Source organism: Sorghum bicolor, chromosome 3, assembly GCF_000003195.3.
Source record: "Sorghum bicolor cultivar BTx623 chromosome 3, Sorghum_bicolor_NCBIv3, whole genome shotgun sequence".
Classification (NCBI taxonomy): Eukaryota; Viridiplantae; Streptophyta; class Magnoliopsida; order Poales; family Poaceae; genus Sorghum; species Sorghum bicolor.
This window is the reverse complement of record NC_012872.2, coordinates 67,565,422-67,680,320: the sequence shown is the minus strand read 5'-3', so window position 1 is coordinate 67,680,320 and position 114,899 is coordinate 67,565,422. Positions and strand designations below refer to the sequence as shown.

The following is a 114,899-nucleotide window of genomic DNA, read 5'->3' as shown; positions in this document are numbered from 1 at the left end:
ATCGGTACCCTCGATGATGCCCCAACCCATGTGCTTCCCCTCTTTCCCTTATCTCGCGGTTGCAGGGGATTTTGCGGTGTTGCAACATGTGTTCATGAATGTTGCAATTGTCGATTTTGAGATGTTGAATCAAGTTTTTTCAATATTTTGCAACAATCGTTTTTGAGATGTTGTAATATGTTTTCCTGATGTTGCAACAATCAAATTTAAGATGTTGCAATATGTTTTTTTATGTTGCAACTATCGATTTTAAGATGTTGCAACATATTTTTTTTATGTTGAACTGTCGATTTTGAGATGTCTGCAATAGTTGATTTAAGATGTTGTAACAGTTGATTTTAAGATGTTTTCAATATGTTTTTTTATGTTGCAACAAGTTTTCTTTGATGTTGCAGCATGTTTCTTTCGATGTTGCAACTCGCGACATCTTACCTAATTCCGGCGTGGTGTCCCACCCTGACCCCGTGACAAACGGCACCTGCTCCCCTAACCGGGAAATCCTAACCCAGCACGTCGTCCTTTTTCCCTTTCCTTTGCGGCTTCGCCGGACGTGGATGCGGGGGGCGAGTGTGCTGGGGCAGGACGCGGATGCACGGTGGGGCTGGCGGACGTCTGCACACGTCGGGGTGGGGTGCGCTTCCTTCGGGCATGTCAGGCGGACGGGTTGGGCGAGTGAGTCTCCCCACACGTCGGGGTGGGGGTGCGCTTCCTTCGGGCACGTCAGGGGGACAGGTCGGGTGAGCAAGTCTCCCCACACGTCGGGGCGAGGGTATGCTTACCTTCAGGTGTGTTAGGCGGACGGGGGAGGGCGTCCGGTAGAATTCATCCCCATCGGACGTCCGAGCGCCAACACTTTCGTGCTAATTATGTATCATATGTATTAATATTATATATATATATATATATTGAAAAAATATTTTTTTCTGAAGTAAGAACGACAATTATTTATTTTAGAATAGAGAAAATACTTATAGGTCAAACGGGTACGGTTGATCGTGAAATTTCATACCTAAGTAGTCTAAGAACATAAACATAGCCTATGTTCTTATTCTTATGTTCCCCATTTCGAAAACATTTATGTTCTGAAAACATAAATATTCTTATATTCTTATTTTCATGTTATTAGGCCAGTCTCAATGCATAGTTTCATGGCACAGTTATCAAAATTATAATTATAAATTAGGTAACCGAGCCACAGGAGTTTCATGGGGATGAAACTCCTCTCTCATCTGATGAAACTCCTTCATTTAATGACTCTGCCAAGTCAGTAATTTTGCTTATGTGACACTTTATTTAATGTGCATGACACTATCATGAAACATGCATTGAGACTGGCCTTAAATAATACCTGAGTTTCCGTTTCCGTTCTAGAACGGAAACATGCCAGCCACGCTCATCCGCGTACAGCGTACTTCTGCCGTCTCCACTGCTGTTCTGTTGGGCACGGCTAGTTTTGGTTCTCCATCAATCCTTAGTTGTTGAGCATTTTTTTTTTGAAAACGAGTTGTTGAGCATTTGGGATTGTATATCTACGAAGAACTGTAGGAGCATTTCTTGGTCTGTACTCCATTTTCTTTGTTTTCTCTTTTCTCCCGGTCCCAGCATCCAAGAGCATTGTCGAGTCTTAGGCTTCGCCCCGAAAACTAAAAAGTTTTCGAGATTTTCTGTCACATTAAATCTTTCAACACATGCATGAAGCATTAAATATACATAAAAATAAAAATTGATTGTACAGTTTACCTGTAAATCGCGAGACGAATATTTTGATCCTAGTTAGTCCATAATTGGACAATATTTACCACAAACAAACGAAAATGCTACAGTAGCGAAATCTAAAATCTTTTCGCATCTAAACAAGGCCTTAGAGCGGCTCCAAAAAAAATTGGTAAAAATAAATAGTTAAATTCATGATTTAGTCAATCTTTAAAATAAAAACCTCTATAAAAGAACAGAAAACTACAACAATCTTTGTGGTACATCGAGTCAGATGACTAGCGGCTGCCCTATATTTAGCATGTGAGAACTTTGGGGCAGATGACTTAGTATTTAAAAAACTAGATACAATAGTTGTTGAACTCACTTTTCTTTTAAAAAATGCTCAAATATAGATTATTACGCAACATGGATAGCTCTTTCGTTAGAGTTGCTTTTACCGTTCTTGGCACGATAGGACAATGTCTAGGTGGGTGTTTGGATCTTACGACTAAAATTTAGTCTATATCACAATAAATTTTTAGATGTTCGAGGTCTAAACATGAGCTAGTTATAAAATTAACAACATAAATTATGGCTAATTTGTGAAACATAGCTTATATTAGTAGTCCTCCTATTGACATATAAATATGTGACAGAGACTTAAGTTTAGTTGGGGATCCAAACACCCCCCTCCTAACAATACGAGATGAATCTTTTGAGCCTAGTTAGTACTTCCTCCGTATAGGATTTAGATGTCGTTTTGGACAAGGTTTGAGTCAAAACATTGGAAATATAAATCATAACAACTTTTAAATTGTTGAGTTTGCAAATGTAAAAATTATATGAATAGAGTTGTCTTGAAAATACTTTCATAAAAGTATATATATATCATTTTTCCTAAATATTTTTATAAAGATAAGAGGTCAAAATTGTGTTTTAAAGACCGTGTCATTGTCCTAAACGACATCTAAATCCTATACGGGAGGAGTACATGATTAGACAATATTTGTCAAATACAAACACAAGTGCTACAATGTCTGTTTTGCAAAAAAAAAGAACTAAACAAGGCCTTCCCCAAAAAAATACAATTTTTTTAAAGATTCTCCGTCACATTGAATCTTGCGGCACATGCATGGAGCATCAAATGTTGTTAAAAAATAACTAGTTGCTGAGTTTATCTGTAATTTGAGAAATATTTCTTTGAACCTAGTTAGTATATGATTAAATAATATTTATTAAATACAAATGAAAGTACTATAGCTTCATTTTTCAAAAAAAAAATTACAACTACAAGGCCTATGCTTTGTCTCGAAGAGATATTAAATGTTTAATTTTAAATGGGATGTCTAAGGATAAGTACAGTGGTATATCCGTATATGCAAGTAGTTTTATAGGTTGTCTCATTTATTACTTTGTTAGATGTTAGATTTTTTTATGACATGGAGAGAGAGAGAGGTAAGAGAAAGAAATGGCTGTCTCGCAAGTAACTACCTCATGAGCTAGAATTTTGGATTATATGAGACAACTTATGCACTACTTTCTCCGTCTAAAAAAGAGTACAATTATAGAATGATGTTATATTAAAGTAAGTCAAGTTTGACTAAATTATATAAAAGTGTTAATATTTATCATACAAAATAGATACCATTAAATTTGCTCTAAAATATATTTTCATAGTATACTTATTTGACACTATGAACATTAATATTTTTATCTATACATTTGGTCAAACTTTAGACGCTTTAAATAATAAAAACACACTTAAAATTATATTATTTTTGGGACGAAGATAGTATTGTACAAGCGGTTGTTGTCATACAGCTCACAAACCTTACTTTATTCTATATGTGTTGTATGAGTTTCCTATTAAGTCATCCTGAGATTACATGATGCTACATTGGTATCTTCTATATAAGACTATATTGTACCAATATAGCTACCCTAAAAGATATTATGGTTGATTGGGCTCCAGATCCAAAATTGTGACCATAACTTAAAAAAGCTTGAATTTGTTCTATCTCACATTTTTTAGGACGATGGATACAAAGTCTAATTCTACATATTTGATCACATCCTCCAATATCGTATATGATCTGGACTCGTAACTTGTGCTCACACAAGATAGAACAAATTATGTCTAGCGATAATATAGAGTCCGATTTATATGTATTAGATTTCATTGAAACATACAAACACATTTGCTAGTTGTTATGAAAAAGAGACAAACTTCAAAACATGGTTTTGACTTTTGACTATTTTAAATTACAATCTATAAAAACGTAAAAAAATGTAATTTTATTAAAATTACTCCACCAAAAATAATGTCTTAATTTCTTCAAGCTAAAATTAAATGTTATCAGTAATCTAATATTTAAAACTTTGACTTAACCCGTGTAAAATGATAAAAAATGGAACTGGAAAGGATTATTGCCTAGGGTGTTCCTAGTTATGTTTCAAAATTGAAAAAATGAATCTTAATTCTTAGTCTAAATGCTGTGAAATTAAATTCCATATTTCATGTTTGGAGCGCTACCTAAAAGTAATGGTTCTCTATGGACTAATTTACACATAAGTAGGGGCTTGGGCTTAAACTTCACCTACCACCGTTTTAAGTGTAGGGCTCTTATAAACCCTCTTAATGAGAGTTTTACGAGAGTTTCATGAGTATTAAATGAGATGATGTGGTATAGTATTGTAAATAGAGATCTGAGGAGTAATATGAAAGATAATGTGGAATATTGGTAAAAAGTAGTACTCCATATGTTTCTAAGCCTTTTTAGATACACAGCAAAAACTATGTATGTAGACATTTTTTTGACGAGATATGTATGTAGACATTGTGTATGTCTAAATACATTGCAAAAAACTATATACTTTAAAAAAGTCAGAATAACTTATAATTTAGGACACGAAGAGCACCAGATAGAACTTTTTTTTTACAAATACTCACCCTATTTCAAACTATAAGTCGTTTAAACTTTTGTGGAACTTTTATTCAGTAAGTATCTATACATAAAATGTAGATACATTACAAAAATAATTAATTTTAAAAGTTAGAATAACTTATACTCCCTCCGTTCCAAATTATAAGTCATTCCAAGAATCTTGGAGAGTCAAAGCATTTTCAAGTTTGACCAAAAATATTGAAAGAAATATAAAGATTTATGTCATAAAATAGGTACACTATGAAAACATAACTAACAATACTTGGTTGGTACCAAAAATGTTATTATTTTACTATATAAATTTGGTCAAACTTGAAAAACTTTGACTCTCCAAGATTCTTGGAATGACTTATAATTTGGGACAGAGGGAGTACTATTTAAAACAGAGGGATCATAATAGAAGACATAGCTTGACTAATAAAAGCTATGTATTAAGAAAAGTTATAATAATTTGTAATTTAGAATAGAGGGAGCACCATATAATACAAAAATATTGACAAATACTCACTTCATTCCAAATTATACGGGGTGTTTGGTTGGAGGTGTTAAAGTTTAACACGTACTGTAGCACTTTCGTTTCATTTGACAATTAGTATTCAATAGTGGACTAATTAGATTTAAAAGATTCTTCTTGTGAATTGCTCTCTAGCTCTGTTTTTCGTAAATAGTTCGTATTTAGTATTTCATGCATGTGTCTAAACATTCGATGTGATAGGTGTTAAAAAAAATACTCAACCAAACAGGCCTAAGTCGCTCCGACTTTTATAAAACTTTTAAGTATTTAGACATAGCCTATGTTTAGGTGTCTTAAAAACAATATATTAAAGAATCATAGCGACTTATAGTTTAAAATACAGAGAATTCAGAGCAACAAGTGTCGCTTGACACTTACAGCTTATAATAACCTATAGTCAAGTACGTATTTGCTACAATAGCCCTTGATAATTTGCTTTATACTTCTTTTATGTCCAATCCTTTTTCTGTCGCACATCCACCAGTTTTACAAATATTTTATTTTGTAGTTTGTAATCCCTCCACCCCTCCACCCAAAAAACTATAAATTCACGATAAACCAATTTTTCTTAACTAAGTTTATAGAAAAAATAATGTCATTATTTATATATGAAATAAGATGAGTAATTAATCTGATGATATTTATTTGATTTGACATTATAGGTATTGGTACTTTTCTTGTCCAAATTTGGTCAATTTTATATTTGTTTGGCTTACCAATTATATATTTTTTTGTGATGAAGGGATATTATAAAGTATAAAGATCGAAGCAAATAAACCACCCCAAGAGATGGATGAAAATATATTTGCAGGAGTTTAGCCGTTTAGCCCATAACGGTATTGTAATTTATTTCCTCTATCTTAAAATAACTATAGTTCTCGCTTCTCGAGAAATAAGTTTAATGAAATATATATTAAAAATATTAATACTTATGATACATAGTTAGTATCATCGGAAAAACCTTTAAATCTAGTTTTTTAATAATTTTTTTAGAGATACAAATATTGCATGTGTTTTTATAAATCTAATTAAACTTGTGATATAAAAAATTAAAATAACAATTATTTTGGTTGCACTAAAATACAGTTATTATAAGCTTTTTTTTTTGGGCGTGTACCGACTAACGAGTGAGCATTGATGCGAGCAGCTGGTCACCGTTGCTTGAACTCAAGTAAATGCTGTTGTCACAAAAAAAAAACCCCTCAAAGTAAATGCACCTAGTTGCTTCTGTTGCAAATGTAAAAAACTAGACCAGGCCTGGTTTAGTTCACCCAAAAAATCAAAAACTTTTCTTATTACATTAAATTTTGTGACATATACATAAAGTATTAAATATAGATGAAAATAAAAACTAATTGTACATTTTGCTTGTAAATCACAAGATGATCTTTTGAGTCAAGTTAGCTCATAATTGAACAATAATTTTCAAATAAAAACAAAAGTGCTACAGTATATAGCGCAAAAAAAATCAGACCTAAACAAAAAAAACAATTTGTGAAAATTAATGTGTCAGCGAGTTCCAGCGTGGTACTAGTACAGTTTTTTCTTCCCAAATTCTGACGCCCATGCTAAAATGACGCGCTAAATCATGATTGTTTAGAAACAATTTCGTGTGAGCAAACGGTTCCGCTAACTGACAGATGGGCCCATACTCTTACCCTCGCCGCCCCCCACGAATCACATCGGCACATCGTTCAACTCGCTAGCCCAAGAACATTCGGTTCCGAAATTACAATTTACAGCTATCAAGCGCGGCGCGGAGGCGGGAGCAGCGAGCAGCGCGCGGCCGGCGACCCCACCAGCAACCGGCCGCGCGGCCGCGGTTGCCTCCGTCGGCTGGGTCCTCGCCTCGATGGTGGGGATGTACCAGCACCAGCTCCGCGACGACCCCTTCGGCACCCTAGGCGGCGGCCACTGCGGTGACCAGCCACGCATCGCCGGCGGCGGCGCCTCCTCCTCCTCCTCCTCCTCGTTGTCCTCCTCTCCCTCGGCTGTTCTCGCCCCGCTGCCTGCAGAGGCGCATGGCGGCGGAGAGCCGCGGCAGCGGTTCGAGGCGCTCGCCGACGGGGGAAGCGTGCTGCGCGGCGCGGGAGGCGGCAAAGGCGGCGTCGTGGGTGGGGATCTGGGGGTGCTAGTGCGGTGGATGCGGGAGCTCGCAGCGGATCCCGTGGCTCCCCTTCCGGCGCCATCAGAGCACAGGCCGAGGAAGCGGCACGTGCTGGCCTTGCGGCGCGCTCGCTACCTTAGATTGGAGGACGTGGAGGACGCAGAAGAGCTTCCCAGCTTCTACAAGGTTAGTTCGTTTGAGCACAAAACTCTCCTATTTTGTTGAATTGTTTTCTGTTGCCAATTCCTAGGAAACGTTGTTTTCGGTAGCCTGTTGCTTGCTTTGCTCTGTTTGTGGGACTGATCGGTATGGATTGGACAAGGGGCATCTAAGATTTGTCACATCCGTTTGTTCTATGCCGTACTATTTGATTTGGCTTCCGGGGATGCAGCTCGGAGGATGCCAGGATGGTAATGCCAGGTGTCGCGAGTGGGTAGGATCACTGTCACTGCATAGGAATCATGTACTTTTGACAACCAGTGCTGGAGCAGACAGTTCCAGTCTGGGAGGGGGAACCCTGACTAGGACCATATTAGTATCTTAGCCAGGGTCAAGCCATCAAAGCTTATAACGCCCTGTTTGTTTCAGCCTGCGGGCTGTGGATTGCAGCTTGCATATTGTCACAATTAGCAGTTAGCGCGCAGGGAGGAAAAGCAGACTCTTAGCAGCCGAAAACATGGAACATGATCCATGGGAACGCCCACGTCCCGGATTCTGGAACATTTATGTTCCCGCAATTCTCTTGTGGGAGCATGGCTGCTAAGAGCAAGTATTATAGCAGGCTGTAAGCCAGCTGAATGCTGAGGTGGAGGAGAGAGAAGAGGAGAGAGAGTAAAAGCGGGCTGTAAGCTTACAGCCGACTCAGACACAAAAACCAAGAAAATGTGTGAGACAGACAAGTGGGCCATGTATTAATGGTGATGAGCTAACCATTATATGAGTGGGCTGCAAGAAGGCTATAAAGAAATCTTACAGCCAGCAACTGGCTGTATTATAATACTTGCTCTAAGGACAGCAGACTGTTGGATTGTACTCCCTCTGGTCATAATTAGATGACGGATTGTACTCCCTCTGGTCCTAATTATAGTATGTTTTGGACAGCAAATCTGACTTGTATTGTAATTAGTGTTTTTTGCTGTCCAAAACGCCATCTAATTATGGCCAGAGATAGTAAAAATGTGGTCTGTGTGTTGTTGTAATCTGGGACCTATCTGTTTCAGCTTGCAAGGAAAAAAAACAGGACCTAAGAGCTTAAAACAAGATTTATTTTTGGCAAAAGGCCCTTCAACAGTTTTGTATCTGAACTCCCTAAAGATACATGAATGGTAAATCTCCCCACTCCTCACATGTGTGCAAGCTTTCTGTGCTCTGTATCCTCACCTGACGACTATCTTTTCCACCCTTCACGCGGTTTTCTTTGTCCCTGGCTGCTCTTGTGGTTGGCTGTGGAGGCCCAGCTTGGGGGGTGGCAGCGGCCGGTTTGGGGGGGGGGGGGGGGTGGAGGTGGCTGGCTGGCGGCGTGCGAACGAGGTTGGGAATAGCGAGCAAATTTATGTTGTGACAAATTGCCTCCCTACTCATTTTTGCCACTTGGTATAAATAATGATTTGGCAAGTTTTTTTTAAGGAGTTTTTGGTGATGCTCTAAGAGCCATCATTTGTGTTGTCATGGTGCGATGTTATGACCGGCCTAACCTACAGCAGAAGGAAGAAGTGGGGCACTGCGCCTGGAGACATGGGTGCACCCATGATCTCAGCAACGACCGAACCAGGAACATGAGGATTAAGGTGTTTCGGTGTGTGCGTGCGTGTGCCTAATCTTGTATTAGAACCCAGACTTGGATGAGGAGATGTTAAGCAGGACAACACAGTTGTTGCCCCCTGTGCCGCCCTAGTGCTCTCTTTCTTTCGTGATAGTCTGACGGTGCCCGCGCGACGGAGTCCGTGGAAGTGCCAATCAGAAATCTCCCACAGCTACTCCCTTCGATCTCTAGGCACTTACAACTTGGTATCAGAGGGTGATCTGTCGTGCCAGGGTCAGCCGCCATCCTTCCTCAAGCACTCAAACAATTGACGAAGATGGTGTCCGATGTCTCGCAGCAGATGAGCGACATGGCCACCCAATTCGCCTGTCTCTCAATGTGCATTTCGGAAGTGGAGTGCCAACCGCCTGCGCTGCCGCGCTCCATGCCGGAGTACCCCTATGGCATGCCGCTATCCTATGGCACTAACATGTGACTTGTCCCTATTTGTAACTTCTTGTGAAGTTGTGATTGTCCTGAATCCACTTATTTTGCAGAGTTTGTAAAAAGCAGAATTTGCTCGTTTTGCTTAGTCAATTCTCTGCTTATTGATGTCATGTAATCTTTCCCTCTGACACAACTTCTGCATATCTTGGAGAAAACTGGGAATAAGCTGTGCCAAACATGGCTATATTCCCACATGGCAGTGGCACTTCTTTTGGATAACGGAAAATTTCTGGCTTAACATCCTCTGCCTAATGCTTCAGACAGCAAGAAGTAGTTGCTACTGCTACAAGCTAGCTTGAAATTGGTTAATTGGTAAAGGTACATGGATTGGTGTCCCACCCAATAAAGAGACCCAAGTCCTAATAACCCCGCTAAGTGGTACTACACACTTGCTGGAAAATTAGTTACATGCATTACTGGTTGTTCCTAGGCACCGGTGCATAGTGTCATCCTAGGTGTGTTGATAATGTAGGAAGAGACATAATAGGCCAAACTTTTATTTTTTTTATCACACCAGGATGTCAAACTTGACATGAGAAGAGGTAGTAAAGAGACTTGAGAGAATGAAGTATACCCAAAAAACTTTTCCTGGATAGAGTTGTATGAAAATCAATCCATGTGTTTGAGCCTTGACCCAGGCTTTCGTCTACTCTAACTTGCTTGGACCCTAAAGGCTTTTCGTTTTCATTGTTATTCATGGCTGACACGATATAACTGTTTTGGAAGATACCTGACAGGGCGATCAGTTTTTTTAGTTTTTTTAGTTGATAAGTTTAATACTACTTGTCCTGAAAAGAATGGCTATACACAAATATAGGCACACTTTTTAAAAATTAGCTTTGGAAGATAATTTTTTTTATGATGCCAATGACATCGAGCATTTTTTTTACCATCCAAGCTTTTTTTTTCTTCTGGTATACCCTTTGTACGAAAAATAGATAAACCGGCAGATTAGCAAACTGAAGCGGAACATGGTTAAATGCATGTGCAACTAAGGCGTAAATATCTTGCATGTCCAACTTTCCCGAAGGCATGTATCCTGAAGTTTTTAATGCTGATGTGAAGCCATTTGTACATAGGCTGTTTTTTGTTTATCGAAATAAGAACAATGTTGTTTTCCCAATAACATTTACCAAGCATACTGTCTCCTATCTTTCTGGATGTTCTTGTCATGTTCATATGATCATGTGTGGCGTTTATATCCTGTCAGTATGCGTGTGATTAGTTGCCTGTATTAATCTTAACCTGCATTAGACCTTATGCGACACAACTCAAACCAGCATAAGTGTATACAATGTCTTGGCGTTTGGTTGTGCGGTTGTGCCGCACAGGCAAGTTGCATTTAGTAAAATTGTATTTGATTGCTTGCATTCTGTTGTATGTACTCACCTCCATGTTCTAGTAGAGACCTCATGTTTCTAGTAGTGTTAGGTAGGTGAGAATATTTCATTTCCCCATGGGCTATTGCAAAATCTGCATTGCCTAATATGGCCAAATCTGGCATACCAGCCAATGCTGCATTGGGATTGCTTTGAGTACTGTGCAGCCTGCATAAGAGCCTCTGCGGGCAATAAAAAATGTACAAAATGTAGACAACCAAACAGGCCCATATGGCATATATCTGGTGAAGAACACGTGAAAGGGTAAGTTGGGAAACATTTTGCCATGTCTTTCCAACTTTGATTTGGAGGCGGAGACTAAAGCGGCATGGAGGCTGCAGAAGAATGGCTGTGAAATTAGAGAGGAATTAGGACAAGCCTTAACAGTATGACAGGCTTATGTCAGGGACTTAGGGACAAGCAAAAATTCCAGTTCTAATATCCTGTGCTTGAGGGTGATACCCATATCCTTCAGATTACAATGAGGAAAAGGCTACACACTTGCAAAGTAGAGTGGTGCTAATGTTGTGATGGGCAAAAAGTAGTTGTAGATCCAAAGTTCATTCCACGTGGACATTATAATGATTTTATTATACTAAAAAAGTAGTTGTATAAACCTGTTAAAACTAATAAAAAACACATGTCAAGGACTTGGTGCTTGTTGCTGGGAGATCAAAGTGAGAGGCATTTCCAAAAAAAGAAGTGAGAGGCAAGAGACAAAGCTCGTAGATTGCTGGAAGCCTCTGCCCCCCTGCTCTGAGATGCCTATTTCTGCTGGACGAGCATCATCAAGATTCAATTTCAGTACTCATGCCTTCGAACGTGTGCCACATAGCTCACAGGAGGTGAAAACGGCTAAGTGGGATGGTGAATGTGTGCCACATAGCTCACAAGAGGCAAAAACGTCTAAGTCGGGTGGAAACAGCTAAGTCGGGTGAGAATGGCTCAAGAACAGGTGGGCCAACCTTTGGTTTTGACTCTACCGTTTCTGCTTGCTCCTTGCACCCCAAAACGAAGTAACAGCATGCATAGTGCACACGCAACTGCACAGCTAATGAGAATTGATGATGATCCTCCTGCTGCTTGAGCTGCTGCTTAGCTTCTCGTGCATTTGCTGGGGTACATGCTGCCGTTTAGCATAACCTTTGGGAGCCATCATAACAAAGCTCAGTTTAGGGTGTAAAGGGATGTATGGATGTATGACATTGTAGCAAGACAACGGTTCTGTTTTGTTGTCTTGTGATGAAATCCGTCATTGGTAGTGGTGGACTGCTAGTGGTGGCTTTGTTTTGCTTGGGACAACTTGTGAGGACTTCACATCCGTGAAGGTGTAGACTATTGTAAAAGTCTGCTTTAGCTTTTCAGAGGGCATGCTGCAATGATATTGGCAATTGTTTTACTATTGTAGCTAAGGACGCTTTAGCCCTGCTAAACACTATTTGGTTTAGCCGTGATTTTTTTTAGCACTGCTAACCCTGATGGAGGATTTTTTTTTTCTTGAACAACACAGGAGAACTGTGTTTTATTTCATTAGGAATGAAAAAAGACGTACAAAATGTGTGGAGAAGTGGGGGAGGCGTCAAGAGGTCCCCCCTACAAAAACCCAATACACACCCTGCCTTACTAGTCTTTAAAACAAGGGAGGCGATTGTGACCTTCACAATCTACCTAAACCCTAAAGCTCAGGGGATAGCGACCTTATAAGGAGCTCCTGGAGGGTCGTAGCACACTAGCACCAAGCCATGCACCACAAACTGCCCTCCTTAGTCACATTGTATAAGAGGGTCTGAACATCAGGGCAGGCTCCTTAAAAAACACAAGCGTTTCAGTGCTTCCAAAGCTCCCAAGCAACAAGGATGACCAGGGAATTAACTCCTTTGTGCATCTCCTTTGGAACACTTCTTAAGGTACGACACTACCAGCCATAGAAGCTACTAGTAGATTCTGGAGGTCTTACTGCATAGAGTTTTAATTTCTCGGAGATCAAAGTCCAAACCTGCAGAAATTAAAACTCTATGCAGTAAGATCAAAGTCCAAACCTACAAGAGGATGTGTTGAATATTTTCTTTGGCCTGATCACAGAAGGGGTGCTGGGTGAGGGAGTCCTCTTTTGGTGAGGTGATCCCTAGTCCAGCATCCGTTGTTGAGAGCAAGCCAAAGGTGAGAGAGGCCTCTTTTGGCGGGGCGATCCGCAGTCCAGCATCTGTTATTGAGAGTAAACCAAACAAAATATTTGCATTTTAGAGGAGACAAACAATTCCAAACTTTTCTCCAAAGGAGCAAACTTGATGGTTGCCTGAAAAAAAAATTGGCACATGCTGACTTGCTGCTATAGGAACCCGAATTGGTCAATTTCCACCGATGTTGATCAGCAACCTCATGTTACAAGGTCATCCTGTACACCAGGTCCCAAGGAGGAAAGTATTCATTCTTTACTTTATATGGCTATTCAATGCTTCATCGTTTTGTTCTTTAGTTGATAAATGATGTAATGAACTATTGAAAAATTATTGAGTTGTTTATTTGTTGAATGCTGTATGAAAGTGAATGTTGATAGCCATGAGTATGCTAATCAATTGAAGTACTGAAATAATGGACATGTAGTCATGTTCTCTAGAGCACTGGACATATATTTGAATATTTTTGTTCATAAAATTTCCTTAGTCCCATGTTTCCGTGCATAACTGGTTAGGAATTTTCATGTTTTCTGTAAAACTACTAAATGAAATAGCTTTTGCAATAACTTATTATAACTTTTGGAGGAGGCTCCTCCTAAGTAGCTTAACTCGCCATTTAAAACATTGGTATTTGCACAAAAATCTGACAACATTTCTTGGGTCAACATCATCTGACTATGATTCCATGATGGAGGTAATGGAAGTGGTATGACAAGAACAAGAACTTAAACTGATGGAAGATAATGGAACTCAATTTTTTTATGGCAAATATGGTGTCCATGGTGTGTCTTTTTTTTGCCTTAGATGGGTGTGTGTTGAGTGTGCTTGGGAGCAGGCTCTCCTTGTACTTGTAGCAGGTGTTTCCATCTCCCTTCAGAGAAAAAAAGGGAACCCAAATTGTTTTTTACGGAAATAAGGAATTCTCGTGCTGGTTTTTGCTGGGCAGGTGGGGATGCTAGTGATAGTTTTTGGGATTGAATAGTATTTAGATACTAATACTATGTTTGTCTTAACTGAATGTCTTAAGTGATGATCCCTCTGTTTCAAAATGTAGGTCATTTTTTTTTGTTTTGCCTAATTCAAACTTCTCTAACTTTGACCATTTTTTTATAGAAAATATATTAATATCTACAGTACCAAATAACTGTGTTACAAAGGCATATTTCATGGTGGATTAAATGAAACTAATTGTTGTGGATGTCGGTATAATTCTTTGCAACATTGGTCAAAGTTGGAGAAGTTTGACTTTGGAGTTTGGACAAAACTAAAACAATCTACATTTTGGAATGGAAATCAATAAAGTATAATCTGAAAGTAACAGTGTTAGTATTTGGTTATTTTGAGAAAGCAACCCATCATTCTTAGTAGGAGTCCTTGGTTTTATATGTGGAAGTTGTTGGACTTTGCATGATTTGGTCTTTCGCGGTATGAGCAATGCTAGAATGGTAGTGATATACATTGTCGCAATGTATCCTTGGGCTTCTGTATTTTAAACAGTTTGCTGGAATTTGTTAATACCCACAGTAGAAATGGATGCTCCTGAGTCATAGTGATACTATTTAATACTTGATGATTCTTTGGAAATGATTATGACATTGTGAAGGCCCCATGAAGGGTTTCTAATTTCAACAATAAACCAGGGAGCTTGCTGCTGTTCTATACTTCGGCAAGCAGGTCTCTTATGCACTCAATTTTTCTGCAGCCTGCATTTTGGCGCACCCCCCTGCTTAAAATGCCTTGAAATTTCCTCACTTCCCTTTAATGCCAATTGTTTACAAGGTTATGTTCCCATATTTTTTGTATCAGCTTGCATTTTGCCCCAAGATGTTTGATGCAGTTGCATTTTCTTACCCTTGTAGACTGATGAAAAATTTCATTTTGCAGAAAAGGAAGCTCTACTGGGACAAACAAAAAAAGAAAGGGTGCTTGAACATGCCAACAAGGAAATCTGAGAGGCTAGCTAAGAGAATGAAACTCATGGCATCATTGCTCCTCACACAACGGAAAAAGATTGGAGTAGGTGAGCACTTTCAGGCAGAGGTACCTGATTGGACTGGGCAACCTTCAGGGAAAGAGCTTTCACGTTACAGGAGTGATCCAGAGACATCAAAGTGGTTAGGGACTAGGATGTGGCCTCCTGAGGGTGAAGTTTATAAAACCGACATTGTAGCTGTTGGGCAGGGAAGGCCCGGATCATGTAGTTGCCCCTTCCCAGGATCCTTCTTCTGCAGACAGCTCCACATAAATGAAGCAAGAGATCAGCTACGCTCTGAACTTGGTCAAGTTTTTACAATGTGGCAGTTTGATTCTATGGGGGAGGAGGTTTCTAAGTTGTGGAGTCGCGATGAGCAGCTAAAGTTTGACGCACTTGAGCAATTGGTTCCTGTTATGGATCAAAAGACATATTGGGCCGTTGTGTCGAAAAATTTTGCTTCAAAGCCCAGGATAGATTCGATAAAGTACTACCTGAATGTGTTCCTGATGAGAAGAGTGTTGAGTCAGTGCAGACTGAGTCTTCTGGAAATTGATAGTGACGAAGATGAAGTGGAGGAAGAGGAGGATGAAGATCAACCTGAAGGATCCAGCTCTCTTCAGAGGTACCTGATTTCCTTTATATTTCATGACTCCATATGGTTGTGTAATAATGCAGTATCCCGTTATTATCAACTGCATATGTTTGAACTTCCTTTCTATATTTGGATGCTCGCTGATTGAGTTACCACTGTGCATTTCTTTAGGAATAGAATTAACCGACTTCCTGCATAAGGGGGTGTTTAGTTCCCATTTTTTTCCAAAAAAATTTGGGTTTTGGTCCATCATTTTGCAAAATGGAACTAAACACCATACAAAATTTTTGGCAAAAAGGTAGTTATTCTCCATTTTGGATTTTGGCCTCAAGAGGCCAAAAAAACCCAAAATTGAGCCTCAAGAGGCTTCATGACAACAATAAATTCTGCATTTTGGATGGAACTAAGGCCTTGTTTACTTCCCAGAAAATTTTGCAAAATTTTTCACATTCCCCGTCACATCGAATCTTTAGACGCATGCATGGAGTATTAAATATAGACGAAAATAAAAACTAATTGCACAGTTTGGTCGAAATTGACGAGACGAATCTTTTGAGTCTAGTTAGTTCATGATTGGACAATATTTGTCAAATACAAACGAAAGTGCTACAGTGTCCATTTCCTAAAATTTTTCGGAACTAAACAAGGCCTAAACATGACCCTGAAAATTTTGGCATTTTGCATTTCATCACTCCAAAGTAGTTGGCATTTTGCATTTTGAATTCTATGGGGAACTAAACACCCCCTAAGTATTGGTACTCTGGTCAGAATGATTTTCAGTTTTGCTGATTTGGTAGGTTTTAATTTTTCAGGACTCAAGATGTCCAGGATTTGAAGAAGGTGCCATGATTGTGCTGACAACAATCTGACATGCTTCTTTGCATGCCTTTTGTTCAAGTTTATGCCGAGACACATTGCATCAAGTGATGCACCATTGCTCCGAGTGATCGCAAGTCTAATTTTTGCACATTTTTGGTTAAGGGCTCCATTCACTTTGGTTCAGCCAACTCTGTGAACAGAAACTAAATCGAGTGTTAAATCATCCCCGTGCGTCTCTCTAGGCAAGCAAATCAATACTTCAAGCTCATCTGAGCCAAATTGTTTTCCGTTGTACAGGAAAATGGTAAAAAAACAGATGGGGAAAAAAACTGAGGCTTTTAACAAGTCATTATCTCATCCGCATTTGGTTGACTTGTGCTCTTGGCATGACAAAACCTTCCAGTTTGACTCTAGTTTGGTTATCTATGTTCAGCTGGTACATCAGAATCTTCCAGATGTTATTTCCTTTGCCTATTCCTAAACTGAAAAAAGTCGCACCTTTTCGCTTTTGCTGTGCTGAATTTGTTGACCCTGTAAATGATATCATGCAGAGGCATTACAAGGTCTTGTTTAGTTCTAAAAAATTTTGGCAAAATTGTTCAGATTTTCCATCACATCGAATCTTTAGACACATGCATGGAGTATTAGACGAAAACAAAAACTAATTGCACAGTTTGGTCGGAATTGACGAGACGAATCTTTTGAGCCTAGTTAGTTCATGATTGGAGAATATTTGTTAAATAGAAACGAAAGTGCTACAGTATTGATTTTTTAAAATTTTTTGGAACTAAACAAGGTTCAAAGTTCTCCCTGTGAAGCGGAATCTGCCTCCTGCGGAATGATTTCTGCACTCCATGTTTCTTTGCTGGTCAGCAAGATGCACGTGCTGCCTGGTATATTGTGTAGTCAATTTATAAATTATTTTTCCTACATATAATTTGGTTGGCTCTAAAGAAAAGCCCTTTGATCTAGCCTTTCAGCACTCGGGCAAAGAAGAATTGATGATTGATGCCTTGATGTGGCATTATCATCTAACCCACAAACATTCGTACATTGTAGGGGAGGTGAGGAAATCCTTAGCTGCCTCTATGGCTCTTATGATACCTTCTTCACTTCAAATTACAAGATGTTTTGACTTTTCTAGATAGTTATATCTTTTATTATACATTTAGATATATAATATATCTAGATACATAATAAAAGTGATGTATTCAGAAAAAATAAAACTCCAGTAATTTGGAATAGAGGGAGTAGAAAACATTGGAAACATGACCCAAACAATAGACGATCTGTGTTCGACGGAGATAATGAATGCAGACTGAACGCACCCGTGGCCGTCTGAATTTGCAGCCAGCGGTCCAGATAGGCATCCGTGGCCGTCTGATTTTGCAGCCAACGGTGCAGATACGGTGCTACAGTGACAAACAGTACTGCATGGCGCTTTTATGAACAGTGATGACCAGTGCGTTGTTGTCTTCTTTGATGTCTAAAATAGGCTTCAAATTTATTTGCAAATCAAGCCCACCAATTTAACTAAAAAGGCTAAAGGAAAGATAAGTTGGATTGCCTCCAGGATGCAATATTTGATTTTACTGGGCAATGCAGTCTTATACAAGCGATACACTGGTATCTAACGCTCCTTTAGAATGCGATTTTTTTTCCTGTTATAAAAAAACAAACTGATTCTTATAAAATAACATATAGTAAAACTTTTGATACGATGGCACTGTTTGTTTGTCTAAAAAACCGTGGCTAAAAGTATATAAAACAAGTCGACAACGTGAAATTCTTAGCCGCGTTACTACATCTGCAGTCTGGCAAGTTCGTTAAAGCTTTGACGAGACCACAGCACAGTTGCTCTCCGGACCGAAAGCCAGCCCACAGCACGTCACCTCCGCGCGTGCCTCTGACCATCGCGCTTTGGCCTTTGAAGGAGGAGCGGGCGGCGGGCGCTCCGGCCGCCGGGACAGACAGCGCCCCCGCGATCCAAGCGGGGCTGCAATGATTAGGCAAAGAATTCGGAAAGGGTTTTCGATCGCGATCACGATCGCGTCTGAATATGATGCTCCGGTGCCAAAAGCGGTCTTTGATCATCATAAACCCCGTCATCATGCGAGCGATTAGGTGCCTCTCCCTCCTCGAGATGCGAGCCCACCACCCCCCCGCCTGCTCTCAGCTCTCGCCTCGCCACACCACCGCCGCGGCGGCGGCGCCCGTGCGTGCGGTGGTCGAGCCTGCGTTTCTGCAGCGACCGGGCCGCTGTACCTGACTACTCCTACCTGTACGTACGCGACGGGCGACGGCGGCATCTTTGTAGTATACGTACTACGGCTACGGCTACGTCCGCTGCGCCGGGCTACACTACGCTACGGCTCAACGATCGTGTCGTTGCCCGGTTGCCCCGTGGCTGGAAAAAAGGGAAGACGCGCGATTAAAGCTGCGGAGCCCGTTGCTTTCTCCGGGCGCTTTGGGCAGGGCTGCTGCTGCCTGCTGGTGCTGGTGCTGGTGATTTGATTCCCATCCCATGCAAATACTACCAAAGTCCTATCCAGCTTTGAGGCAAGGAAAAGAAATTGTTTTTTTCTCGTCTGCTGGGCCCTAATCCCTGCCACTCCTCGCGAGCTTCGAGGCATGCTGCATTGCTGTTCCTGCTCTGCCGCGCTCATCTGAAGCCTGATGAGCCGTTGTTTTCAATCCAACAAGTAGGAGGACAGACAGGCGTAGGAGTAGTAATTTTCATGCCAGCCGATACAGTACTCTCTACTCGCCTGGGCATTGTTTACGCCTTGTTTAGTTCCAAAAGACACTGTAGCACTTTCGTTTTTATTTGACAAACATTATCCAATCATAGAGTAACTAGGCTTAAAAGATTCGTCTCGTGATTTACAAACAAACTGTGTAATTAGTTTTTATTTCAATCTATATTTAATGCTTCATGCATATGCCGCAAGATTCGATGCGACAGGAAATCTTGAAAAGTTTTGGGTTTTTGGGGTGAACTAAACAAGGCCCTATGTTCCAAATTTTTTTGCAAAATCAGCACTGTAGCATTTTCGTTTGTATTTGACAAATATTGTCCAATCATGGACTAATTAGACTCAAAAGATTCGTCTCGTCAATTTCGACCAAACTGTGTAATTAGTTTTTATTTACGTCTATATTTAATACTTCATGTATGCGCCTAAACATTCGATGTGACGGGGAATCCGAAAAATTTTGCAAAATTTTTTGCAAACTGAACAAGGCCCTGGATTGATTGCTTCCTTCTCTCTCGATCGGCCTTGGATTCCCATTCCCTGCTTCATGGCGTCTCCTTTCTTGGACTCGGGACGAACAAATAGCATGTCCGATGCAGGCTCCTAGCTGTTCGATCATGATCCAGTTACTTCTGCTGTGTCATGTGCAGTTGGGTGTTGGCGATCGTGATTCCCAGATTTTCAACGTGGGAAAACCGTCGTGTCAAACGGGATAACAGTTGACTATCCGGTAAACCACGTATTTACAGCGAATAAAATTTTTTTTAGGGTTAAGGCAATGTACAACGCCGACGCTACTAGACCAGGCGCTTGTGAGCGGTCTCCAAATGGACGTGCACAAGAGCGTCTGTGGGTGTCATCGTTGGCTCACTGCTTGAGCAAGTTTCGCCGGTTGGAGCCTCTTGCTGTCAAACCTACTGTAACTATTAAAGCGTATAGATGTAGATTAGCATACAAAATCTATTTGCTTCCATTTTAGGCTAAGACGCATGTTAGACTTATTATTTCTCTCCGTAGTCCCTAAGCGGTTATTTAGGCCTTGTTTAGTTCGCAAAAATTTTCAAGATTCTCCGTCACATCAAATCTTTGGTCGCATGCATGGAGCATTAAATAAAGATAAAAATAAAAACTAATTACACAGTTTATCTGAAATTTATGAGATGAATCTTTTGAGCCTAGTTACTCTGTGATCGGACAATATTTGTCAAATAAAAACAAAAGTGCTACAGTAGCCAAAAAAACTAAAATTTTGCCAACTAAACAAGGCCTTACTACAAATGCCTAGAAAAAGGGGTTTTTTTTTTCCAGCACAGCAACAACCTGCGTTGCTGCCTAGAGGTGTGTACGGTACTCCCAAATATCGTTCATTGCAAACAAAAGGTGAAAAGTCGTAAGCGGGAGGTTTTTGGCACTGTCGAGCCTGCTCGACTGCAGGGCAGGCGGCTCCAGCTTGCAGCGACGCTGAAACGGCAGCAGCATCCAGCACTTCCCGTCCTGTATCACTTCACCAGCAGCAGCAGGCCCAGCAACGTTCACAACCGAAGAAGTGAAGAAGAACAACTACCCCCTCCGTTCACAGAGTAAAATCCTATCGTATTAATCAATGTACAGTAAATGTTTTTACAAATTTAATCAAACTTCGTTCGCTGAAATCTAGCTTATGGTGATGTTTATGCTGAAATGGTACGACAGAAAAACAGCTGAAAAATAATACTGAAATATTGCAGCAGGGCCATTATCCAAGAAAAAAACTACACGGACTCCTTCCAAATCACTTTGGGCCTATGTGTATGCTGGCGAGGACATGTTATACCTATCCATAGGCCTACACGCTCTCCTGCCCTCTGCCTGCTCTCTACCCCCGCCTTGCATTGTCCCTGCTCACGCCAAGCAACGGGCAGAGCAAGTTGCAGGCATAGATCGTCGCCGTCACGGCCCGGCCCTGCCGCTTGCGAGAGCAAAACGTAACGTGATGCTATAGCAACGGAGTGCTAGCATCAATCACGCCAAAGCGTCGCTTTGTGATGCTTCCTCCTCCCTCCCTCCCTCCCTTCGCCACGTACTAGGGATCCGCGCCGGGGAAGCCATGCATGGAAGTAAGCGCGCGCGTCTGTGTCTGTCTGAGCGGCAAGCGGGCTGAAAAGAACAGCGATGCGATGCGATGGATGCCGATGCCGATGCGGTGAGCTTTGCCTTTACAGGCGAGTGAGGGCGCGGATCGCCCAAACCGATCGCCGAGCTCTAATTTTGGTAAAGCGGCCCCCTTCCCCGCCCGCTCCGTCGTCAGGACCAAGAACGCGGATCTTTTCTTCCATCTGCTGCCGCTTTGCAGTGCAGGGCAAGCTCGCAGCTACGCTACGCGCGACGATCTCGAGGGGGATCGACGGATCGATCGATCGATCGATCGGATCCGTCCACGCACGCCCACCGTGCCCCGGGCCGTGGCCGCGCGAGCTCGGGGGATCGGGAAAGCCGAGCGAGGCGAATTCGCTTCGCATGTTACCGCAATCATGAACGGTGCACTTTCTCGTGCTCGTCGTTCCGGCCCGGCCGTCCTCGCCCCGATCAGCGCCTCTGGCAGTCTGGCTGATACCGAGAGCCCGAGACCTTGCCGTGTACCTTTTGCGGGAAATGGCGAGGCGGAAAGGCACTGTGGAAAATGTGGCAACGAAGGGAGAGTCATCTTCAGAACAGAGAAAAAAATCCGCATGCCATGCCATGCCACCCAGATCAGCCCAACCTTTCCTGCTTGCCTCAGGCTTCCGTTTGAATGCGGGACTAGAGTTTTGTAGGCAATCACGGCTGGCTTGAGTGCAACTGAGGTGACAGAACAAACAGTGATTGCTACTAGTTTGTCAGTGTTGCTGTTGCCTGATGAACCGTGCAGGATAAAACAAAATTAAAAAGGCGCTCTCAAGTGAACAATCGGTCTAGGGCCTCTAGGCACGCCGCTGCGCAGCGCTGCGCACAACGGTGAAAGGGGGTGGAGAAAACCGCGTTGGACTTTTCGGGGTTAATTAACCCATTATCTCGGCGAGAACGATGTGATCAAGTACAGAGTGAAGACGACAGAATGTGAAACAGCACGGCTCGTGAGCTTGCCTGCAACAGCGCCCGGTTTTGTTTGCTTATGCAGCAGTACTCGTATCTCAGTTCTCAGGTCCTGAAAAGAAATCTAGCACCGGCAGTTTTCTAATCCAGACATAATAGCCTCGCCTAACCTAAGCTCTCCTCGGAGTCCTCTCAGTTATTTTCGAAAAGCCCAGCGACACAAACACAAACAGTGCCCCCATTTCAGTTTTCAGTTTTCTTTAATCTAGTTATCAGACAAGGGCACCAAAGTCTTAGAGAAAACAAAGCAACAGATTCACTTGGATTCATCGCAGGCGCATCACGCACATGCGTGGCGACTGTTGTGATCGATTGATCAAGGTATAGCAGTGCGGGAGCAAAAGCGAACAAAAGAGGAGGTACTACCATGGTTTATTAACGTTTCTAAGCTCGAGAAGGCGACAACTCCGGTCCCCCGTCATGTGCCTAGAGCGCCATAATCAAAGCTGCTAACCTCCTATAGTAGGACGGTCCTGTGGATCAGCTAGATGCCATGGTTTAGCAGGAAGCGCTTCAGTAATCCTTTATCCTGGGTGTTTGTTGTTTGTTTGCCAGGCTAGTAGTAGCCTAGTAGGACAAATCTGAAGATGAGGCCAGGGACAGCGGCTGTGTTTTATTCTCTCCTTTGGCTGTTAGGAAACTTACTGGTTAGGCCCTGCACTTTTGGCCCTAAGCACATGTGGGAGCTGGGAAATGGGGATAGAAAGGAAAAGCTGGAAAAAGTGCAATTCGCCTCAACTTGTCAACAAAAGCTTCTTATAGAGATGCTAATGCTTTCCAACTACTTTGACCGGATAAGGTGAAATTGATACAGCATCAGAAATCCATGGTGAATCTTCTAACCTTCTGAGTCAAAGTCTTCTCTCTCATGGGCAATATATTGTACTGGAGTTACTATAAGCTTAAGCTAATTTTTAGCCTCTACTAATAGAATAACTGGCCGATCCAAAGTCTCTTCTAGATCGGCTCTTCTCTTCTGCCAAACAAATGCTAGCATTGCCCAACCTCTCCCATAGGACTCCCTGTCCCTTACACCCAAGGCTGCCTGGAAATTAGTTTGTGCCCCAAAAGATGAGGGGGGGGGGGGGGGGCTAGGTGTAATTGATTTGGAAAAATAGAATAGAGCCCTTCTTATGAAAAATCTGCACAAATTCTTTAACAAGTTGGACATCCCCTAGGTCCAGCTGGTCTGGGAGAAACATTATAAAAGTAGTAAGCTCCCCAATCATACTAGGAATGACTCTTTTTGGTGGAAAGACATTTTAAAACTTCTCCAAGATTTCAAGAGCATTGCCAGCCCTCATATCAGCAGTGGCACCTGAGTCCTTTTCTGGCATGACTCCTGGCTTCAAACGGGTTCTCTTGCATCTTCAAACCCAGAATTATTCTCCTTTGCCCGAAACAAGCAACTCACAGCCCAAAAAGCCTTTGAGGCAAATGACTTCACTGATTTGGTACACCTGCCCTTGTCCCTCACTGCTTTTCATTAGCTCCAAGAAGTTTAGCAGGCTATCGATGGGATTGCAACCTCTGATGCTAATGACAAGTGGCACTATTGTTGGGGCTCTGATCGATTTGCCTCTGCTAAGGTCTACAGAAGACTTTCAGGTCACCATCCCATCCATCCTGCGTTCAGATGGCTCTGGAAGAATTGTTGTCAACCAAAGCATAAGGTCTTTTTCTGGCTTCTTCTGAAAGATAGGCTGAGCACCATGAATATTCTAAGAAGGAGAAATATGCAACTTGACTCCTACACCTATATGCTCTTTGCAATAGTTTAGCTGAAGAGACCGTAGAACATTTGTTCTTAAACTGCCCCTTTGCTGCTCACTGTTGGAACATGATTCAGGTGGATATTCCTCTTCAGAGCTCCTTCCCTGACATCATTGATCAAATCAAAGACTAGCTTAATTCTCCCTTCTTCATGGAAGCCATCATTTTACTGGCCTGGACCATCTGGTCTGCTCGAAATGATCTGATTTTCAAGGGCATCCAAATTTCGATCCCAAACTGCAGAAGAACTTTGACAAAAGAAGTGGATCTCTTACATCATAGGGCCAGGTCTAGCTCTCATGATCAGCTAGTTCTTTGGGCTGAAAGCCTTGTTTCTTAGTAAATGTAGCTCCTAGCTTTGTTCTAGTTCTAGTTTAGTTTTTCTTTTCTAGTTCAGCTTTTTTGAGCTTCTCTTGTATAAATCCTCTTTTTTACTTCTTTAATAAAGTCGCTGTAGAGGCTCCGGCCTCTCCAGATTTCGTCAAAAAAAAAAAAACTAGACAGGCTAAAATCGGGCTGGGCTAGGGCGTTTTGCATTGGGCCGGAGCTCATGTCTATGAATATTGCATATCCTTGGCCGTTTGCTCGCTGCTTCATGCAAAGTGACATTTTCTACACGCGTGCAGATTATGCCCATATAATCGCTTTCAGATCAGGCAAAGCCCGATAGGACGGACACTCGGACAACACCTATAGATTATCGCAGGATACTATGTGTATGAGAAAGAGGGAAACTGCGTGACAGTGTGAGTGAGCAAAGCTGTACTAAAGCTGAGAATATGACTGCAGCGCTTATACTAAAGCTGTACTTTGTGGATCTGGGTGTCTGCAAATAAGATTTCCACAATGCGTAATCACTTGCAATTCTGTATATTTTTTTCTGATAAGAATAGCTTCAGCTACGATTTTGATATGAATGCTACTATGCATGATCCTCATGTGTGTTCACTGTCTCTGGCAGTCTGGCATCATCGACTCATTCATATACCTCTGACAGAAGGCGCTCAATAGAAGCGTAAAATCAGTGAGGTTTCAAGGCCATCAAACTGATGTTACCGCGCGTTAGGCGCTCAAAGATTGAGTGTACAAAGACAAGGAATAGCTTGGTCTCGAACAATAGCCGTCCGGGCAGATCCCCGCACCATCGCATTTGCGAACGCGTAGCCATGAACCCAAGAACGGCAGAGCTACACAAGAGAGGAGAGAGAGAGAGAGAGAGGAAGAAGACCCAGGCGAGGAGGAGGGAGAGAGAGCCAAGAGGCCAGGCCGCGCCGGGGCCCGTGATTCGCCTTTAACTTTCACTTTCCTCTTTTTCACCCTTTTACCCTGTCCGATACTCGCCTCTCTCTACTTAAAACGCGAGGCCTGGCGCACCGGCAACTCCCTCCTCACGCAGCAGCACGAGTGCAATGGTGCACCTGTACTAGCCGCACAGTGACGTCGGGGGTGTGGGTGTGGGCGGGGGGCGGGGGTGGGAGTGACGCCCGGGGAGGGGCGATGACGACGCTGCACATGGACCCGCCGGCGCCGCCCGCGCGGCGGTCGGTGTCGACCAGCTGCGACCTGCACCCGGGCGAGACGTTCACCGGCTTCTGCGCCGCGTGCCTGCGCGAGCGCCTCCAGGGTCTCGAGGCGTCCGCCGCCGCGGCCTCCGCGCCGGGCCGCAAGTCCACATCGGCCATCCGGTCCCTCTTCGCCAGGCCGTTCGCCGCCGCCGGCTCGTCTGCGTCAGGCCCCGCCGAGCCGCCGGACCTCCGGCGGTGCAAATCGTTCTCGTGCGGCCGTGGCGGGGACGCTCTGGCCGCAGCGGCGGCGGCGGCTGCGGCTGCTGCCGCCAGGGCGGACGAGCCGCAGCGGCGTTCGTGTGACGTGCGGGGACGCAGCACGCTGTGGGCGCTGTTCCATCAGGACGACCGTGACCGCGTCCGCGACGGCACGGCGTTCGCCGCGTTCCCGGCCTCCTCATCGACCGCCGCGGCTGCGCTCGCCGTCGACGTGCATCCCCCACCGCAGGCACCGTGCATCCCTGACGATTTCCTGGACGAGGACATCCCAGTGGTCATGGAGCCCGACGAGATAGTCCCGGTAATTGAGGAAGACCCCGTCGTCCCGATGGACATTTCCGGCGAGGTGGAAGCCGAAGGCAATGCGGCCCAGGGAGGTAAGGCCATCAAGGATCGCATCGATCTCGAGTCGGCGCAGACCAAGAAGGCTTCGCCCAAAGACCTGAAGGAGATCGCCGGGAGCTTCTGGGTCGCCGCCTCCGTGTTCAGCAAGAAGTGGCAGAAGTGGCGGCGCAAGCAGAAGCTCAAGAAGGAGGCTGCCGTGAGCAAGGCCGCGGCAGCGGCAATGCCCCCTCCGGAGAAGCCCTCCAAGCCGTCGTTCCTTCGCCGGAGTCGCTTCCGTGGGGAGGCAGGCTCCGAGCTCGCCGGTGGCCGGCGCTCGTGCGACACCGACCCGCGTTTCTCCCTGGACGCCGCGCGCATGTCCATCGACGACGCCGGCTTCTCATGGGACGAGCCCCGCGCGTCCTGGGACGGGTACCTGTTCGGCGCCGGCGCCGGCATTGGCATCGGGCGAGCGCCTCCGCCGCTCTCCCGCCTCCCACCCATCCTGTCCGTCCTGGAGGACACACCGACCGACATCGTCGAGCGCTCCGACGGCCAAATCCCGGTAGAAGACGACTTTGACCCCGAGCCTCCAGGTGGTTCCTTGCAGACCAGAGACTACTACCTGGACTCCTCCAGTCGCAGGCGCCGGAGCCTGGAACGTTCAAGCTCCGTCCGCAGGCCGTCGTTCGAGGTCACGGATCCAAGGCCGCCGATGCCGTCGGCGGTAAATGGGATTGGGAGGGAGTCCCCAATTGGCGGTTCCGAGTTCTACCACTTCCACCACGCGGAGGACCTGCTGGACCGCGGCTTCAGCTCCAACTCGCTCATCGAGGACATCTCCGCGAGCCTGGAGGCGGCACTGTCCGGCCCCGCCAAGAAGCCGCGCCGGTGGCGCAAGGCGTGGAGCCTCTGGGGTCTCATCCACCGCCGCGCCGCCGGGCGCAGGAGCGGTGGCCCGTCCGACATCGCCGACCGCTCGTTCTCCGAGCCGTGGCCGGACCTGCGCGTCCGCGGAGCTAACCCCAAGATGCAGCGGTGCAACAGCAACCTGAGCGCGCGCAGCTCGTTCAGCAGCAACAGCGGCGGGCTCGGCAGCTCCAGGCGCAGCTACGTGGACGCCAACGGCCACGTGAGGCGGAGGGAGGAGCCGCACGCGCAGGGGCAGGGGCAGGCGCAGGCGCAGGCGCAGCTAGAGCGGAACCGCAGCGCGCGCTACTCGCCCGGGCGCGCCGCCCCGGACAACGGCATGCTGCGGTTCTACCTGACGCCGATGCGGAGCGGCAGCGGGCGCCCGCGCGGAGGCGGCCTGCCGAGCAAGGCCGGGCCCGGGCGGCCCCTGGCGACGCAGTCGTTCGCGCGCAGCGTGCTCCGCCTGTACTAGGCAGGCTACGGTACGGCGTCAGTCCAGGTTCCTCTGCCAATCTGCATGCTCCTCCGCCGCCGTTCACGGAGGTGGAGAGTGTCTGGGGTTATAGCCATAAATCATCTTCGTGTATTGTAATGTAATCTGTTGTTTTTGTTCATCTTGGGGGGATTGGATAACACGCATCTCGTCTCATTAATTTCCTCTTATGTGCCGCCACTAGTATCTCTCATCTCATCAATCTCGCATGTCGTGTCACGTGCGTTTTCTTTTTCTCCGTGAGTTTATTGTAGTTCCATCAGCATATGTTTATATATGACCGTGACTTTGTCGTCAATTTCACAACGGCTCGACCTAAATTTGGAGGGAAACACATTCTAATTCTGTTGTCGGGCCTCTCTATCCAGAGAGCTCCAGACACCAGAATCACTTTGTGTCAACCGTGCGGGCCCTGCCGCCGGTCACACTCGCTTGCTCTTTTGGACCGTGCGGAATTCCTTCCCTTCCCACGGGAACGAGAGGCACAACAACACAAGCCGGAGAGGTTTGAGTTTGACACGGGCACACCGTAGTGCGTAGGGGCGGCCGGGCGAGGCGAGCACGGCCATGGCCATGGCCATCGCCTCTCACAGCTCACGCGGCTCCGACACCGGTGGTACTAGGCTCGGGCCCGTCCACTGCACGTGATTGGTCCTTAAAGGAGGTGGTCGTGCTTGCCGCCGCCTCGGAAACCGTTAAAGGCGGCTCCTCCCTCCCGCATTCCTCCTCCTCCGGCTGGCCCGCGGCCAAAGATCGGGGCTCCACGGCTGTCGCCTCGTCGTCCCGCCCCGGACGTCGCGCGGCCGCCCTTGTTTCCTAGTAATCCTATCGTTAATCAATCGGTTGCTGGTTGCTGATGCTGCCTGCCGATTACTGTATACTCAGAGGCTGCTGTTGCTGGTCTTGCGTCGCACAGCGCCGCAGCGGTGCCCACACCGGCCGTGGCAGCAACCAGCAAGGCAGATGCGCACAGGCGTTCTTGGGCCGGGCCACCGCGCGGATCCATCTGTATTCTGAACGTGTGTCGCTGTAAGGCGCGTCTGGACTGTGGGGTAGTGTTGTGTTGTGTTGTGCCTGCTTCAGAGTTCAGACCGATCACCGATGTTCGTGTACAGCAACTGGTCTGCATTGTTTTCTTCCTCGTTCAACGAACTGGCAAGTGGTATGAAACAAATTTTGTAAAATTTGGCAATCAAGAACTGAACTGCCGATCATTAGCGTTAGGGTAAATATGTCAGATGTGTTTTGAGATGGAATGATTGGCACCACAGAAATCTCTACTAGTAAAGTACGCTTGTTATATACAAATACATTCATCATCATCTCAGGAGATTCGGCGACCACGCATCAGCACAAAAGCAGTTACGAGTACTACTCGTCAGAAGCTGACCCAAGCAATCAGCCATCGCAGCGTTCACGCCCTCAGGAATCAGGACGGTACTAAATCATTAATCATGCAGGCGGTCGAATAGCAACGAGCCACCTGTAAATCAGGCAGCAGAGCAAAACCCAAATTGTTATTATCAGACAAGCCCTGCTGATTGCTGATGATAGCCTTCCGGATCTCCCTGCGCTGGCCGGTAAAAACGACCGCGCTGCAGCCTGCAGCGCACCGGTCACGACGGCCAACAAATCGCTGTGGAATCGCACCGCAGACCGCACGCATGATGGCAGCGGCAGCGGCAGCGGCAGCAAGCACGAGGCCTACTCCAGCGCCCGGGGGTGTCAAATAAAGCGTGACGGGCCGGACCGGACGCGGACCGGGGCGGCCCGCCTCGGCAGGCGGCAAGCGGCAGGCGGCAGGCGTCGCGTCGCCGGGATCACATCGCCGGCACTGCCCCGCCGTACCCGGCGGTGCCCCGAGGAGGGCGGACATCTCGCGGACCGGGAGAACACGAGGCGCAGGCGACGCCTTGCCATCTAGCGTGGACGTGGTACCGTGCCTGCCGGTGTCTCCCCCTGCCCCTACCACTCTACCGCGCACAGCCTCGTCCTCTTCTGGTCTTTTTATTTTTGTTCAGGCCTTGTTTAGTTATACCTCAAGATTAAAAAACTTTTCAAAATTCTATATCACATTAAATTTTATAACACATGCATGGAACACTAAACATAGACGAAAACAAAAAACTAATTACACAATTTATCTGTAATTTACGAGATAAATCTTTTAAGTCTAGTCTATAGTTAAACAATAATTATCAAATACAAATGAAAATGCTACAGTGTCAAAATTCAAAAAACTCTTCACAATTAAACAAAATTAAACAATCCCTCAATTGCATTGCATTTGCAGTGCGACGACACTGACGGCGGCCGGTCACCTCCGTGTGCCGCGTGCTCTCTTTTTTTTTTTGGCGGACGTAGGCAGCCCCCGCGGCTGCATGGACATGGAGATGTGCTTGCTGTCGGTCGAACCGTAGACACGTGACACGGACTCGGGCATCCTCACGAAGTCACCATATTGGACCGTACTACTAAACACGACACTGCTGCAGTGCAGGCTGTACTAGTTTTCCTGTCTTGGGCTCGTGGCTAGGGACTGCGTGTGTGTGTGTGTACTCGCGACGATCGATCGATTGTGCAATCAACAGGCCCTAGTGTTTGTAGGAGTACAATGTACTACGTTTGGACGGTAACCTGGCGCGTCGTCGTTCACGATGGAGTGGAGATGGTCAATCTGGCCGTCTGGGCAAGGCTGCAGTGAATCAGTGTACTTTTTGTTTGGGACAGGCACCAGTACGCCCTTGTGTACGTGTGCCGACCGGAGCGGACCATACCATGAACGGCACTGTAGTCCCGTGTATCAAGCTGACCTTGCCGCGTCGTATCATGCATGCGTCCATGTCCATAGCCCTGATCCAGGAACATCTTCTCAGAAGAGCAATAGGGTAGTGGAACGGGATGGTCTTGACTCTTGAGCCAGGATCGTGGACTGTGTTGCTGTCCAGGGCCAAACCAAGCGCCTTGGCGATCGACGTACACGTACTCTACGGGCTACGGCGTTAGTGCTACTGTTTCTCTTCGCGACAGCCCACTCCATGGACATGGAGTGCTAGCTGTTCCAGTATGGCAGAAAACACTGACCGGGACATGGACTCTGTTGCAGTGCTATTCCATGCACGACAGCATCGAAAAGAAATAAGGCTGCAGGGCCGGAGATTGCCCACCGAGAGATGAGACATGCAGACATCCGATGACACGAGTGTTGCCAAGCATTGATGCATGCATGCACGCACATCAAACCGTATACAAAATTTACTTGGAAGAAAGGGTTCTACGCTTAAACTGATGAGGAGAGAGAGATAATTGACTTATACTTCAACACTAAGGGCCTGTTTGGTTTCCCTTACCAAAATTTAGCTAGTTAAAATTATTTTAGTTATTTTTGAATAACTAATGGAACTAAACTATTTTAGTTCATTTTAGTCAAATTATTTGAAACTTTAGCTACTAAAAAGTGATTAAAATTTAACTAACTAAAATTTAGCAAAGGGAACCAAACATGGCCTAAATCTCACGGAAAGGTTCCTTATTTAGACCTCAGACGTGAAATATAAAAGAGCGATAACAATTATTTGAGTTATATATATTCTTGTATACGCGGACAAGATTAACCTAAAAGTTTCTGATAAGAAAAGACCAGCAATTCATTTATACTTCAATATCTACGAGCCCATCTGTATACGCATCACCCGATTGGATTATATATAGTAATTCAGAGCCACTCGATCGGCAGCAAAAACTTTAGACGGCAGCGCCGACGGTGGCGCCGGCGGCGAGCCTGGACGAGCCGTAGAGGGTCTCCTCGAACCGGATGATCTCGTTCTTGGACCCGTAGGCCACCTGGGTCCGCTCGTCGAGCTCGTTGATCACCTTGTCCAGCACCGACTGCTTGCCGTCGCTGCTGTGCCCGCCGGCCTTCTCAATCAAAAGGCCCAGAGGCGCCACCTCGAAGAGGAGCCGCAGCTTGGCCTTGGCCGTCGGCGACGTCACGTTGGTGAAGATGCCCTTCTCCTTCACTATGATCTGCGTCATCGATCACAGGCATCGATCACCATGCATGCTGGTGGTCACGCAAGTTCTGTGTACCGAAAGTAGTATCGGAAAGGACCTAAAGCGAGGTTGGGTCACTGTGGGGAATTTTGCTGTGTTGCTTGGCGTGGCCTTGCTTAAAGCAGACGCTGGTACATGTCAATAGTCACTAGCATGGGCTTGCAGTAACACTACAGGCCGAGACATTTACTGGCAAACACCAAACCAAATTCTTGTTCTCAAAAGTTTGCCTTGCCCCTCTCTGAAAATTTGTCTGTTTGGTGCATGGTGTAGAATTGACATGACAGGTTCATCATGGCACTGTTCAGTTTTTGAATGTGTACTCCTGAGCTACTGTTATGGCATTTCGGATTACCATACAAGTGATGGTGATCCAAGTGAACGGGTTTTGAGGTGTCGGGATTTTCTGTGTGGTTTTGTAAGGGTGTGAATTTGAGTTCCAGCAAGCTAAAGATTTTGTGATAGATACCTGGTTGACATCGGGAACCATTCCTCCAGTGTAGCGCAATGTGTACTTCTCCTTGACGTAGTAGTTGATGAGCTGAAGATACATATAATAACACCGATTAGGAACAGAAAGTCGTTGCAGATACTTAAAAAATGCTAACAGTAATATTAGCTAGACACGGAGTACCTTGTCGTACTCAGGGTTATCGAATGTTGCCCTCAAGTTACCAGGAGAGAACATCTTGCCTTCCCCAATGGTCGTGGTATCCTTGACATGCTGCCATTTACCTGCAACATTTGTTAAGATCTCGATTAACAACACCTACTACTCCTACATAGCATACTGCAGCTCTGCAAGGCCCCAGTGGGCAGTGGCTGAAAATTCAGGCGCACCTTCGTCAAGGAGGAGGAACTCGTGTGTCCCAGGGCAGTCCTTGAGGGCGACAATGTAAGTGGTGCGAGGGCCGTAGATGCCCATCGCGGCCGCGACCTGGTCGCCGCCAGTGACGCCAGTCAGCTTGTCGCCGGGCCAGACTCCGAAGATGGTTCCAACGGTGAAGTTCGTGTCAACAATGCTGGAACCGTCAAGGGGATCGAATGCTACGCTGAAACCACCTGCAAGATGTGATGAGATCAGGCCGATCTGGATCGCATGCTAGGCTTCAATTCCTCAGCTGTTGGTTTTCTGCATATCCAGAGCTACGGTCGAAAAGAATGTGTGTAGATGTAGTTGTTTCGGCACGGTGCAAGGCTTGAAAGCCATCGGCACATTTGACATGTCGCAGTTTGGTGATTAGAAAGCATCTAAATAAAACTACTGAGTAGAATCCAAGAAGGCAGCATGCTAATTTGGTAAGGCATACTGCTGTTGATGATTAGCATTTACATTTCCACAGTGTTCTGAAGATGCAGAAGGGAGCATATGCTGGCTGACTAGTAGCACACTAGCACTGCTGAACACTCCACTGAAGGTCTGCAACTCTCAATAAGTATACAAAATCTCTGTTTTCCTATTTGAGTTTTGTCATCATAATACAATCTGTGGGAGCTTTATTTGGTCAGGAAATGAACAGTGAGGAGGAGAAATGGCGGTACCTTCAACTGGGCCACCCATGTCCTGCAGCTCGGGGACTTCCTCGGAGCACGCATACTTGCACACATGGGAGTACTCCAAAGCCTGCAGGCAGAGACCGGGCATGAGCGGACTGGATGAAATGAACCGTGACGTACAGTACAGTTCAGTGCGAGAGCATTCGTTCCACACCTCAAAGAGGAGCTTGTTGGCGAGCATGTCGACGGCCAGCTGCTCGTCGCCGAAGGAGTTGACGCAGGCGGTGCCGCCGCAGGACGCCGTCCGGACCTTGAACGCGATCGTCCTCATGGCCTCCCCCATGCAGATGAGCAGCCTGATGAGGTTCTTGTCCGGCGTCGCCTTGGTCAGGAACTCCTCCTGCCACACCACACCACACCACAAACCGGCGAACCCAGCATGCGGCAGCAGCGTCAGCTTCTTCCATTCTTCGCATGCCAGGCATGAAACTCGATCGATCTCCCCACGCACGCACGCACACAACTTATACTGACGACACGCACCAGGCTGTCTCCGATCTCGCACCGGGTGGTGAGCGCCGCGCGGCTGACCGCCTTGGACTGCCTCGCCGAGAGCGGCCGCGCCGTGTTCACGCGCACCGACTCGCCGTAGAACGTGGTCGCCGGCCTGGACGCCTGCCGTGCCGCACGTGTGGCGCCAGCCAGCCAGCCATCAGCAAAAATTACTAAAAGCTCTGTGCACGTGTGCGACGAGCTAGCTGCTGCTACTTTCCACTACATGCAGCGAACGGTATGAAGGTGTCGTAGTACGTACCTTAGGCCTGCTGTACGACTGGGAGAAGGACACGGCGGCGCAGCAGGCCGGGGAGCGCGTGGCGACGATCTCCATTGCTTTCAGGTGGCGCTCAACGACGGCAGCAGGGGCCTAAAACCTGATGGATGCTGTCGAAATTGTCTGCGTGCGCTAACGTTTTGGTGGTCAGCTAGCTGCTGGTGCTTGCAACTAAGCTAGCTATCGCGGCGCGGAGAGGAATGGATCACAACGGAGGGATGCACGTCTGGACAAGATAACCCGGCCGCCGCGGTGGCGCCATTTGGAGCTGGAGAAGATAGAAAGGGGAGGGCCGCGCTGCGGTGCACGATGACCATTCGTGGTTTGTGTGGCCATGCCGAGATGAGCCACGGATCGGACGGGCCTACGCAGTACGCACTCCAACTCCAACACCAAGCAACCAGAAACAGGCCCATTTCGGTCTAGGATGTTTGTTTGGCTCTGTTCTGGTATTTAATTGTCGTATATACGATATGGATCATTTTTTCTGAAATTGTTCGGTTCTGGTATTTAATTGTCGTATATACGAGTACGACGGTATCGCCGTATCGGTATGGAACTTTTTCTGAATTGTTCAGTACTTCAGTGTGATGTTTAAGTCGCAGAAACTGGCTCGTTTCCCATTATTCGGTCTGGGATGTTTGGTTCTAGTATTTAATTGTCGTATATATACGAGTACGACGGTTTCGGCGTATCGGTATGGATCCTTTTCTAAAATGTTCAGTGTGATGTTTTAAGTCGGTTCTTTGCAAAGCATTTGCTGCTTATGCTTATATAAAAAGCTTAAGAACATAAGCTTGTCTGCACATACATTGCCACTTGACATCTTTAGCAACTTTGAGTCATAACATGAGCAGGAGTTCAAGCCTGCCCAGACAGAATTACTCCCTTTGTTTTTTTTCAAGTGTCACATTTAATTTGTTTCTAAGTCAAATGTGTGTCTCTTTGACTATTGATTTCAAAATATTTATATAATTTCATGTTATAAAATTTATATTTTTAAATTTATTATGAGAAATACTATCATAATATCTAATGCATATATTATCTAAATAGATTATTAATTATAAATGGTTGGTCAAGTATTTCAATGTTTGACTTAGGACAAACCAAATATGACACTTACAAAAAATGGAGACATTAAAAGAGCAACACTGGCTATTAAAGTCCAAACGAAATGTTTGACTTCATTACAATGATGCTCGCCAGAAGCGTGTTTTTTTCTGTATGGTTAAACTCTTCTACCTAATTGCAATGATATACAAATATTTTATGTATTTGTGAAAAAAAATGTTTGACTTGGGCCTCGCAGAAAATTTGTTCGGCTAAGGCCTGAATCGATCGTGATAAAAGAAAAAAAAATTGAAAGGGCCTGAATGGAGTCTGGACTACAGCCCAATCGGAATAAGCACTATCACTATCAGGCCTCTATGATTGAACTAGTATCACAATATATCAAGTGAAACAGATCAGCGAAGTCACGATCTCAGGAATTCATCAATAAATTTTCCGCACGATGACAATTCACAGTTGAGCAATCAACACCGCATAGGATTCCAAAAAAGTCATCATAATCATAAGAGAAGAACATCACACAAACATGCATGCGCAACTAACTGAAGAAACTAGTGCCGGATCAAACCCGAAAAAGCCTCGGCTAGTCGGCTCTCACGCAGAAGTATGCCTCGCGCGGGCACCGCCGCCTACCTGCGTGAGCATGATATGGATCGCGTCGCCGTCGTCGAGGCCGACCTCGTTGGGCGTCTGGTTGGGCCGGATGGTGCGGCCGACAGGGTCCAGGAACAGGACGGCCTTGGGGTGGAGCGAGTGCTTGCCGCAGTACATGTCCATGAGCCGCCGCAGCTTCAAGTCGCGCTTGACGCGGAAGAAGACGTCGTCCGCGGTCTGACTCTGCACCTTGACGTTGATGAGGGCATCACTACCACCGTCCTCGCCCGCCTCGGCCTTCACCGTCTTCGTGGCCTCACCCCTCTCCTCCTCAGCCTCAGCCCCCTTACCCCTCTCCTCCTCCTCCTCCTCCTCAGCCCCGTACCCTAAGCTGGCCGGCGACGGCGTCGACATTGATCCTCCCTCGTCCGTCACCTCTCTCGCCTTTGCTCTAGGTCTTATAGGGGTTCGAGGAGGTTATAGGAGAACGAACCACACAGCGATAGAAAATCGAAAGTGAGAGATCAGAGATGACGGAGAAAATGGGTGTGGTCTTATATATGCTCTGATGAACTGTCTTTTCAGATAAAAACGGCGTGAACATCGGACGCGTGGGGAAGAGGATTGATTCGCGCTGAGCCTACCTGACTGCCTGAGGCACAGCCGCACAGGAGTACACTTGCTCTGTACCAAAAAGATAAATAATAAACTTCCTAAATAATTTCGGATAAATTAAGAATGCTGTCAAAAACACATCTATCTTCGGTTCCTTTTCTTCTACATACAGATAGTATTTTCTAGATTTGGCAGTTATTGTTTGCATGCATCCGTGATATCATTTTTGGTTGATATAAGAGCAATTGCAAAAGCCACTTTATATCTTTCCTTATTGACAAAAAGTTAGATTTTTTGAAAAAAAAATATCCTTTAGTAACTTTTAAAATTAGATATCCAAGTATATGTACAAAATATTAAAAAAATTATTAAAGGATGAAATGATATAGAAAATAATTTTTATTTAAATGACTCTTCACTTTTAAAGATTCGGAAAGTGAGTCTAAGAAAAGTGGCCTACTTCATCAATAACCATTCCATTTGCAAAAGGTGTTTGGTTTATGACCGTCACCTTTGATCAATCACTAGTGGCGTCTCTTAGATAGTAGTCCCGAGTGGTGGATCTAAATAGGGAAAAGAGGGGGACTAAATAAGCCCGTTGGGGATGGCGAATTATTGTCTAATTATAGACTAACTAGGCTCAAAAAATTTGTTTCACAAATTACAGACAAACTGTGCAATTAGTTATTATTTTTATTTATATTTAGCATGCATGCGTCCAAAGATTCGATATAATAAGAAATTTTGAAAATTTTTGACAAATTTTGGGCTAGCTAAAATTATTTTAGCTACTCTTAAGTAACTAATAAAACTAAACTATTTTTTAGCTTAGGCCTTGTTTAGATTCAAAAACTTTTTGGATTTTGACACTGTAGCACTTTCGTTTTTATTTGACAAACATTATCCAATCATGGAGCAATTAGGCTTAAAAGATTCGTCTCGTGATTTACAGATAAACTGTGTAATTAGTTATCTTTTTTATCTATGTTTAATGTTTCATGCATGTGCCGCAAGATTCGATGTGATGGGGAATCTTGTAAAATTTTGGATTTTTGGGTGTATCTAAACAAGGCCTTATTTTAGTCAATGTGTTTGGAACTTTAGCATTAAAGTTTAGCTAGCTAAAATTTAACAATAGGAATTAAACAGGGCCTAAAAGTTTCATGGGCCCTGATCCAGTAATCCTAGTCCCTAGAGGCCTTTGTTTCAGCCGGGGTATAGAAGTCACCAAGGGCCGCGCACCAGACACGTCACTCCCACCAACCCACTTCAGCAGGATGCCAGGATCAGTTCCACTCCGCGGCTCCCCCTTGCCCCGTGACTCCGCGACGGAGAAGAGAAACCATGACGCCTCCCGGCCAACTGCTCCCCTTGGCCCGGCCGCCTCCGCCGCCTCCCGTCCTATCCAGCCGCCGCAGCCGGTGCCCGCCTCCCGCCCACGCGCACGCCGGAGACTCGCCTCTGCCTCCATGGCGGGCCCACCGCCTCCATGGCCGCTTCATGCCTTCTCCCCAGCTGTTCCGGGCTCCAGCCTGGCCCCCTCGTGCCCCGACATCTCCAGGGGTTTCGGCCGCCGCAGGTGGCGAGGCTCAGGCGGCTGCGGTGGCGGAGTTCGTGACGTCGGAGAGGGTGAAGGTGGCGGCGATGCTGGGGCTAGCCCTCGCGCTCTGCAACGCCGACCGCGTCGTCATGTCCGTCGCCATCGTCCCTCTCTCGCAGGCGTACGGGTGGACCCCGTCATTCGCCGGCGTCGTGCAGGTTCCCAGTTTTCTCTTATTCTGTGCAATTTTGTTTGCTTCGTCTGCGCTAGTGGCTACTGACTAGCCATTCTCATTGACGTGTCTGGTTTTCAGAGTGCTCGATTGCAGTAATCACCGTTTTAATGATGTGGTGGTAGGATAATTGATTGAAATGATTAATTTTGAGTGAAAGCGTTCTTACATGGCTCGAGTCTCGAGATGACATGTCTGCAAATGTCATATTAGTTCATTTGCTCTACAAACATAGAAAAATAATACTAAATATAGTTTATAATAAGGTTTGAATTTTCACTAGAAAGCTGTGTAGCACTCATATTTCCTGCTTATTTCTCACTCAGGCTGCTGTAGTGAAGTAAATTACGAAAAATTACACATAAGAAAGTAAGGGCATGAGTTTGCCCATCTTGTTTGATGAATATCCTGATGCCATTGTGTTGTTGGCTCTGCAAACAGTCATCCTTTCTTTGGGGATATCTGATGTCGCCGATAATTGGTGGAGCGCTTGTTGACTACTATGGTGGAAAACGAGTCATGGCTTACGGTGTAGCCTTATGGTCCTTGGCTACATTCCTGTCTCCCTGGGCAGCTGGTCGATCTATCTGGTTGTTTCTCTTTACCAGAGTCCTGCTGGGTATTGCAGAAGGAGTGGCACTCCCAAGCATGAACAACATGGTGTTGAGGTATCTACCTTTGTAACATTATCCCTTTGGATTACTTCATCTCAAACTTTTTCCCCACAAAAACATATTGCTGTTTGGCTGTTATGTAAGTGTTTGTATTGGCCCTTTTATTACAGGTGGTTTCCTCGTACAGAGAGATCTAGTGCTGTGGGTATTGCAATGGCTGGCTTTCAGCTTGGCAATGCCATTGGGTTACTTCTTTCCCCAATTATCATGTCACGAACTGGAATCTTTGGACCTTTTGCGATATTTGGATTATTTGGATTTCTGTGGGTGTTGGTGTGGATACCAGCTATATCTGGCACACCAAGTGAACATGCACAGATATCAGCATATGAACTGGAATATATAACCAAAGGTCAGAAATTGGTGAAACCTCAAATTGGAAGTGAAAAAACGAAAAAGGTTCCCCCTTTGAGTAAACTGCTTTCCAAATGGCCAACATGGGCTTTGATTTGTGCAAACGCCATGCATAGCTGGGTAACTTAACATCTAAGTTTTCATCAATTCTTTGTAAGATTGTGCCACAGAAAGACACATTTTAGGGAATAATATTTTTTGTCTCATGATCTTTTTCAGGGTTATTTTGTTATTCTTTCATGGATGCCAGTCTATTTTAAAACAGTAAGCCTTCACTCTGCTTCAATGCTCTTTGAATATATAAATTACTTTTCTCAGTATTCAACTTATATTGCTTTTGTGGTGATCAGATATATCATGTCAATCTGAGAGAAGCTGCTTGGTTCAGTGCACTCCCTTGGGTGATGATGGCAGTTTTAGGCTATGTGGCTGGTGTTGTATCGGACATGCTTATTAGAAATGGTACAAACATTACTTTAACACGGAAGATAATGCAGGTATGCTGCTTCAACAAAATAGTAGCATAACTGTCAGGAAAGTTTTCATTCATTTGTTTTATTCATACTATCTTGTGCACCTTTCCACACTCTTAACGAAAAAGTGGCATGCTTCCTGATATGCTATATCTATTAATCATAAGATACAAAAACTAAACATGCTAAGTCTTAAATGAACATTGGCAGTTTATTTTCATCAATATTGGTTTCTTTATGGTTTTGTCATTTCAAATGTACACTTCCTACTGCATTAACTTTTCTTCCTGACTATTCTGCAGTCAATTGGCTTTCTGGGGCCAGGTATTGCTTTGCTCTGTCTGAATGCAGCAAAGAGTCCAATCATTGCTTCAGCCTGGCTTACAATTGCTGTTGGTTTGAAATCCTTCGGCCACTCAGGTTTCTTAGTAAATCTACAGGTACTAACGGACACTCATTCTTCTCAATTTGGATCTTCTTTTCCCCATCTGATATATGTCATTTTTAAAACATATCAGGAGATTGCCCCACAATATGCTGGAGTCCTACACGGTACTAAATAGTAAATATGTTCCTTATGTTAACTATAGATTTTCATTTTGTTGCATTAACTAACTTTAATCTACAATTGTGCTGTGACAGGAATGTCAAATACAGCTGGGACATTTGCTGCCATTCTAGGAACTATTGGAGCAGGATTTTTTGTTGATCAGATGGGTTCTTTCCGTGGATTTTTGATATTGACGTCGGTTTTATACTTCAGCAGTGCTATTTTCTGGGATATCTTTGCTACTGGAGAGCGTGTTGATTTTGATGGCACTGGCTAGTAACTCAGAGGAACTCTGCGGTTTTCTATCCTTAAAACACAGAATGCTGATTCAGGACAGTGTTTTACTGCCAACCATCAGAAAGTTATTTGCACCTGAAGATGAAGAACTGTACAGTATTGGGTTTCAACCTTTTAAAGCACGCAGTGAGTTTATCCTGGAAGTAGAATATCAGAGATGGATAGACACATGGAACCGTCTTTTCTTGGAGGGATAACCCTGATGATGTAACATAGAATAAATAACAGGGCAGGATGCCACCCAGTAATGGCGCTGAAAGTAGTAGAAAACTGAGAACTGAAGACTGAAACTGATTCGAAGGCTAGATAGAAAATGGGAATCCCAACCATTAAGGGAGCATGGGTTTGGAAAACATGGGGAATTTGGGTGTAAATGCTACGGAAAGTTGTGGCCTTTTTAAAATTGTTATGACTTGTGACTTTTTTATTACTGTCAATTTCCCTTCTTTTAAGTATATATAATGAATGCAGCAAAACAGGAAAATCCTTGATGGGGAGCATAGAAGGGTCTTTACATTGATGAAAAAAATTGTAAACTTCAGATGCAATACTATTCAGTATTGAGAATGTCAGCATACCATACATCGATGTCTGTAGAGATGCAATACTAATGAAGATGTAAGTGGACATCCAATGGTGCTTTATGGATCAGCTAACTTAGTTCTTTTCTCCACCTAAATGCTAAAATAATTAGGTGGCATGCCACTAGTTTATTTTATCAAGTTCCGGAACCATTCTAATTCATTTTATCAAGTTCCGGAAGGACCAATAACCCGAGAGACTTGCATCCCTATCCATTGACCTCAAGACTCAACAGTCTGACATAAAGAAGAGAACGCGTCTCTTTGGAGACATACGATAAAGAAGAGAACGCTTCAGAGGACAGGCCAAAGGACGATGCCATGGTCCATTTCCTCTCTGGCAGTGGAATTGTAAACATACCTACTGTGGCCTCTGAAAACCAAAAAGTTTTCAAGATTTCCTGTCATATCGAATTTTGTGTCACATGTATGAAACATTAAATATAGACGAAAACAAAAACTAATTACATAGTTTGGCTGTAAATTACGAGACGAATCTTTTGATCGTAGTTAGTCCATAATTAGATAATATTTGTCATAAACAAACGAAAGTGCTACAGTACCGAAAACTTTTCACTTTTCGGAACTAAACAAGGCTTGTGACATCCTCCACCAATTAAATTATTGTAAACAGTAGTTGTCACACATACATTTACTCCCAAATCATACTCCTAACCCCACTGGCTTGACATGAAAACCCATTTCAACCACTTTTTTATGATAATAAAGATGTATGCACCCAGTCAAATTTGAATCAGTCCATCGCCTCCGAGTCTACAAAAGCTAAGAATCAGAAGAACATGGTACCTGATTATGCGCGAGCAGCTGTTCGTCCCATCTTCGAATCCCATCAGCCATGCAGGCAGCTCGCAACCGGAAATCCCCAACCGGCCATGGAGGTTTCTCTGGCTTCAACAGTGAGTTTCAGACAGATCCTGGGTTCTCTTGGACTTCTACCTATACACCTCGTTCCCATATGGTCAACAGGAAGGCCAGGAGCTCAGTATCATTCCGGGAAAGAGTTACTGAAATTTTAGGGTCATGGGCAAACTGCTTCACTCCTCGATCTGAAATCAAGGAAGCCCATGAGAATCCTCCAATTGAGCCCCAGGATGTGTATGCTAGTCCCAGTAAGTTCACCTTCCTTTATTCATTCATCTGTCATGTAGAAGCTGAGATGCTGTCTGTGTAACTATCTTAGTTACTACTTACTAGCTAGTCCTGAAACGACTTTTGCATTAGAAAGGAGACGCGAATATTTACCTCGTCAAATTAGGCACATCAGGTCTTTTAAGATTCTATAGAAGTATAGAGGAAACAATTATAATCATGGTAATGCAAAGTTGTGGCATAAATCAGCAATAATCGATAAGGAGTCCATCCTAATCGACCTTCAACTTATGGTTACAAATATCATGATACAGCCAGATCTTTTAGTCAACCTACCAGTAAATTTGAGCTTACTCAGACTCCTGATCTACAATCCGAGTTTTCTTCCTGTTTCCAGTTTTCACCTAATAAGCTAATCAGAATTCAAACTCGTTCAAGTTAGCATTGATCTTCAACTGACATTTCTATTGACATGCTTGTGATAAATCATGAAGTTTTACGTTCAAGTTACAAAACTCAACAGTACCCATATATGTGGTCCAAAACAAGACATACATAGCTGCTCAATGATGAATATACTTTGGGAGGATGTGTTCTTAATCAAACTGCTCAACGGTTACATCAAAGTTGAGTCCAATTAAGATGGTTTCAAATTGTTTCCTGCAGTCTCCAGAATTTCATCTACAAGTAGCACAAGCAATAATATACACAATATATCCAGGCAGAGAGGTGATAGCAGCCAAACAAAGTCCTGGCAAGAGCAGTTCTCGTTTCAGGAAATTTGCCAGGCTACTTCAAACTTTAGTGAACAAAACAAAATTGGGTTAGGTAATTTTGGCACTGTGTATAAGGCGAAGCTCAGGGATGGATCCATCATAGCTGTAAAGAGGGCTACTAAGGTTTGTAGGTGAATATTCTTTCAACAGAAGAAATTTTGTACATATTTACTACACCGAGTTGCAGCAATCAAAGCAAGAAAAAAATTCCATGCAACATCTGGATTTTGCAGATGCATGGTGGGCATCTATCTGCAGAGTTTACAAGTGAGATCCAGATGCTGTCAAAGGTCGAGCATTTGAACTTGGTAAAGTTTCTTGGGTACGTGGAATACGAGGATGAACGCCTAATTCTGGTTGAGTACGTCAGTAATGGAACACTCCGTCAACACTTGGATGGTACGTCAAACATGTACAATGGACAAGCTTAAACGCATACTACTTTATTTTTTGTGGTAGTGTAGCGATTGTCAAGATGGTAAAAGTTATAGAATCCACAAATTTTGTAAGTCACCACTCACCAAGATAGTAGAACTGGATGAAGTTAAATACATTGAAGTATTGTCTATAAATATTACAAGTCACCTCTGATATCGTAAATGTTAATCTACTGAAAGAGATGTAAAAACATGTGCATGCTATTCAGCTTAAGCCTATGGTTTTCTTTTTTTTGCATGTTTGAACCATATTTCATTTATGTTACCAGTTAGAATCATCTTGATTTTTGGAATCAAATTATGTTGTAGAATGTAATGCTATAAATCTTTATTTTCCATTGGATTAAAGGGAACTTAACAACACACTTTTCCACTATGCAGGGTCAAAAGGGGAACCATTAGAATTTGCACAGCGTCTCAACATCGCTATTGACATAGTTCATGCCATTGCCTACTTACATGGTTATACAGGTACCCACACTCCATTTCTATATGAAAATTTGAGTCAGCCCCCAAACATAGATGCATATGATATTCATATTTGGCATAACCCCACAAGTGCATATTTGATCATGGTCCTGAATGTTAATACAACACACATCAGTTCCCTAGATGATACAATCAGCATGAAAATCACCATCTCAGAACGGCCATGATCAGAATTTTGTTTGACAGCCACCCAACACATCTATGTATTGACATCTACTGTGGATACCAAACCTTCAGCATCCTTATGTCTGACAAATATTTTCCTACAATGGGAGGCAGATCATCCAATCATCCACCGTGACATCAAGTCGTCCAACATTCTCCTAACAGAGCAACTGCGAGCAAAGGTTGCCGATTTTGGCTTCGCACGCCTAGCCCCTGAGAACCCTGAAGCGACCCACGTGTCAACGATAGTAAAGGGGACGGCCGGATACGTTGACCCTGAGTACCTGCGCACAAGCCAGCTCACCGACCGCAGCGACGTCTACTCCTTCGGCGTCCTCCTCGTCGAGCTCATCACCGGCCGACGCCCTATCGAGCGTGGCCGCGGACGCGGGCGCCACCAACGCCTCACCACGGAATGGGTAAAGCAAGCACACACAAACAAAGAAAGCGCTTCTGATACTGAAATGTGCCGCACGTGAGGTGTTTGACGAAATTACCGTGCTGGTGCAGGCGCTGCGCAAGTGCAGAGAGGGCTTCGCAGTGGTGGTGATGGACCCCCGGATGCGGCGGACCAGCGCTGTCGTGTCGGCGGTGGAGAAGGCGATGACGCTGGCCGCCGAGTGCACGGCTCCGGATCGCGCCGCGCGGCCAGCAATGCGGCGCTGCGCCGAATTGCTCTGGTCTGTGAGACGCGACCTGCAGCAGGAGCAGCAGCGCGCGGCGGCCGCGAGCGCAGGAGCGAGGCGGCACGATGGCTCGACGTACGCACCGCCGTCGGTTACGAGTCTGAGGCAGGAAAGGTTCGAGAACTTGAGATGATCTGCTGCACGACGTTGAGGACCTGAGGGGGAACACGACGTGGATTTGAAATTAGTGCAGCTGTGGATGTGGAGTGCTCCGCTCCCTCCGTAAAAAGAAAATATCTTCTTCGTTTATGATCTTATAGTATTTAAATTTTATTCTAAGTTATTTGATCCTCTCATATTTTAATGTATATTTTTTCAATACACATTTCTCTTTTCATAATACATCTATTTCTCTTCTCTTTAAGAGACATTTTACCTTTTTAGGCCTTGTTTAGTTGCACCTAAAATTTAAAAACTTTTCAAGATTCTATATCACATCGAATCTTACGCATATGCACAGAGCATTAAATATAGATAAAACATAACTATTGTATAATTTACTTGTAATTTGCGAGACGAATCTTTGAGCCTAGTGTTAGTTAGAGCAAAGCTTATGCGCAACACTAAATTTATTAGTCGATTTGAGGATACTTCTGCTATAAAACTTGGACACTAGTCTAGGCCAATTTTTCGATTTGAGGGTACTCCTGCTATAAAACTTCGACACTAGTCTAGGCCAATTTTTCCTAGAGGCTTGTGTGTTCAGTGGCAAAGGTCGTTTCTTGAGAGAGTTTTAAGTCAATCTTTACAGAAACTCATCCGATCTCGTAATAAACTTGTAAAACTACATGTGAAATATGTTTATACTAGTATAAAATCATTAGAGGATCACGTCTAGTTGAGGTGTCTAACACACAATCAAAGAAAAAACCAATCTACCTCACTTTACACTCTCTTCTAATATGTTATTGGTTCTCGTTCTTTGTTACTACTTATGGCTATTAGTTCAATAATGATGAAGCTCTAGAGCAGCAAGGCCGACTAGAGCAGCCTAAGGCTGGTACATCCAGATATAATCCAGCGTATCTTCTCTGTGAACATGTCTTGCATATTGCATTTAGACGGGAGACATACAGTGATGTGCGAACGCTCTTCTAGATGACGCCGATTTAGAAGTTGACTTAGCTGATTTTTTTTACTTGCCTCTAATCCGTTTGTATCTGAGGATTCTAACTCTTGCGATGAGTGAATGGGTGACCGATCTAAGTAGGACTGTTTGGGAGGCCCTAGACGAAGGAGCTAGTTAGCTACTTCCTCCGTCCCAAAAAAATATTATTTTTGATTTTTATACATCTTGTTTGATTATCTATTTTATTTAAAATTTTTGTTTAAATATCATCTATTTGTTTAAATATCATTTTTTGTGACTTATTCTATCATTAATATACTTTAATATTTGTTTATTTATTTTATAATTTATAGTAAATTTTTGAATAAAATGAATGGTAAAACACGATGTCACAAAAACATTACTCTAGAGCGCCACGAAGGATCAAGGCACTTTGTCGTGCCATACATCACCATCTGTGTGAGAGCTCCGTGAACGACCAGCAAAGGACCCTGCGCGCCGAAACTTGACGTGACACCATGCATGATGCCCGCATCGCAAGTCCCCAGTTCCCTGGCTCGATTCAGGATCGGGGACGGAATACGACACGAGTGGCCTCATGGACTGGACCGCAAAGCAAAGGGGTCGCCGTCTTGCAGACGCATCGGCATCACCTTCAGAAATAAAAAAAAAAAGTGCCTAGGATATTTTAAGGGACCTTCGATCGGATCTAGCAACGCCGCATGAACAATTTTAGCGCATCCAGGAAACAAATGGTTGTGGAAGTCACAATGTCAACCTAAGCACAAGGTATTTTTTGGCTACTATGCAGTGACAGGCTAAGCACTAGAAACATACTAAGAAGGAAAAGAATGGAGCTGGATTCCTTTGACTGTGTGTTTTGTGTCAATAGTGTGGAGGAAACTGTCAGCATCTTTTCCTCCAATGCCCCTTTGCAAGCCAATGTTGGCAGATCATTCAGATTGAGGCTCCAATAAGCACAATGTTTCCTAAAGCATCTACTCAGATCAAGGATCAGATGCAGTCACAATTCTTCATGGCCACAACAATCTTGATGTGTTGGTCAATATGGACTGCAAGAAACAAAATGATTTTTGAAGGAGTTCAACCTTCTATACCTGCAGTCAAACTCAGTTTTCAAAAAGAAATGCTCTGCACAGAGTAAAGGACAGGCTTCACCGAAACTTCCAAGCATGGATTCAAATTTTAACATAGCTTGTTTCAGTTTACTTTTTTTCGTTTCTTTCTCTGTTCCCTGAGTTTTTCATATCTTTCCTTTACTCTCTCTGTACTTAAACTTCTTTTGCTTTCAATAAATTTGCTGTAGGGGTCTCGATCCCTCCAGATCTCTCAAAATTTTAGCGCATCCGCGATCTTGGCCGCAAATTTAATTGCGACGGGATCAATCACATCACCTGAGAGCAATTTGGTTTGGAGACCAGCAGTGTGGTGTTGTAGATTGGCACGAGGTGGACGATGCATTGGTACAAATCGCGCAGCAGGGGGTGACTACTGTTGCGGAGTGATGAGAATCAACGGAACCAATTTCCAGCATGGGATTTCAGGAATTTCAGATCTCGCAACATGCCACCCACCAGGTATGGTGATAAAACCGGGGACAATCATCTGGGCGTGCACGGTGCCCAAGGGCAGAGGATATCATTCTCAAATAGGAAAGCCGATGGACAGGGCCAAAGCGCCGCGTCTGCCCGATCTGGAAAAAATTGCCTTGCCGGAACCACGCATCACGGCATCAGAGTGCAGACCCGATTCACCCGCATCGCTCAAGCAAAGTTTAATAATACAGTCCACTTGCTGACGGTAAGGTTCTTTACAGCTTTTTTGTAGTCCACCCATATAATAGTTAGCTATTCACTATTAATACATGGCCCACTTATCTCTCTCACAAAGTTTCTTGTCTAAGCTGGCTGTAAGCTTACAGCCTGCTTCTCCTCTCTCTCCTCCCTTCTCTCCTCCACATCAGCATTTAGCTAACTTACAGCCCACTATAATACTTGCTCTCACGCCTTGCGGGCTCGTCCCCCACGTGTGCTCCTCTGTCGCTGCAGGCTTGCCATAGGCTGCAGCAAATTTATTTCAGTTTTTTTTTAAAAAAAATATAGGCCGTCATCAATCCAATTCACGCACATTGTTGCACTTGGAGCCTTGGACGATGAGTCGATGACATTCTTTTGAAGTTTTGATGTTTTTTAAATTTAAAGTAGAAGAATAAAAGGAGAAGAACCATGCCACAATTTCGTTCAGCTTCTGCAATCTCTTGTCAAAAGAAACTTCTGCAATGAAAAAATCCAAGCTGGCGTCACATATTTGTAAACAAAACCAGGAACCAAAATTCTATCGCATGCACATCAATATATTTGATTATAAGAATATACATGAAGCAGTTGCCTCCAAAAATACACTTGTCAAACAAAAGAGCAAGAGAAAAACGATCAAGAGGGGAGCCACAAAACAATCGGCGGCGCTCCTTCATCTTCTCCTGCCTTTGTCCCTTTCCTCCATCCACGAACTAAAATATCTCCGCTTCTGCATTTTCCCAAAAATATTCATGGTCTCGCCCAATTTGTCGGATCCATCGCCCTCCTCACGTGAGGCCCCTCCCGTCACCTAGAAAAAGGGCTCCCCGGGCTTCCAGAGCTCCTCGCCCTCTCGCTCCCATTCCATCCACCCCTCCATACCACTCGGTGCTTTGCCCGAGCCCGGGAGAAGCCTTATCGCCTCCTCCTCGCACGCCAGCTGATCGTCGCAATTCCCCACCGCTCGCCTGCCCGGTGCCCGCCATGCCGGAGGTCAAGTGCGGCGCGGCCGAGAAGGTGAAGCCGGCGGCGAGTCCGTCGGCGGAGAAGCCCTCGGAAATCGCCGGCAATATCTCCTACCACGCGCAGTACAACCCCCACTTCTCGCCGCTCGCGTTCGGGCCGGAGCAGGCCTTCTACGCCACCGCCGAGAGCGTCCGCGACCACCTCATCCAGGTGAGAGCGCGCGCGCAAAAGCTGATCCTTAGCCTTCCTCGCTTCTGTCAGCACCGCACTGAGGCGGAGGTGTGATCCGTGTGCTTTTTTTTTTCTTTCCTGCGCGCGCGCGCGTGTGTACAGAGATGGAACGAGACGTACTTGCATTTCCACAAGACGGATCCGAAGCAGACGTACTACCTGTCCATGGAGTACCTGCAGGGCCGCGCGCTCACCAACGCCGTCGGCAACCTCGGCATCACCGGGGCCTATGCGGAGGCCGTGAAGAAGTTCGGCTACGAGCTCGAGGCCCTCGCGGGACAGGTGAGCTCGCTTAAGAGTGCCTCCACCCACAAATTGGAGTATATGATTTGTTAAGGCTGTCTTATAGTAGTACTTGCCACTGATTATTTAAATGAGATGGCGCTTTGTTTGACTGCGACGTTGTCTAATGGCGTTAAAGTCTTTTATCTCACTTGTTTAAGAAACATCCGAGATGTCTGGACTCTGGGTAGCTTATATTTGATTCCGTAGTTTACTGAATCAGGAAAAGGGAATAAGTTCGCATGGATCCGAGAAGAGCTTTTGCACATTCCAGATCTAAACTCTGTCTGCAAAAACTTAACTTATTTGCCAACTTTACCTATTTATTACTACGGAATATCTGTTCTGTAGCTTTCCAATAGTCCTTCAGAAATGTGATACCCATACTGTAAGTGAAGAAAACCTGAAAATGAGTTTTAAGCTGAATGAATTGTTTATCTGAAACTGAAAAGCTTCCGGATCAACAAGACAGGACGTGCTTTCTCTTTATCTGCTTGATTGGCAGAATTGACTTATATATGAACCTAAATGTTGCTAAGGAACTTAAGTGCGGATTCATGGCATCTGAGTTTTTACTCTCTAATTGGAATTTTATAAATTTCCTATGATGCAAATTAATATTTAACTGATTTTTCTCAGGAAAAAGATGCAGCTCTAGGAAATGGTGGCTTGGGTAGGCTTGCATCTTGCTTTTTGGATTCAATGGCAACATTGAATTTGCCTGCTTGGGGCTATGGCCTGCGTTATCGTTATGGATTGTTCAAACAACACATTGCCAAGGAGGGCCAGGAAGAATTTGCGGAAGATTGGCTTGATGTATGAACCACAAATGCACATATGATTCTGTTGATATTTTTTTCTAGACCTCTGTAACCAATACTCCTTTTTTTTCCTTCAGAAATTCAGCCCCTGGGAGATTCCCAGGCATGATGTGGTGTTCCCTGTCAGATTTTTCGGCCATGTTGAGATTTTGCCTGACGGCTCGTGAGTATAATACGAGCACCATATTTTCTGTTTGACGAAATTTATTTTTGCTGCATTTAGTTAACTTTGAAGTTTTTAAGGCTTCTCATACTTTCTAGTCTAGATAAAAAAGAGAACCACATTCCTTTGTTAACTTGGTTTGACCATTCTAAACTCCTAGTTCTAAGAAATGTTCATTTATCTTTTTTTTTACCCTCCAGCATCCAGAACTAAAAAAACTGCAAGTAGGTGTAATGTGGATGCCTTATTTTTTTGTGTAATCCAAAAGCTTCACTAATATGAATTTTAAATGTCTGAACCACAAACTAAGTATGGCTTAGCAGATTTGCTTGTACTTCAATGATAAATCCATAATTTAACTTACCTAAATCTTCTTAGATCATTCTCCCTGACCTTTTTTTTTGTTATTTATTTCATGTTATGGGTGGTTATTTGAGGGCCTTGATGTAACTCGTCATATGACTGCTTTCTTTATTGTGTGATAGTCGGAAATGGGTCGGAGGAGAAGTCCTGAAGGCTTTAGCATATGATTGTCCAATCCCTGGATACAAGACAAAAAATGCAATCAGCCTTCGTCTTTGGGAAGCAAAAGCTACTGCTGAAGATTTCAACTTATTTCAATTCAATGATGGTCAATATGAGTCAGCTGCCCAACTTCATGCTAAGGCCCAACAGGTGATATTTCATTCTAAAGTGAAACTATCATCTATTCATAAGATTCATTTCCAAAGACTAAATAAAGAGCGATGCCTTTAATTGCTGGAATATTTTTATTGACTGATGATATTGCATGCTGAAACCTGTAACTTATTCCTTCATGGTATTAGTTCTATCTAGAAAAGAGACTTATGTCTTTGAGTATCACATTGCAGATATGTGCTGTTCTTTATCCCGGTGATGCTACAGAAGAAGGAAAGCTTCTGAGGCTGAAGCAGCAGTTTTTCCTTTGCAGTGCATCACTTCAGGTAGTTAAGCAATTCATTTCACTTGAACAAGGTTCCAATAAAAGGAACCAGGCATGTATGCCCACCTTGTGCTTTTCTATATGTTTGGCAATGATCTATGAGATAATTGCAAACACAATGTTGTAATTTTCTTGTATTGTTTGAACCATCAATATATCAGGATCAATCATGTTACCTCCTGAACTGTTTCCAAATTGTACTGGGATTAATATATTTAGATCATTTATCCTGTTTTCTTTTAGTTGCAGTGTGCCTTTTATGGTTCTAGTCTGTTAAAGGTTTACCAATGTGTTAAAAAATATCTCTGTGACGATTATTGATGAGAATAACTGAAAATGGGTTATTTCCAGGATATGATTGCCAGGTTTAAAGAAAGGAAATCTGACAGAGTTTCAGGGAAGTGGAGTGAGTTCCCTACTAAAGTTGCTGTTCAACTGAATGACACCCACCCTACTCTTGCCATCCCTGAGCTAATGAGGTTACTTATGGATGAGGAGGGACTTGGTTGGGATGAAGCTTGGGACATCACATATAGGTGAGGTTCAATTTATATAAGTGATCTATAAATATTTTTCGACCAATATTTTAAGCTCCATCAAACTTCTAGAGATGTTCTTACTTGAACTAATTACAAAATTATCTTCTGTGGTCTAGGACAATTTCCTACACCAATCATACAGTTCTTCCTGAAGCTCTTGAAAAATGGTCACAAATTGTGATGAGGAAATTACTTCCACGACACATGGAAATTATTGAGGAAATTGACAAGCGGGTAATTTTTATGCCACATTTTCTTTTTCTATGCACTGCAGTCATTGCACAAGCTCACAAGTTTTGCCACTGGTTTGCAGTTCAGAGAATTGGTAATCTCCAAACATAAGGAAATGGAGGGAAAGATCGATTCAATGAAAGTTTTAGATAGCTCGAATCCCCAGAAGCCAGTAGTGCGCATGGCAAATTTGTGTGTGGTGTCTTCTCATACGGTAAATACAGCCATTTTGATTCCATGATCATGTTTTATAGCTGTTTATGTCACTATGAGCAATATGAAGTACTAAAATCAGCTGTCTATTATATTGGATTTGCTGCCCTCCTCTTCATGTTAAAAACTTATAATTCATTTAAGATGTGAAAATTCATAAATTGTTGGCAGAACCTCAATGTGCTCCAAGTAGTTCCAGATTCTCCATTTTCTACTGCTATATTTAATGTCATGAAGCGTATTCAATTTTTTATGGCAGGTGAATGGAGTGGCTGAGTTGCATAGCAACATTTTGAAGCAAGAACTATTTGCAGATTATGTCTCTATATGGCCTACCAAATTCCAAAACAAAACTAATGGAATCACGCCTCGAAGATGGCTCCGGTTTTGTAACCCTGAGTTGAGTGAAATAGTCACAAAATGGCTAAAGTCAGATCAGTGGACTAGTAATCTTGATCTGCTTACTGGACTTCGCAAAGTATGTGTGAATGCTTCTAACCTTGCATCTGCTTGTCATTACTCTATAACAGTATAACTGAAAACCTTCAACAGTTTGCAGATGATGAAAAGCTTCATGCTGAGTGGGCAGCAGCCAAGTTGTCTTGCAAGAAGCGCCTAGCCAAACATGTGTTGGATGTGACAGGTGTTACGATTGATCCAACTAGCCTTTTCGATATACAGATTAAGCGTATACATGAGTACAAGAGACAACTCCTAAACATATTGGGAGCTGTTTACAGATACAAAAAATTAAAGGTAGGTTTCGAGCTGCCTGCATCCTTTCTTGCAGTGGTGCTTGTACCCTTTTTGGTTTTACCATATTGAGCTAAATTCTTTAGATGCAGATTTTTTTTATATACCCTGTTCTAGTCTTGAATAGGCCTATGAATCTTGTAGGAAATGAGTGCAGAAGAGAAGCAGAAGGTTACACCACGCACTGTCATGATAGGAGGGAAAGCATTTGCAACATACACTAATGCCAAAAGAATAGTGAAATTGGTCAATGATGTTGGTGCTGTTGTGAACAATGATCCTGAAGTCAACAAATATCTGAAGGTATCAGCTTTTCAGTGTATTATCAGATATTTTATGGCAGATTGTTCTTAGAACCCTTCAGAAACATTAATTTGTATGTGATCCATCAAAAAGAGTAACCCTTTTCTATACTACTACATACATGATGGTCCATATCATCTATTTAAATTTCTCTTCTCCTTTTCCTGCCAGGTTGTCTTTATCCCGAATTACAATGTATCAGTGGCTGAAGTGCTTATTCCTGGTAGCGAATTGTCACAGCATATTAGTACTGCTGGTATGGAAGCAAGTGGAACAAGCAACATGAAATTCTCTCTGAATGGTTGCGTTATCATTGGCACCCTTGATGGAGCTAATGTTGAAATAAGGGAGGAGGTAGGAGAAGATAATTTCTTCCTTTTCGGTGCCAAAGCTGATCAGATTGCTGGGCTGAGGAAGGACAGAGAAAATGGCCTGGTAAGATAGCTGCAATTAAACTTCACTGTTAAACTTTTTATTCAAGTCATATTAAGTAGATGGGCTATTATTGACTTATATTTCTTACAATGTGACAGTTCAAACCAGACCCACGTTTTGAAGAAGCCAAGCAGGTTATAAGGAGTGGCGCTTTTGGCAGCTATGACTATGAACCTCTCTTGGATTCCCTTGAAGGGAATTCTGGATTTGGGCGTGGTGATTATTTCCTTGTTGGCTATGACTTCCCAAGCTACATTGATGCACAGGACCGGGTGGACGCAGCCTACAAGTAAGAACACTAACAATATACTTTCTCATTAAGCTCACCTGCAAGCTCATGACCATTACTTGTGCCTTCATATTAGTTACTGTGTTATATTCATGTTAGCCACCATTAGATGCAGCATTGTTACTGTTTCTGTTTCTTTTTTTCCACACATAGTGATCATATCACCAACACATGCGAGATATTCTCCTTTCCCTCTGCCTTTGATAGTTTAATATCAAAAACTGGATGCTTGGTTACATGACAGGGATAAGAAGAAATGGATCAAGATGTCCATCTTGAACACGGCTGGGAGTGGCAAATTCAGCAGCGATCGCACCATCGCCCAGTATGCCAAGGAGATATGGGACATCAAGGCTAGCCCTGTTGCGTGAACGAGGGGGACGTGATTCAACATCAAGCATAGTTTCTTCGGATGCTACAATAATAAGGATGAATAATGACCCACGGTGCTTGACGCCCACTTCTGGTGCTTGACGCCCACTTCCGATGTAGGCATGGAACGGGGCACGAAGCTTGTTCTTCCTCGCGGTCTATTTTGAAGTGCATGCTATATGCAACTGTTTTTTTTTTTTGGTTCTTTTTTTCCTTGTATGAAACAAGATCCTTTTGATCTGTGTTGGATTATTTATCCTGCAATAAAATAATTCAATTATGATATTTGTCGCCATAATGTGCTTGAAAAATGGATGTTCGTGTGTCCACATAATTATTTTATTTATTTATTCATGAGTGCTGGTGTTTTGAACTGTTGGCCGGTGTGCCAACATCTCACATTCTTGCCCAGCTGTTTCCATGGGAATACCTTGTTCGTTTCCTTAAATTGTTTTGTTTGCAGGAAGGTCTTAAATCTGGATGTCTGACTCACTGACAGAAAATTGACAAATATGGAAGGAAGCCTCCTTAAATTATTTTGTTTGCAGAAGTCGGTGAATATCTGACGCGCAGACGAAAATTTAACAGATATATATGGAAGCAAGTCGCGCCCGGCTCCAATTTGACCTGAATAAGAAACCCAGAGGCGGTTGCAAACTCGCAATCAGCGCAGTTTTACGCGATCTCAAGTCGCCGGCTCCCCGCAAGCCCGCACATTAAGGCCTTGTTTAGTTCGTAAAATTTTTCGCTTTCGGGTACTGTAGTATTTCGTTTTTATTTGACAAACATTGTTCAATCACGGAGTAACTAGGCTCAAAAGATTCATCTCACAAATTACAGGTAAACTGTGCAATTAGTTTTTATTTTCGTCTTCGAGAAATGCTTCATGCATGCGACCAAAGATTCGATGTGACGAGGAATTTTGAAAATTTTTGCGAACTGGCCTAATAAGCCAAGAGGGGGTCGCATCTTCAGATTGGAACCAGAAACAATTAAGTCTGAAAAATACTGTTCGCTCAGAAAAAGTACGGTTTATGCCGTGGCGACATTGGCCAGTCACCCAGAGCTAGGGATGAAAACGGATCGTATACGAACGGATATCATTGATATAATATTTGTTTTTATATTTCTAGTCGGATTCGGATTCGAATACGGATAATGTCAACCATATCGGATAAGATATGATTTGATGTCGACATCATAAATATACGATTTAAGTATTCGGATACGGTATGTTGAATATTCGGACTCGGATACGGACAGATCTGAACCCCTCTAAACGAATTCGGTCTCAAATACGGTCGGAAAATATCCGTACCGTTTTCATCCTTACCCAGCGCTTTCAAATTCAATGACGAGCCGTCGCCTCTCGACGGCTGGGAACTGGGAAGTAGTCCAGGACGGAGTACTCGTGCTCAGGAGTCAGGACGCACTGCGAGCCACCCGGCCATCGCGAGAGACGCGCGCAGGACAACTTCGCGGTCCTGGTGCACGCCAGGGCCCCCGTTGGGTTGGGCCCGCCGAGGCGTCGGAGCGCGCACCACTTGATCTCGTCACGGTACTCGACGTCAGCGGAAGCATGTCTGGCCACAAACTGGTCCTCCTGAAGCAGGCCATGGACTGATGGACTTCGTCATCGACCACTTTGGCCCCAGCGACCGGCTCAGCATCGTCTCCTTCACATTGGCAACCAAAACCAAAATAGATCTCCAACATAATACCTATAATCTCCAACAAAGAGCATCTGACACCCATTTTAAGTATCAAGAGAGATATAGCCTAAATTTTAGTATCATCTCTCCTCAAGATATTGGAAAAGACTAAAATGAGACGATCCAAACGGCCACCTAGAGAAACCCAACAAATATGCTCCACATTTTTTTCAGCCACTTATAGAATTCATTAATTTATCTATTATTTTTTGGGAACTATTGGAGATGAGAAAAAGGATTTCTATTTTTTTCATATTCCAACATTTTTTATATCTTGTGATTATTTTAGGAAGTTAATCTCGTTGTCTATATCTGTCCAGCGAGAACTAAGAATAATGTATGACAATATTTTTGGAGATTTAATTAAAAAAGTTGCTCAATGGAGTCAATTTCTTCAAAGAAATAAGAGTCAAAACAAATATAGAAAAACTCCAAATTGAAGGCCTTGTTCGGTTCACGAAAACTTTTGGTTTTAGCTACCGTAGCATTTTCGTTTGTATTCGACAAATTTTATCCAATCGTGGACTAACTAGACTTAAAAGATTTGTCTCGTAAATTACAGGCAAATGGAGAGGTGCTTGTGGCTGGGCTGGGAACATTTTTTATGCTTCTTCAACTTTGCATACTGAAACAATTGCGGCCTACAAGAGTGTCCTCCATGCAACTCGATTAGGAATGTCAAGAATTATCTTAGAGACAGATTTCATAGTGCTTGCTAATGCTCACAATCGACGAATTTAGATTGAAGCATTATTGGTGCTCTGGTAATCCAGATACGAGACATTATACAAACAGAGTTTTCTTTTTGTGATGTCTATTTCTGTAATAGATCATGTAATAAGGTGGCAGATGCTTTAGCTGTCCATGGAGCTTATGTGTTGGAGTCTGATTCAAATGTGTTAATGAGGCACGTGCCTTTGTATATAATGAACCTTGTATCTGGCTATTTGCCAAAGACTAAAGTCTAATTCAGGATGTGTTACCCGATAAAAAAAACTCTTTACAAGCAAAATTCGAGAAAAGCTGATACTAGTAATTGAGCAACTAGAGCATCTCCAAGAGTTTGCTATTCTATTTGGTATACTACAAAATTTGGCAAAAGTTGCAAAAAACGTTCTCCAACAATTTGCTATTTACACTTGCCAAAATCCTTAACTTGCTAAAACTTTGTTCCGCGCGTGCAGTTATCCGCGCGGCGGATTCCGTCGCCATACCTCACGCGCGGTGGAGTCTGTTTCCTTCGCGCGTTCCTGGAAGCCGATCTCGCCTCCTCTGTCCTCTCGCTCGTTTGCCGTAGGTCTGCTCGAGGTGCCGCTGCAGCTCGGCGGCGCGCGCCCGCGCCCGCTCCAGCTCCGCCAGAGCCTCCGCCAGGCGGTGGGGTGCCCGGGCTGCTCTGCCTCTCTGCACGTTGTAGTTGCAGGTCGGAGAGGTTTGTTTCAGTGTAGTACTCCGCGGGGAGGCGCCCAATTTGGTTCCCATCTCTGTCGAATGTCGTTTTGATGTTGAGGTGATTTAAAATTTCATGTGGGGTACTCCAGTGGGGTTTAAAATTTCATGTTATTCTATTGTAGACTGTTTTCTGCCGGTCCAGTGGGGTTTAAAATTTCATGTTATTCTATTGTAGACTCTTGAGTAGACTCTTGTAAGATCAATTCGTATGGATTCTGATTGATCGTTCTTTTTCAGACTCATTGCGATGGATCAGGGAGGAGATGATTTCCTATCGGACATACTTCTGCGGCGGTGGCAAGGACTACAGTCGCGGGTGCACCGGCGGTGCAGAAAACAATCGGTCGAGAGCCCTGCCTGTTATTTCCGTTGGTCCAAAAGCCTGTTTGTGGGCCTCATTTTTTAGTTTAGCAAGTCCAAATGGCAAACTCTTGGAGAAACAACAAATTTTGACTTGGCAAATATTTTATCAAGTTGCTAAAATAGAAAATTTGGCAAGTGGAATTTAGGAAACTCTTGGAGATGCTCTCCTAACTTTACAAGCAAAATTCGAGACAAAGCTGAAAATCTACTAATAATTAGGTTTCAAATAAAACAAAACGCCAGCATGTGAAATGGGAACGATAAGTAGGCACATTCCTGACTTCCGATGATTCGCACGCTCGTGCTGTCATTGCACACGCTACATTCTCCCACAGCAGAGAGGCAAATACATCTCAATATGCCAAGACATTGGCCAAAATTTTCGAAACATTGTCATCTCCGTTAGAAATTTTTGTAGCGGCCGAAAATATTTGGTTAAACATATTTCCAATGCCCAGAATTTGATTTTTTTTTAATTAGGGTACATACATCACCTAGTAGATGTAGGGGATGAACGCCTTGCGCGACGCCGGGTACTCGCCGCCGAACTTCTGCACGTACCAGCGGCGATGGTCCCTGGCCCTCGGCCCGAGATTGGCGCAGGTGTAGAGGAAGAACGCCCACGCCGCGGGCGTCCACGCCACCACGGCGAAGCCCAGCCACTCCACCGTCTCGCCGAAGTAATTGGGACTGGTGACCAGGTCGAACCACCCGCCCCTCGGGATCTTGTACCCGCCTCCGGCCTCCTTGAGCCGCAGCAGCTCCTTGTCCGCCGCGATGTTGGTCCGCATCCCCCATGCGAAGAGGGCCAGCCCGGCGAGGCAGCGGGCGGGGGACGCCGGGCGGCCGGCGTGGAGCGCGAAGGAGCGGGCCTGCACGTAGGCGTTGAGGAGACTGAATCCGAAGGCGCAGGCGGCGATGAGGAGCGGGACGGGGGCCGTGGCGCGGCGCAGGCAGGCGAGGCGGAGCGGGTGGACCAGCGTGCGGTGGACGTAGTGGAACGCGTAGAGCGCGGCGGGGAGGGCGGCGAGCGGGCCGGAGAGCCGCGGCGGCGGCGAGCGGAGGAGGACGAGCGGCGGGAGCCAGAGGGTGGGGCTCTCCATGAGGAACCACGCGAGCGGGGCCGGGAGAACGGGGCCCCAGCCCGGGCGGGAGAGCTTGCCGTACGGCGCGGAGATGAAGCGGAGCGCCAGCACAGTGAGCGGGCTGATGAGGTACAGCGCCAGCAGGCACCGCTCGAACACCGCGTCACCCGCGGCCGCGGCCGCGGCCGCCGTCGGGTCGGACATCTCCTGCTTGGTTCCAAGGAGGTTTTCTCGGTTTGGGGTGGGGATGAGTACTGGCCACTGTACTGGGTGCTGACTGCTGAGTACTTGACGAGGGACGACCGGAGAGTGCGATGGGGGCGAGGACGGCGGCCACGGATAGCGATCTCGCTCGTGTTCGGGTGTTGGACCACGACGTCTTGCACGAAATCCGGCCTCAGAGAATGACGGGGAATTATTGGTCCGTACAAAAGGAGGATTGTAAGCGGCTAAGGCCTTGTTTAGTTCATCCAAAAACCAAAATTTTTTTAAGATTTTTCGTCACATCGAATCTTGTGACATATGCATAAAACATTAAATATAAATAAAAATAAAAACTAATTGCACAGTTTGCTTATAAATCGTGAGACAAATCATTTAAGCCTAGTTACTTCATAATTGGACAATGTTTGTCAAATAGAAACGAAAGTATTACAGTGTCAAAATCCAAGAAAAATTTGAATCTAAATTGTGTGAAAAAAATTTGAGACACTGCAATACTTCGTTTGTGTTTTACAAATATTGTCCAATCATAGATTAAATAGGTTCAAAATATTTATATTGTAAATTATAAGCAAACTGTGCAATTAGTTTTTATTTTTATTTTTATTTAATGTTTCATGTGTCTAAATATTCGATATGATGCAGAATTTTGAAAATTTTTTAGTTTTTTAGAAAGAAGTAAACAAGGCCTAAGATTCTGAGATTGCACATGGGCTCTGATCCAGACACCAACTGGAGCCTGATGGATCTTGGGATACACAGAGCTTCTGCTGATTGTTAACTGAGGCATTGTTTAGTTTCGATTTTTTTTTGCTTTTTTTGAATTGTAGCATCTTTATTTTTATTTGATAAATATTGTCTGATCATGAAGTACTAGGTTTAAAAGATTTATTTTGCAATTTACAGATGCAATTAGTTTTTATTTTCATATATATTTAATATTTTATGCACAATATATGTGCCGCAAGATTTAATGTGATAAGAAATCTTAAAAAAAAAATTTAGTTTTTGCATGAACTAAAGAAGGCCTGATGCGGTTCATGTCCATTTGTCCGTAGTCACGACACGAATCGGGAGTTAGGGACCGCGACGGCATCGGTCGAGCAGCTCGCAGGGCATGGCAGCGCCGCAAGAGGCAGCACGCTCTGTGCGAGTTGTGGCTTGCAGTTGCAGGAATGGCCGGCTGGCCACCTGCGCCTGGCAGGACCGCAGGGGAGCCTGGGCGCGTGGCGCAGGCATGCCGTACTACGTGCGTTTGGATGGTAAGCCCCAACAGTATGTCATTATTCGACGAATCTTATGATTTGATAAGTGGTTAAAATATATGATAAAGCCTTGTTTAGATTGGAGATGAAAATTTTTTAAGTGTCACATCGGATGTGTCGAAAGGATGTCGAGAGGGGTTTTTAGAAACTAATAAAAAAATAAATTACATAGCTCGTCAGGAAACTGCAAGACAAATCTATTAAGCATAATTAATCTATCATTAGCACATATGAGTTACTGTAGCACTTAAGACTAATCATGGAGTAACTAGGCTTAAAAGATTCGTCTCGCGATTTTCAACCAAACTGTGTAATTAGTTTTTTTTATGTACATTTAATATTCCATACATGTGTCCAAAGATTCGATGGGATGGATAAAAAAATTTTGATGGAAAACTAAACAGGGCCTAAGTAAAAAAAATTATATTTCAACAGTTTGTCATTTGAGATAATATATGTACTGCGAGATCATACATGCATGGGTAAAGTTGTACGGACACGCCACTTGCGCAGTTGTGCTTGCTGGCCTAGCTTTTGTGAGATGGCAAACCAGATGGCAAGTTGAGGCCAACGCGCATATATGCACGGATGGAGGTGGAAATGATAAGTTGTCAAATTTTAGCAAGTCATTTGCTAAACTGTTGAATGGATGGTTTTTTTAGTTTTGCTAAAAAAATAGTTAAGTGGATTTTTTTTTTGAGTTCAAATAGCAAGTGGATTTGGTAAACTACTGGTGATGCTCTTCGGGAGCAAGGAGTATTCATTTCTTTCCTCTTCTGTGCATTAGCAATTGTGCAGCAAGTTAAAATGAATTGGATTTATAATGTTTTTTCACCCATAAATTTTGTTTTTTATTCAAATGATTCTTTTTAAAAATATTTTATAATTAAGTTTTATTTTACCAGCTAAACGGTCATACGAAATGATTGTGATCTATTTTATAGAATTATTTCCTATGTAAATATAAAAAAATTGAAATATTTTTAAGAAAATAGGAACGCCATAGCTTGCTTTATTAATTATCCTCCGTTCACAGTGGAACGCCCGGAATATCTTGGAGCAATTCCAAGAGACTCTCTAATCCTTCCTAAATTCTAGGATAGAGGTTTTAGTGAAAAGTTATTTTTCAACAATTTCTCTAAATGGTTATATAAATATAGCAATCTTTTATTCTAAATTTATCGCTAGCTAAAAATAAAAGATTAGAATGACTCTCTAGAGTGGCACGAGAGATAGAAAAACTATTGGAGAGTGAAAAATATAGAAAATAATTTTTATAAAAATAGTTTTCTAAATGATGATTTAGAAAATGAGATTTGCAAAGACTCTTCACATGCTCTTAAGTTTGGCAAAACTGTACAAAAGTGGCTTCATCGTGTCACTTTTTTTTTATCTCTATTCTTAACACTCTGATGGAAGACTCTACCAAGCACACCTCGTGCGTTATCTCGTTTTGCTTTAGGCCTTCTTGAGTTCCCAAAAATTTTGGTTTTAGGAACTATAGTACTTTCGTTTTTATTTGGTAAATATTGTCCAATTATGGGCTAACTAAGTTCAAAATATTCATCTCACGATTTAAGATAAACTATATAATTAGTTTATATTTTTATCTATATTTAATGTTTTATCTTTTTGCCGTAAGATTCGATATATCAGAGAATTTTAGAACTAAACAAGGCCTTAGCCGGTCCTCACTTTGTCTACAGCTCCTGCGGTCTCACTTGGCTACGAGCACGGGTGATAGACCCCACTCCTCTACCCGCACACACGTCAATTCTACTCGATCCACGCCTTCGCTTTGCGATTGCGGTTCATACCGCCGCACGCCCTAGCTCGACCACGGTAACCCCATATTACTTCGCTCCATCTACGACCCGCCGATGATTGGTGGGTAGTTGGTATGGGCCGCAGTTTCGTAGGTACATAGGGCTGAGGAGGGTGGCTGCGCCCTCCGCATGCAAGTCGCATGTTTGCGAGCTAGGGCCCACCAGCGAGCCAGGCTGACGTGGTGCAAATTGTCTTCTCTTTCATGGCTCTACAGATACGCTCAAAAAGTCCGTTTTCTGGGGGCTCAGCTTGCGTGAGCGCATGAGCGGCTCGTTGGAGCTCAGAGGCGCGCTCATCTCACCTCCGGTCACCTCCTCCTACCTCCTCTCCTCCGTCGCAGCACCGCCGACGCCGCGCTCCCAGACGCCCTCCCCGCCGTGCCATCCTTGCTCCTGCAGCTGTGGCACGAGCTCGGGGCACTCGCGGCCATGGCCATGACGGCGGCGCGCGGCCACGGCCACAACAACGACGACGGCGGCGTGCGAGACCCTCACCGCCCACAGCCAGGACGACGTTTCGCGAGGCACTCGCTGCCCATGGTCGGAATGCCGAACTCACCTCTCGCCATGGCTCGGGGGCCGAGCTCGCCCCGTGTCACCATGGCCGGGGGACCGAGCTTGCTTCGCGCCGCCATGGCCGGAAGGCCGAGCTTGCCTCGCGCCATGGCTAGGGAGGATAAGGAGGCAGTGGTTGCACGGGGAGGAGGAGACAACCATGGCTGCTAGCGCCTGCGCAGGGAGAGGAGATGGAGCTAGCCATGGTTGCTCGCCAGGTGCTCGATGATATGCCGGTGAGGCTTTTATGGTGGTAACGCTACCACATCGCACTGCAAAGGTTACTACACTTCTTTGGTACAGACACACAAACACATTCTCATTGTGGCCTGGCTTGTTTTATACAAAGACACAAACAAGAGACCTTACACCAATTGAGGCTGGTCTAGAAAGGCCTGGCCCTATTGGGCTGGCCAGGCTGGTCGTGACCAGGGTCACAAACGCGCCCATAGTCTACCACGATTTGGTTTTTATGTAAAAAGAACGTGTACACCAATGGCATATGTGCAGTGGCGGATCCAGAAACGGACCAAGAGAGGGGCTAAATAATATAGCTAAAATTTTTTTTGCTCGCTCTATCTAGTACGCTAATAGATATAGCTAAGATTAATAATTCAATATTGATTCAAAGTGCTCAAAAGCAAAAATTCATAAAATAAACATAGAAAAATACCAAATACATGGAGTCTTTTGCTAAAATAAAAATTTGTTAAACATTTTTTGAGCCCAAAAGGGGGGCTGCAGCCAAACACACCCCCCCCCCCCCCCCCGCTTGAGTCCGCCAATGCATATGTGCATATAAAATCTTCTTTCTACATGTACAATTTAAAAGGAATGTCAAACTTGCAAAACTTATGGTTGTATTTCTCTATTTTTTTAGAGATGAACATTATCTTGATATTGCAATTCTTTTTTTTAACAACCTAGTATCAACATAGTAGCATATCTGCATATGGATATTTACTTGTTTGATTAACAACTGATCCACATCCCCTTTAATTTGCTATAGTTGATTTTGTAGTCTCTTGTATTCCATATTTTATAACGACAATGTTCGAGACATACCTCGGTTTCTTAGTCCGGGTGACTTCGACTGAACAAGTAATGGATGGAGGGAGAAGCAATGATAGTGGCTAAGCAATGGGATTAAGGAAGGACTTCGAGTGTTGGGTGGAGCAGGGGTGGTAGTGTCACCACGATGGGATTAGGGCCAGGGGAGGATAGGATTGATGTAGCGACATTGGGAGCCATTGGTCCTTAGTTGAGGAAGAAAACATGATCTACTCCCTCTGTCCCAAAATACATGATGTCTCAAAAAAATTTGACGTTATAGTTTTGCATGGGCCACACACACCTGCTCCACTAGTCATCTGTCAAATCGTTGTCGCCGGTGGTAGTGGAAACGTGACATCTGGATGGGAGGTGCATTGCATAATGTGGAATGTTTGTCCGGTGGATGTGTGTGGCATGAGAGCAAGCATCGTATTGAATGAGCATGTCAAGGAAAATAGACAAATGATAAATTTATAGGGATAGCCAGGTCTTCTATCTGTAACCTTAGTGAGTGCTACATTTGCTATAACGTCTTTCATTACGGGACAGAGGGAGTAACCATTAAGCTACCAATGGTTGCTTAGGAACAACAAGCATGTAGGGTAAGGGGATAGAGGGGGGAGGTGAAAGGTTCTTGGTTTACCACACAATAAATTTTATGCACCATCGCTGCCACACCATCGCTGCCATGTTTGTCATGGATACTATGTTATGAATATAATCGTTTTCAACTTATATTGCTTCGTTATTGTAAAAAAAAAACTTATATTGCTTCGTTTTCAGGAAAAAAAAATCCACGATTCTTTTATTGCATTAAAATTTTGATGTTAAACGTGGTATATGTTTATTCTATGGTGGTTTACGTGTCTTCTTAATCTAAAAGCACTTTTGGTTTTATCTAAAAATGATGGCTTACGTGTCAACTTATATTGCATCATAAAAAAAACACGTCGTTGCCAGGCTGGCCTTTTCAGATCGCGTACGGGTCTACGTGTCATCGTGTCAGGGTTGTTTGATGGTTTTGCGCTGGGAATCTGCGTCACTACCGAGACGGCCTGGACACACGCAAAAAGCACTCGCACAGCTCCTCCGCGCCCCCTTTCCCCCGTCGGCCGATTTCCTCAATCCAGCCTCGAATCTGTGATACGACGAGGCGACGGAGAGCCGAATCGCGCCGCACTGTAGGGAGAGGCTTCTGCAAGGTTTTGGAGAGGGGCGATGGAGGCGCCGAGCAACGGCGGGCTGCTGTACCACGAGGTTCAGGAGGGGAAGCTCTGCGCCGTGCACTGCGTCAACACCGCCCTGCAGGGCCCCTTCTTCTCCGAGTTCGACCTCGCCGCGCTCGCCGCCGACCTCGATCAGCGGGAGCGCCTGGTGATGCTCGAGGGCTCCCGAAGCCCCGGCGTGGCCAACCCTGCCGCAGGGGACTTCTTCGCGGAGGGCGAGGGATCCCACAACGTCTCCCTCGGCGGCGATTTCAGCATCCAGGTTAGTCCAGGCCCTCCAGGTCCAGGCTTCGTGGAGATTATCCTTTTAGGTTCCTTGGGCTCGGTTAGATCGACCGATGCGTAGATCACAGCTTCTTCCGTGGAATCCGTTACAAGTTGGTTGCCTGTTAAGATCGTTGCTTAGAATTTAGGGGATTTTTTTTGCGCGAGCATTGCTGTTTGGAGTCGTCGATTGCCTTCTAGTCTAGTCGAAGATTCTAGGTTATGGATTTGCTAACAACGAACAGAGTTACTTGAAGCAGACAAATTAGCAGGGTTTAGCTTGTATATAGAATAAAAGAAAGTTGGTAGTCAATGCATCATCCCAGTCATGTGAAGGAATGCTTATCAAGTGATTGCATGATTAGAGACACTCTCCTTGAACATAGATGATGCAATCCTACTCCAATCCTAATGGTACTTAGGCAACCTCCTGCATTCATAATCATCTCTGTCAGATGTGAAAGGGGTTTCTGAGGGATAAACAGTACTTCTTGTCTTTGGCACTCAAATAACTGCATTAAAATTTGCATGATTCTCTGCAGGTGATTTGATATAGGATTGTACTTCTTTTTCCCCCTTTTTTTGGTGCATTACTGGAAAGTTTAGATGTAGTTATTTCCTGTATAAACAATAGCAAACGTCGTCACAGTGGTTTGTACCAGTTTACGCTACGTAGTTGGCTTGCACCAATGCATGTGCATGCATGCTATGGTAACGTATTCTGTTGTCGTTACACTGTCCAAAATTATATAAGTGATGTACATATTCAAGAGTTTATCTGGCTAATGTTAGCTTGATTTTTGTCGTGTACTCAATTGCTGACGTTAAATGAATTCAGTTTCTTACAGTTTATATCAATTGACTGAAGTTGTTCTTTAATTTGAATCAGGAATATGATCAACCTTGGTAGCGGTGTTAAGGTTTTTTTTTTGATAACTGGTGTTAAGGTTAGAAGCTTTAAGGTTTTAAATGTGTTTTCTATTTAATCTGCTCCATAAACAATTAAGGGTGTACCCAGTGCAGAGACCTCCCACTCTGTGCTGGGTCTGGGCAAGGGTGTCAGTGGCTAGCCTTACCCTCGCCTGTGCAATGTGAGGAGACCGTGACTCGAACCCGGGACCTTCCGGTCACAGGCGGTAAGACTCTACCGCTTGCACCAGGCCCGCCCTTCCTGCCCCATAAACAATTGTGGAAAGAAAACTCGATGGACGTCTGGTTTCTGAAAAGTTTCATAAGTTGCTAAAATCCAGATGATTGCATTTTTCCTCAAAAAAAAAATCCAGATGATTGCATAGCCATCGGTGTTACCAGAGACCCATTTAGCCATGTCCTTTCCTTTTTTTTTTGGCTAAGTCGGCCATGTTGGATTCCGACACCCACCATTGGATTCAAAGTGGTATGTGGTGTGTTCCTAATAATTTGCCAAATTGGACACTGGCAGACACTATTGTTGTGTGATGGTGAAATAAGATATGTATTTTTGCTTCAAATCTGTTGTAAATCCACATATAGAAATATACACATTTTTTAATTCTGCTAAGCACATTAAGACAAATGTTGTAATGACACGGAAGAAATAAAATATGGTGTACATTCTGAGCCAATTAATTGGTGAAGGTTGTAAAGTTGGCTGAGGCCGAGTTTATGGGTTAAGGCTTCCCCCCGACCAAGTATTTACTGCTGTTATATTAACAGAGGGGGGGGGGGAGGAGGGGGCTTGGTGCTGCTGGTGGGGGTACAGACCGCCCCCACAGTATTAGGCGCCTACCGGACCTGGTCCGTGCGGCACTCAAGGTGCACACACGGTGCACAGGTCGGACCAGACTTGACAGGAGAAGATTCCAGTCCCTGACCGAGTAAACTCCCCGAACCCTGACTACTGCAGCGAGGTTTTTTTACTAGACCAACTGGACTAGCATCCTTTGGCTCCTAATTTTTTTTCTTACTGCTGCACGTTCGAGAGAAAAATGCAAGGAGGGACTTTTGAGCCAATAGTACAGCCAGAGTAGCCTTTTGATGGCTGGTGCCCTTCACTTGTCCCGTACTCTAGCAAAGAGCCATGTTGTCACTGCAATAGGGACAAATAGAAACTATGGAAGGAAAAGAATGCTGCTGTAGATGAAACACATCCGTGTCAGTCATAAAATGATGAATCTGAGCACAAATAGCAGTGAATAGACCACTGTTTTGCATGTTGCTGATATTTGGATGTTTCACGCATTTTTATTTTAATTTGGTGTTTTGTGCATATCTCCATCAAGTTATTAAGATGACACTAATTTGCTGTGAATATGCTTTAATACTGTCCTGATATGGCACTTTGCAATATGGAGGCATTCCAGTTCCTTTAAAGTTTTCTCCTAAAGCCACCAAACATATGCAACAATTAGCTAGTTCCCCTTTTTCTTCATTGAATCATGTTTGTCTTTGCATTGTATAACTGCAGCATCCTGGTCAGACCCTCTGATTATCACTTTACACATTTGGATGTGAATTGGGGCAAAGATTATTAGGAATTCATTAAGTATTAATTTCTAACCCAAAGCTGCAAGATTTTGGTAGTGGGTCCTGCCACTCTCAGAGAATGGGTAAATATTTTAGAAATTGAAAGTACATTTTTTTAAAGAAGGTGCACATTAGACCTGAATTTGGACAGATGGGGCGCGGTTATACGTTGAAGTACACAAATTGTGATTCTTCACTTTGTTTGTCTCAGCCTTTATACTTACATTTGATCTGAACAGTTTTCCCTCTTAGAGGAGCATCATCTATGCTTGTATCTTTGCAATGAATCTGGAATGCTGTCAGCATTGTCTATGCGGTTATACGTTGGAATACACAAATTGTGATTCTTCACTTTGTTTGTCTCAGCCTTTATATTTACATTTGATCTGAACAGTTTTCCCTCTTAGAGGAGCATCATCTATGCTTGTATCTTTGCAATGAATCTGGAATGCCGTCAGCATTGTCTATTGCTTTTATTCATGTCCACATGTAGAGTTCATATGTTCCGTCATTAACTGTAACTCAACCGAATATGGTACCAGTCTATTACACAGATAGCTCTTATTCATTTCTTCTAATAGGTTTCTTCTAACAGGTTTTGCAGAAGGCGCTGGAGGTTTGGGACCTCCAAGTTATCCCCCTTGATTCCCCAGCTGCAGGGTCGTCCCTATTTGACCCTGAGCAGGAGGTTGCTTTCATTTGCCACCTGCAGGACCACTGGTTTTGCATCAGGAAGGTGAATGGGGAGTGGTATAACTTTAATAGTCTCTATCCAGCTCCCGAGCACCTGTCAAAGTTTTACCTCTCAGCTTTCATTGACACCCTGAAGGGGTCAGGCTGGAGTATCTTTGCAGTTAGAGGCAATTTCCCCAAGGAGTGCCCTATGGCAACTGAAGGGTCTAACGGTTTTGGTCAATGGCTTACCCCTGATGACGCCCAGAAGATAACAGCTTCCTGTAACCAGGTGCAAACACCCACTCAGCAGCCCCCTCTACTTGGTGAACAATCAGAAGGGATGAGTGAAATGGACATGATTGCAGCGCAGCAAGAAGAGGCTGATCTGAATGCTGCTATAGCTGCTAGCTTGATGGACAGTGGGGGTCCATTTGCCAGCTATAATGCAGTTCAAGGATCCAGCAATTCACAAGATGCTCCTGCTACTGAAGCAGCTCCAAGTAAAGATAATAACCAGGAAGAAGCTGCTAAATCTGAGCCGAGTGCACCTCCCTGTGAGGACACTCAGGAGTTGGCTTCAGGAAGTGACACCAAAAGGGAGGTTTCTTCTGTAGAGGAGAAAGGATCAGCGAAAGAAGAATAGGCTGGCACTTCTGATCAGTCTGTAACTGAGTTAGACTATACAAACAGAAACTGCCCTCCATTTCAGTGGAGTTATGCTTTTTTTAGTTCCAAACGCCGTATACAAAATGCATAGTCTGAATTGAATGGGTTTTAAAACTTTTAACTGGTGTAACTGTTATGTGCGAACTGCATAGAGACTAGAGTCGCGGTTTTGAACCCCTTTTTTCTGTCCTTTTTCATGTGTGTCAACTTATGCTGGATCTCCCTTCACACTACAGCTTGATCCTTTGTTTGGATGTAGTTGGATTCGTCTTAATTCACCTATGTTGGGTGCATTGGAGTGAAACTTCCTGAACTAAATTTTACCCAATCCACCCTAAGGTGAATCCGACAATATCTAAACAAAGCTCGATGGTGAATGCTCATGTTCTTGTTGTGTCGTCGTTGCAGCCATGAATTACCGAGTCAAGAGCTTGTTTCTACAGGTGTTACCTTTGTCAATTCTTGCAGTTTGTGCCAAGACACAAAGTCATGAACCGGTGGTGGAGCGCATGTAACATGCTTGATTTTGGGCTGAATCGATGACGGGAATACCTTTTAAGCGTCAGCCAAATGCTATATTAACTCAGATGCACATGCACAATCCCCTAGCTTTTTTTTTAAAAAAAATCTGTCGTTAGATTCACTTGTACTACTACCAATGAACCAGATCAGTAAGCACGCATTGCTCATTGCCTGTTGCTCCTCGTCTCTTGGCTGTTGGCCTTTGCACTCACCTACCATAGCCTGAGCCGGAAGGAGGCCGTCCCGTCGGTTTTGTCCGGCTTTGCCGAAAGGCGAGGCCGCCCGTGTTGTCATCTGGCCCGTTTTGTCATTCTTTGGGGTCAGGTCAGATACGACGGTGTTGCTGACGAAGTATCTGTGCCGCTGTGGGGCCCCACGCCACGCTAGCGCCTCTTTTTCTTTCCACCCAATTTTCTCCGCCTTGCAATTTTCCAAAATTTCCAGCTCGACAAGTTGGACCTAACGAGATCAGTCCAGTAGCTGCCATTCATCCACTCCACGCTCTTCTTGCTTGCCTGTCCCCTTTCCCTTTTCCCATCGGAGGAGAGATCCGTCCTGCGGTGGCGGTGCCGTACGATGGACTCCCCCTGCCAAAGCTGCCGGCTGTTTGGTGCCCAGAGATCGCCGCACGACCTCCTCGGCGGCGGCGCCGGTGAGTCCTCCTCGACCCTTTTTTTGATCGATACGATGTCGTTAGGCTCTCTCTCTCTCTCTCTCTCTCTCTCTGCATTTCGCGTTTGGATTCTGAGAGCGTGGCGTGGGAGCTTTTCTGTGGGCGCAGTGGCGGATGTGGTGCTGTGGAGGAGGAAGGAGCTGGCCGGCGGGATGCTGGCGGCCGTGGTGGCGTCATGGGCGCTCTTCTACTGCGTGCCCGGCAACACGCTGCTCTCCTTCGTGTCCCAGGTGCTCATGATCCTGCTCACCGTCCTCTTCGTCTGGGCCAAGGCTGCGCAGCTGCTCAACAGGTGATTCTGGTTTGATCTCTCACCCATTGGTGGAACAACCACTGTGGCTGATTCGTTTTGTGTGGATGCTAGTGCTAGCTAGCATGGTAATTGGTAAAGATTGTTGAAGTTCTAATCCGTGGTGGCATGTTAGAGCTAATGAAATTCTTTGGCCTTAGCCTTGGTTCAACAGCCCTTACCATTTTGATAGGGTTGCTTAATTGCTGCAGCGGCGAATGGCCGAATGTATTAGTCAAGTACTCTGTTAGCAGTTGACATTCACATAAGGGTTTGCTTACATTTTAGCTTCTGAGTGAAATTTAACATTGTTGTGCAATACCACGATCCTTGTTGCAAAAACAAAGCAAATGTCAGGGATACACCAAAAATGAAAAGAATATGTTGTACAGTTGCTTTTGCTCTTAGATAGTAATTATAATTCATTGTTTGTACCAACTCTAAATGCAAAAAAAACCTATGCAGGGCACCTCCACCTATTCCATTGATGAAAATTTCTGACGAGTCAATGAGTGAAGCAGCAGAAATAGTTGGTAGCTTCATGAATAAGGTGCTCAAGGATTTTGAAAACATTGCACTTGGAAAGGATTCCAGCCTCTTCTACAAGGTGGCTTTTGTGTTGTTGCTGACCTCCATAGTTGGCCGACTGACTGATCTTATCACTTTGGTATATACAAGTAAGTTGTTCTACTGTTTTACATTTCTTATGAGCTAAGAACCACTCTGCATCTTCAGAAGAACCTCCTTATCATCAGATCACTTACAATTACACTGAAAATCTGTGCTGTTAACATTGCAAAATGGCATAAGTATGGAAACAGAGGCAATGCTCACACTATCACTTCGTTTGATAGAACAGCAGGATGTTTCTAGTTTCACAAAAAGTTCCATTCAAAATGAGTATCTTGTCAGAAGTTCTGCACTAGTGCTGCTGAATGTAATCCAAGGATACATAAGCATGAGGGTATGACGGGCTGCATTGTATCTACTTTGATCATACTAGCAGTGGACTGTAAGCATTCAACCCAATTTGAAAGTCCAATCGCTGCGTCCACATTCGTATTTGGAATGGCATGGAAAATCCTACAGAAAGGGGGAATCAATTTGGACACAAAAATGCTCTATTAATCTTGCTAGTCCATGTCGAATTGCTAAACTTTTTACTCCCTATTCTGTCAGGTGTTGTTATTGCTCTCACGGTCCCTGCATTGCTGGAGAAATCCGAAGAACACATTGTCAGGTCCTTCAAGAAAGCTTCTATATATGTTCAGGCATGTGGCAGAGCGTGCAAAGAGTATAAATGTAACATGACAAATATGATATCGGAAACGAAGAAGCTGCGTTGATGTCAATCTGTATTCGCTATGAAATTTTGACTCGTGTAATATGTTTCAGAGCGAAATAGTTTTGACTTTTGACATCAATCACAATCGTGATCTGTCTGTCTACATAATGTAGCCTTGGAGCTGCATTGCCTGCATGGAATGTTATATGGCTGGGAAATATTAGAATTTTAGCTTTGTGATGAAATAGTACTCCTTTTGCCAATCTTCTTCAGGTAGCTTCAAGGTAACTCGAGATCTATCACCTATGCTTGTACATAAACTCTCTCTTCCACTTAATTGAAAGCTAGAGCTCATGTCAGTTCCTTCAAAAAAAAAATCTTCACCTATGCTACCAATAAATAAAATGTTCAAATGTTGACCATGAATCCTTGGTACCTCGCCATCCTCTGCTGAGGGCATGGGCTGCTTCACGAATGGACGGGCCAACAGGCTAATGCACGGGTGCATGACTGGGCCGGGCCACACTAGAGAGGAGTGGGCTAGGCCAGATGGGCTGCTCAGAAACTGAGTCATTAATGGGCTTTTAAGGGAAAGGCAAAGGGAAGGGAAATAGGCCTCCCAAACCTGGCAGCTATGGAGACGGTTTTCAAGGCAGAAGAAATGTATAAAGAAGGACAACAAACCAGTGGGGCCGGATAAAGAACAAGATCAGAGTCAGGAGTCCCAAGATGCTTCCATGGAGGACCTCATCAGCGGCAAAAAAAAAAAAAAAAAAACAGCGGTTGCTAAAATTAAAACATTAGATTAGAGAAGCAGCATGAAGAGGATACCAAAGGCTTGGAGAAAATTAGAGACCGGTCAGGACCAAAATGAAGAGAAAGTGCTGTTCAACTAGCACTAAAAAAGTTATTCCTGGTAGAAAAGACTCAGGTCTTGTTTAGATTTAGAACACGGGATTTTTTCTATGTTTCTTTATTTTTTGTGAAAATGATCTAATTCATGTGAAATTCTTCTGCTCCAAACAGGCTCCAGCATGATGTGATCATTCCTTGGGCAGTCAGGCTTGGTTGGATTCTAGCCCGATTGTGAAAAAACTAACGGAAAAAATAATTGGCTTGAGCCTACCCTAAAACCTTGACCCAAGCCCGCTTGCGGCACACTACGAGCTGACCTAATGACCCACCATTGCGCCATGCGTTGCTCCACGAGCTCCACTGTCATGGGCCACCGCTATCGCTCCGTGCCGCCGCCTGTCTTCTAGACAATAGCGGTTGTATGTTGTTGACCATTCATAATTCAAGTTCCAAGCAGCTTGAAATTCAATTCATTGCACTTGTGCTACAATAAATGTGATTTCTTATTTTAAATGGATAGATCTACTTATCAAAATTTTAAAATTATTTGTTTCCCTACATTTTTATGCATTTTCATACATTAGGTAAACTTTAGATAGTTAGGAAAAATATCTTTTAACTCGGTCATTAAGAATTTTTAGATAATGGAATAAATACCTCAGCGCCTCTATATATCTAGTAGAAGATGTACACAACAACCTAGCCACTGAGAGTGGCAGGCAAGGCGGGTCCACTGCACAAGGCAAAATCAACCTGAGTGGGGTCAGGGTGTCACGCAATGTTAAACTTGATCAAATGCTAGGTTAGGATGGATTTGGATCAGCAGGAAAATATTTGTTCCGAGGTCAATGTGGCACACTAATTAGTTAGGTCAAACTATTTCTCGGCTTTTCCTACTTTGAATTCAGGTTTTTTAGGTTGCGGTTGGATCATGTGTCGAAATTTATGACCTAAACCCAGGTCATGTTATTTGAGCCGCTATGCAACGTGCTTGTGGCAGACTGGCGGTTGCTGAAACTGTGCCCATTCACCGAGGGCTGAGTGGCTGACGCTCCCCCACCCGAGAGCCCAAGAACCACCGTCCTCCTGAGTCCTGAGCCCTGATCAACCTGCTGATGGCTTCAGCATATGCGCTTGAATGCTTGATGTTGTTGCCTTGTTGGACGTGGTCGAACGCCACCGGCACGCGGAAGTACTGCAGTGGCCGGGCGAGTGCTCGTCTGCCCCCGTAGTCCCGTGCCTCCGAACAGTGGCGTGTTGTGGCTTTTGGCAAGCCAAGCCGCCGTGAGCGAGGACAGGTTCAGGTCACCAGCAGCTTTCGTGCGCGGCAGTGCTAGAGCTAAGACCTCACGTTCTCGTCAGGTCCGGTCCGGCTCGGATCGGATGCTTTGCTTCGCGTCGTGCTGCCCGTGACCAGGCTGACGTTGCGGAGCACCGGCAGCCAGCGCGCTCCGGCGCGTGCTCTGATGGCAGTGAGCAGACGCCGGCGTGGAAAATGGATTGTTCGGTCACGGGGGGGCGTCTGGTACTGCGCCAGACTTGCAGTTGCCGTATAGGTGTATAGTATAGTATAGCTAGCCCTCAGGACTGCCGGGCGCTGGGCACAGAAATTAGGTCGCTACATATTCACAGACGTTGCCACGAGAATCCTGTCCGCGTCGCGCTAATTGGGCTCGATGGCGAACAAACGTTGACGCGGAAAAAGGAGTAGTGCTCCTTGCGTACGTCTCCATTTGGTCCCTAACATTGGCGCGCACCTAATGTATCCCGTGGTGCCTAGCTGAGGAGTACAGTATATATGGTATGCGCACAGAATATAATTAAATTAATAGGACCACCATCCAACCGTATCGCAAACTTGGAACGTGCGCGACCATCCACGTCTCACACAAGTAGTTAACAGCATTTGTATTGACCTGATCGTCTCCACAACGACAGGCAGCATATCACACACACAATATAGCACGTCGCTCTTCAAGTCTTGATCGAACAAATGAGGAGCGGCCGTCTTCGTAACCGTGTGCCATAAATTCTGGATTCTTTGCTGAGCTGTGGTCGTTCTGACAAGTCGACAGCCCTCACTGTGGCCACTGGCCAAACAAAAAAAAAAGGAAAAGAAAACAGAGCAGAGGATATCAGTGCTCAATAATCAGCACCGTGGTGCCATAACATGATAAGCCATGTTTGTTCACGACCACCAAGCAAACAAAAGAATCCGAAGCAAAGTGCGCGTTAACCTGATTAGACTAGAACCCGACGTGGCGGCCACGCACGCGCCATCTCCGTTCGGTAGATTCCCACTTTGGGATGTGATGGGATGTTTGGCCTTGATCGGCCTGATGATGCCCTGACCCATGGACACAACAGTCACACAAACGACAACACCTGGCTCTTCAGTCTTCACACACCGGCAATCATTGTTGACGAAACATTCAGCCTGAAAACCAAAAGGTTCTCAAGATTCTCCGTCACATCGAATCTTGTGGTACATGCATGAAATATTAAATATAGACAAAAACAAAAACTAATTACATAGTTTAGCTATAAATCACGAGACGAATCTTTTGATCCTAGTTAATCTATGATTGGCTCTCTGGTCCGTGGAGATTCGCCGTACCGTACGTGTCCATGTGCTCCGGTCCGGCATACAACTGCTCACTGCCGGGTTAACTGGGTTAATTAGATCATGATCGCTCGATGAGACGCAGCATGTGGTAAGCTAAGTAGCAGACACAGACATGAAACGATAGGATTAGCTAGTCACCAATCACTGTTACTTACGAATTCCCGGACCTGCACGGTGTTTCGTCCTCCGTGTATATCCGGGTGATGTGAACAAGCGGGAGACGAGAGCAAAAGCAAACTAGAACTAGGAGAAGTCTTGGGCATCGCATCGATGGAAGCCCTGTGGGCGCTCGAGCGTGTACGCGTCGTTAGGCTGCTCCCGTGGTCATGGACGTGGCGCGCTACGTGCCTAGCTGACTTTTTCAACGGTACGGTGCTGGGAGAGAATAGTCAAGCCGTTGACACGGCGATGCATAAAATGCCGGTGTTTTATTTACTCGAGCGGGGCTACGTCAAAGCGGGAGAAAGCTCGGTCAGCGCGTCGTCACTCGCACTAACACAGGTTTTTAAAAGTTAGCGTTTGCACCACAACTCGTCACATCAGTTGTCCCTACCTACCGAATGGTCAGTGTTTTCAGTTAAAGGAAGGAATCAGGCGCGCTAGCACTAACACGTACCACCTCATCAGGACCACGCCTCCGTCCACTGACAGTGCGGAATTAAGCGCGACAAATCACAGTACCGCATTAAGCACTGCACCTGCACTGTATATTAGCTCTGGTCAGGGAAGCTTCGATCCGTACGGGGACCTGTTTGCATCCAAAAGGGCAAAAGCTACTTTCACGGATCAGCTGTAGTGTAGCGCGTGCAGCACTCACTCCCTGCCTGGCTGCATGTTCGCTTCACGTGTCCTGTGCTGATCGACCATACCGATTTGCCTCTAACGACGAGTCCTGATCCGACCATTATTATTCTTATATATATTCTAGAACACATGCTCAAGCATGGCGAATTTCAGGGGGGAAACAAAAGGGAGAAAAAAAGAAAAGAACCAGATGCCCACTGGGTACCGGGAATTCGAACACGTAGCACACCGCGCGCGCAGTGCGCCGAATGATTGCGATTGCGTCCTCCGCGATCCCGTCCTCGGCTGCGCTACACCACCCGCACCCGTCACACCCGCAACAAAAAGAGATCCGGGACGGGCCGGGAAAGCGAGCCGCGCGGTGTGATCGCGCCAGCAAACATGGCACAGCGGAGGCGGCAACGACACCCCAATCGTGAAGGAGGCCGAGGCGCCGAGCTGAGCCGAACCACCAGTGGTGGGAGACTGGGAGGGCACGCACGACTCGTCGTGCAAACTGCAAACCACCACCCACCTCGCCCCCACGTTCCCTTTTACGTGCCGCCCTGGCGCGGCGCAGACGTGCGCGTCCTCCTCCTCCCGCTCCCGTCCAGCGCGGTTGCCCATCGAAGCGGCCAAGAGGCAGCGCGCCAAACCACCTGCGCACGCACCTCGCGGCTCCTTCTGCTCCCTTGTGCATGATCACCTTGTCTAAACCAACCAAGCCGCTTTGGCCATGGTCGCGTCGTCGTCGTCCACAGCATCAGCACCCTCGCCCTGCAGCTGCAGCCCGGTGACGTCCGGCGCGCACCGCCGCCGCCTCACGGACGCCGCCGCGGCCGTTGACTACTTCGTCGTCCCGTGCGACGACGACAGCGACGACGGCCGCGGTGGCCACGGCGCCGGCGCCGGCGCGGCGCGGGTGAAGGCTCTGTTCTTCGCGCGGAGGGCCAGCGGCGGCAAGCGGGTGCCCGTGGTCGACCAGGCCTGGGTGCGGAACGCGGTGGCGTGCCTGCTCGGCGTCGCCGTCGTCGTCGGCCTCGTCATGAGCTCGCGCCGCGGCGCCACTACCGGCGCGGAGGGGAGGCTCGTTCGCAGGGTGGACGCCGAGGTGCTGCGGTGGAGGGAGGAGAACCTCACCGCCGTCGCTCGCCGCCCGCCCGACCCGCCGGTGCGTAGCTCTATACTCCTCGCCCGTTGACTGTTTCGTTTATTCTTCGTACTGCCATGACATGCACCACTAGAGTCGAGTCTAGAGGCTGCCAGTTATTGTTAGCATTAGCATGCATGTTGATCACACTTTACTCGCGGCTTTCAAAGCTCTGCATGGACCTAGAAACCATTCGAACGTGCCGAGTTAAAAGGATCCAAGCCAAGTCGGCGACTGGAGGCAATCTTCGTGGACTGGGTCTGGGTGGGGGTATGCGACGAAGAAACACGAGAAGTTTCATTCATGGCGGGCAGGGCGGGCGCGTCGTTTTTGTATGTAGTTGCCGTTTTTTTGTTTCTTTGTTATGGAACCAGACATTCAGACTGGATGCCGAAGACATTTCAGAGGCTGCCCGATTCAGGAAGGAGTCCAAGGTCGCCGTCCCGTACGTGTCCTCTTCAGAAGAGAAGAGCAAGCGCCAGCTCTTTGGCACATCGCTATTTCTTCCTTCCTGTGTAGTTAGATTGTTTGCCAATCGTAGGGAAATTCAATTGGAAGAGTGATACTCAGACCGTGTGGTACGGGTCACTAACAAGGTGCTTCCAAAGGGTTGACGTTGATGTTCTCGACACACAACATTAGGATTAGGATAGCGCCGCATCACAAACACACTCTGAAAATTCACACGGAAAATCGAACACTGTGAAAATTCACGCTGGAGGGCCTCCCCTCGTGACCACACAAAACAATACTTAGAGCAACTACAACAGTTTGCTAAAAGTATTTGACATTCTATGATTTTTACCAAAACCATAAAAAACAGCCTCCAACAAATTAGCAAAACTACTTGACAATTTTGTGAGCTTGGCAAAATTCCCTCTTCACTTGGCAAATATGTCAAGTCCTCCATAGCTTGGCATCACGTGTATCCCAATTTGCCAACTAGTTTTGTCAACTTGTTGGAAGCTTAATTTTATGATTTTGGCAAAAATCATAAGATGCCAAGTTCTTTTGCCAAGCCCAAATAGCAAACTGTTGAAGAAGACTTCTTTTTTTACTTGACATTTGGTTTTGAAACTTGGCAAAACTATAGATTTGCCAAATGAGTTTTAGCAAACTGCTGGAGTTGCTCGAGCAACTCCAACAGCTTAATTATTCTTATTGTGGAGACTATTTTAGAATTTATATAACAAAAAGTAGGCTTCAACAAATATGCTATCTAGTTTTGTAAAATAGAAAGTTAGTTATTCCTTAATTTTCGGTGGCCATATTTAGTCAACTACTTACACTGGCTATCTGATTTTGTAAAATAGCAAAAGTGTTGTAGACTTCTTTTTTAAAAAAAAAAATTATTTTATGAAATGGCTAAACAATAAAATTTGACTACTAATTTTAGCCAAACTCTTGGAATTGCTCTTATAGACCACAAGTTAAATCGTAGGGACATGTGTATCACACAAATTCACATTTACAGAAAGGGAAATACTTCACCTACATTTGTACAACTCCTGTACAATCACATGCGTCTTGGCAAGTGAACCAGTATATATTTGAGTGTTTTTCGGCCATTTATCTCCTGGTTTTCCGTTGGTTGAGAACGAGTTGTAAAAATCAGTCCTCGCAAAGGATTTCCACAAATGAGGCGTACGTACAGCGGAGCCTTTTGCAGAACAGTCAGATGATAAGCACACCAGGAAGCTACTACAATGACGATAGTGACATCATGAGACTACAGACAAGTTGTCATTTGACAGTCAAGACTGATATCTAGACCAGATAATAAAAGAATTTTGGCGGTTCCTAGCGCTAATCTAAACCTTATTAAGCCTCCAAAAATTTCTACATGGATCTTCAAAAAAAGAAGAAAGAGAGACAAAAATGAATGGACATAAAGTGAGAGTTCACATCAATCGATCCTATCCCCACAAAGTGCTAGTGCTTGTATGACTAGTACACGGGTAAGAAAGAGTTCCTTGTTCATTGGACAATATACGAAGCACAAACTCCTACCTGTCGCCTAACTAAAACCACCATAGACCTGCGAATAAAGGAATAGAATGAATTTTATTAGATACTGATGCTTCTAATTTACATGCTTGAGAGCTTCTACTTTTATGGAATTGACGCGAGATTTTATTAGATACTGATGCTCCTAATTTTATGCTGAAATTTTGTTTTGGAATCCAACAGATGACCCAGATATGGATAAAACCAGATAGTGAGGGTTACACAAAATGCATTGAACGCCCAAAAAATCGTTACAGTGAGCTCATCTGCCCCATCTTCCTTCATTTTAACATTACTTCTAAGTAACAATAGTCTTAACTGAGTGCCTACATTTGGGCAACACTTGCTCTGCTTTTTCAGGAACCAACAGTACAACCACTGGCTATATAATTGCTGAAGCCAATGGTGGACTTAACCAAATGAGACTGGGAGTATGTTTTCAATGATATTAAAAAACGTGAATACAGGAAAATGCCTTTCAAGCTCACATGCATTCCTTCAAAATCATTGTTGCAGATAAGTGATATGGTTGCAGTTGCTAAGCTCATGAATGCCACCCTAGTAATCCCTACCCTGGACCATAAATCATTCTGGACTGATCCAAGGTCCTTCTCTTTGAACCAGTACAGCAAGAAATCTATACAATTTTTTTTTGAAAGATCCGGTTACCCGGCTTTGATTAATAATAAGAAGAAATCCATACACTCTTTTGAGACTGATGTTTTGGCTTGACATGCAGTGATTTCAAAGATATATTTGATGTGCAACACTTCAAGGAAACTTTAGAAGATGACATCATGATTGTGGATTCCTTGCCGCCAGATTTCAAAAGATTGAAACCCTATATTAGAGCACCCAAATCCTGGGCCAGGGTATGAATCAACTACTTCCGGACTAATTGGTACTGAAGTTATATATCAGAAAAATTGAGCAGGCAGAAAAATGATGGTTTAATATTTTCTTTTCAGGCTTCTTATTACAGAGCTTTCACAAGGACACTGAAGAAGGCCAAAGTTGTGAAATTCACACATACAGATTCGCGTATTGTCAACAATGGTCTCCCTCCTTCTATCCAAAGACTCCGATGCCGTGCAAATTACGAGGCACTAAGATACAATCAAGAAATTGAAGAGCTAGGTAATACTCTAGTTGATAGACTGAGGAATGGATCCAACCATTATATCGCACTTCACTTAAGGTGACTGAAACTGCAATTGTCTAATAACAGGCTGACGACACTTTGTTGCTGAGGAACATGCAGATCAATGACACCAATGTTTTCTTCATTATAAACTGACAGGTATGAGAAGGACATGCTCTCATTCACTGGCTGCAGCCACAACCTAACATATCAAGAGGCAGAGGAACTGAGGGAAATGCGACTCAAGGTGCAGCATTGGAAAGAGAAGGAAATCAACAGTAAGGAGAGGCGACTCCAAGGAGGCTGCCCTATGACTCCTCGTGAAGCAGCTCTTTTCCTGAAAGCTATGGGTTATCCTTCCACCACAAAGATCTACATTGTATCAGGTGAAATATATGGTGTACATAGCATGGATGCATTAAAGGACGAATATCCAAATGTCTATACACATTATAGTCTGGCAACAGCAAATGAATTAGAGTCTCTCAAGCTGTACCAAAATAGATTAGCTGCTATAGACTACAATGTAGCCCTCCAGAGTGATGTTTTTGTGCATACATATGATGGAAATATGGCTAAAGCAGTTCAGGGACACAGAAGATATGAAGGATTCCGAAAGACCATTAACCCTGACAGGTAAATTTCTGGAATATTGTTTTGAGTATTCAGCTCTAAATCCAAAGTACTGATTTTTTTTACTGTCTATAGGCACAAGCTTGTTGAGCTCATTGACAAGCTTGATGAAGGGACAATAGATTGGACAGAGTTTGCAAGTGAAGTGAAGATGCATCATGAAAACAGGATTGGAGGTCCACGTCAGAGGTTGTCTGGTCGAAGTCCAAGGCATGAGGAGTATTTTTATGCAAATCCTCTTCCAGGGTGCTTGTGCAAAAGAAACACACAGGATCAAGTGGCATGAACTTACTCTACATATGAATAGACAGTTATCATACAGTGAGCTTTCCTCTGACTCATTGACATACACCAAACAGTGCAATTCCTGGTAAACTGACAGCAAAAGCACATGTTATTTTGCTACACAGATAAAATTTATGTAGTTTTCACAAGGAATAGGGAGGGAACACTCACTGAAATGTCCATGATTTGTTTATTCAAGTTTCAAAATAGAAGAGGCAAAGATATTCGAAGATATATGTCGTACCACAGAGTGTAGAATTAGCAGTTTTGAAGAGTTTTAGTGTATGTTTGTATTTAGTCCATAGTCTTTCTGTACAGCCTTATATCTTAACTTTATTCATTTTATTATGCACAGATTGGTGCGAATAATGTGTATGCACAATAATCATTAGCTACATATCACTCTTTTTGCGGACAAGCAATGAACTACGTGCTATAGCCTAGGCCTTGTTTACTTTCTCAAAAATTTTGCAAAATTTTTCAGATTCTCCGTCACATCAAATCTTTAGACGTATGCATGAAGTATTAAATATAGATAAAAATAAAAACTAATTGCACAGTTTGGTCGGAATTGACGAGACGAATCTTTTGAGCCTAGTTAGTCCATAATTGGACAATATTTATCAAATACAAACGAAAACGCTACTGTTCATATTTTGCAAATTTTTTTGGAAGTAAACAAGGCCCTAGTTCAGTCCATCAAGTTTTATGCTATGTGCACTTCCCATTCCATATTAGTTTGTCTTAAAGAATATACTCGCTAAACGAGAACCGAGTAGTAACTCAGTTGGTTAGCGACTCCAGTGGAGGGGGCAGCAACCCAGGGCTCACTAATTTTTGGGTAATAACTCCCTGAAAAAACAGGGTTCAGTACTCCTCAACCTTTTTTTTCTTAAAAAAAGAGTCCAGGGGAGTCTCTCCCTGTGGAAAAAGAAACTAGATAAATACCTTCCCAGAACTGGCGTGCTCATTCAAACCAGGGTCCTTAATAAAGTTTAGACATCCTGAGCAAAATTAAAATGCAAACCTGTGTGTTTTCAAACAATGCATCAAATTGAGTATACCTGAGAATTCAGTTCACAAATTAAAATGACGATTCAACTGTTCACAAATTAAAATGACGATTCAACTATGTAACATTTGTCAATCAGTAGATGCACTTAATGGCATGCATACTACCCAAGTTCAAAATTGAAATGAATACAGAATGGATTGTGAGAGGATACCTGAGCAATTAGTGCATGTAAGTTGCGCTTGTAGCTCTCTTGTCATAAAAAAAGGAAAATTCCCTTGTTCAGTTCCGTAAGACCATTCATGAAGTATGCTTGTATCGTATATTTGTTCATTCCATCACAGATGATCTATCATTTCACCACATAGAAGGCACATAAACTTCTTCCTTCAGGTTCTGGGCAGCACTCTCAGTGGGAAACCCTCGCACAGCACCAATTGTCCATTGTGATATGATTCCAGCGGCAACGGCAAATCTCAGTTGCCTCTCCAATGTATCCTGGTCTTCATACATTTCAGGACAAGTTGTCAGCTTCCTAATAGCAGCAGCCACAATAGCATCCCCTGAACCTGTTCGGTCAGTGGTGTATGGAGTTATGAGTGCATCCTCTGTCCCAACCACACAGCCATGAAACTTAGGTGTGTAATAGTGGATCCGAAGTGTTCCATAGGTCACAAGCAAGATCTTTATACCATCATGCCAAATAGGAGCAATCTCTTCAGGGCTGTAGTGGTAGTACTGTGGCCAGTTTCTTGTAAAATGAAATCCTTCCAGATAATACTGAGGTGGGGTGTTTCTCTTGTACTCATAGTACTCATGATCAAGGAGGAATTCCAGCTCATCCCTTGATACCTCTATGATATCGGCCTCTTTCCATGCCCTGTTTATCACCTCCTTTGTTTTATCCCTGGAAGTCCACAATGGCAATGGCAAATTGAGATCGAAGAACACTTTGCTTCCAAATTTCTTGGACAGCTCAATAGCTCTGAATAGTGTGTCGTGCATTGAGGGGTTTAACAGGACCTCTGAACTGAAATGGAACATTCTAGCCTGTGTAATTACCACAGATTAGATCTGAATAAAGAGAAAATGGTTTGCAATTCAATAGCAATGGCTACATCTAACTCATCAAAACGTGTCCTCTTAAAATTTTGTTGCCAGCATGTGACCCTGAACAGTGCAATTCTGCTAAACTTACTTTTATCTGCAAAGTTGTTAATTCTGACGGCATCCCAAAGGACACCATTCTATTGTTTAAGTGCATACCTGAAACAGTCTGGAAGATGATCACACCGTGATCGTGAAAGCTATCATGATTTAAACATAATAATAAAGTAGTGGAGAAATAAACCTGAGACAAATCTATCATGAAGAATGTTCAATTTTTTTTCAGAGCTAGAAGCTTTAGCTAATGCAGTGTAACCTCTGATTTCATGGACTTCTATAACAATTTTATTTTATTTATTTTCTAAATACAAATACTGAAACTGTTATCAGTCCATAATCCGCTGCTATCTTAGATTCCATAAATAAGACTGATTCAGATGTCAACTCTGCACTATGAGATCAAGTAGCATCTGTATGCATATACAAAACTCAAACAAGTTGAGTAGAGAATTTAGCAATAAGGATGAATCTTTTTTATAAGAATCGACCTTCCATGATACCAAAAGAGAAATACAATTGGCAATCATGCTATGCTGTTAGATCACATCAATTTTGTTTTTCAGCTAGAAAGTAATTTGATGCAATTGTTCTGCAAAAGTGCACTGTGGTTGTTATGCCCATAAAGACATAGCTTGCCCTGAAATGACTACGCGAGCATAAATCTTGAATCGGAAATTCAGAATCCAATGTTTACCCCAAGGATTACCAACTCACCTCTTTTAACACATCTACATTGATCTCAGTCTTGCGGAGGGAGTCCTCGGCAGCACTCTTCACCGTCTCGGCTACAAGTTTCGTGCCGCCCTTGCCGTCCTCCCGGTCCCGGAGGGTCACCTTCATGCGCGCCGCGGCAGTGGCCGCTTTGCCGTCGAACTTGATGGCACGTGTCTGCACCCGCTCGCAGTTCATGCGGTACACAAGCTCGCGGCCGAAGTCGTCGTCGCCGACCTTACCCAGCACCGCGGCGCGCCCGCCGAGCCGGGTGAGCGCAATGGCCACGTTGCTCGCCGCGCTCCCCGGTGCGCGCGCGAACTCGGGCGGCTCCCATTGCAGGTGCCTCCACGTGGAGTACATGTCGGGATGCATCTGGCGGTCCGACACCCGCACCGTGGGCACGAACTCCCACCGCGGCGCGCCGAAGCAGCACACCAGCGGCGGCCACTCGTTCGCGAAATCCTCGTCATCGTCGTAGCCGCCACCCAATTCCACCGCATCCTCCTCTTCGTTGGCCTCTGGAATCGTCTCCTCCGTTCCGTGGCTCGACGCCTGGGCCACCTCATCCTGATTGGCCTCTTCTTTGGACTTCCTCGTCCGGCGGCTGGTCCGCTTTGCCGGCTCCTCCGCGCCCTCCGGGTCGGGATCCTGGTCCGCCTTCTTGGTTCTCCGCCTCGTGGCCTTCGCCTTCGGCGCCGACGGGGACGGTAACTTTTTGCGACCGCGGCGAGGGGCAGGTTCAGGGGATTCCGGCACGGCGGCGCCGTTGGGAGAGCAGCGGAGGGGGAGGCCGCGTGGGAGGCTGGAGTGGAGTGAAGCGGCGAGGAGAGTGGGCTTGGGGAACAGTGATGGCAGGAGGAAGGCGGGGACGGCCATGGCCATTGCCGCTCCTCTTTGCTCGAGGTGAGGAAGGGGCGCGGCGACGAGCGCTGGATTCAACTCTATCCACAATCCACGGACAGTGTCAATGTGATCCGATAAGGGTTTTAGCAACCGTTAAGGATTTCGGGTTGCGCCCGCAGTGGGGAAATGGAACATCTACTCTAGCCGAGCTGGGCTGGGAACGCTAAAGGGTGTGTTTGGTAAGAGCATCTCCCAGGGTCTTTGTAAATAAATTTTGCATTTGGTGTTGTTTGTAAAGTTCCAAACTCATTTGCAAAGTCTAAAAATAGTCCAACTCCAAGGGACTTTGCATTTAGATTTGGCAAACACAAAGTGTGGACCCACAATGGCCGCCATGCTACACGAATCGAGCTGAGAGAGATTGAGATCCATGGAGGTACCTTGCTGAAGGAGGCGCGCGACACCTTGGCAGCGGAGGGATCCTTCGCGAGGAAGCTGGAGGGCGGGCGTGCGCGGTAGGGAGGGCGGGCGTGCACGGCAGCTGGAGGGACGGCGGCCACGCGCGGCAGCTGGAGGGCGGGCTCGCGCGGTAGGGAGGGCAGACGGACGTAGAGAAATCGCGCGGGGTGGGGGGCGGGAGGACGGAGTCCGACGTGGAACGCCGAAATTGTAGATGCAAAGTGGTGGGAAGGTTTGCATATATGCAAAGCCTCAACCTCTATTTGCAAAGTTAACTAAATTGCAAACCTTATTTGCAAAACCATTGGAGGGGTATTTTCTACTCTTTTTTGCAAATAGAGCAATGCAAAGTTTATTTGCAAAGCGCTTGGAGATGCTCTAAGCTTATGGACCAGCTAAATTTGGAATCTAATCTTTCATAATATAAATATATATTAATATATTTTATCTAAAACTTATTTTTTATGATGTGAATATATGTGGTGTGCTGTAAAGGTAGAAAAAGATCTATTTGTAAGTGGTTTGGCTTTTTCCTAAACAAGGACAGAGCCGTCAAGTGATGATTGATTGAGCATGCTTTGGGTGCTTCGTGGCTGCTTTTCAACTTCTCCTAGCTCTCTCTCTTATCAGTCCCGTGCCTCTATAGTTCAATATTGGGGACTCAAAGTCAGCAAAGGGAAGCATCAGTTTAAGGCCTTGTTTAGTTCATTCCGAAATCCAAAAAGTTTTCAAAATTCTCTATTACATCGAATTTTGCGGCACATACATGAAGCATTAAATATAGACGAAAATAAAAACTAATCACACAGTTTAACTGTAAATCGCGAGACGCATCTTTTGACCTTAATTAGTCTATAATTGGACAATATTTACCATAAACAAACGAAAGTGCTACAGTAGCGAAATCCAAAAAAAAATTACATCTAAACAAGGCCTAAAAGCACTAATATTTAGGCCAGCCCCAACGCGGGCAGTCACTACGTAGCATATGTTTGAACGAAAAAGTATAGGACAAGTAGACAGTGCATGCACAGAACTACTGATTTTACAACGCAAGCTAACACCTAAGGTAAAAACATCATCTCATCATTCAGCTTTTTGTCACTGATTTCTTTTCTCATTCTCTTTCACAACCTCGCTGCTCGCCGTCTACAACGCTTGCTTGCCTGGGTGCCTTGCACTTTTGTCAGATGATGTTGTCGCAGCCTCTGCAGACAGCTATAAGCCGCTGCGGAGCCACTACAAAATATGATTTGGAGCTCGCGTGCTGATGTGGAGGACGGGGCTACAAGCCAGTTTGGCGTGTTGGAGAAGGCCTTATGGGAACCTCTCATCAAGATCAATAAACACTCGTGTTGTTCGGGTGTTTGCATTGTACTCCATACAGAAGTCTCTTATCTTAGTACTCCCTTTGTACTTAAAAAAGAAGTTGTTTAGATAGCGACATGATCTCCAAAGCATAAGTTTGACTTCTTATTGTCATAAAAATATTTATGAGAAATTAACTTTGACTCTTTATTTTCATAAAATTATAGGCTCTTCGATAATATACAAAGCGGTTGTTGAAGTGAGGCCTTGTTTAATTAGAAAGATGAAAAAAAATTGGGCACTGTAGTATTCTTTTTATTTGGTAATTATTATTCAATCATGGACTAACTAAACTGAAAAGATTTGTCTCGTGATTTACAGACAAACCGTACAATTTGATATCTTTTTTATTTATATCTAATGCTCTATGCATGTGCCGTAAGATTGGATGTGACGTAAAATATATTAAAAAAAATTAGATTTTGGGGTGAACTAAACAAAGCCTGAGGTGTACAAAAGGAAATTATAACTTATAATTTGAAGCTTGGGCCAACATCTGTAACTCGAGGTCAAGGCGTTAACTAGTCAAATAAAGAAAACAAATATACTCCTTCGTCCCTAAAAAAAAGAGCTATTTTTGTTTTCTAAAAAGTCAACAAATTTTAATTTTGATAAGATATATTTAATAAAATATTATAAATGTTTTTATAAACTTAGTCAAAGTTGATAAAGTTTGACTAACACGATTCCCATAGTGACTCATCATTTTTAGGGACGGAGGAGTAGGCTATAGCACAATCATGTCGGAACAATTAATTTTAGTGACAATAAACACAAAAGAGGTCATTGATTTAGTGCGCAAAGGGAGTAAAAATGGATTATAAAAAATCCAAGACCAATAATTAACTTTTAACCGTACAATTGCGTCGACTTTGTCATAATAAACACACATGAAAACACTGCTTAAGAGTAGCTACTGCTAACTTTACCAATGCAATTCCTAATCCTAAGTTCCTAATTAACATGACCATATAATATATACGTCCATAGCTAATGTTGGCAAGCAGCCGCAGCAGCTCAAGCAACCAGGCCGACATACTCGAGCTCCACGGAGCCTAACCACAGCTTCCCCTTCATCTCCGCCACGTCGCTCAGCGTGACGCCCTTGGCCGCCGTGAGCTCCTCGATCTCCACCCCGTCAGCGTTCAGGCGGACGCCGACCAGGTGCTTCACAGGAGCCGTCGCCGGCGTCGCGTCCAGCCTCTGCTTCTCCTGGTTGAGGGCCACCCAGTAGCCACCCTTGTCGTCCCGCCTCACGTTGTCCGGGTACCCCGGCAGGTCCGCCAGCAGCTCGTACTGCCCCGCCCTGGCGCCGCGGAGAAAGTACCTGAACGCTTGGCAAGGCACGGTGTGCGCGACCACGACCTGCGCCCCGTCGCGGCTGACCGCCACGCCGTTCGGGTACGGCAGGTCGGCCTTCAGCACGGCGACGGTCTTGGTCCGCGCGTCGTACTTGAGAAGCCGGCCCGTCGCATCCGCGTTCATCATGATCTCGGTGTTAAACCTCCTGGGATACGTCGTGCTCGAGTCGGTGAAGTAGACGTCGCCGGTGGCCTGGTCGACGTCCAGGCCGTTGACGAAGTTGAACGGGACGCCATCCGCGCCGGTCGCCAGCACCTCGGCCTCGCCGCCGCCAGGGCCGACCCTCATGAGCCCCAGGTAGGCGTCGGCGATGTAGAGGTCGCCCGTCTTGGCGTGGAACTGGAGGCCCAGCGGCCGGCCGCACATGCTCTCGGTCTCCTCCGACGGCACCACGCCCGCCGTGCACAGGGGTATCTTCCGGTAGTTCGCGCTGTGCGCGAACGTGGTCCAGCCGACGGTGGTGCCGCCCCACTTGAGGACGCGGCCGTCCGAGACGCCGGCGTAGGGCCCCTCGCCCTTGCCGTCGAAGGCGAGGCTCTCGGCGCCGGTGATGCCGCTTGGTAAAGGAAGGTGGAAGCTCCAGCGCGTGTCGGTGGTCTTGATCTGTGCCGCGGCACACGGCCCGGCGAAAAGGGCTAGAGCTAGCACGACCAAGGCGAGGAGCCACGTCGCCGGATTGTTCCGACGCCCCATGCTAGCTGTGCGTCGCCCAACTAGGCACTACTTCTTCGCGAGGATCTGATGCGCGCGCTTTCCTCGCGATGATCTGGTGTGTGCTATCGTGCGGCGGCGTGTTTCTGATGTGCCTCTCGCCGCGCCGTGGGCTCGCGTTTTATAGCATGGAAGCCGCCCGTGGCATCGTTGGAGTCGACCGCTGCTCGCGGGATTTCGTTTAGGAGCCGGAGTGCCGATCACGAACGCTACGGTTCTATCACAAGTTCACAACTCGGACTCGGACCCAAGCACGCTTCTTTTTTCTCTTTTCGGATCGGAGGATCGTGGACGAGCCCTGGGGCTTCTAAGCTTTGCGATGCTACCCGCGGCGCGTGACGTTCGACGGTGCGTGACAGGGACCTGGGTCTCGTTGATTTAATTCATCAACAAACGACTTTACTTACTTTAATAAATTGCTCATATATGTTTCTGTACTCTACTGATCATGTTTGATTGAGCTTATCTGTTAAGTTATTTAACAGTATTTTTTTCTTACAACGTATCAGCGAACAATGCTTTCAACCATAATTTTTCAGACAAGCGAATATGCTCTGTCTGAAATACGGAGCCACACCAGGGTCTAATTAATTCTTCATTGATCAGAGAGTAGTAAATTTATCCATTACAAGTTTCAGTAAAGCATACTTTACAATCACTATTCAAGAAGGGAAACTATTTTCCCACACAGAAAAAGAGTAGGACAACAACAACTTCAAGCGAAAAGACAGTTTCTGAACCTCAGGCACTGAATTCACAGAGAACACCTGCTGCCGGTAGCTGGGCGGTGGCCGCCTCGCCGGATCACTCACTCAACGGGGAACATGACCTCGTTGGTGCGCAGCGGCGGGAGCGTGAACGGCGGGTTATACCGCGCCAGCACGAACGGGCCCTTGATGGCGTACCCGTCCTTCTCCAGCGCGGCCTTGAGCCCCTCCGCCTTCGCCCTCACCGCCTTCTCCGTGGCCACCCCGCTGAACCTCGCCACGCCGAACTTCCTCTCCGGCACCTCGCGGATCACCACCCGCTCGTCCGTCGGCCGCGGCGCCTCCTCCACCTTGGTGTACTTGGACGGCAGCAGGAACTGCATTGTCACCTTGCCAGGCGCCTGCTGGTCGTCCGTGATCACCGGCGCGGTCATCGCCACGGGCTCGGGCTCGCCGGTGGTGATGACGGGGGCCGTCATGGCGATCTTCTCGGCCGATTCGCCGTCGTCGCCCCCGCCGGTGGTGATGACGGGAGCCGTCATGGCGATCTTCTCGGGCTTGGTGTTCTGCGGCTTGCCGAGGGCGCCGATGTAGTTGGCGAGGACGGTGAACCCGCCGTCGGGGTTGCCTTTCCACTCCTTGGGATCGTAGGTGAACTCCGCGGCGATGCAGGGCGGGTACTTGCGGATCTCGTAGCCGGCGCCGGTGTGGAGGACCTCGTGCTTGGGCGTCTCTACCGTGATCTTGCCCAGTACCATCCCCATGGTGGATAGTCGGCGGAGGGCGAGATCGAGGTAGCGAGCTAGGTACGGTGCAGCTTCAAAGGATGGTCTTTGAGCGGTCGGGCGCTCTGGATGTGTCTGTGAGTGTCGCTTTGCCTGACACCATTGCCGAGCATGGGATTTAAGAAGCGGCGAGAAGAGACTTCTTGATGTGTGGACGAGGTTGTCTGGGCATCGTGGCGCGCTTTGCTCCATGGGTGCGTTTTGGTCTCGGCTTGGAGGACAAGCTCGGCAAACTTCGAATCTTTGATGATTGGCTTTGCAGCTCTGAGTCCTTTGCCATGTGGTTTAACTTGGGAAACACGTTCGGTGAAGCCTCTAGGATCTTTCTATTCGAAATTAATAATTTAGAAAACTATGAAAAATATTCCGGATAAATTTGATAGGAAGAAATTTAGAAAACTGGCAGCGAATTGTTGCTTCTTTACAACAGGTTAATTTAATGCAAGAATAAAATGTGTTTGTGTAGAGTTTAAAGGCTTCAGGAACCTTTACAATCAAGTCCATGTATACTGTTTTAATTAATAATGGGGAGCGAGTTTCACAGGATATTTGGCAAACAAAGTTACCAATGAAGATAAAAATTTTTATGTAGTACTTAAAGAGATGAGTAACTTTAACAAAAGATAACTTAGCTAGGAGAAATTGGCACGGAGACAAGTCTTATTGTCTCTATCAGAAACAATTCAACATCTTTTTTTTTTATTGTTACTACGCCAAGTTCTTGTGGCGCTCTATTCATATTCTTTTTGGTATTGTACCACCCACTAGTGTTAGAGACTTGTTCGAGTCTTGGTCCAAATTGAGTACTAAAAGATATAATACATTGTTATTAACAGCAACATCAACTTTATTGTGGGCTTATGGCTAAGGCTGTCTCCAACAGGAGACTTATTTGGGAAACCTAACCTAAAATGGGTCTCCAATATAATACATATAGCCTCCAACAGGGTACCCATACAGAAAACCCATTTTGGGTATCAGGAGAGGCATAACTCAAATTTGGGTATACTCTCTCCTCGAAACCCATTTGCAGAGAGTGTTATCTTTTAGGTCTTGTTGTTGGAGAAGACTAAAAATAGGTATGGAACCATTTAACTATAGCGCTACCCAAAGGACAAATAGGTCTTGTATTTTGGATGATGATTGTTGGAGATAGTCTAACACAGAATGAAATAGTTTTGGATAAATGCAAACCTAAATCTCTTTTGCAAGTACTCTTCAGAGGAACTCACTGGCTACGCCAATGGGTGAGCTTACAGCGGCATGAAGATCTGAAAGATCATCTATCTCAGCAGCAGTTCACCTCGAGACGTCGGCTTTAGCTTTTTTTATTCCAATGGATGGCTCGCACACAGACATGTTGGTTTCGTTTAGTCAAAAACTATTTCCTTTTTCCAGTGGTTATTTGTGGGGCTGCTATTTGTACAACTGAACTTGTGTCAGTTGGTCGTTGTAATAATTGGCCTGATTTTATCTACGCATAGATGAAGCCAGATATTATTATCCATTATTAAAAAATGAAAAATATGCAAACGGCGACCAAAGCTTCAAAATTTCAAAATTATTTGAACGAATACGCATGGAGAAATGACCTGAATCAAAGTTGTTGATTTTGATAAGCTACAATTTTATTATTGATAATATTTTTATTTATGATTCTAAAATTCTATTTGAAGTTTTGGTAATTTGAAGTTCAACTTTTTTAAAAAATTGTTCACACACACTCGGATGGAGAAATCTCTTTAAGACGATTCATGTATCAAAAAAAGGCCAGCCGACGTGGCCATGTTGTCAGCTTTTGTCGGCCGTCGGATTGATAGGGCGGATAGCGTAGATCGTGGAGTCCTGGCCCTTTTGCAAATAAAAAAGTCCTCAAATTTAGTAGAATCAACATGTAATTCAGGTCTCCTCTTAGGTTTTTATTTAAAAAATTCCTTGAATTTTAACGAAATCAACCCGCAATCTAAGCCCTTTTATGGGTCGGCCTACCTTCCGCTTAGGTCTATAATATCATCGAACTTAGGCCTTAGTGGGTCGAATTCCACCTGACGCTGTTTTTCTATTTTCCTACAAATTTAATTTTGTAAAGATCATAATAAAACAAATACAAATAAAAAAGTCAAACCAAGTTTGTTGAACTTTACACAACTAGCACTGCACTGTAAGCCCATAATATCAGATGTGTTTAGTGTAACTTTATTGCTATAAATGTGAATGTAGATTTCTCTAGAGTTTTATGTAAATAATTAATAGGGTTAGTTTCTTTATTAGAATTGTTATGAAACTTTTATGGTAGATTATCCGTAACATGCATAATATAAAATGATTGAGTGAATTTATCGGCTTTACAATCCTAAAAGAAATATGCATTTGCCTACACATAATATTATCCCGGCCCACGTATAAAATAGCAGTCTATCAAATATAATAATATAGTGCAAAAAAAAGACATAATTAACAAAACCTGGTGCAGCAAGTTCACCGAACCTAACTAGATGCGCGTAGCTCAGTTTATAAATTTAAATAATTAAAATAATACTTGCTATGTTGCACTTCTGTTACATGCTCCCATTTAAGAATAATTTGGTCACTCAAAGTTCGATACTAGGAACTATTGCATACGATATATAATCAGTTGCAATCTATTGGAATGACCACTTTCCCTAACATGGAACCCTTTAGGAAATACAGAAAGCGAACCAATACTTATATCTAAGTTTTATTCAAATAAATTATCAATTAATTAAATCTATTATACTAAAAGGTCTCATACTAGCCTACGCGGCAACACCACATGCCTTTTCTAGTGATCTACCAAGATCTACAACTTTATAGTTGATAACTTCTTTTATTAAAAATCACTTGTGAACCCAAAATCCTATTTCAAGTTCTCACATTTTGAATTTCAAATTTTCAAACTACCCATCAAAACAGCCGAAGCACCAAATATGAATGGTATCAATAGTTGGTTGTCAAAGATTCCTGATTCTTGAGTTTAATGGCCAAAATCAAACTCACCAGTAGTTGGATGGACAGAAAAAACTTGCCCTTTTCCACACTGTTTAGTAATTTGTTCAGCCGCTAATGCTTACATAGAGCATCATTAAAAAAAATCTTAACCTCACTCTCTAAATCCTTATTTGGAGAGTTATTTGCTCGGTGTACCCTACAGAGCCAGTCTTGCTCTCTATTTTTAGCTAGTGAGAAATCAGAAATAGAGAATGATAATACTTGAAAAATTCAATTAAAAAGGTTGGAGAATATTTTTCACTAAAATTTCTTTCTGTCAATACATAAGAACATCTCCAAGCGTTTGCACTTGGAAAACTCGACCTCTTCGCACGTATTCATACGCGATGAAACTGGTTTTTTCGAAGTAACTAGCTTGCGTCTCACAAATCAAAAACAGAGGGGGTACCACTTAAACATAGCTTTATTTAGTGACTGAAACTTGAATAATAAGGAATCATTTAGCAAGCAACACAATAAAATAAGGCAGACATACACGAGAAGAAACAACTACCCGAGCATTAATTACATCGTACACTCAGTTTTGGTTTTATGGACCACCAGCATAGGCGGAGTTAGCAGATTTCAGTGACACTTGGGAAAGCCCGCGGGAGGTGGAGGAAGCAGATTCGGCGCCGGACCATCGAGCACCTCGAAGACCATTGCCAGCCCCAACGGCAGGTGCATGTCGAAGTGACAGTGCATGAACCACATACCTGCGATTTCATCGCGATATCGAAATTAGGATCAGCATCTCAAATTCTGATGAACAAGTCTGTGTGTTGCGAAGTCTCTCTCACCTGGATTGTCCGCCGTGAAACGGATGACTGCCCAGCCGCCGGCCGGCACGGCTATGGTGTTGCGCACCTGCGGGTTCACGAGATTGTACTTGCTCTTCATGGAAGCGTCGAATCGCCCGAGCCCCTGCGCCAGCACGAAGAAGTTGAACCCGTGCAGGTGGATCGGGTGGTTCTCGGTGCCGAGGGCGCTGCTGTACTCTTGGCTCTGCAGCACCACCTCGACGACGTCGTTGAAGTTCACCTTCCTCACCGACGTGACCTTCCTGGGCGCCGGCACCGGCGGCGGCGCGCCCGGGAAGTCCTCAGAGTACACGTTGGGGACGCCCCTGAAGAACGCCTCGAGGAGCGACACCTTGTCCGGGAACCGGAAGGAGTACCTGTTCATGGACGCGACGACCGCGAACCCCTGGCACTTGGTCTGCTCCGGAGCGCACGGCACCTGGTCGAGCCCGAACGCGACGACCATGCTGTGGTCGACGTTCCTCGGCACGACGGGATCGCCCCGCCGGACGAGTCCCGTCATGGACCAGTAGAACCTGCCGGCGGTGACGACGTCGGTGTGCGCCGGCAGCGCCGGCATGGCGGCGGGGGCGTAGTCGGGCACGCCCTTGTACCTGACGACGGCCGTGGCCGTGGTGTTGTCGAACGGCGGCGGGTTGGCCGCGGTCTTGCTCTCGAACGCGTGCGCCGCCATGAGGTAGCGCCCCGGCGCGGCGGAGGCGGTCATGAGCGCGTCCACGGTCTGGCCCGGCGCGATGACGATCACGTCGGTGGGGTAAGGGTTGGTGTAGCTGGCGTCGGCGGCCACCACGGTGAAGGCGTGGCCGGCCACCTTGAAGAACAGCTCGGAATCGACCGCGGCGTTGATGATGCGGAGCAGGTACGTCTTGCCGGACTCCACCTCCACTTGGTACGCGCCGGCGCCTGCTTGGTTTTGGCAAAACCGGATACATGCACAGGTGACAGGGGTTATGTTATGTCCGCGGAGACACGAATTTCGTAACACGGGACAGGGCTTGATCGTGTGCCGCCGGCCGTACCTCTGCAAGACGGCTGCTCGCCCGTGAAGCCGTTGATGGTGAAGGCGTCGGACATCGCCGGGCCAAGGCCGGTCAAGAGCCCATCCTTCTCCACGTCGTCCACATTTTTGTTCCACCACTCGCCTGTGCAAGAGAATTTGTACACAACGGTCAGGAACGCACCACAACGGATCACAGCGTCAGCAGCCTTGGCAGGAATGGGCAATGGGTAGTACCGTACCGTACCGTACCTAGCAGGATGGGGATCTCGGCGTAGGGCTTGGGGAACGGGTAGCCCCTGGGGCCGTTCCTGGGCTTGATGATGAGCGCGCCGTAGATGGTGGCCCGGAGCATGGAGGCGTGCGCGTGCCACCACAGCGTGCCCTCCTGCCCGGTGATGTTGAACGCGTAGGTGAACTTGGCGGAAGGCTGTATCGGGCACTGCGTGATCATGTTGGCGCCGTCCGCCCACCCGCTCCGCAGCTGAAAGATGCCGTGCCTGCACACGCAGCGAAGCGCATCAGAAAGAGAGAGAGAGAGAGAGACAGAGAAAAAAAACGTAGGCGCGGCAGCGCGGGCCTGCCATATATTGGCGATCCGTTGACGACGCAATTGTTCAGTTCTTCAGGATACGGGACGACTCGTGCTTGTACTTACCAATGGACCGACACTGGGTACGGCGACCCGTTGACGACGTGGACGACGAGAGTGTCGCCTTCGTTAACCTCGATGGTCGGTCCCGGCATCTGCTGGTTCACCGTGTATATCACGCTGTTCATGCACAGCTGCGAGATGCTCATGCCGCCCACCTAATTCAACGGTTACGTATGTACGTGCATGGACAGACAAGTTAGTTTATATATATGCAATGATAAATACGACACAAGTTATTACGGCATGGGGTACGGAAAATGCAAGCTTCCAAAAGACCGACCGAAACAGAAAGGTTTATTACAAGAGGGTTATTACATTGAAGGTGTGCTCCACGACCGCCGCGTTCGCCATCGTCGCCGCCGTGCACAACGCCGCAATGAGCAGCGCCAGCAGCTTGGCTGCCCGCGCCATGATATCCTGACCCTCTTCTAAGAGACGAGAGACGAGGATGCATAAGATGCAAACAAAAGCAACTGAGGAACGTACCGGCGTACCGGCTTGGCGCCCATATTTATACAAACACGACTCTATCTTGGAGCAAGTTATAGATAATTTATATTCTCAGAACGGGTCGTGCTTGCGCCTACAAATGACCTAGCGTTACCGTGTAGCGTGAGAGAGGTTGAGTAACGGAGGTAATCAGACTGCGACTACATAGGAATACTTTGTCAGGCGCATCGTCATTCGATCTGACTATGCATTATCGATCCCTTTTCTTTTGGTGTAGTTGTTGCACTTTGTTCTAGACTTTTTCACTAGGTTCTTCTTTCCCTGAAGCTGTTGATTAATCCAGAGTCAAGTCTTGCAACACACATGTTGTAGTACTTTGTGTATCAGTACCAAGAAGATATGTTTAACCATGTGTGAACTACGACAGTCTTGTGTGATGCCACATAATATGCTCTTCAACGGTTTTCGGTTTAGTGCTAATTTGTTCATGACTTTTATACTGCATGCCTCCCTCAATGCTTTCTCAGAACTTTGACGCCATGCACGGAGACGACACGGCCGGAGTAGGTAGATCAGTGCGTTCAAGTTGTCGCAAGTCAGAACTGTAGTCTCGCTTTCAGAAAATAAGAACAAAAATATGCATTTCGGCGAACCGTAAGCCTGCATGGCCATTTGTCGAACGTAACACACTGGCTAGGCTAGGCTGTTCGAAAGGTATGTACGTTGAATTTGCCGGCCCTCAACTTACAGAAGATTCCTGGATTTTGGAAATCTGTTTCTGTGCGCGTCCAGTAAAAGTAAATCTGTCCATGACCTAGTGATTTCTTATATTGTTTTACTCAGCTCTGTCTCTGAATAACTAGAGGTCAGCTGGATCGTTTCAGCAAAGAAATAACCTCGAAACTGTTCTACCGGGGGAAAACTGAAAAGCAAGCCGGCTTCATCAAATCATTTATTGATTTGTTATAGATTTTCTTGGTCATGAAGACACAAAGTTAACGCATATGTCACCTGCAGCGGTGCGCGACTGGGTGCAGTTGCTTGTGAATTCAATTTCAACAGATCAGGATCAGGAGCATGATGCTGTTGGTTCTGTTCAGTTGACAACCATCATCTTCTACGAAGTCAACCTCTGGCATTTCTGGTGTCCGGCGTAGGATTAATGGTGATCTCGGTGGATTATTTCTCTTTTTTCTTTGTGCAAAAGAAGTGGTCTGTTTCTGTATAGCTAGACTCCATCATACTGAAACAATCATGCTTACGTTGCTCTGCTAACGACAAATTGTAAATTATACCCACAAAATGAAGTGACCAGGGCCATTAATTGAACATAAGCTACGCAGCATTGACAATGGTAAGTATGATTGACACTTTTAACCAAAAAATTCAAATGAATTGCGACTGGGCAAGAATGTCGTCAGTCGACTAGGTCCTTCGGTGACTGTTGTCCTTCAGGCTCTTGCTAGGCCAAGTACGTATGCATGTTTAGCAATCCACAGCTGGCGCAATCAAGTTGTTGGAACGTAAAACAAAACAAAACAAAACAAAACAAAAAGTTGCCATCTGTAATCGTAAACTTCAGTACGTTTATGCTTGTGTCAGGAATACACAGTCAATCAATCTGAAGCCTGAACTTTGCTATGCACAACTTCCCCTATGGAGGTGAAGGAAAAGGTCACACAATTACATCAGGATATAAATCCATATACACATGTATAAAAAATGAAAAACGAAAAACAATTATCACATTTACTTACACGAACGAACAAAACTGTATATTTTGAGTGGGTATCACTATCACGCCTAAGCTTCACATGAACTAGGCCATGTGTTCATGAAGAACAAAGAGAAGAAGAACATAACACAAGAAACAAGCGAGGTTCCCGGTTGATCTCCGTCCAGGTCCTGCAGCGGAATTGGAGGAGCCGGAGGTACCCGTGTGCTCCTTGTGCTGAGGAAGGTTGGGCGACGGTTTGTGGTCCACCGCGCGCGGAGATTGCCGCGGCGATCCCGCCGTCCGTGGCGATTCTGCTGGTGCCGGCGCTAGTGTTGGGGCTTGGGCCGGGGCAGGGACTGGCACCGGCGCTGCCGCTACCGCCGCCGCGGCCGCGTAGTGCTGCGCGTCGCATACTCCCACCCAATCCCCCGGCGGCGTAGGGAGCGTCGAGCCGGGCGTCGTCCCGCTCTCCACCTGGAACACCATGCCCAGGCCCATGGGCACGTGCGGGTCCAGGTGGCAGTGAAAGAACCACATCCCTGCGTTGAGTTCAAAGTTTCAGCCCACTCGTTAGGCCCAAAATGTAGAAGTAGGCCTAGGCCCACGTATCCTATGGGCTGAATCTAGAGAAGAAGGGAGTATATTCCTACCTGGATTGTTGGCGACGAACCGGATGACGGCCCAGCCACCGCCGGGCACGGCGATGGTGTTGCGGGCCACCGGGTCCACGAGGTTGTAGGCCACGCTGCCCGGCGTGAAGCTGCCCATCCCCTGCGCCAGCACGAAGAAGTTGAAGCCGTGGAGGTGGATCGGGTGGTTCTCCGTCGGGACGGCCGCCGGGTTCTGCAGCACGATCTCCACCACCGAGTTGTAGCTGAGCTTCTTCAACTTGGTCCCCACCGACATCGCCGTGCCGCTTGGCGGCGGGCCGTCCGGGAAGTCTGCCGTGAAGACCCCCGTCACGCCGTCCACGTGCGCCCCCAGGAGAGACGTCTCGGGGGACGGGAGGCGGAACGAGACGCCGTTCATCGCCGCGGCGGCGGCGGTCCCGTTGCACCTCGTCTGCGACGGGTCGCAGGGCAGCTGGCCGAGCCCTAGCTCGATGGTCATGCTCACGTCCACCGGCGACGGCACCGCGGGCGTGCCCAGGCCCCTCAGCCCAAAGTAGAAGGCGTTGGCCGTCCCGGCGTCGGAGCTGGACGGCATGGTGGGCATCGCGGGCGGGTTGGTGGACGTGCCGTTGTACTGGAAGATGGCGGTGGCCGTGGTTGTGTCCGACGCGGCGAACGTCAGCGGGCTCATGGTGTCGTGCGCCAGCACCGCCATGTAGTAGCTCCCGGGCGCGGCGTTGGTGGTCACCAGCGCGTCCACGGTCTGGCCAGGCGCGAGCACGAGCGTGTCCGTGTTCAGGTTGGCGGTGTAGCCGGCGTCCACGGCGACGACGGTGAAGTTGTGGCCGGCCACCTTGAAGAAGAGGTGCGAGTTGAGGCCGGCGTTGATGACCCGGAGCAGCACCCTCGTGTTGGGCTCCACCACCGCCGTGAACGTCTCATCTATACCAAATCAAATGAAGCAGTAATAATTAATTAACTAAATTATTACCCAATCTCTGTCACTGAATGCAATTTACAATTCCACCAAGTGTTCGATGACGCGGTGAACACGTACTTGCGCACTGGTACAGCAGGCCGGTTTTGCCGTTAACTGTGAACGCGTCGGACTGGGTGGGAAGCTGACCGGCCAAGATGGCGTCGCTCTCGACGTCGACCACATTGCGGTTCCACCACTCGCCTGTTCAAGACAACCTCATCCAGAGACCAAGAAACGTCAGATTCATCTTTATGTGTCCTCGATCACCAACGAGCTATCTATCAGATATGCACGAGAGCGGCGCGCGCGGCTGGCAGTGCCAAGCCAAGCGGCCGTCCAGAACACAGTAGAGCGCGGCAGCGGGCGGTTACCGAGCACGATGGGGACCTCCTTGTCCGGCGCCGGGAAGGGGTAGGCGTTGCCGCGCCTGGGCCGGATGATGAAGGCGCCGTACACCGTGGCGCGGAGGAAGGAGGAGTGGGCGTGCCACCACAGCGTGCCCTCCTGCCCCGGGACGCTGAACCGGTACGTGTAGGAGCTGCTGGGCTGGATGGGGCACTGCGTCACCATGCTCGGCCCGTCCGCCCACGGCGTCATGAGCTGGAGCACACCATGCCTGTCAATTCTCCCAGCAAGGGTTAGGCCACACTCTGCGAGTACTACAAGACTGATGGATTCAAAGTTTCAGACTCAAGTGGTGTGGTGCCGTTACTGTCCAAGTGCACCGAGTAGACCATAGCTGTATCTTTCAAGTGCAAAAGACAGTTTGAAAACCATGCAAATTCTTCTCTTATTAGTGGAGGTGCTCATAATTACTATAAGTAACAGTCAAGATTAACCTTCATTACGTTTCTGGGTGATTCTGACGTTAAGCCACTCTTGAGTGTCCTAAGTGGAGTTTCTATGGCACTCCACGTCTCACTTTTTCGTGTGCTTTTTGGATGCATTCTGTTGTAAAGATACACCGTATCATGTTAAAAAAAAGATAGACCGTATCATTTTTACACTTGGCGAATATTGGGATGATCATCCGTACAGTTGCAGGCTATGTTTCGACAGGTAGGATGTCCTATTCAGAGGCTATCACTTTCGGCCTCCGGATGGAGGCTAAGAAAAATCAGATAAACCTATCAAAACCATCACACCCATGACCCAATAAAACGCTGGGATGGCAGGTTCCTTACGGCATCTTGTACATGTCTTTGATGTCACAGGCGACTTTGATTGATTTCTCTAACAGAGCAGAGAACTCAAAGCAACTGTAATGCTGTCTTTTTGTGACAAAATAAACCAAAGTTGTCTTTTCATTTTTTTAATTTAAAAACTTGAAATTCATGTGCAGGCCTGCACTGCTGTCTTTCGACAACGAAGACGAAGAAGGAGAAGAAGAAGACGAAGAAGAAGCTTCTCGAGTTGAAGTATAGGAAGTTACCAGTGGATGGTTATATTGTATGGTGAATTGTTGACGACTTTGACGACGACATCATCACCTTCGTTCACTTCTATCGACGGGCCCGGCAGCTGCCCATTCACCGCAATAATGCTGGTGCTGCTGCATAGCTGATTGATTTGCATGCTCCCCACCTAATAACAGCATTACAGATAAGCATACATACATACCGTTTTAATAAAACACGCGCAAAATTGCGTGTCCTCGAAAAGGAAAGCTAAGCATGTCGTCGTTCGCAGAGCTAGCCTAGGGACCGCTGGCTGTGCTGTGCATTGCAGATAAGGATGTTCCATCAAATCCTAGCAACTGAACTCTCCCAACAACCAGCGAGTTCAGAGTTTTAGATGCACGATTTCTCCATTTTTGTCAGGCATGCAAAAGGCCTAACTAACCTGATGCTGAATCCATGATAAGCTAGCTAGAGCGTACCTCACGCGCCTAACAGCTTGTACTTTCATGGAAGCACAGCTGAGAACTGACTGAGACAAGTTGGTCTACTGTTCTTGTCAAAAGCTTCAGTTTCTAAACTCTACCAGATGAAACTGAGACTGATCGAATATAACTCGAATGCATGGCGATCAAAGGGAGAAACAGAGAGAGAGAGAGAGAGAGAGAGAGAGAGAGAGAGAGAGAGAGAGTACTGTGAACGTGTATTTCGCCGTCGCCGCATCCGCCACCGGTACTCCGACGAGAAGAATCGCGAGCGCGAGCGCCAGCAAAAGCTGCACCATGGATGGGAAAAAGGTCGAGCAGAGTCCGGCGGAGTCAGAGAAGGGAGGAAGACGAAGCAGAGGCAGGCAAAGCTATCCTAGTGTGTGCGACATGTGTAGCGCGATCAAAAGGAACACGATAAGTATATATACAACCGAGGGCTTTCGGTGAGTTCTGGAGGAATGACTTGGATAGGATTCCCGTATATATGGCCAATTTCCGTGACCGCGACATAAAGCTTGGCTGGCTATGGCTGGCTTCTCTCACACACACGCACGCGCTTCTGTTAAGTGAGGTGTTAGTGCCCCCGAATTATTTTATGCGACGGCCTGATCGAAATGACAGGGAAATCAATGCCACATCGTCCACTGGTCTGACCGTTAGCCTGTTCATGGTAGCTCTGTTTGCAGTATCAAATCCGTGGCCAATCCAATGGAACAGGGTCGAATTCTGTTTCCTGGCTAGATTTGCTGACACGTCGCGGTGGCGTTTTCATCAGAGGCAATCAGGTGTTTTACCTCTGCACACAAACGGAAATTTAGTTTTCTGACAAACTGTCATGGTTAGCGTATGAACTTGGTTTTGCAATCAGGGAGGCAGCATATTGTAGGAAAACAATTAGGGTAGGGAGGGCCATTATTGCAAGAATAGCTAATCGCATGACTCCAAATCGCCTTTCCGGTCAAGAAAAGCAGCTCTGAACGAAGCTGAACCAGGTAACCCTACCTAGCCTGTGATATGAAGCTCCAAACGTGGAGCTTAGCTATTATCAAGACAATAGTTTACTCCAAAAAGAATTCGATTAGTCCTGCACATTTGGTCGGACAGGTTTGGATTCATTGGACATTTGGCATTGATGTGCTGTCAATCAAAGATATACTAGTAGCCAACAACACAGTAGTTGTACACTAGGCCAGCTGAAGGTGGTGTATATTTATGTACTATATGGAGTATGGACTATGGAGTCGGTGAACAAAAGGGCGGCAGGCAGAGGCAGATTAAAAGAGGTTATCACAGTTAGACCTTGTGAAGCAAAGAATCTCTCCCCTGCTCTGCTCCGCTGAAGAAGAAGTTGTGTTGTGATTACAGTCACGCATCACGGGCCAATAGCAAACAAGAGAGGTGTACATCTGTACCGCACGAGATGGCACCAAAAGGAGGAAAAATGACCTGAAAATCATGTGTCGTGGTGGATCGGGGAAAGTCTATCTTCACGGGATAACGCCCTGATGTCTAAGCATACGGGCGAGAATTCAGCACAAAGTCCAGCCTTCCGCCCTTCCCTGTGGGGATCGGGATACCCGTTTGCCCGTGCGTATGCGTCCGAGAGGGGGAGAAACCGAGAGGATCCAGAGTGTACTAGCCCCCGAATCGTGAAAGGACAGCTGTACGACGGCGGCGTCCTCTTCCCGGGCAGTCCCGGTGCACCAACCCTGACGGCGGCTGCGCACAGCCGCACAGAGCGCCGGTCCACCCTGTACGGTTGCCTGAAGAAGAAACAGTCAGATGCACTTTGCTCTTTTTCAAAAAAATAAAATACTACAACTATATGTATGTATTTATGTAGGAGTATGCTTTATTCTCTAAAAAAAATATACTGTATGTATGTATGTATGTATGTATGTATGCGCTGGCGATGCGGTATGGCAACCTTGAGTTCAGTACAAGGCGCCGTCCGTGTCAAGAAATGTCACATTTTGTTCCTTTTTTATTTGTCACATCTTGTTCCTTCAGGAATTGTCAACTCAGGCCCTGCTTGATTGGTTTCAATTCTTACCAACCAAAATCATGGCAAACCAAACCAATTGGTTTGTTGCAAAATAAATAAATAAATAAATTGGCATACTAATAGCCAAAGTTTTGGCAAGTATATATCTACAAACTTCTTAATAAATTGCATGAGAGAAAAATTTATTATTACATCACTCAATCAAATGTAAACCAATGTTTTTTCCTAACTTTAGCAAGCTTTGATTTCGGCGAGCCTAAGTTTTGGCTTGCTATAATTTTGGTTGAACAAAAATTAGAAGCTAACCAAGCAAGCCCTTGGTACTTACGAGTAAGTCTAATGCACGCCAAAATCATGAAGGACAATACGTTCGCTAGAGATTTTGGCGAAAATGATGTGGAAAGTTCAAGGACAAAACACTCACTCAGCCAAACTTGGGACATGATCTGGTTCTGATCCAACTAGAGGCCAAATTTCTCAGTCGAATTGAGGAAGGGATCAAAATCTCTAAATCTTTAGCTCTTGATTAACTCTAATGTTCAACATAGAACTCAATTTGCATCCTCTAACTATTGCCTTAGTATGATTTCCACCATTCACTAATAGTACCATTTTTCAACCTCAATTTGCACGACAGACTGTTAACTTTAAACTACAAACCCAAACAAATTTGCTCCTCTGATTTTTAATTCTTAAAAAAAAAATGGGTAATCTCTAAAAATACACAAAATTTCTTAACCTCTAGATATGAAACTAGTATTTTTTTAATTAAATATTATCCATGTGTTGTTGATCTATTTAGAGTTATTTGGAACTCATTTAGTTAGTTTTTTTAAGTTTAGGGTTCTAAAATGGTAGCGGGTCTGAATCGGTAGGGATTAGTTTGATTAGTTTTTTAAAAGTATAAGTCCGAAATCGGTACGGACTAAATATCGCACTGTTTACATAGCTACAACCAGAGAACATGCAATAGCTTCAAATGTAAGGGTCTGGCGGCTTGCAACTGAAACCGCTCTCAAATTAAATATTTCAGGTCCAAATTCAATCAGGGATTGCATGTAATTATTAACAGAAAACAGGTGGTGCAACCGCAAAGAACATGGCAGCGGGTGTTGTTTACACTTTCATCACCCGAACAGGAACAATCGCAAACTCAAATAGATCAACAACACACGCATGAATCCATTGTTTAGAAAACAGGCCTTGTTTAGTTCACCCCAAAAAGCAAAAAGTTTTCAAGATTCCCCGTCACATCGAATCTTGCGGCACATGCATGAACCATTGAATATAGACGAAAGCAAAAACTAATTACACAGTTTAGTTGGAAATCGCGAGACGAATCTTTTGATCCTAGTTAGTCCATAATTGGATAATATTTGTTACAAACAAACGAAAATGCTACAGTGCCGAAATCCGAAATCTTTTCGGAACTAAACAAGGCCTAATAATCAAAATGTACAGCTTGCATTCTTCTCGTCCGAAACATTCACTTTTGTTGGCTGTATCCGCGTGGTCCCATCGCCAGCTGGTTCCATGCAATGGCTGATGAAACGTACACGGCACACGAACACGCCGGAACAGCCTCAGCACTGCGGGAGGTCCGGCGGCGGCGCAGGCAACTTTGTGCTGGGCCCGTCCTCCACCTCGAACACCATCGCCAGGCCGATCGTAAGGTGAGCGTCGATGTGGCAGTGCATGAACCACATTCCTGCACAAGTATACACCAAGATTTGTACCCTTTCAGTATTTCCGTATATATATATATATATATATATATATATATATATATATATATATATATATATATATATATATATATATATATATATATATATATATATATATATATATATATATATATATATATATATATATATATATATATATATATATATATATATTCGTCCTTCCGAAGTCCAAAAACTACACACACATTATATGTATACGTATGAGATAACATTCTTGGAACAAAAATTAAGAATTTCTTGACGTGGCAAAAGCATAGCTAGGAGCCTAGGAGTACACATCATCATCCTTGGGGTGGACCAGTAAACATGATTCTATCTAATCCAAAAGGAAAAAGAAAACAAATGTGATTGCGCCTTCTACAGTTCACATCATCCTTGGGTGGACCAGTCTAGCTGTAGGCCCAAATTCTCTTCTACCTTATCCTACGTTAGTGGGCCGCCGCCGCCGCCGCCGCCCAACCCAATACAACAGTTGCCCAACCCACTCCCTGTTTCTTCCTTTTTTTTTAACGGACCTGCGTGCTCCATAAAAGCATAAATTTCATCATTGTTTAAAGCTAATCACGAGATTTGTGTCTGAATTCTGATGTCAGCGTGAGGTGTTAACACGACTCCTTTGTACACAAGTGTTACATCAACTCAGTTGCTGCCATGCAACGATGTTTTTTAGTCAAATTTAAATTACCCCTTATCCCAACATCATCATAAAACACATATACGTGCAAATCTCAGTTGAAATTTGAAGCACCGAACGAGATGGGTTTTATTTTACCTGGGTTATCAGCGACGAAGCGGATCACGGCCCACCCGCCGGTCGGCACCGCGATGGTGTTCCGCTCCTGCGGGTTCACGAGGTTGAACTGACGCTCCCCGGCCGTTCCGCCGTCGTCGTAGTTGCCGAACCCCTGCGCGAGCACGAAGAAGTTGAACCCGTGCAGGTGCATCGGGTGGCTCTCGCGCCCCACCAGCGCCGTGTTCTGCAGCACCATCTCCACCGTTGCGTTGTACGCCAGCGTCCTCACCTTCGTCGACGCCTCCCCGGGGAACAGCAGCGCCGCGGCGACGCCGCCCAGCAGCAACCGGTTCGTCTCGTTCGTGTAGTCGAATGCCACGGGTGGCTGGTCGGGGAAGTCCCTTGTGTACACGCCGCCCGGCGTGTTCCGGTACCGCGCGTCGAGCATCGACATGGCCTCTGGGTCTGGGAGCTTGAAAGACTGGTTGTTCATGCTCGCGACAACCGGGCACGAAGCCTGGTCACAGGAGGAGAAACCGAGCCCGACCGTGACGAACATGCGGGTGTCGACGGCGAGCGGGACGGTCCGCCTGCCTGGGCGGACGAGCGCCGTCAAGCTGGTGTAGAACCGGTTGGCCGTGGCCGTGTCGTTCTGCTCCGGCATCTCGGGCAGCGCCTGCTGCTGCTTCCCGCCCGACGCCGCTCCGATGTACTCCACGACGGCCGTGGTGATGTTGCTGTTGTAACTCCCTGGGCGCAGGGGAACCGCGCTCTGGTACGAGGAGATTGCCATGTAGTAGCGGCCGGGGGACGCGTCGGCCGCCATGAGCGCGTCGACGGTCTGCCCCGGCGCGACGACGATCACGTCCGTCTCGTACCGCGTGGTGTAGCTGGCGTCCGCCGCGACGACGGTGAACGTGTGCCCGGCCACCCTGAAGAAGAACGCCGTGTTGAGCGCGGCGTTGATGATCCGCAGCAAGTAGGTGGAGTTGCCACGCACCTCGAACTTTTCGATTCCTGCAGCGTGCAACCAAATGTGTACGTGCTCTCAGTGAACTCGCCTGATGATGAACACAACGCGCAGACACCCTGTCACAGGTGTACGACGACGAAGATTAGCGCCCGGCCGGCCGGCACTTACGCTTCGCCGCCGTCTCGCAGCTGTAGGAATCCCCGGGCCTTCCATTGATGGTGTACGCGTCGGCGACTGATGCGTTGGCAGCGACGGTCTCGGCGTTCCACCACTCGCCAAGAAGGACGGTCTTCTCCTCGGCCGGCGCCGGGAAGGGGTAGGAGTTGCCGCTCCTCGGGCGGATGATGAGGGCGCCGTACACGGTGGCGCGGAGGAAGGAGCTGTGCGCGTGCCACCACAGCGTGCCCTCCTGCCCGGTGATGTTGAACCTGTACGTGTAGCGGTGGCCCGGGCAGATGGGGCACTGCGTCACCATCGACGGGCCGTCCGCCCACGGCGTGCCTCGCTGGAAGACGCCGTGCCTGCGTGCATGACGATGGTGCCGAGAATGAACCATCCGGCCGGCAGCTAGCTGAGGATTCGGGCGGCGGAAAGCAGTGATCGTTTTTGTGGAAATTGTGGCCGGACATGGCTAGCTGTTCAGTTGTTACGTGCGTACCAGTGGACTGTGATGTCGTGTGGAGAGTCGTTGATGACGTGGACCACCACGGTGTCACCTTCGTTGGCTTGGATCACGGGACCGGGTACTCCGTCCACGGCGGTGATGCTTATATTCCCCGGTTGGCAGATGCACGGCCAGGATAATGTAGCCACCTGAAATTTTGAAGGATGTATACTGTGTTATATATATGGGATACATGTAGTATATGATTGTTGAATTCTAGGTTAATTAAAGATTTCGCAAAAAAGAAAACGCTAGGTTAAAACATTGATCAACAAAACTGACACAACTTGTCTGGAACTCTAGATACAGAGAACTGGATGCCTAGAATTCTGCAAAGGGAAATAGCCCCTTCACTTTCTCTGAAAGACTGAAACTTTGATATGTGTCTGGTGGCTGGTGCAGAGCTAGGATGCTAGGAATAATGCTCATATACGCCGTAAGAGAGAGTTGGATTCATGCAACTGCTAAACTAACTGCGAGAGGGTCTAATAAATTGAAAACGAAAACTGTGACGAGAGTGGAAGATCAATACATTGAAGGTATGCTCCACAGTAGCAGCTTGAGCAAGGGCTGCAGCAGAACACACAGCTAACAGTAGGATCATCCAAGAGCGCGGCATGCTGGAGAATTGGAGCTTTGCAAGGCAGCAGCAAGTATATACTCAATAATGAGTTGCTGTTGTCTAGACTTCGCTCAGCTCCAAGACGTGCATGGAAAACTAAAAGGTACTATCTGGCTAGCTAATAAGTAACTACAGATGATTGCCAGTGCAAATATGCAATCCAAATGCATTTTATACATGCCCGAGTTGACACAGTCGTCAGGGTCTGGGGTTGTTTTCTCTAGCTCGCGCGTGATTTTTCTGTTACCGGTTACTGGGAAAAAATTGCCATTCATATGTGCTTAGCCCCAGCATGACTGCTGCTATCTCCAAGCTTAGTCAACTTGCGGCAATTGTCACCGTGATGATGCCACCCTAAGATTGTTCTGATGATAAACAACTACTCTTGAATTACTTCCTAGTCTTGACCTGCATGACATGATGCCTTGTGCTTTGCTTACTTCCCTGGACCCGAATCATACTTTTTACTAATTCTCACTTTTGGAGCACATATATTTCTGGTGCCATGAACTACTTCCTAGACTTTAATTTGCCGGTTTAGTTGACATGGATCGATCATGACTATTAGTTTCTACGACTAGACTTTGAGCTTCAGATGATGGTATCTGTATCTTCACACTTTACCCCAAAAAATCAAATAATACTCCAGCTATCAGCAACCTGTAACCAACGACAGTGACAGGCTTGTATATGATATTGTATCGCAAAGTGTAGAGTTATAGCATTAACTCAAAACGTAAACAAAATTTCAGTGGCATCATTATTGATTGGCCATACTAGATGTACAGTCAAACAGTCTTCAGAAGAAATATCCACTGGCCTGTCCAAGTTCTTTATAGATCGGAATAACTCTTTTCTGGAAAGATCCGGTAAATCGGCTTTGATTAATAATAATAACAATAATATGCAACGTCCAATTACACATGTGAGCAGCGCTCCCCACCGCAGCTTAGGCTGTCTGGGGTTTGTTGCAGTGGCGAAGCTACATACACAATGCATCCCTAAAAATTATAAAAACAGTGATTAAGTTTAAAATTTTACTATATATGCATCCCAAAATAAAAATTGTCTATGTACCCACAAGCTAAGTGTACCTTCTTTAATTTGCTATAGTTTCACCACTGGTTTGTTGAGTGACTTTTTCTATGGTTTGTTCGGTTTGAACGGAATATTTGGCTCACTTTGTAAACACCTGACCTATAGATACACATAAAAAAAAACCTATGCTAGCTTTCAACCAATAAACGCTAAACTATATGCAATGCAGGACATTAGGTGTGCATATATCCGTTAAAACTGCAGCAAAAGATTTATTTCCCATGATTTTTCAATAGGCAGTAGTGTCGTCGCTGTGGCAATTGGCAACCATAGGCGTAAGCCGGCCAGTTGTCATTTTGCTTCGAGAAGGAACTAACCAATCCTCTGTTCTTCGCATGTCACCATGGTACTCCTAACACCGAAAATGACCAGAACGACAGAACATGCAAGTATTTACAACAATCATTTACAGCTAGTGGTGGTGACTGCGTGCGTACGTACGTGAGTGCAACACATTTGTAAAGGCTACCTACTGCGTGTGTCTGTGTCTCGGTACTAACGACTCCTTGGCTGCTGTCACTTAACGCAGATGACTGAGACTGGTAAGCACTTTGCACGCGAATCACCCCTCGTTCATGCATCGTTAACTTCACGTAAACCTAGAATACCAGGAGAATTTTTGTGTTCATTTTGAACAACCTCGATCCACGCATGCATCAAATTGTACACGTATCTGAAGCTTTTACATTTGCATGCGCTTTATCCTGCTTTAAGCATTAATTTTCTCGATCTAGAAGTCCGAGGCCGGAGTAGGGAAGGTTGCTCCATATCTATCGTTTGGAAAAGTTACAAGCTTTTTATTAGTTGCTTTTCTGAGTGACTGAGTCTGAATAATTTGCCAGAACGTTGCCACTAGCTGATTTGCAGCAAGCCACACCGAAAATCCGTCGATATCTCCAGTTACCTGCTCCGCGACTTGCCTACCAGGGAATAATCGGTGCTACACGCGTAATCTTAGTGGCTACAAAGAACGTGTCAGTTTAGCTTGTGAGAGATCATCACTGTATAAATCACCTTGAGGGTATGGAGAGCTTGATTTGTGTTGCCTGCTACTGCTAGCGTATAGTGCTAGTGGCGTGTGCATGCATGTGGTTGGAAGTCAATGAAAGAGCCGGTGATCAGACATCATGTTTTTTTTTTTTTTTTTTTTTGCGACGGTACTTGCTCGATCTGGGAGGTGAAGGAAGGTGAAAGAAACGTCGTTGATAGAGAAAATGTAGGTCCTGTGTTGTTTTATTTACCCACTAGGCAAGTAATTTCCGTCGTGTCAATGGTTGTTGGCATTAGAAAACAACCACAAGTCTCGAAAAAAAATAGCAAAGAAAGCAACCACAAAGTCCAACACGTAGCAAATCGCACATCATCTTGCACCTACTACATAGCGTGAGCCGTTAGCGTAGCAACCGATTCTTCTTCTTGAAATGTCTGAATTGTTGAGCTATATAGGTCGACCTGATTGTCGGTGGACGCGGAGAAGAAATCAAGAATTGGAGATAACTAGTAAAAATGTCCGTGCGTTGCAACGGGATTTAAGATCTCTAGGTGGATGATTAGTAGTTCAACAATTTAATAATCCGTGACGAGTTGTTCTTATGTTGGCCCTTGCAGACAGATTAAAGATGACAATGGGCCTCGATCTCTATTTTCTCGTGAGGAATTTCATGTTAGGAGACGTGGATAGGAACAGTTCATAGAAAATTAAACGGGACCAAAGCGTTCCCGTACCCGTTCCCCGTGGAGCCCTAATTAAGGCCTTGTTTAGTTCGCAAAATTTTTTAGTTTGGTACACTGTAGTATTTTTATTTTTATTTGATAATTATTATCCAATCATAGACTACCTATGCTCAAAAGATTTATCTCATAATTTACAGGAGTACAATTAGTTTTTGTTTTTATCTATATTTAATGCTACATACATATGCCGCAAAATTCGGTATGACGAGGAATCTTAAAACGCTTTTTGTTTTTGGTGAACTGAACAAGACATAATTAGCTCTACCGGGGGGCTGTCCATGAGTACTCCATCCATCCGTCCATCCAAAATCTTATCCATACACCCAAACCCAACCTTCACCCGACCCTCAGCCTGATGGCTTGCAGACCCATTTCTCCACAAGCATGGTGTGGATGCGTCTCGCCGCGCGACTCGAGGATGCGGCGCCCTGTGCTCGTTTGCTCCCTCCGTTGCTCCATCTCCTCCGATTCGTCGGCCTCCGCGAGCCCTGTCCAATCGATGCTGCTGCCCGTCCCTAGTCTCCTACCCAAGAAGACGCTGAAGCAGGAGGGCCGCTGCCGCCAGATGCAGCAGGAGCGGATCTACATCGTATCTACAGATTTGCTGCCTTCTTAATTGATTTCTTTGTTTCTTGATCAATTCATGGGAGCGTTCTTATCTAGTTTCTTTGTTTTTGGTTCGATTTGATGGGTGATTTCTTTTGGTTGTAGATGGATTCATGGGAGACAAACAAGATAGGCTGTGAATCCATTTGTTTCGCTCTTTGTTTTTGGTTTGATTGACAGGTGATTTCTTTTGGTTGTGAATGGATTCATGGGAGACAAACATGATAGGTTGTGAATTCATTTCTTTCGCTCTGGCTTCCACGGTATGTTCTTCTAGAGATTTCAGTTTTTGTCTTGCATATTCTTTTAGATTTCTTTTTAATCTTCTCTCGGTGGTTTACTGATTGGAATGGTCACTTTATTTTTCTGTATCTTGAACTGTATCTTGGATCCTTTCTCTCCCTGTTTTGCTGTCTTCCAAGTTGTGTTCTTGTTCTTGTGGAAATACTTTATGATTTCGTTAAAATATATGCAGTCCTATTTGGATTTGGACAAGAATTCTATATATACTTATACGGACTGGATTTGGATTGTCCTATACGGAATAGTGGCGGACTGGATTTGGATTGTCCTAGACTGGATGACTTAAAGAATTCTATATACGTGAACTGGATTTGAACTCGGCGGAGAGATCGGACATGGTGGCAGAAAAAATTGTATTGTCAGACTGAAATTTTGGCTCTTTATAAATAGGTATAGATAATATATCTGTATTCTGCTCGCTATGGTTTACTGGGTAGTACTAGTTAATTGTTTTCCTAGCCGTCTATAAGTACGATGCAAATTGTCGGTGTTCTTTTATTGATTTACATGCATTTTGGACTAGTTAGCAGAGAGCATTAGATCTTTCGGCATATCCAATATTTTTAGTTGATCGTTAGATTCATAATAATGGCTACATTGCTAGCTGCGGTGTTCATGTGGCTCTGTTCATCTGGATAGAATATCACAACTTTTTTGTTTAAGATTTTTTTGCATGTAATTTGGGAATATATTGTGTCGAGTTTTAATATATTTTTTTGCTTAAAAATAGAATAATATTATTTTGGTGGATATAGCGTTTTTAAGTAAATGTGAACTAAAGTGTGCAAGGGATAATTGAAATTTTTTTTGTATCTGCTAGCAATGTGACATTACTTTCCATGTCCTGTAGCTTAGTATGACTGACTTTGAGCTTATGATGCTGTATCTCTATATTCACACTTTTGCACAAAATACTGCAGTTCTACTAGTACTCACAGTAACCTGCAATAATCCCAATGTGAGCTTGTACTTTATGTCGCAAAGTGTAGAGTTTATTTACCAAGATTAACTCAAAACGAAAACAAAATTTCAGTGCGACGTCAATGATTTGTCATAGATGTAGAGTAAGTCAGTCCAGTAAAATATCCAAATCGTTGCACCAATTCAAGTTTTTTCAGGAAACTTATTTGTTGAGCGACCTTTTACAGGTTTCTTCGGTTTGAACAGACTATTCGACTCACCTTGTAAAGAACCGATCTGTATGAGAAGTAACAATATGTTTCAAAACCTAAATGTTTGACAGTTCTATTTCTAGTTCTGTTGTATGTATTACTACCATAGAATGGTCGTAAACTGGCATTATCTTGTAGAGTCGCAGTGTTAGCTGTCATTTTACTTTGAGAAGGAATCCTATATATATTCACATGTCGCCATGGTACTAAACTACTAATACTGAAAAGGATCAGAGCAGAACAAAACAAAATTTTGAAGAATATCTGTGACCTTGAACCCATTTACAGCTGGTGGTTACTTTGGTGCGTACGTAGAACGAGTGCGAGACATTTTTACGGACTACCAACTACGAAGTGTTCATAACATGTGATGGAAACATGTATTTAACGTAGAAAGTAGAAACCATTTAACGCGGTGACAGACTGGTGGTAGCTCTACGTGAATCACTCATTCACACATCCAGCAACTTAACTATAAGGCACTCTCAATGCAAGACTCTATCATAGAGTCCAAGACAATTAATTACATATTATTTATGATATTTTGCTGATGTGGCAGCATATTTATTGAAGAAAGAGGTAGAAAAAAATAAGACTCCAAGTCTTATTTAGACTCCAAGTCCACATTGTTCGAGGTAATAAATAACTTTAGACTCCATGATAGAGTCTGCATTGTGAGTACCCTAAGTCAAGTAATTAAAGCTAAGCTATACAGTAAGTTGTCTTATATTTGTCTCTAAGACACCTTCTCTCATTTATATTTTTCCTCACAACACTTAGAGCATCTCCAGTAGTGCTACCTAAAAAACACTATCTATTTCTCTATTTAGGTAGCCAGATATTTGAATACTACCTATATTTTATTGTTGTCTCCAACAACACTACCTAAACAATGACCCCTCAATTTAGTTTAACAGTCAATGACATCTGGGACCCACATGTCATCTCCTCCTCTCCTGGTTGCCATCGAACTCGGCCATGGAAACTGCCACCGCTCTGTAGGGGAGGTGCGCTGGCAAGGGTCGTGCTTGAGCCTGCAAAGAGGAGAAGGCCCGGCGGGGAGGGGCCACGCCCGCGCTATGGCCAGGCTAGCATCCCGTGGCCGCGGTGGAGGCGCCGCTTGCAGTTGACATGCCCAGATCTATGGAGCTCCAGATGACGGAGCAGGGGTCAGCGGACCTCCAGATGCGGCGGAGCTAGGTCGGTGGCTGTGTCGAGGCTCCCTTGTGGCGGCGTTGCATCTCGGTGACGGAGATGGCGCGGCGCATGTGGCCGGGCAGGTCGCGTGCCTGCGAGTGCGAAGGAGAGAGAGGCGTAGGGAGGGAGAAAAAATAGGTAGCCACATTTGTTGGCCCAACAGATGTAGGTAGTGGAAGGGGAAATTTGTTAGGCCAACAAAAATAGGTAGTCTGATAGGTAACTGCTGCGTTTTTTAGCCTTCACTATCAAATATAGAATAGGTAGTGTATTTAAGTAGCCCGCTGGAAATGCTCTTACTATTTAGGACCACCACTACCTATGTATTCATGCCTAACTTAGTGCTTGTATGAGAGCCAAACTATTATCTCTCTCCTTTCTTTCCTGCTCTGCATCAGCATTAGCTTGACTATAAGTCTATTATTATACCTGCTCCAAGCAATCATTCATCCCTTGTAAGTCGTAACCCTGGTAATAACTCTAAGATTTTTTTATGTTCATTTTGAACAAACTCTATCTATCGATGCTCCTTCATCCATTGCTTGCACAACAACTCCATAGAACGTGAAATACCTATTGTTCTAAAACAACTGCAC

The 114,899-nt window shown here is 45.1% G+C and overlaps 17 protein-coding genes and 1 long non-coding RNA gene across 24 annotated transcripts; 9 read left to right on the top strand and 9 right to left on the bottom strand.

Moving 5' to 3' along the window:
* Window positions 6,788-16,960, top strand: LOC8058921. The gene is made up of 3 exons (XM_002458732.2): window positions 6,788-7,447; window positions 14,950-15,662; window positions 16,445-16,960. The coding sequence occupies exons 1-3, from the start codon at window positions 7,007-7,009 to the stop codon at window positions 16,479-16,481; spliced, it is 1,191 nt and encodes a 396-aa protein (XP_002458777.1). The 5' UTR covers window positions 6,788-7,006; the 3' UTR covers window positions 16,482-16,960.
* LOC8060107 (UPF0503 protein At3g09070, chloroplastic) lies at window positions 25,575-27,907 on the top strand. Its single transcript, XM_021455763.1, has one exon. It carries the CDS (start codon window positions 25,589-25,591, stop codon window positions 27,581-27,583), a length of 1,995 nt encoding a protein of 664 aa, XP_021311438.1. The 5' UTR covers window positions 25,575-25,588; the 3' UTR covers window positions 27,584-27,907.
* On the bottom strand, window positions 31,152-34,280 carry LOC8060106 (sedoheptulose-1,7-bisphosphatase, chloroplastic). Its single transcript, XM_002456602.2, has 8 exons — window positions 33,969-34,280; window positions 33,698-33,829; window positions 33,369-33,554; window positions 33,200-33,281; window positions 32,498-32,719; window positions 32,292-32,392; window positions 32,127-32,198; window positions 31,152-31,630 (listed from the first exon to the last, which is right to left on the bottom strand). Exons 1-8 carry the CDS (start codon window positions 34,041-34,043, stop codon window positions 31,349-31,351), a joined length of 1,152 nt encoding a protein of 383 aa, XP_002456647.1. The 5' UTR covers window positions 34,044-34,280; the 3' UTR covers window positions 31,152-31,348.
* Window positions 35,478-36,214, bottom strand: LOC8058920 (small ubiquitin-related modifier 1). Its single transcript, XM_021455054.1, has one exon. It carries the CDS (start codon window positions 36,066-36,068, stop codon window positions 35,655-35,657), a length of 414 nt encoding a protein of 137 aa, XP_021310729.1. The 5' UTR covers window positions 36,069-36,214; the 3' UTR covers window positions 35,478-35,654.
* LOC8058919 (probable anion transporter 3, chloroplastic) lies at window positions 37,518-40,971 on the top strand. The gene is made up of 8 exons (XM_002458730.2): window positions 37,518-38,027; window positions 38,483-38,709; window positions 38,826-39,189; window positions 39,289-39,333; window positions 39,420-39,566; window positions 39,845-39,982; window positions 40,061-40,094; window positions 40,185-40,971. The coding sequence occupies exons 1-8, from the start codon at window positions 37,614-37,616 to the stop codon at window positions 40,367-40,369; spliced, it is 1,554 nt and encodes a 517-aa protein (XP_002458775.1). The 5' UTR covers window positions 37,518-37,613; the 3' UTR covers window positions 40,370-40,971.
* On the top strand, window positions 41,492-44,988 carry LOC8058918 (calmodulin-binding receptor-like cytoplasmic kinase 2). The gene is made up of 6 exons (XM_021457265.1): window positions 41,492-42,100; window positions 42,747-42,979; window positions 43,090-43,255; window positions 43,675-43,764; window positions 44,062-44,366; window positions 44,458-44,988. The coding sequence occupies exons 1-6, from the start codon at window positions 41,827-41,829 to the stop codon at window positions 44,764-44,766; spliced, it is 1,377 nt and encodes a 458-aa protein (XP_021312940.1). The 5' UTR covers window positions 41,492-41,826; the 3' UTR covers window positions 44,767-44,988.
* Window positions 48,354-54,366, top strand: LOC8060105 (alpha-glucan phosphorylase, H isozyme). Its single transcript, XM_002458728.2, has 15 exons — window positions 48,354-48,695; window positions 48,819-48,998; window positions 49,638-49,814; window positions 49,897-49,982; window positions 50,468-50,657; window positions 50,855-50,947; window positions 51,298-51,482; window positions 51,602-51,719; window positions 51,799-51,930; window positions 52,189-52,407; window positions 52,482-52,685; window positions 52,827-52,985; window positions 53,157-53,420; window positions 53,519-53,709; window positions 53,954-54,366. Exons 1-15 carry the CDS (start codon window positions 48,504-48,506, stop codon window positions 54,078-54,080), a joined length of 2,517 nt encoding a protein of 838 aa, XP_002458773.1. The 5' UTR covers window positions 48,354-48,503; the 3' UTR covers window positions 54,081-54,366.
* Window positions 57,806-59,003, bottom strand: LOC8058917 (steroid 5-alpha-reductase DET2). Its single transcript, XM_002456600.2, has one exon. The coding sequence runs from the start codon at window positions 58,892-58,894 to the stop codon at window positions 58,100-58,102; it is 795 nt and encodes a 264-aa protein (XP_002456645.2). The 5' UTR covers window positions 58,895-59,003; the 3' UTR covers window positions 57,806-58,099.
* Window positions 64,643-69,205, top strand: LOC8058916 (putative ataxin-3 homolog). The gene is made up of 2 exons (XM_002458727.2): window positions 64,643-65,099; window positions 68,202-69,205. Exons 1-2 carry the CDS (start codon window positions 64,830-64,832, stop codon window positions 68,922-68,924), a joined length of 993 nt encoding a protein of 330 aa, XP_002458772.1. The 5' UTR covers window positions 64,643-64,829; the 3' UTR covers window positions 68,925-69,205.
* Window positions 69,897-71,961, top strand: LOC8058915 (reticulon-like protein B12). The gene is made up of 4 exons (XM_002458726.2): window positions 69,897-70,121; window positions 70,251-70,434; window positions 70,897-71,108; window positions 71,611-71,961. The coding sequence occupies exons 1-4, from the start codon at window positions 70,046-70,048 to the stop codon at window positions 71,775-71,777; spliced, it is 639 nt and encodes a 212-aa protein (XP_002458771.1). The 5' UTR covers window positions 69,897-70,045; the 3' UTR covers window positions 71,778-71,961.
* LOC8060104 (uncharacterized protein At1g04910) lies at window positions 76,425-81,605 on the top strand. 2 transcript variants are annotated; one of them, XM_021456659.1, is made up of 9 exons: window positions 76,425-77,151; window positions 79,321-79,393; window positions 79,498-79,568; window positions 79,654-79,742; window positions 79,877-80,009; window positions 80,106-80,335; window positions 80,438-80,664; window positions 80,863-80,914; window positions 80,987-81,605. In XM_021456659.1, exons 1-9 carry the CDS (start codon window positions 76,717-76,719, stop codon window positions 81,195-81,197), a joined length of 1,521 nt encoding a protein of 506 aa, XP_021312334.1. In that variant the 5' UTR covers window positions 76,425-76,716; the 3' UTR covers window positions 81,198-81,605. The 2 variants fall into 2 exon arrangements, with proteins under 2 accessions (XP_021312334.1, XP_021312333.1); XM_021456658.1 differs by having other exon boundaries at window positions 76,436-77,151; window positions 80,438-80,914.
* Window positions 78,877-85,084, bottom strand: LOC8060103 (fructokinase-like 1, chloroplastic). Of its 6 annotated transcripts, none has more exons than XM_021456663.1 (4): window positions 84,090-85,084; window positions 82,423-83,258; window positions 82,145-82,260; window positions 78,908-79,168 (listed from the first exon to the last, which is right to left on the bottom strand). In XM_021456663.1, the coding sequence occupies exons 1-2, from the start codon at window positions 84,969-84,971 to the stop codon at window positions 82,566-82,568; spliced, it is 1,575 nt and encodes a 524-aa protein (XP_021312338.1). In that variant the 5' UTR covers window positions 84,972-85,084; the 3' UTR covers window positions 78,908-79,168; window positions 82,145-82,260; window positions 82,423-82,565. The 6 variants fall into 6 exon arrangements, with proteins under 6 accessions (XP_002456644.1, XP_021312338.1, XP_021312335.1 ...); XM_021456660.1 differs by having other exon boundaries at window positions 82,145-82,223; XM_021456662.1 differs by lacking the exon at window positions 78,908-79,168 and adding an exon at window positions 81,190-81,286 and having other exon boundaries at window positions 82,145-82,223.
* On the bottom strand, window positions 87,568-89,310 carry LOC8060102 (protein STRICTOSIDINE SYNTHASE-LIKE 10). The gene has a single exon (XM_002456598.2). It carries the CDS (start codon window positions 88,812-88,814, stop codon window positions 87,777-87,779), a length of 1,038 nt encoding a protein of 345 aa, XP_002456643.1. The 5' UTR covers window positions 88,815-89,310; the 3' UTR covers window positions 87,568-87,776.
* LOC8060101 (heme-binding-like protein At3g10130, chloroplastic) lies at window positions 89,412-90,464 on the bottom strand. Its single transcript, XM_002456597.2, has one exon. The coding sequence runs from the start codon at window positions 90,301-90,303 to the stop codon at window positions 89,641-89,643; it is 663 nt and encodes a 220-aa protein (XP_002456642.1). The 5' UTR covers window positions 90,304-90,464; the 3' UTR covers window positions 89,412-89,640.
* On the bottom strand, window positions 93,593-96,232 carry LOC8060100 (laccase-8). The gene is made up of 6 exons (XM_002456596.2): window positions 96,122-96,232; window positions 95,810-95,961; window positions 95,404-95,651; window positions 95,174-95,296; window positions 94,134-95,057; window positions 93,593-94,049 (listed from the first exon to the last, which is right to left on the bottom strand). Exons 1-6 carry the CDS (start codon window positions 96,215-96,217, stop codon window positions 93,919-93,921), a joined length of 1,674 nt encoding a protein of 557 aa, XP_002456641.1. The 5' UTR covers window positions 96,218-96,232; the 3' UTR covers window positions 93,593-93,918.
* Window positions 97,821-101,918, bottom strand: LOC8060099 (laccase-7). Its single transcript, XM_002456595.2, has 6 exons — window positions 101,655-101,918; window positions 100,996-101,147; window positions 99,935-100,179; window positions 99,642-99,764; window positions 98,624-99,526; window positions 97,821-98,512 (listed from the first exon to the last, which is right to left on the bottom strand). Exons 1-6 carry the CDS (start codon window positions 101,742-101,744, stop codon window positions 98,076-98,078), a joined length of 1,950 nt encoding a protein of 649 aa, XP_002456640.1. The 5' UTR covers window positions 101,745-101,918; the 3' UTR covers window positions 97,821-98,075.
* LOC8058914 (laccase-6) lies at window positions 104,898-107,672 on the bottom strand. Its single transcript, XM_021455748.1, has 3 exons — window positions 107,076-107,672; window positions 105,974-106,951; window positions 104,898-105,161 (listed from the first exon to the last, which is right to left on the bottom strand). Exons 1-3 carry the CDS (start codon window positions 107,461-107,463, stop codon window positions 105,037-105,039), a joined length of 1,491 nt encoding a protein of 496 aa, XP_021311423.1. The 5' UTR covers window positions 107,464-107,672; the 3' UTR covers window positions 104,898-105,036.
* LOC110433554 lies at window positions 111,328-113,367 on the top strand. The gene is made up of 2 exons (XR_002451035.1): window positions 111,328-112,324; window positions 113,083-113,367. It is a non-coding gene; the product is annotated as an uncharacterized LOC110433554 (long non-coding RNA).

Coding starts and splice junctions, on each gene's coding strand:
- LOC8058914 (XM_021455748.1), bottom strand. CDS start 107,463: ATGGTTCATTCTCGGCACCATCGTCATGCACGCAGGCACGGCGTCTTC. Junction 106,952..107,075: donor CTGCGAGACGGCGGCGAAGC/GTAAGTGCCGGC, acceptor TGCACGCTGCAG/GAATCGAAAAGTTCGAGGTG. Junction 105,162..105,973: donor CTTCGTCGCTGATAACCCAG/GTAAAATAAAAC, acceptor ATACTTGTGCAG/GAATGTGGTTCATGCACTGC.
- LOC8058920 (XM_021455054.1), bottom strand. CDS start 36,068: ATGTCGACGCCGTCGCCGGCCAGCTTAGGGTACGGGGCTGAGGAGGAG.
- LOC8060107 (XM_021455763.1), top strand. CDS start 25,589: ATGACGACGCTGCACATGGACCCGCCGGCGCCGCCCGCGCGGCGGTCG.
- LOC8060099 (XM_002456595.2), bottom strand. CDS start 101,744: ATGGTGCAGCTTTTGCTGGCGCTCGCGCTCGCGATTCTTCTCGTCGGA. Junction 100,180..100,995: donor TACAATATAACCATCCACTG/GTAACTTCCTAT, acceptor GAGAATTGACAG/GCATGGTGTGCTCCAGCTCA. Junction 98,513..98,623: donor GTTCGTCGCCAACAATCCAG/GTAGGAATATAC, acceptor AACTCAACGCAG/GGATGTGGTTCTTTCACTGC.
- LOC8058918 (XM_021457265.1), top strand. CDS start 41,827: ATGCAGGCAGCTCGCAACCGGAAATCCCCAACCGGCCATGGAGGTTTC. Junction 42,101..42,746: donor GGATGTGTATGCTAGTCCCA/GTAAGTTCACCT, acceptor TGTTTCCTGCAG/TCTCCAGAATTTCATCTACA. Junction 42,980..43,089: donor CTGTAAAGAGGGCTACTAAG/GTTTGTAGGTGA, acceptor TGGATTTTGCAG/ATGCATGGTGGGCATCTATC.
- LOC8058921 (XM_002458732.2), top strand. CDS start 7,007: ATGGTGGGGATGTACCAGCACCAGCTCCGCGACGACCCCTTCGGCACC. Junction 7,448..14,949: donor AGCTTCCCAGCTTCTACAAG/GTTAGTTCGTTT, acceptor TTCATTTTGCAG/AAAAGGAAGCTCTACTGGGA. Junction 15,663..16,444: donor GGATCCAGCTCTCTTCAGAG/GTACCTGATTTC, acceptor TTAATTTTTCAG/GACTCAAGATGTCCAGGATT.
- LOC8060104 (XM_021456658.1), top strand. CDS start 76,717: ATGGTCGCGTCGTCGTCGTCCACAGCATCAGCACCCTCGCCCTGCAGC. Junction 80,336..80,437: donor TATATCGCACTTCACTTAAG/GTGACTGAAACT, acceptor ATAAACTGACAG/GTATGAGAAGGACATGCTCT. Junction 80,915..80,986: donor AAGACCATTAACCCTGACAG/GTAAATTTCTGG, acceptor TACTGTCTATAG/GCACAAGCTTGTTGAGCTCA.
- LOC8060106 (XM_002456602.2), bottom strand. CDS start 34,043: ATGGAGATCGTCGCCACGCGCTCCCCGGCCTGCTGCGCCGCCGTGTCC. Junction 33,830..33,968: donor AGTCGTACAGCAGGCCTAAG/GTACGTACTACG, acceptor GCGGCACGGCAG/GCGTCCAGGCCGGCGACCAC. Junction 33,282..33,368: donor CCAACAAGCTCCTCTTTGAG/GTGTGGAACGAA, acceptor CTCTGCCTGCAG/GCTTTGGAGTACTCCCATGT.
- LOC8058917 (XM_002456600.2), bottom strand. CDS start 58,894: ATGTCCGACCCGACGGCGGCCGCGGCCGCGGCCGCGGGTGACGCGGTG.
- LOC8058915 (XM_002458726.2), top strand. CDS start 70,046: ATGGACTCCCCCTGCCAAAGCTGCCGGCTGTTTGGTGCCCAGAGATCG. Junction 70,435..70,896: donor GCTGCGCAGCTGCTCAACAG/GTGATTCTGGTT, acceptor AAACCTATGCAG/GGCACCTCCACCTATTCCAT. Junction 71,109..71,610: donor TATCACTTTGGTATATACAA/GTAAGTTGTTCT, acceptor CTATTCTGTCAG/GTGTTGTTATTGCTCTCACG.
- LOC8060103 (XM_002456599.2), bottom strand. CDS start 84,971: ATGGCCATGGCCGTCCCCGCCTTCCTCCTGCCATCACTGTTCCCCAAG. Junction 83,259..84,089: donor ATGTAGATGTGTTAAAAGAG/GTGAGTTGGTAA, acceptor GTAATTACACAG/GCTAGAATGTTCCATTTCAG.
- LOC8058916 (XM_002458727.2), top strand. CDS start 64,830: ATGGAGGCGCCGAGCAACGGCGGGCTGCTGTACCACGAGGTTCAGGAG. Junction 65,100..68,201: donor GCGGCGATTTCAGCATCCAG/GTTAGTCCAGGC, acceptor TTCTTCTAACAG/GTTTTGCAGAAGGCGCTGGA.
- LOC8060105 (XM_002458728.2), top strand. CDS start 48,504: ATGCCGGAGGTCAAGTGCGGCGCGGCCGAGAAGGTGAAGCCGGCGGCG. Junction 48,696..48,818: donor TCCGCGACCACCTCATCCAG/GTGAGAGCGCGC, acceptor GCGTGTGTACAG/AGATGGAACGAGACGTACTT. Junction 50,948..51,297: donor TTTGCAGTGCATCACTTCAG/GTAGTTAAGCAA, acceptor GGTTATTTCCAG/GATATGATTGCCAGGTTTAA.
- LOC8060101 (XM_002456597.2), bottom strand. CDS start 90,303: ATGGGGATGGTACTGGGCAAGATCACGGTAGAGACGCCCAAGCACGAG.
- LOC8058919 (XM_002458730.2), top strand. CDS start 37,614: ATGACGCCTCCCGGCCAACTGCTCCCCTTGGCCCGGCCGCCTCCGCCG. Junction 39,334..39,419: donor TGCCAGTCTATTTTAAAACA/GTAAGCCTTCAC, acceptor TGTGGTGATCAG/ATATATCATGTCAATCTGAG. Junction 40,095..40,184: donor ATATGCTGGAGTCCTACACG/GTACTAAATAGT, acceptor GTGCTGTGACAG/GAATGTCAAATACAGCTGGG.
- LOC8060100 (XM_002456596.2), bottom strand. CDS start 96,217: ATGGCGCGGGCAGCCAAGCTGCTGGCGCTGCTCATTGCGGCGTTGTGC. Junction 95,058..95,173: donor CGAGCAGCCGTCTTGCAGAG/GTACGGCCGGCG, acceptor AAAACCAAGCAG/GCGCCGGCGCGTACCAAGTG. Junction 94,050..94,133: donor TTTCACGGCGGACAATCCAG/GTGAGAGAGACT, acceptor ATGAAATCGCAG/GTATGTGGTTCATGCACTGT.
- LOC8060102 (XM_002456598.2), bottom strand. CDS start 88,814: ATGGGGCGTCGGAACAATCCGGCGACGTGGCTCCTCGCCTTGGTCGTG.